Consider the following 144,179-nt stretch of genomic DNA (forward strand, 5'->3'; position numbering starts at 1 on the left):
TACGTACTGCACCTGGTTCTCCCCCACTAGGGTTCGAACCGTCACTAGTTAGCATACCATCAACCCACGACTATCTTTCACCAACGAAATCGTACCTGCTCCAGGAAAGTGCTATGCAACGCCCAATAGTCCCTCCCCTTATGAAGTCAATCAACCCTCTATACTCTGAACCTCTGGTTAACTCTCCAAGAACTTCTCATCACGGCTGCCTCTAATCGTTCCAAATCCCATACCAATCTAATACTAAGCACCTGCACTGCTCGATAACATCTTTGACTCGTAGACTGCACCACAAAATCATCGTTCCTCTCATCTCAACTCATCAACCCATATCCAACGCCGGATTTGTCCCAAGGACAGGAACTCACTCTCAACATAGACGAAACTCTCTGCACTGCAAAACTCGACTGAACTCTTCACTGTTACCACTATAACACAACCTGTCATTCTCAATTAGGTGTGGTGTGGTTCTCGACTACCTCAGTCCCAACTGACTGTCTGCTCACGGTAAATCACTGTCTCGCGGCACACCCGCTACCTGATGCTCTGAGGGAAGTCATTATCGAAAACTACCTGCGGGGTGTACTCCCAAATCCAGAACTGAAACACCAGACCCCTCGTGTCTTGCACACGAACATAAATGGCACTACCCACCTAGAAGGTGACCTCTCCTCTATCGACTGATTTCTCAACTCAGACCGAAATTTCCCTCTCCCTACCACAATACTCTGATAGGTACTCGCCTTTCCTCCTCTCAAGGAACGCCTCTCCATCCTCAATCGTGGTCCACAGGCCTAAAACCCATAGCGTCCGATCTCTACCTCATCGATCATAACCGGACAACAAGATAGTCACCAGCATCATCCACTACGAACCATGGTACTCATCCCATGACATGCCTTCTCAATTTGCTCCGGTGTATGGTACCTGAACCATAGCATCACCCTCAATCTGCTCCAACGTATGGCACTCGAACCACAACATCTATTTCAATCTGTTCCGATGTATGGTGCCCGGACCATAACATCACCCCGCAATCTGCTCTGATGTATGGTACTCGAACCATGACATCACTCCTCATTCCGTTCCTTAGGACCTTCAGAATGCTTCCTGTATCCAGTATGGGTCCTCTGCTTTCAGTAGTATGAGCCCATACTACCTGCCACATCTACCCATACTTTCCACACAGACCATCCCAGAGTTCCTAAGTAGCTGATCGAGTTACTCTTTCACCAATCCCATCACGCGTGCTCGCTCTCCAGCGAAATCCTCTACTCTACCAGCGCACTCATCTGGCTAGGTTTACTCCCTAGTCCCTTCCGCCGTCCCCCCACTTCTTTGCTATCAGCTGCTGAAAAGTTCCTAATGATGCCAGCCATCTACCTCCTGAGTATCGTCATACTCACTTAGTAGCTGACTCCCATCATCGAGAACTCCACAAAGCACGAAGCAAGCAGCATTCGAGCATCGAAGCATACATAGGACTCCCTATCCTTGATAGCTCCACCTTCTTGGCTCATCCTCGGAAGTACCACTGTACTCTGTAGCTCTACCCCTCGTGCGTTCTAACTAGATACCCTCACTCATCACATACACACAAAAGCATAACGCACATATAACAACAAACCCTAGGCTAAGGCATCACAAATCAGGCCACTCTAGTCCTAAGATATGAAATTCCTAGCCTGTCTCTAGCATACAATAATATCTCATAAAGTGCATAATAGATATTTCATAACACAAAAGTAAGGGTATTTTGGGAAATCACCGTTTGGCTCTGGCTGATTGTACACACTGCTCTTTCTTGCTTTCTCTTTGAAGTCTTATTCACTTTTAGAAAACTATTTATTTGAAAACTTTTTCTTACTTCCTCAGTTTGAGTCCAGATTCACCCGTAGGCGCGTCCGAATCCCTCAAACCAAGGCTCTGATACCAATTGTAACACCGTGATTTTCAAGACAAATTTTTTTATTTAAATAATCAATTTAATATTAATACACTTGTTTAAAACCTCGTTCATAATAGAATTACAAAACGTAGTTTCATTTTCAGTTAAATAGAAAACCAGGATCCTCCAAAACGCAACTCTTTCTTCGATGTGTACAATCGAACCGTTGCCATCTCGCGTTACTGTAAGAACCTGAAACAACATAACATAAACAACGTAAGCACGAAGCTTAGTGAGTTCCCCAATATACACCTTACGCACGTACGCCTTTCCAGGCCCTGACCTTCCGGTCCACTGCACAATGCCTTCCGGCCCATGAGATAATCGCCTTCCGGCCCATAAGATATTTGCCTTCCGGCCCATAAGATAATTGCCTTCCGGCCCATACACATATATAACACATAATACAATTACTCTAACACATAAAGCACATATATCATATATCAACCTGACCTTTCTGTCACATAATACTTTGCCTTCCGGCCCATATAACATGCATATCACGCGTAGCTACTAACTTCCATTTACAGTATGAATACATAACGCATAACATGTTCGACCTTACGGTCACACAATCAAACCCTTCCGGGTACAGTATAGTGAGAAGACTCACCTTGCGGACGCTGGGAGATAGCAACTCCTGAAGTCCCTTGCACTTGATCCTCCGAGCTACAAGCTCCCTGTAACATCATATATCTCTTATTAAGACTTCTATCTTCCACGTTAACTGACCCTAAGAAATCACACCGGTCATCTCTGGTCAACAGTCCATTGTCAGCTCGACTGGACTCGGCGAGTTCCCTGGCGACTCGGCGAGTCTGGTCGTTCTTTAATCCTCTAAAATTCCCCTTCTACTCGTCGAGTATCCCCTTTAACTCGACGAGTTACTCCTGGAAGAATCGCGGGGCCACCCCGACTCCACTCGCCGAGTCTGAAGAACAAACTCGGCGAGTCCCAGTGAATCTTCAAGCTACTCGCTGAGTCCGATCATCCGACTCAGCGAGTCCACTCCATGCAGTCGATCGAACTGCTTCCTGAGGTACATATTTTCCCGAATATACAAACATGGATCCTTCTGGACCTCTAAGGGTCCTAATACTAGGTTATAAACGTTGAATAACAACACAACAAACCATCTAGACTCCAAATGGGTTCCATAAACCCTAAATCTATATACACATCAATCACAGGAGAATGTAATCCGAGTTATTACCTGAATGATGTACCTTCCATGTCCCCAAACTTCAGAACTCGAACTCCCTGCAGTTCCTTTAACTAAAACCCTTCTCCTCCTTGCACAACAATTCCTTCAAGGTCACCCATGGCCTTCAAGCTTGCTCTAGACGCCTCAGTCGTTTAGGGTTCTCTTCAATCGGCCAAAAGACGAGCAATGACGGCATAAGATCCCTTATATACGTCCCAAACTGAACGGCTAGGGTTTTCCGCTGAACAGCGTCGACTCGCCGAGTCCATACCTGGACTCGTCGAGTCCAGCCGCGAACCCGCGACCACAACTGCGACCCTACTCGGCGAGTCTGGCTCCAACTCGCCGAGTCTCCCCTTTAAAACACCCCAGAATGCAATTAAACAATACTTGAGATTTTGGGCTGTTACAATTTCCTAAGTTGTCTATAACCAACACAGATTCATATATTCCGTTACAAGGAAATGCATTGAAATAAAAAACACCATTCAAATAAACATTGATAGAACAATTACTATCATCAAATGAATATATGAAACCCTGTCTATATAATCCATTAAAAGAAATGATGTTCTTTGCCATATCTGGCGAATAGCAACAATTATTTAAATTTAACCCTAACCCGTTACTCAACACTAATGAATAAACTCTGACTCTGGTCACAACGACGATCTTCTGTTTCCCATAATCAAGTTTATGTTCCCATGCTCCACCTCCTTACTTCTTCTTAGGCCCTACAAATCAGAACAAATGTGGAAACCACATCCCGTATCAAGAACCCATGAATTAACAAGTGATGAGTTGTTAGATTTAATAGAATAAGTACCTGCGAAGGTGGGCTTTATCTTTCCATCCTTAATGTCCTGTAGATATTTATGGAAACTTCGTTTCCCGTGGCCCTTCTCGTGGCAATAGAAACACTCTGCTTCCTTAGGGTCAGAGGAGGGTTTAGAAGGACCTGATTTGGTCCCACTAGAGGATGAACCATCACGGGACTTTCCCTTTTGGTGGCTCTTTGAAGGAGCCTTCCTCTTCTTTCCCTTCCTTTGACCAATTTCCAACACAAAAGCAGCCACAACAGGGGCTGGTGCAACAGATTTGTCCTTGAGGTTGCTCTCAGTAGTCCTCAGCAGTCATTGAAGCTTACTCAAGGAGACCTCTTCCTTATTCATGTGGTACGTCATTCTGAACTGATTGTAGTAGGAAGGCAAGGAGTGGAGGATGATGTCGATAGCCAAATCCTCATCAAACTTCACATTAAGTCTGAGAAGACGATCAACATACCTCTGCATTTTCTGCAAATGAGAGGTTAGGAATTCTCCACTCCCCATCTTAGCGGTGATCATGTTAGTAATGATCTCATAGCGCTCTTGCCTTGCACTTTGTTTGTACCTATCCAACAAATCTTGATGCATTTCATATGGATACACGTCTTCATAGGACTTTTGGAGGTCGAGGTTCATGGTGGCCAGCATGATGCAATGAATGTTCGTAGCATCACGCTTGTGGGCCTCAAAGGCGGCCAACTCTTCAGGAATAGCAACATCTGGGATGATCTTCTTAAATTTCTCATCGAGGACATATTCTTTGTCCTCGTAGCGAGTGATCATGCGAATGTACCTCATCCACCCGTTGAAATTCGACCCATCAAATGTCACTTTTTGACATACGTTCATCAGCAAGAATGACCCAGAAGCGTTGTTGTTGTTGTTAGCTGACATCTAAAAAAGAAATGGAACAAAGTTTGATTAGAAATGAATCCCTACTTAAACACCCAAATGAAAAATTAGGGCTAGGATCCAACAACATTATTCACAACTTAGAAAAGGGATGTCGTAATCTAAATGCAAATAATTTGAAGGTAAGTGAATGACGATTCACTAATTTCTACCATGAAAAACGAAAGGAAATTAAGTTTTGAATGTATTCGAAAACTCTTAGATTTTTTTGAGATTCATTGAACCTTTCAATGGCATGTTTAAATCTCGATATGCCCTTTAAATTTGTGACTGGGATACTGAGGATCACAAATAAGGTGTGAATAACCATGCGAATCAATATGGTGCACTCAATGTCTCTATCAACTAATCAATGTGCCAGTAAACCACACACGCTCCATTGATCTATGACGAACACCGAGCCACCCTTTTCTACCAATGTGAATCCCAAAATAGTGTGCCGGTTAACCACACACGCCCCACGAACATTTGACAAGGGTACAAAGTGTAATTCCATGGAGTAGCATCATTTTCACATTTTACCCTAAAGTAACTAAGATTGGGAATTTGTAAAAAACATTGTAGTTACTTTGTATCATTCATTATACCTTTAACGAGGAGAAGATTGCCCTATCCCACTCATTCGGCTAACGACCCTCCACCAATCAAGGAAGCGGTGGATAAGAGTGGATACCCATTAAACAACCATTTTATAGGTCATAACCTTATACCCCCCTTATAGATCGGCTTCGTGAATGAGGCCTACTAACGGTAAGACTATCACTTTAAGTTATAGATATATATATATATATATATATATATATATATATATATATATATATATTAATTAATCTTGTAATAATATAATAGTATAGGGTTGAATTTTAAACTTGTAAAATTCTAAGGGTTTGAAATTTAAATCATTCAAAATTAAACTTTTAATCGTAAAATTTAAATTTCAAAACTTGAGGACAAATTTTGAGCTTTTCAAAAAACAAAGGATCAAAAAACAAATAATATAAATTAAACAATTAATTTTATGATTATCTATATTTGACCTAATCCAATTTTAGTCACAAGATAATTACCAAATTATTTAAATAATCAATATTTATCATATAAAGAAACTATTATTCAAAAGATTTGAAATTATCTTTTGTTTTGGTAAGGATAATCATTTAAATACAATAAAATTTAGATTTTATTACTAAAAAATGATTTTGGCATTTATCCTATAGCAAAACAGCATGAAATCCCAAGATATGCTCTGTTTGACTCCCGAACTCGTCGAGTCAGTTACTGGACTCGCCGAGTTGGGCAGACTCGTCGAGTCCAGATACTGACACGATGAGTCGAGTCGGGAAAAGGCCAGAAAAATGATTTTCAGCAAAAACTCGATAATTACATCACATACAATAGAAAGCAATCAAGGCTCTGATACCACTGATGGTTTTAAAGCAAAAGAACATCATATGTGCTCATGCAAAACCCTAAAGCTTGGAGCTAGGCTTCTCTATTGTACATGTAATTCATCCAAGACTTGTAACCCTAGATCTAGCATGCATATTTTGAAATTAACACTATAAGAACATATCTAAGTGATTACCTCTTTCAATTGGCTTGAAATCCTTTGATTCACAAGTGTAACTCCTCTAATGGTTCACAAATACCACACAAGCAAGAAGGCTATTGTGAGAGAGGAGGTAGCATTCTAAAATAGTCCTAGGGTTTCCCTTGGAGTCAAGGTGGCCGAAAATTGCAAGCAAGGGTCTCTATTTATACAGTAGGCTGCTAGGGTTTCAGTCTAAATCCTAATGGATAGCTTGGTCACCAAGCAGCCCATGGAACCTTCTGGAATAGAGCCTTTAGACGAAAATATGATGGATCCCCATCATAATTTCGTTCCCCCTTATTCCATTAGGTTTCCCAGCCCAAAACTCAACTATCACACATTTGAGAGTTTATGCCCCTTTACTCAATTAATCTCTTCTACTCACTGTAACATACACATTTTAAAATCGTGTTTTGTAATGAATAAAATTGTGAAATATTATGTAAAATTGAGTGTTGAGTTCTAACAGATGGTTTTTACTACAAATGAAGTAAAACTATGTTTAGAATCACTCAGAAAATATTGGAAGTCTTATGAGAAACCAATTAAAAACCAAATAGTGAAATTTAGCGAAAATATGAAATTTTAAATAAGTAAAATTTTATTATTTGATGCTGTAGAGAATCTCGTTAGAAATTTGTAGGCGAAAACCTCGTCAAAATACGAGTTATAACGAAGAAGTTATGACCAACCGAAGATCCGCGACAAAACCTACATGGCGCCGAATGACGTAAAAAGTGAGTTGTTGATAAACTACTTTTTTAGCCTTAGTAATCTAAATGAAAGTCGTAGTATTCGCTAAATCGAGAAATTCGATAAAAAGAATGCCAAAATCTGACTTCGTATGAGGAAGTTATGATTTTTCGAAGTTTCAACTTAGTAGTAGACAACTAAAAACTTGAATTTTAGGTCGAGCGATATTTCACCGATACATCCTAAACGAGAATCGAAGGTATCGTCATATGTAGTACAACGGTAAAAAGTCTGACGAAAACGGATGTCGGATGAAGAAGTTATGATTTTTTAACGGATTTTCCTGTCCCGGTCTGTTAAAAATAATAATATTAAAATTCAGTCAAAATTAGCCAACGAAGTCTAAATGAAAGTTTTAGAGCATGATTTTAGCTACGCGTGCATATAAAGAACGTCAAAAACAGAGCTCGTATGCGAAAGTTATGGATTTTAGAAGTTCGGGGCACGAAAATCGAAAATTTTCGCATGAATAGTAACCGGCCTCGTCACCTCGCACGTAGCAGGTGCGTCACCGGAGACGTGGCCCGGACCGAACTACTTCGTTGCCTGCTTCCGGAAGTCCGATGCGTGCCGCTCAGCAATTCGACCGAAGTGCGAGCCTATCGGCTTCCGACGCGCCTCGCTGCGGTGGCATAGTCTCGCCCCTCCACGTCCCTCGCCTTCGCTCCTCCTGCCGCGCGTCCAAACTTCGCTGGAGCCACGTCCGAGCCACCGAACAGCTTCGTCACTCCCTCTGGACCGAGCTTCGCAGCCTGCAACGTGGACGCCTCCCAGCCCCAAATTCCGAACCTTCGCCCCTATAAATAAGAGGGTGCGAACCCTCCCACCTAAAATGAGAAAATTTCCATTTTTCACCCCTAAATCCATATATTCACTATTTTGACTTTTCCCGAAGCCCCGGTATCATTTTTAAAGCCCGAAACACGTCCCGAGACCCCTGAGAAGCCCGGAAAATTTTATCTTTTCGGTTTTGAAGCCCTACCTTCGCAGAGCCCGGTTTTCAAACAAACTCCCGGTTTTCAACATAGAAAGGCATATTTAAAGCCGAAGTGTTGTCCAAATTACTATTTTAACCCCCGATTAACTTAAGGTGAGTTCAATATATAGGAACAATTGTATGTTATGTGTTATATGTGCTATGTGCTTTTCAGTATTATCATTCTGAGTTATTTTCTCGTGTTATTCGCTATGTTAATAGCAATTGTAATACCTTTGACCATGCGATCAGTGAAAGGACTTAGATTCACATTGGTACTGGTACATAGCCTCTGGCCATGTAGAGCATGTCTCCGTAAGAGAATGAATTCTATTCTATGGCATTGGCAAATGGTTAGACAGAATTATAAGCCTGAAATCTAACAAGATGTTAATCAGAAATTGCATGTCTTCTATGCCAATTGGGCCAAAAGCTTTATTGATGTATATCAAGAATTAAAAAGAATATCTTTGAATAGTGTCTTTGATTGATATGAATGCTTGTCACATGATCTCACATACTTCTTGTTGTTCCTCTTTGCTTTTGCCACATTGAAGTATATATATGGCATAACATTATATTGTATTAATTTTTGAACTCACTAAGCATCACTGCTTACCCTATCAATGTTTAACAATTGCAGGTGATAAATAAATAGTATGTTAACATACTATTGAAAGATGTAGAATAGTTTGTAATAGTACTTTTGTACTACTTTTTATGTTTGTATAAATTACAATATCCTAGGTAGTTATGTAATATATATATATATATATATATATATATATATATATATATATAACACTTTGTAATAGAAGGTTTGTATCCAATAGTTTGTAAATCCTTTATATCAATGTAAAATATTGCTTTTATGAATATGCAAATAGCATGTTTTGGAGTAATGATAATGTGAAATATGAAAGTTTGGGTCTTTCAAAAATACGAAAGTTGGGGTCTTTCAATCATGGTATCAGAGCAGTAGTTTAAGCGAACTAAATTCCACGGATTGGTGTTTAGACTTAAACTATAGGAAGTTCAATATATGAACTTAATCATTGTAAGTATAGGGATACAAACCATAGGAAATATATAAGTAAAAGTATTAGGTAATAGTAAACCCTAATATTCTGAAATACTATCTTACTCTGTATTTCAGATCAATGGTTGAACAAGTAAGTAGCCATACCCCTGATGTTGGTGGAGATCCTCAACCCGAGGAAGTGAATACTCCAGTATCTCCTCGTGAGGAGCAACTTTTAGGTAAACTTACCGGTGTTATTCGACAAACTCTCGAAGAACATAAAAAGAATGATGATAAAGGAAAAGAGAAAGTCACTGGAGAATCTTCAAGCGGGAAAGTGAAGCGTCCCTCGTTCAAATATTTTGAAGAGTGATGGTGCTACGGAGTTTTCTGGTGTCCTTAATCCTATAATAGTTCTAACTTGGATTCAGAACACCGAGAAAGTATTTCGTGTGTCTCATGTGGATGATGAAGATAAGGCTATTTATGCTTTTGCAATGCTCATTGGAGAAGCTTTAGTCTAGTGGGAAGCAACATATGAAGATCTGAATGGATGTGACCAGGAGAACTTATCCTGGGAGTTGTTCAAGACTCGTGTGTTAGAGAAGTATTGTCCTCTTGATATAAGGAGAAGATTGGAGAAGGAATTCCTCGAGCTTAAACAAGGAGGAATGACTGTGGATGAGTATGAAACTCAATTTAATCAAAGAGCAAGGTTTTCTATGAAGTATATTCCAACTGAAGACGAGAAAATTCAGTTCGTCATGGAAGGACTATGACACGAAATCCATGATTTCGTTGTCAACTGGGATGTTTTGTCATTTGATAAAGCCGTTGAGTATGCTCGAAGGCGTGAGCATGACTTAGAAATATGTGGTGCTACTCTTATTATTCCAAAGCATCCACGTACTGAAATAACTACTCCTGCTTCCACTATTCCAGTAACTCAATCTATTCGAACTGATCCTAGCAAGCAAGCACAATCTCAGAGTGATTTTCGTGGCCGTGGTAGGTCACAATCTTTTTCTATTCACTCACCATCATGTCGCGTTTGTGGAAGGAATCATCCGGGTCAATGTAAAATAGAAAAAGAATCCATTGTCTGTTATGGGTGTGGAGAAACAGGTCATATCAAGCCAACTTGCCCAAGGAAGGATGTGACTTGTTATGCATGAGGTATTACTGGCCACAAGAAGTGTTTTTGCCCTACTCTTACCAGCCAAGTGACGGGAAGTCAAGCTTCTGTTCAACAACCAGCGAGAAGTCGAGTCCCTGTCCAACAACCGAAGAATACTCCAGCTAAAAAGGAGGAGGTGCCAAAAGCTAAGGGTCGTGCATTCCAGATTACCGCAGAGGAAGCACGTGAGGACCCAAATGTCGTGACGGGTACATTTCTTGTCAACTCTAGACCTGCTCATATCTTATTTGATTCTGGTGCCTCAGATTCTTTCGTATCTTATGAATTTGCGCATTCTTTTCAAACTATTTGCTATACACTCGCGCAACCATTTCACGTAGATACTGTAGGAAGTATATCATTACTTGCTGATAAAATCTATAGGGATTGTGTCATAGAAATTGAAAGCTATAATTTTCTTGCTAACCTAATCCCTATCTCCTTTCCCAATTTCGATATTATTCTCGGCATGGATTGGTTGTCAAAGAACCATGCAGAACTCTTGTGTTACGAAAAGATGGTACGCATTCCTATTGAAGGGGAAGATCCTATTCATGTCTATGGTGAACAAAGAATCTTAAAAATAATCTCTTTCCTCAAAGCTTGTAAATTCATATCGAAAGCTTGTCCTATCTATCTGGCCTATACAGTTGACATCTCAAGAAAGGAGAATAAAACTGTAAATGATATTCCCATTGTTAATGAATATCCTGATGTTTTCCCCGATGATCTGCGTGGACTTCCTCCGGATAGACAAGTAGAATTTCGAATTGACCTTGTACCCGGTGGTGCTCCGATCGCAAAGACTCCTTATCATCTTGCACCAGCCGAGATGAAAGAAATGATGATCCAACTACAAGAATTACTTGACAAAGGCTTTATTCGTCCGAGTACCTCTCCCTGGGGTGCTCCAGTATTGTTTGTCAAGAAGAAGGATAGATCGATGCGAATGTGCATTGATTATCGCGAGCTGAATAAGGTAACTATCAAGAACAAGTACCCACTACCTCGCATCGATGATTTATTCGATCAACTTCAGGGTGTTAGCTATTTCTCAAAAATTGATTTAAGATCTGGCTATCATCAGTTGAAAGTACTAGAGCAAGATGTACCGAAGACTGCTTTATGTACTCATTATGGGCATTTCGAAGTCCTTGTCATGCCATTCGGTTTGACAAATGCTCTTGCTGTATTCATGGATATGATGAATCGAGTGTGCCGCCCAATGCTCGATAAGTTTTTCATCATATTCATTGACGATATTCTAATCTATTCCAAGTCTAAAGCCGATCATGCCATTCATATTCGTGAAATCTTAGAACTTCTTCGGAAGGAGAAACTTTATGCTAAATTCTCGAAATGTGAATTTTGGCTCCGTCAAGTTTAATTTCTCGGCCATATTATTTCTAGTAACGGTGTATCTATAGATCCCATCAAAATTGAAGCCGATCAAAATTGGGAAGTGCCATGTAATGCTTCCGAAATTCGTAGTTTCTTAGGTCTTGCGGGATATTACCGGAGATTCATTAAAGACTTTTCTCATATAGCCGTACCCCTCACAAGCCTTACACGGAAGGAAGTGAAGTTCGAATGGGGTGAAGATCAAGAAAAAGCTTTCTCAACTCTAAAAGACCTTTTAACTCATGCTCCCATCTTATCACTTCCAGAATGTGATGATGATTTCTCCGTATATAGCGATGCTTCAAGATTGGGACTCGGTTGTGTGTTGATGCAGCGTGGTAAAGTAATACCCTATGCCTCAAGAAAACTGAAAGATTATGAAAAGAATTATCCCAACCATGATCTTGAACTCGTTGCAGTAGTATTTTCCCTAAAACTTTGGAGACATTACCTTTTTGGCATGAAATGCCAATTATTCACCGACCACAATAGTCTCAAGTATATATTCAGTCAGCAAACTCTCAATATGAGACAACAACGAGCCATGGAGCTAATCAAGGACTATGATTGCGAAATCCTGTACCATCCTGGAAAGGCTAATGTGGTTGCAGACGCACTTAGCAGGAAAGTTTATCGTAATAGTATGTGTTATACTATTACTCACACTACGGTGAAGTTCACCATTCTTGATGAACTAGAGAAGTGGCAAGTTGAAGCCTTAAATCCAGAAAATGTAAAGAAGGAAGGAATGGTACATTATGCCAATGATTTACTTGATGATCCACGAGGATTAAAAGTATTTAAGAATCGGCTATGGATTCCAAAGATTGGTGGATTAAGATAGAAGATTTTAGATGAAGTTCACAAGTCTAAGCTATCAATACATCCTGGCACAAGTAAAATGTACTATGATGTAAAAGCTGATTATTGGTGGCCTGGATTAAAGAGAGACATTGGAAGATACGTACAGGAATGCTTAGTATGGTTACAAGTCAAAACAGAACACCAAAAGCCTTATGGAACTCAAGAAAGCCTTAGTGTTCCTGTATGGAAGTGGGAAGAGCTGTCCATGGATTTTATTACCAAATTGCCAAAGGCTTCTAGACAGAATGATAGTATTGGGGTAATCATCGACCGTCTGACTAAGAGTGCAGATTTTCTTGCTATGCGTGAAACGGCTCCATTGGAGAAATACGCACAAGTATATTTGGATGAAATTGTTGCAAGACATGGTGTGCCACTTAAGATCATTTCCGATCACGATACTCGCTTCACTTCTCACTTTTGGGCGAGTATGCAACGCGAATTAGGATCTTGAGTTGCTCTCAGTATCGCTTATCATCCTCAGACAGATGGTCAGACAGAGAGAAAAATCCAGAAAGTAGAAGATATGCTTCGTGCATGTGTTTTGGAGTTTGGTGGTAACTGGGATAAATACTTACCGCTTGTCGAATTTTCGTATAATAACATTTACCACACTTCAATCAAAATGCCACCATATAAAGCATTATATGGTCGCAAATGTCGTACGCCATTATGTTGGCGTGATGTAGGACAAAAGATCCTTGGAGGCCCTGAAATGATTCAAGACACCACCGACAAGATTCAAATTGTACGAGAAAGAATGAAAGCGGCCCAGGATCGACAGAAGTCCTATACGGAAAAGAGAAGAAGACCTATAGAATTTCAAGTGGGTGATTTCGTGATGCTGAAGGTATCCCCATGGAAAGGCCTTATGCGATTTGGGAAGAAAGGAAAGTTGAGTCCTAGATTTGTTGGTCCTTTCAACATCATCCAGAGAATTGGAAAGCAAGCTTACCGCTTAGAATTGCCTAAAGATTTGGCGGGTATTCATGATGTGTTTCATGTAAGTCATATGCGCAAATGCTTGAGCATCTACGATGAGACAGTTCCATTATCTGAAGTGAAATTGGATAATAAGTTAAGATATGTAGAAGAGCCTGATGAAATCGTGAATGAAAGAACAACTAAGCTACGCAATAAAGAAGTAGAATTGGTGCTTGTCAAGTGGAAACACCATCGTGCCCCAAACTATACTTGGGAGAATAAGAATTAGATAAAAGCAAAATATCCCCATTTATTTTAATCGATGTAATTTCGGGGACGAAATCCTCAAAAGGAGGAGGTATTTGTAACATACACGTTTTAAAATCATGTTTTGTAATTAATAAAATTGTGAAATATTATGTAAAGTTGAGTGTTGAGTTCTAACAGATGGTTTTTACTAGAAATGAAGTAAAACTATGTTTAGAATCACTTAGAAAATATTGGAAGTCTTATGAGATTCCAATTAAAAACCAAATAGTGAAATTTAGCGAAAATATGAAATTTTTCAATAAGTAATTTTTATTATTTGATGTTGTAGAGAATCTCGTTAGAAGTTTGTAGGCGAAAACCTCGTCAAAATCCGATTTAAAACGAAGAAGTTGTGACCAACCGAAGATCCGCGACAAAACCGGCACGACGCCAAATGACGTAAAAAGTGAGTTTTTGATAAAATACTTTTTTAGCCTTAGTAATCTAAATGAAAGTCGTAGTATTCGTTAAACCGAGAAATTCGACAAAAAGAACGCCAAAATCTGACTTTGTATGAGGAAGTTATAATTTTTCGAAGTTTCAACTTAGTAGTAGACAGCTAAAAACTCGAATTTTAGGTCGAGTGATATTTTACCGATACATCCTAAACGAGAATCGAAGGTCTCTTCATATGTAGTACAACGGTAAAAAGTCTGACGAAAACGGATGTCGGATGAAGTTATGAATTTTTAACGGATTTTCCTATCACAGTCTGTTAAAAATAATAATATTAAAATTAACGTCAAAATTAACCGACGAAGTCTAAATGAAAGTTGTAGAGCATGATTTTAGCTAAACGTTCATATAAAGAACGTCAAAAACGGAGCTTATATGCGAAAGTTATGGATTTTAGAAGTTTAGGGCACAAAAATTTTCGCATGAATAGTAACCGGCCACGTCACCTCGCACGAAGCAGGTGCGTCCCCGGAGATGTGGCCCGGACCGAACTACTTCGTTGCCTACTTTCAGAAGTCCGACGCATGCCGCTCAGCCATTCGACCGAAGTGCGAGCCTATCGGCTTCCGACGCGCCTCGCTGCGGTGACATAGTCTCGCCCCTCCATGTCCCTCGCCTTCGCTCCTCCTACCGCGCGTCCAAACTTCACTTGAGCCCGTCCGAGCCACCGAGCAGCTTCGTCACTCCCTCTAGACCAAGCTTCACAGCCTGCGACGTGGACGCCTCCCAGCCCCAGATTCCGAACCTTCGCCCCTATAAATAAGAGGGTGCGAACCCTCCCACCTAAAATGAGAAAATTTCCATTTTTCACCCCTAAATCCATATATTCACTATTTTGACTTTTCCCAAAGCCCCGATATCATTTTTAAAGCCCGAAGCACATCCCGAGACCCCCGGGAAGCCCGGAAAATTTTATCTTTTCGGTTTTGAAGCCCTACCTTCGCAGAGACCGGTTTTCAAACAAACTCCCGGTTTTCAACATAGAAAGGCATATTTAAAGCCGAAGTGCTGTCCAAATTACTATTTTAACCCCCGGTTAACTTAAGGTGAGTTCAATATATTGGAACAATTGTATGTTATGTGTTATATGTGCTATGTGCTTTTCAGTATTATCATTCTGAGTTATTTTCTCGTGTTATTCGTTATGCTAATAACAATTGTACTACCTTTGACCACGTGATCAGTGAAAGGACTTAGATTCACATTGGTACTGGTACGTAGCCTCTGGCCATGTAGAGCATGTCTCCGTAAGAGAATGACTTCTATTCTATGGCATTGGCAAATGGTTAGACAGGATTATAAGCTTGAAATCTAACAATATGTTAATCAGAAATTGCATGTCTTCTATGCCAATTGGGCCAAAAGCTTTATTGATGTATATCAACAATTGAAAAGAATATCTTTGAATAATGTCTTTGATTGATATGAACGCTTGTCAAATGATCTCACATACTTCTTGTTGTTCCTCTTTGCTTTTGCCACATTGATGTATATATATATGGCATAACATTATATTGTATCTATTTTTGAACTCACTAAGCGTCACCGCTTACCCTATCAATGTTTAACAATTGCAGGTGATAAATAAACAGTATGTTTACATACTATTGAAAGATGTAGAATAGTTTGTAATAGTACTTTTGTACTACTTTTTATGTTTGTATAAATTACAATTTCCTGGGTAGTTATGTAATATATATAACACTTTGTAATAGAAGGTTTGTATCCAATAGTTTGTAAATCCTTTATATCAATGTAAAATATTGCTTTTATGAATATGCAAATAGCATGTTTTGGAGTAATGATAATGGGAAATATGAAAGTTTGGGTCTTTCAAAAATACGAAAGTTGGGGTCTTTCACTCACCAAATTAATTCCTAATTAATTTATGACCAATATTAATTAAATAATATGATTTCTCCTTTAATATATTTTGCTTATAATATATTAATAAATCATAATATCTACTCTCTCTCCTAAATAACCTTGTCAAGTTGCTTTGGTGAAGGCAACCCAAAAGGACCATGCACAACTAGGTTAAGTACATACCAAATATAGCTACGAAATTAGACACTAATCCGACAAGGGATTCTGAGGGTGAGGGGTTGGTAAGGAGGCTAGGGTTTCTACCATAATGTGGTATTTATATGGCTTAAACCCTAAACATTAGTGTTTGGAATGTGCTCACATACGTTGCGCATACACGTATGCATCCCCCACATCTGATGCATCTCTACGCCCTGTGTACACCAAGGCTACGCCCAACGTATGACTTATGGGTGGCCCAAGTCCTCGATCCACTTGCTAAAGATCCACTCCATTAGTCCTTTTATATACACTTAGCACAACAATTAATTAAGAAATATTTAATAATTATTACCTCAAATGACGGTTGTTACCATTCACAACCACTTGAATCAGACTTCTTCTTCAAAGTCTGTTGCATCCAGGAACAACTCCGGGTAGTGCTCCCTCATCTCCTCCTCTGGGTGCCAAGTCCACTCCGAGCCCTTACGGTGCTTCCACTACACCTTCACCATCTCAAACCTCTTGTTCCTTAGCTCCTTCGTCTTCTTGTTGAGGATAGCCACTGGTCTCTCGATGTAGTTCAGGCTATCATCAACCTAAATATCCTCTAAAGGCACAACTGTTGACTCATCCACTAAGCACTTTCGTAGCTGAGAAATATGGAAAGTGTTGTGGATCTGGCTGAGTTCGGCTGGAAGATCCAATCGGTATGCCACCTTGCACACCCGGGCTATTACCCTGAAACGACCGATATACCTGGGGCCCAACTTTCCTTGACTTTGGAACCAGATGACACCTTTCCAAGGTGACACCCTCAGGAGGACCATGAGACCCACTTGAAATTCCAAGTCTGAATGTCGCTTGTCGGCGTAGCTCTTCTACCGAGTTTGAGCAGTGTGGAGCCTGCTCCGGACATGATGGATTCACTATGTGGTCTTGAGTACTACCTCAATACTCCCCATGACCCTCTGACCGACCTCACCCTAATAGATTGGCATCATACACTTCCTCCTCTAGAGCATCTCGAAGGGAGGTCAGTCTATGTTGGCATGGTAGCTATTGTAATATGAAAATTCCACTAGCAGAAGGTACGTATACCAACTGCCACCAAAATCCAAAACACACGCACGAAGCATATCCTCGAGAGTCTGAATCATCGTCTCACTCTGTCCGTCTGTCTGGGGGTGGAAAGTGGTGCTAAAGTGGAGACGAGTACCCAAAGTGGAGATGAGTACCCATATTGTCGTGGAACCGCTTCCAACATTTGGAAGTAAAACGGACATCTTGATCTGACACCACCGAGACGGGAACTCCATGTCATGCCACTACCTCTTGTACATAAACCTCAGCCAACTTCTTGGCTGATATGTTCTCCTGGATCGGCATAAAGTGATCGCTCTTGGTTAACCGATCCACGATGACCCATATTGAATCAACCCCTCGTGCGGTCCTGGGAAGCTTAGTGATGAAATCCATAATAATATCATCCCACTTGCACACAAGGATGTCTAACGGCTGCGTCTTGCCGTGAGGCCTCTGGTTCTTTGCCTTTACCTTCCATCAGGTCAGGCATCTCTCTATGTACCTGGCTACATCCCGCTTCATGCAGGGCCACCAGTAAGGTTGAAGATCTCTGTACATCTTTGTCGCCCCGGGATGGATGGAGTACCTGGACTTGTAGGCCTCATCCATCAATATTTGTCGTACTCCACTCCAGTATGGTACCCAAACCCTCCCACACCAGGTCAACAATCCACAACTGTTTTAAGCAAAGGAGGCCACCTGGCTTATGATCCATTCGTACTTACGGTACTCCTCATTCAGGCCCCCAACAGAAAACCACCGACTCCATGGTCAGTCGGGTCAAAGAAACTACAATCTTAGAGAAGTCTTGAATAAATCTCCACTAATATCCCGCTAGACCTAGGAAACTATGAATCTCAGTTAGAGGCCTCAGAATCTCCCACTACATCACGACCTCTATCTTGGCTAGATCGACCAGAATACCCTTCTGTTTGACAAGATGCCCAAGAAACTGCACCTCGCACAACCCAAAGTCACACTTGGAGAACTTCACAAAAACGTCTATCCCTCCTTAGCATCTCCAGCACCTCCCTCAGGTGCTCCTGGGTCTTGGAGAAAACCAATATGTCATCAATGAAGACTATTACAGACCGATCCAACATTGGTCTACACATGCGGTTCATGAGATCCATGAAAGTGGCTGGAGCATTGGTGAGCCCAAACGACATCACCACAAACTCATAATGACCATAACCAGTCCTAAAAGTCATCTTCTACACTTCCTCATTCCTGACTTGCACCTGGTGATAACCTGACTTCAAATCAATCTTAGAGAACCAAGATGTGCCCTATAGCTAGTCAAACAAATCATCGATCCTTAGAAGGGGATAACGGTTGTTGACTGTTACCTTATTCAACTCCTGGTAGTCTATACACATGCGATGTGACCCATCCTTCTTCTTCACAAATAGGATCAAATCTCCCCATGATGAACTGCATAGAGCACTTGCAGCTCTTGCAGCTCTTGCAGCCTGATAAATCCCTTGTCTAGCAGATCTTGCAGCTGCATAGACCATTCCTGCATCTCGAGAAGAGCCAACTGATATGGTGCCTTGGTTATCGGAGCTGCATCAGGGACTAGGTCAATCCTAAATTCAACCTGTCTCTCCGAAGGTACCCAGGTAAATCCTCCAGGAATACGTCAGGGTACTGTTATACTACCGGTACATCATTAATTGTCGCCTTACACTTGTCCCGGGTATCCCTGGCATAAGCGACCTAACCTGTGCAACCCTGCTAGAGATAGAACCTCGCCCTCGCTGCTGAACATAAGGTCAATCCACCATGCGGCCTCTCACCCTGAATCACTAACCCTCCACCCACTAGGATTACGAAGCCTCACTAGCTGCTGCTCCCAATCAATCACTGCCATGTTGGGGTTCAATCAATCCATACCAACGATGATCTTGTTCCCTCTTAGGGGAATAGGAGCCAAATCTACTGAGAAATGCTAATAGAATAAATGTAGCATACATCCTTGATGAACCCTAGCAACCATGATGGTCCTATCACATGCTATCTTTACATCAAGTGGGAAATCCAACTCCCCAGGAGCCCCTGAGAATCACTTGCTAAGTGTGAGCAACACAAGAGAGTGGGTGGCACCCGAGTCAAACAGTACCAAAGCTGATATACCGTTCATTAAGAACGATCGTATAACAAAACACATAAACATAAGCAATAATCAATATGAAAAAATAGATAAGGGAAAGATACATATCCATCACTATATCGAGAGCTGCTCATGCCTTCTTGGCTGTCAAATGAAAGGCCTTACTCTTTGCCACAAGTATGTCACCACGACCCTGCCGGTTGTCTGTAATCCTCAATGTATCAGGGGCAGGTGCTGCCACCTACCCTACTGCTGCTAAACACAGGCACTAGGACTGCTAATGTCCCCTCTGATTTCACTAAAAGCAAATCTGATATGATGCTGTTGTGGTGGTAGTAGTTGTACAATCCCTGCTCACATGTCCAGTTCGGATGCACTTGAAACAGCATGAACTCCCTTCCTTGCACATCCCCTCATGTAACTTGTTGCATTTGCCACAACGGTTGCAACTTTGCTAGCTCCTAGGTATGTGGTTAGATACCATGGGATTCTTGCTCGAACTCCCTGACTGAACCCCCTCGGGTTTCCTCTTCCTCACCATCTCTAAATCTAACTCCCTCTCTCGAGCCCTAGCAATCATGTCTTCCAGCATCTTATAGCTGGAGTGGCTCACAAACTAGGAAATATCACTCCACAGCATCTAATTGTATTGGGACTTTTTCATCTCCTCGTCCTCCACATACTGCAGAACCAGAAGGGCCCTCTCCCTGAACATCGCAGTGATCTCAGTCACCATCTCGGTCGTCTGTTGGAGATCCTAGAACTCCCTGGCAAGTTGTTGCACCTCTATCTGTTGGGTTTTGGCATTCTAATACTCCTAAGTGTACATGCAACCCTAAACACCTTGGATCTATGTTTTCTCTATTATACATGCAAATATGAACTTTCCAAGGTATTCATCTTAACTAGCATAATAACATTGAATAAAAAAAATAGAATGCATACGTCTTTGATGTAGAAAGTCTTCATGAAGCTTGAGTGCCTAGTGCCTCAAGTGTGACACCTCAAATGGTTCACACAGCACCAAATACACTTGGAATAACTTGAGAGAAATCCACAACTCATGAAATTGGCTAGCCTTCTTTAACACACACTAGTGCCGATTTTGGTGAATAATATGATGCTTATATAGTGTGTTACAATTAGGGTAAACCCTAATTGTCATGGCCTTCCATTTCCTTGGATCCATGGGTTCAAATACACCATGGAGCATCCATGGACCATCTTATGGGTTTTAGCCCAACTTGATTATCCATGGAGCATTAGCCCGCTGTACACGTATGGATGATTTACACAATCAACCCATATATTTAATTAGTCTTCTTTTGATCAGTTAATTAATTCTAGATTAATTCTTTATCAATACTAATTAAATAATCCTATTAATATATTAGAACTTATAATATATTAATCAACTTTAAGTGTTATTTCTCTCATTATAGTCTACCCAAGTGCATGATGCCATTCAACCCAAATGGACCATGTCGGGTCGGGTCAAGTCTTACCAATTATAGTTATGGACTTAGACATTAATCCAACAGTCTCCTACTTGGATAAGTCTAAAACTATTATTGCGTATGACTTCAAGAACCGGCTGGCAATCGTAGCTTTCAAAAGCTTCCGTCGAAATCTGACCTTGTAGATGACCTCTGACCTTTGTCAATGACATGTCCATTAGATAAGGGTGTTGGATTTTGAGCATTCTAACACTCCTATGGTGTACATGCAACCCTATAAACCTTGGATCTATTTTTTCTCTATTATACGTGCAAATAAGAACTTTACAAGGCTTTAATCCTAACTAGCATATTATGAAGTTCTTATACTACAAAGTACTAATTAGATGACATACCTTTTGTTGTAGCTTGATGTCTGCAAGCTTTAAGAGCTTAGCCCCAATAGTGTGGAAGCCTCAAGTGGAATCACAAATCACCAAAACACCTTGGAAGACTTTAGTGAATATGGATACTTGGTTCTCTCTAGTGAAATCGGCTAGCCCTTCTTAGTGTACCACACTAGTACCAATTTCACCAACCAATGACATCTTTATATAGTATGGAGACTAGGGTTAAACTCATGACCTTTCATTTCATATGATCCATGGGTTGAACACTCCATGGACTATCCATGAAAGCTTAGCCCAACCTAAATGAACTTGGCCCATTCCATATATATATATATATATATATATATATATATATATATATATATATATATATATATATATATATATATAAGAGTCCATATTTAATTAGTTTATTTTGATCACTTAATTAATTCTAAATTAATTCTTGATCAATACTAATTAAATAATATGATTCCATATTAATAGATTAGAACTTATAATATATTAATATTAATCATAAATATATTATTCTCAAAAGACTATCCATACAAATTGTGTTGGTGAAGTGCAACCCAAATGGACCATGCCGGGTCGGGTCAAGTACATACCAAATATAGTTATGGACTTAGACATTAATCCAACAGTCTCCCACGTGGATAAGTCTAAAACTATTATTGAGTATGACTTTAAAACCTAACTGGAAATCATAGCTCTTAAATCCGTTGTCGAACTCTGATCTTGTCAACGAACTTGTCCATTAGATAAGGGATCATATATTCCTCCATTCTAGATATCATATGGACTGAGACATGGATTATAATCATTCTCTCTGTCTATTTGTTGTTTCCCGAATTCCGATTCATGACGACTAACTAATTGAACAAATCAAATCAGTCCTGGCTTGGCCAAGCACTCACATGTGTCATCATTAAATCATCGAGGGGCCCACTGATATCGCTTTTATCCCGAAGGTAAAAGGAATGGATAAACTTCGACTCATATGGCTTGTTCTGCTACTTGTTGAATCATACACAAATGCACGTTTTATAACATCGAGTTACCGAATGTGTTTTCGTGCAATCAATGTACAACCAACTCATAGTAACATCTCATATCTCTAGGTTTGAAGAATATAAGATATTATCGTCTCATGATCACTTGTGATAAAATCCATGAAGTGATTCCAATGAGCGCGGGTTGAATCCAATACTCAAAACTTATGGGCACTCATGAGTGTTGTATCCCTTTGTCCAACACCTTAGACCTCTACAAGCCAGCCCATGATAGTCTTGATTCATATCTACTTCCAACATATGACCGACTGTGGATGGTTTGAATAACTTAGTCATTCTAGAAGAATAACCTACTTTATTCTGGAAGTCAAAACATGCAAATTAAAACACAAGAATAAATGAACCAGATATGGTATCAAACCCTATGAATATAAATAAACACTTTTATTTATCACCATATTGATTACTCATTATTCATTGTTTCGGTTTTATCAACTTTATACTTGAATTAAAACACTAGTTGTACCATGCTCCAAGCATGTACACTATGTTTTCTGAACACTTGTCATGCCACACACCAAGTATGCATACTATGTTTGTCTATGATCTTTACTTTGTGAAAAATAGATCAATTGAGCATAACTCCAATGATCATCTTTTCTCGGTCCCAAACCCTTACTGTAAATGCAAGAATTCTAAATTCATGCCATTTACTGAAATTTGTTAGATTCTAAACTTATATGCATTGATCCTCTTGTAATGATTATGCACAAATTCAATCAAACTTGGCAACAATCATTACATAGTATTCCAATGGAGATCAACTCCTTGGAAACATCCTTCTTGCATTAAGTTTACTAATCTTACAGATTGAATACTTTCTAACTTTGAACCATTTCCATATTCCATTTTGACTATCACTTCCGAACAAGAGTTGCCTATTTTCAGACTATGTCAATATGGTCCTTCCAAAGTCAACACTATACTTCCAACTATCCTTGAGCAACCAATCCTTGGTAAACCTTAGATTGTCCTCAACAATTGCTTAATCATTTTAGTCATGTCCAATTCTAGACCTTTTCCCTTCTTAATGCCTCGGGCATTTGGATTTTTTTTAGAAAGGATGAATATAGCACATGTAATTGATCCTATATCCAAAACATATGGGACACGATTCATGATGTCTCACATAAATACTAAACCAGTCTTTTGCTATAATATTTCCATTTCTATTTGCCAAGTTCTCATAATTCAGATTATGAAAAGGGATGCCGTAATCATAATTGAATTTTAGAACGCAAATAATGGACCCATATACAGAATTTCCTTATGTTGAGCCATTCCAACATGAAATTCATATATATATATCCTTGACTAAATACGATTAAAACCTCAATCTAAGCTTTTAGATTTGAGACGAAGTATAATTTCCTCTCCCTTAATTATATCAAAACAACTCTTTCCCAATTGAGACCTTTTGTTTTTCTATAATTAACATTGCTAACTTGCAACCTTTGTCATAATTATCATGCTCCCACTAACATGATGATTATGAGCATAACACTTATGCTCCCACTAGCTTTGACATGTACCCAGAAATCAACTGGACTTCTAGAAATCAATACTTTATTGACTTTCTTACCAAAGTTCAGATTTCTGATACTAGATTGCTTTGATAAAACTTTATCAAAATCATACACCTTGCCTTAGATAGCACACTTGTGTGTCTGAACAATTTTAAAAGCTATGAACAAGGGATGTCGTAATCATAGTCTCGATTGTTTAGACCTTTGTTACTTCTCACAAGTCCAGGTTAGTGTGCCGGTAAACCACACACGCTCCACTAACGACTTTGAGAATGCAAATATTACAATTGCTATCTAGCTAAAATCTACTTAGTGAAAGAGTTTCCTCACCATCATTTTCATGAATCGGAGAGAAACCGTATGACACTTAGATTTACTGGTGTATGTGTTCTTATCCATGTGAATTGTCAAAACCATAGTCACAAGATAAGGATAATGACAAATCCAAACTCATATGGACTGAACTCAATCTTGATTTCTTGCCACCTGGCAGCTCAAGGGCCTGCCATTGCTTCCAAGTTGTTGTGCAACCAATTGAGAACTCTAAGTAATCATATGCAAAGCCAACTTTAACTGGAATGGGCACAGAATATGTCAACATGATAGGTTATAAACCTCAAGTCGTGTGCTAGTGAAGAACTTCAGGTTTTATTCATGATTAGTTCTTGAGACTTTCAAGACCTTTAAGACTCCCATTGTCCTCTTGACCTATAAGACTCCCTTGTCAAACATCCAAGAGATAGTGCAGATTCTAATCAAGACAAACACTTCACACAATTGGCCTTAGTTGGTCTTTGTTTTATCCAAAACATCACAACTTACCAATTTCAAATGTACAAGAGTAGGGAACTTGTACTCTTACATTTGATAAGTCTTTTAAACCTTCTTTAAGACATATCACTCAAATTACAATCTTGGAGTATGACTCTAAGACTTGTATTGGAACGAAGTATGACTCATCTTCTTGATTAAACCACTTTAACAATTCAAGATTCCTCTTCTTAGTCATAAGAATGCACTAAGATTCCCTTAGAGAAATAATTGTGCTATGTTTCTTCATCATTAAGATTATCACAAAATTGATACTAAAGTACTCTCCCATCTTTTCAGATTTGAGAAACTTTTATCTTTCTGCCTAAGTTGATTCTTCTTATTCACTTTGCCTTACATTGGAACCTTTTCCAATGTCTCAGAGTTACATTCAAGCTTGTAAGTATAACCATATTTACTGATATTTAGTAAACTATGACGAATAATCTTATCAATCTTTTGTGGTGGACTTAATCAGTGCACAAGAATGTGTACTCGATCCCTTAGTCCATTACTTGACTCACACATCCATGTGATCAAGTAATTATTCTTAATTTTCCAATGCTTGAAAGTTCTCATTCATCATGCTATTCAACTTGCATGATTTCAAGTTCTGGTCCAATTGAAACTTGGGTGATGAGAATCTTTCCTTATTTGGTAAATTTAGACATTACCACAAATGAAAGAATCAATTTCATATTTCCACTCTTGCTATTAATGGAATCTTTATAAGCAACAATTTTTCCTCAAATGCCATTGTAAGGATATTTTAAAATAAATAAAATCAAAAATTTTCCTTTAATTTTAAAACTTTGCGGAAAAACTTATCCTTACAATCTATATGAAAACTTGTTGTTATCTATTCCTAAGCAATATCTCATAACTCCTAAGAAGTAACGCAAGAATCCGATCTTCAAACTGCGCAATAGAAATCCATCTACGCGATCAGATTTAGCATATTCTTTCTTTAAGTTTCTTCCCTTTTCTTTGATTCTTAAAACATCACCATGTGACCTAGTCACATCATGTATCAAGAATCTCAAAATAGAAACTTAGCAGAGTTAGATAGTGGACTTTACCTGAAGTAGAGTCAAACTTATTAACTTTAACATCCTTAGGTAAATTTGGCAGCTTCGCAACTAATGACCCTTTCTTCGGCATTATAAACATATGGATCCTTTGATAATGGTACACGGGACTATCTCAGACTTAGCCTTTCTCTTTACCATTTGGTCAACCGAGTTGACTATGGCCGATCCCTTTCCACTGGGAGGAGAGAGCTTTACTAGATATCCAATGTCATCATTGTCAATGTCCACAAAGTTTTAGGAAGTTGATCTTAGCAACTAGATAAGATCATTAAGGGTCTTGTCATAGTCTGTTTAATAGGTGTTCCAAAAGAACTCACTATGTGACTTAGAAAGTAGTTGAACCACCAACTTTCTCAATACTTTGACACCTAACTCTCCCGTTTTGTCAATATGTGACTACATCTGTAACATCCCGGAATATCAAGAGTAGAGTTGAAGGGCTAAAAGTGAAATTGTATAAGGGCAACTCGGTGAGTCCATGGGTGGACTCGGCGAGTAAGGTCGCGACTTTGATCGCGTGTTAAGTGGCCTACTCGGCGAGTCCAAAGGTGGACTCGGCGAGTAGATGCTACGTGGAGAAAACCCTAAATTCGGAGGATGAGCCCTATTTAAAGGACATTATACCCTCTCCCCAGCCTCCTTGATCTCCCTTGAAGTCCAGAAACCCTAGATACATGATTGTGGAGGATTGGAGTGTATTTGGAGCTTGGGGAAGTGCTTGTTAAAGAAATCTTGGAGGAGAATGGACTTGGATCAAAGGGCTTTGCAAGGATTCGGATTAATCTTCTCTTGGAGCTTCCTTTCAAGGTATTATTTCATTGTTTGAGCTGCTATTATCTAGGTTCATCATTTTGGAGGTGTTAGAGATCATATCTTTTGATGTATTGGAGCTTAGAGGTTAGATCTGAGGTTACTACCTCAGATCTGGAATGGAGAAGGGGTTTGAATGCATAAAGGTCCCTGTCTTTGAGAGATTGATGGAGCTATCTTGTCCCAAACCCAAACCCTAGAGTGAAAATGCCTAGATCTTCTTGGATTCACGTAAAGATTGCCACTTTACGTGATGGATGGCCTTATGGGGAGTAGATCTATGGTTTGGATCATCTGCATGGCTTGGAAAGCCTCTGTATGGATTCAGACCCGGTGGTACTCAGCGAGTTGCTTGAAGAAAGACCGGAACTCGGCGAGTTGGAAGAACAACTCGGCGAGTTGGAAGAAAATGGCCTGGAACTCGGCGGGTTGGAAGAATAACTCGGCAAGTAGGTTGAAGATAGTCGTAGACTCGGCGAGTCTGTTCTTGGACTCGGTGAGTCTGGTCGTAGGGACCAAGTTCTTTTGGGAAGGCTGTGACTCGGTGAGTCAAGGGATGACTCAGCGAGTTAAGTCGCGAATTGAAGGAGGATCTGTGTATGGGGACTCGGCGAGTAGAGTCAGTCAGGGGTAGACTTTGACTTTGACTTTGACCAAGGGTTGACTAGTTGACTTCCAGGGGTATTTTGGTAACTGTTGGCTTTTGTGTTAATGTTAGCCAATGGAGGAGTTCGGGTAGGAGATTTCAGCAGCGTGATCTTATCCTTTCAGTCAGCAGTTGCGAGGTGAGTTATCCTCACTATATCAACAGGGTCTAAGGCACCAAGGCCGGCCCTTTATCGAATTGAGATCCGGGTATCTGTTGTTATGTTATTGCTTTGATATGTTTGCATCTGGGTAGTTAGGATGGTATTCGTAAGAGACCTGGTTAAGGTTGGTATCGTGATATATAGGATGATGCTATGCTAGTGACCGGTTAGGTCGGTATCCTGTTAGAGTATGTTGTGTTATGTGATCTGCTAGATCGGTTTGACTGAATATGAATTGTTATGTGATTGTATGTTTATATGCACATGGTTGTTTGGACTAGAGTTGGGTTTGAGGCGGGTCCTGCTTCGTGCTGTAGGCCAAGATACCCAGGGCAGACCGGTTGTTCCAAAGGCCCAACAAGTGGTCCGGATAGGCTGTAGGCCCCACGAGGGCGGACCAGACGTGCCGAGGCTCGGAGAGTGGACCAGGCCGATTGAAGGCCCGATGCGGCCGGACCAGTCATACTATAGACTCAGAGAGTGGACTAGGTGGGTTGAAGGCCTGGTGCGGGCGGACCAACCACACTGCAGACTCGAGGGACATGACTAGACTCGGTGGGTGGACCAGGTGGACTGAAGGCCCGACACGGCAGACCAGTCTCACAGTAGACCCGATATGCATGGTTGTTTAGTGATTTGTTATGATATATCATTTTATGTGTATGATATATGTGGTTGGTATTCTGGGGGTATCTCACTAAGATTTCGGGCTTACAGTTGTGGTTTAATGTTTTTCAGGTTCTTCAGGAGACTGTGGCAAGGCAAAGGCGTGATCGTACCGCTCCTCGTGTTTATGTTTTATGAAATGGACTTGGGAATACTCTGATAATAAATGTATTGAAAACCTTTTTGTAATAACTTAATGAATTGGGATGTTTTTGAAAAGTTTAAATTTTATTGAAATTTTGGGTCGTTACAAGTTGGTATCAGAGCCTTGGTTTGAGTGAATTGGAGGAACACTTGTGTGACTCCAGTCTCAAATCGAGGAGGGTTTTCATAAGAGAATTTAAAATGGTTTTCAAAATAAGTAAAGGAGGACGCGGAGGTACAATCAGCCGGAGCCAGTAAGTAACCCCAAAATACCATACATGATATTTGTTTTATTGAGCTTTGATAGAACAGCATGCAAGAGTTAGGCTAGGGATCTTATGGATTTCATGATGTGTTGTCTGATTTATGATGCCTGCTAGCCTAGGGTTTCCTTTTGAGAGATTTCTAGTGTTCCTCTAGTAGTGAGGATAGAGCGTTGTTATGTATGTTGTCACTAGGGTGTTGTGGTAGTACTTCATACAAATATGGGTAGGTGTGGAAGGTACTATGGGCCCGTACTACTGAAAGCACTGGACCCATATGCGTATCAGGGAAACCATGACCTCTAAGGTTGGGTTGAGAGTTGGTTCCCGGGTTAGTGGGAAGTGTCTGAGGTTTTGTGGTTTATTTTCAATATGGAGATTTCGAGGCATGCTGGGAGTGGATCCGGGTCAGGATCGAGTACATGAGAGGGAATTTCGGACGGGTCAGTACCGCCCGAGGTTATCGGTCAGATGAGTACGCGCGAGTTGGATGCAAGGATTCGTTAGATCCTACATGATGAGGTTGTTGCATTGTTCTGGGCTGAGCTTCCGGAACTGTTTGCGTCAATCAAGACCGCCATGGTGGAGTATTTTGATGAGCGCTATGCGGCTCTCACAGAGACGGCTTTCGCGGCGGCTACAACGGGTGTAGCAGCGGCAGGGGGAGGAGTGAGTAGAGGTTTTCAGTATCGGGACTTCGATAATACGAAGCCTCCCACCTTTGATGGAGTTCAGGATCCAATCGTTTCTATGATATGGTTATCAGACGTGGAGGGGTGTTTCTTCACGTGTTCATGCCTTGTTGATCAGAGGGTGAGGTGTGCTCTGAACCTGTTAAGGCTCGGGGCAAAGGATTGGTGGAGGTTGACCACGGGGTCATATTCGGATGAGCAGAGGGTTGCGGTTTCATGGGATCAGTTCAGAGAGATGTTCAGCACTCGTTATGTTCCGCGGGTCGAGAGGGAGAGGTTGGCTCAGGAGTTCCTTGAGCTGAAGCAGGATTCGGAGTCGATGACGGAAATCACCAGGATGTTTACTGAGAGGGCGATGTTTTGCCCTGGGTTCGCTTCGGAGCAGACTCATATTTCCCGATATCTGAGTATGCTAAAGAGAGATATCAGATAGTTTGTGTCCATGCAGAGGTGCGAGACCTTGTTGGAGTTGCAGGAGGCCGCCAGGCGGCGTGAGTTAGAGATTGAGTTGCAGTTGCGTGAGCTGAGGCAAGCTCCGGTGCAGTCGCAGCCGGCGACGAAAAGGTCAAAGACCATTGATTGCAGGACGGGAGATCAGGGCAGCCACGTTTGTGGGAAGTGTGGGAGGGGTCACACCAGAGTTTGTCGGTCCAGTGGTGCATGCCGCAAGTGCGGAAAGGAGGGGCACTATGCGAGGGATTGTCAGCAGTCAGCGTCAGTTTGGGATTTGAGGATTTGTTATCATTGTCATCAGGTTGGGCACTTGAGGGTCAACTATCCACAGCTTGTTGCAGGATCGGTGCAGGCTCCAACACCATCCACTTTGAGGATCACAGGAGGAGGTCAGGGTGGAGCGGAGCCCCCAAGGGCTCAGGGTCGCGCTTTTCAGCTTTCAGCAGAGGAGGTCAGAGTAGTGCTGGATGCAGCTGCGGGTATGTTCCTTTCTTGATGTCTTATTATTTTATGATTATGGTGGAGTATTGTTTTTCTTCTAGTATTGTTGCGTGGATCTCGGTGTTGTATTCTTGGTTTTGAGGGTTATGGCTTGGATATGGGTTAGTGTTTCGGGTTTTCACTGGATATCTTTTGTGAGGGTTATTAGTGGATGCGGCGCTGGTTTGAATGCCGGGTAGCATCTGCGGTTTGAGGAGTGGATAATTGAAGATTGGGTTCCTTTCGAGCGGGTTGATCAGGGTGGGAATGTGTTTTTGTGAAGGTTGCTAGTGCAAGTGGGAATCAGTTTGCGAGTATATGTTGGGTTTTGGTGCAAAGTTATTTTGGGAGGTCGGTGATAGTGACCGGTGGTTGGTAGTCAGTGCCCTAAGTGGGGGAGAATTGGAAATTCTCCGGATGATCGATAGGCTTGAGAGATTGTTTAGCTGCTTGGGTTTCGGCGGTAATCCTTCCAGCCGAGAGCAGGATGGTATGGGTGAGTAGCAGGCGTGCGGGGTGGGATACAGACCTAGCATTGATTTTGAAGGGCCTAGGATCAGGCCGGGATCGTGTATGTATGATGGAGATGGAGTTCGGAACCCTAGGAGGGCTAGAACAGTATGCATGGGAGGATTTCCGGAGAGGTAACTTGGAATGTTGATTTCTAATTAAGCGGTCCGAATAGACTGAAGGCTAGTAGGCGTACCAGTCAGGCCGAAGGCTTGGAGGACGATCCAGCTAGACTGAAGGCCCTAGAGGGCGGTCCATGTCTGCTGAAGGTTACGAGAGTGGTCCAGTTGGATGAAGGCCGGGTATGGCGGTCCAGTCATGATGAAGACTCTACATGTGTTGTTAGATCGGTGTGGGGAAATGGTTGAGTATGTCGCGTTATGTTAGCATTAGAAGGTTTGGCCCCAGATATTGATCATGATAGGAAGTCAAGCGTGGACTTGGGAGTCTTCGCGAATGGATTCAGAGTATGTATGGTGCATGGGATGGCGGTTATGCCATATGGAAACGGTGTAGTATTGGGTGAGCACTGTGACATTTGTGGTAGTGTCAAGACTGCCAAGTGGATCTCCTTGGTAAGGAAAAAGCGAAAGGAATGTAGCTCTGAGAGGGAATGTAAGTCACGGAAGTGAATTAGTAGTGCGAAGTTATGATTAGGGTGTTCTAATTATGGTTATGGAACAGTGTGTGCGGTGGTGGTATGGAATTACATCCGGTTTGGACATCTGCCGAGGTCACGGAAGGAAACTCCGAGGGTGTAAAGTCAAGAGGCTCGTAAGGGATGCAAGGATGGAGTTTTGGATCCCCAGCTTGGTTTGGTGAAGGAATTGCGTAGCAGTGGTTCATCCTGAGGGTCGTCAGTGGATGGGTTTTCCGAACCCTAGGGTGCCAGAGCTAGTTCAGCACGTACATGTGATTGCAAGAGGAGAACTCATGGTAGTTGCCCTAAAGAATGTGTTTTTCTGTCAGCTTGGGATGGATAGAGTTGGACCCGGATCGGGAATCCGGTGGAGCATAGTTATTTATAGCTCATATGGGTCGAGTGATGGATGTGATTTGGAGCAGTGTTGCATCATGGGTGATACTCAGTTGTTTTGTGTGGTTATCAGAGGGTAAAGCTGGTGGCCGGCATGTGACGGTGGTTAGGACACCGCGAGCAAGGAGAAAGTGAGTTTATGGTTTCCATGGTCGTGCTTTGAGGAGCCTGGTTGGGTTAATCAATGCGAGAGAATTTCTAGAGTCGAGTTATCGCAGGCTTCGAGGACGAAGCCTAATTTAAGTGGGGTAGAATTGTAACATCCCGGAATATCAAGAGTAGAGTTGAAGGGCTAAAAGTGAAATTGTATAAGGGCAACTCGGCGAGTCCATGGGTGGACTCGGCGAGTAGGGTCGCAACTTTGATCGCGTGTTAAGTGGCCTACTCGGCGAGTCCAAAGATGGACTCGGCGAGTAGGTGCTGACTGGAGAAAAACCTAAATCCGGAGGATAAGCCCTATTTAAAGGACATTATACCCTCTCCCCAGCCTCCTTGATCTCCCTTGAAGTCCAGAAACCCTAGATACGTGATTGTCGAGGATTGGAGTGCATTTAGAGCATGGGGAAGTGCTTGTTGAAGAAATCTTGGAGGAGAAGGGACTTGGATCAAAGGGCTTTGCAAGGATTCAGATTACTCTTCTCTTAGAGATTCCTTTTGAGGTATTATTTCATTGTTTAAGCTGCTATTATCTAGGTTCATCATTTTGGAGGTGTTAGAGATCATATCTTTTGATGTATTGGAGTTTAGAGGTTAGATCTGAGGTTGATACCTCGGATCTAGAATGGAGAAAGGGTTTGAATGCATAAAGGTCCCTGTCATTGGGAGATTGATGGAGCTATCTTGTCCCAAAACCAAACCGTAGAGTGAAAATGCCTATATAGCATGTTATGTGTATGATGTATGTGGTTGGTATTTTGGGGGTATCTCACTAAGCTTTCGGGCTTACAGTTGTGGTTTAATGTTTTTCAGGTTCTTCAGGAGACTGTGGCAAGGCAAAGGCGTGATCGTACCGCTCCTTGTGTTCATGTTTTATGAAATGGACATGGGAATACTCTGATAATAAATGTATTGAAAACCTTTTTGTAATAACTTAATGAATTGGGATGTTTTTGAAAAGTTTAAATTTTATTGAAATTTTGGGTCGTTACAACATCTCCAAGATATGGTCACACCTAGACCTTTCCTTGCCAATAGGACTTGAGTGACCTTGAACTTGTGGGTTAGGGAGAATAATTGGAAGAGGTTAAAGAAGTATGATTTCCAAAGGACATCATCTTCATTTAGGAAAGCTTGTTTCAAGAGATTTGGGAAGATCATAGATGTCTAGACCAGACATCTTTTGGGAGATATTCAAGATAGTTGACCTTAAGTCCTTCATATGACACCCAATATGAAATATTAAGGCTAGGACCCAACAAACTATTTTATAACTTAGAAGAGGGATGCCGTAATCCAAGCTATAAAATATTTGAAGGTAGGTGAATGACGAATCACCAATTTCCACCAAGATAAACGAAATGTATGATTAGGTTTTAATTGGATTCAAAACTCCTAGATCTTTTGAGATTCATTAAATTGTTCAATGGCATGTTTCAATCTCGAGTGTGCCCTTCAAGTTTTGTGACTGGGATGCCGAGGATCACAAAACAAGGTGTGAAGTAACCATGCAAATTACTTGGTACCCTTAAGTGTTTACCCATCAATCGATGTGCCGGTTAACCACACACGCTCCATCGATACTATGATAAACATTAAGTTACCTTTGCCTACCTTGTTAAATACGAGTTAGTGTGCTGGTTAACCATACACACTCCACCAACCGAATTAAACAAAGTGCAAAGTGTAATTTCATGGATTAGCACCTTATTCACATTTTCCTAAGTAACTAAGATTGGGTATTTATAAAAGGTTTAGTTACTTAGTATTTATCATTAATACTTTTAATGAAGGGATAGTCATAGTCCTTGTCCTACCCGTTCGGCTAACGACCCTCCACCAGTCAAGGAAGTGGTGGGTGAGAGTGGACACCCGTTAAACTGTCATTTTATAGGCAGTAACCTTATACCCCCCTTATAGACCGACTTCGTGAATGAGGCATACTAACGGTAAGACTGAATTTACTCTTATACATATATATACTATTAACTTATAATATTATAAAGTATAAGGGTTGAATTTTAACTTTTAAAATTCTAAGGGCTAACTTGGAGTTAAAGTATTCATAAGAGAACACTTTTTCAAATTCCAAAACTTAAGGGCAAGTTTTGAAATTATTCAAAACTAATTAATTCCATAACTTATGTGTTTAAAGTAGTTTTAACCCAAAAACTCTTCAAGTTCCATAACTTGAAGACATGTTATGGAGGACTTTTAAACTTAATAAAAGAATGTAACTTTTCTTTATTTTATAACTTATGGAATTATTAAGGTTACACACTTTATTCTTTAATGAAGTGACTCTTGAACCTCCATAACTAGAGGACAAGTTATGGAGTCATAAATACAATTAATGATGACAAGACTCTTCATTTTTTGTAACCATTGCCAACTTTTATGAGTTTTATGAAACTTAAATGTGACTTTTCATATAACTTGAGGACAAGTTACAAAAACACATTTTAGAATCAACTCTTAGATTAATTTTGGATTGATGACAACTATTTCACTAAACTTTTCTATTAATCTATGCAACTCATAAGAACAAGATAATTCAAATCAAACTTTTTCATGTAATTAGTCTAAACCTTAAACTAATACAAAACATGAATCTATTGACAATTATCTTTGAAATTGGATTAGCATGAGCATTACCACATCAAAAACAAGTTTATAAGTCCAAAAACATCTTAGGGTAATGTTCCTAGTCCAATTCCAGCCAAAAAGTCGAATTTATGTTGTCTGGGGGTCCAACTCGTCGAGTGCATGAACCAACTCGGCGAATTGGATCGATTTGATAAATTTTTATGCATGGGCTCACCAAGTCTCCTGATGGACTCACCGAGTCTGATGATCAGACAGCAAACAACTTCAATTTTTTAAGCAGTTTTGCAAGTATAATAAGAAAACAAGCCTAGGCTCTGATACCACTGTTGGGTTTTGAGCATTCTAACACTCCTATGGTGTACATGCAACCCTATAAACCTTGGATCTATGTTTTCTCTATTATACATGCAAATAAGAACTTTCCAAGGCTTTAATCCTAACTAGCATATTATGAAGTTCTTATACTACAAAGTACTAATTAGATGACATGCCTTTTGTTGTAGCTTGATGTCTTCAAGCTTTAACAGCTTAGACCCAATAATGTGGAAGCCTCAAGTGGAATCACAAATCACCAAAACACCTTGGAAGACTTTAGTGAATATTGATACTTGGTTCTCTCTAGTGAAATCGGGTAGCCCTTCTTAGTGTACCACACTAGTACCAATTTCACCAACCAATGACATCTTTATATAGTATGGAGATTAGGGTTAAACCCATGACCTTTCATTTCATATGATCCATCGGTTGAACACTCCATGGACTATCCATGAAAGCTTAGCCCAACCTAAAGGAACTTGGCCCAAAATGGAAAATTTTTGCATCTTTGGTCCCTTTTTAATTTGAAAAGAATTTTTGACCCTTGAAATAGATTTGGTACACCAGCAATCCTCTGTTTTACAGAAATGTGCAGTTTTAGCCCCTCCAAATCAAAAATCTCGCAATTTTGCGCTTTATTGGGCCGAAAGGTCCATTTTGGCCCATCATGTTTAAAATTCACATTTTTAACCCTTAAAAAGTGTTAATATTCAGAAAATACATATTAGAAACTGTTTAGGCTCATCTCAACCTTCAGAATTTATATTTTGACGTTTTGGCCCCCTTAGTTTTGTATTTTTAGCATTTTGAGCCCAAAAATGGGTTTTGAAGTCCAAAAATGTTCATATTAACCAACTAGATTATTTTTCTAGACTTGATTCGTGTGAAATGGTATAAGTTATACTTATTTCATTCTTCATATAGTAGATATCGGTTTTTAGGTTCATGCGGCTAGTTTAAACATCACAATCACACAAGATCATACATATAAGCATAAAAATCACACAAGGCATATATATACTCATAGATCTACACATTTGCTTGTATTCTCCCCCATAAAACTTATAAAAACCGAAAAAGAGGGGTTATGAAGCTCACCTTGAGTTGTGGTTTCGATTTGAAGAAGAAAAGAGAAGAGTTTGTTGCTATTTTCGGCCCTAACAAGTTTCTTGAATGGATCTCGAACTTAGAGGGTTCTAAGATACAAGATCATGAACTCATATGAGTTAAGAGGAGATTTTTGATAGAACAAAGAGTCTAGAGTGTGGATCCAAGCATCAACTTACCTAAGATGATGATTTTTGTGAAGAATCCTCCTTGTAAAGTCCTTAAATCTCGAAAATTTTGAAGGGAAAGTGAAGGGATTTGTGGTGTGTTCTTGAGAGTGTTTAAGTGAATGATTATGTGTGGGTGTGTGATACTCTCAGCCAAGAGTAATAGAAGAAGAAGAAGAAGAAGAAGAAGAAGAAGAAGAAGAGATAGAAGTGATAGGATATGCATGGAAACATGTGAGATATGCTTGGATATCCCATAGGTATTAAGGAGGTGGCTAATCCTCCTTAATTCTCAAACTCTTCTTCTTCTTTTTTTCTACTTCAGCCGAGAGATAGAGGGGAGAGATGGAGACTTGGGCCTTTGGTGCTTAAATCCAAATCATGGGCCAATGTTGATTGTTTTTCAGCCCATTGGACTGCTAGGGTGCCTCATGGCCCAATTTGGTTCATTTAAATAATTTATTTCATTCTAGGCCCAATATGGCCCAACATGGTAAAATAAATGAAAGTGGGTCCAATTAGAGCCATTTAAGAGTTCTAAGCCCAAGATGGTCAAATTGGAAGCTTATTGGTCCATTGGTACCAATAAGGAAGTCCTAGTCCAAAAAGGATTTAAACAAGGACTTCTAGGGTTTCCAATTGCTTGTTGACTATTTGTTGTGCTTGTATGATGTGTTTGATTGAAATTTTATTGTCATAGAGTATGCATCATACATGCTCTTGAGTCTTTGATTCACACTTTGGCTTAATTGTTGTAATCTACAAGGCACAAAAATTTCTAGGTTGTGACAATTGACCGTAAACTCCGTTTGATCATAAACCCGGCTGACCGCAAACTGTTGACCGTAAACTCCATTTATGGTCGTAAAGACCATTGACCGCAAACCAACTTTTGACTTTTTCTTGTTTTTAATATTTTTTATTTAAAATTTTATTAAAATAAAAATGGATTCTCAAAGTCAAGCACATCATCACGAACTGAACTCAATTCTGGGAACAACCACGCATATTCCAAGATTGTTGTCTAATATCAAGAAACTCTTGGTAGTGGGTATTCGACATCTCCTCGGCCCCCGTATATTGAGGTACCAACAAGGCCCTCTCCCTAAACTTGGCGGTGATCTACGCTACTGACTCAGTCGTCTGTCTAATATCAAGAAACTATTTGGCTAGCTGCTGAAGCTCCACAGCTGGCGCAAACTCCGCCCTGAACCGGGTCACAAAATCTGACCAAGTCATAGCCTCGATAGGTGGGGCTCCCAGCGAGTCACCAAATGACTCCCACCAATCTCTAGCTCTATCCCTCAAACATCCCGCAGCAAAGCGGACCATCGACCCCTCCAGGCAGAAACTCGTCAGCTGCGCAGACTCAATGTCTACAGTCCATTTCCTTGCAGCCATGGGGTCCTTCACCCCCTGAAAGTCTGGCGCACCACTCCCCCTAAAGTCTTTGAAGGACAATGTGCACGTACCCGTCTGGCCAGATGCTAAATAACTCTTGAATGTCCAGAGGCGATCCTCCATCAGCTCAATAATCTCCTCCTTGATCAACCCGAAAATGACCGGGGTCACCTCAAGGATTCCTCTCGTGACCTAAGACGCAATGAACTTGCGTAGCCCGTTATCGACCTGATTGAACCTTACACCCGAGCCTGATCCTGATCCTGAACCTCCTGCTCCATGTTGTGTGACCACCATGCTAAAAATAAAACACGTAAACGTCAGGATCCTATGGTTTCAGTTGTATCCGCCTATACTACATTCCACATGTATCCGTACTTTCCTCAAGGATTGCCTAAACTTCACCAAGTCCTTTAACCATTATCCCTTTCCAACTGATCTCATCCTAGGCTTTCCTAGGGCACCTTTCGACCTACTCTCCGCCATCAGCCGCACTACGGGCCGTACCACCTTTCCCTAACTAGCTTGCTAATACTATTACATATTCGCTTACTAGTTAGTTAAAGTTCGCCAAAACCCCTATAGCAGAAAGCAAGCAGCATTCGTGCAATGAGTAACCAAATCAAGCATAACCTAATCAGGCTATCTCACCGCTAACTAACTACTCTAACATACGGCTCAATGAGCTCCTATAGCAGGCATACAAGGCATCCTTCCTAGATCCTTAGCCCTGATCTAGTATGCAGTTCTCATAATCATATCATATAACATAACAAGTATGAGTATCTTGGGGAAAACTTACTTGAGCTCAGCCGGTCGCACGCATCACACACCTCGTTCTTTCTCAAAACTCTCTAATTTAGATTTTAAAAAAAAACTATTTCCTTGTAAAAATCTTTCAAGCCCTCGGTTTGAGTTCAGCTACCCCCGAGGGTGTGTCCGAATCCCTCAAATCAAGGCTCTGATGCCAACGTGTAACATCCCAATTATCGAGACCAAAAATTTCATTTTTAAATAAATACTTCACAACATAGTTTCCAAAAACATTACCAAGGTCATGTCATTTTATAAAGAAAACTATAACAACGTGTTCGAAAACCATCTCAACACAAGTAATATAAATCATAGTACAATCCCAGAAACTCAATGCGGAAACCATATGTGTGTGCTTGTGATGTGCTGCTACATTGTCGGCTCCTTCCCCTTAGACAAAGAGGTACCTAAAACCAAAACTGAAATTGTAAGCACAAAGCTTAGTGAGTTCACCCATCATACCACATACCAAAACCACATACATATTGTCAGGCAATTCTGGGGTGCCTGACCTACCCATGTCAAGCCATTTTGGGGTGCTGACCATCCAATGTCAAGCCATTCTGGGGTGCTGACGAACCCATGTCAAGCCACCATGGGGTGTCGACCTACCCTCCGATCTATCTCAACCAAACACGGGGACTATTTCACCCCTACCGCTAGCATATAATATCATTTGATAATCATGATGTCAGACATATCTGGGGTGTTCGACCTACCCATTGGTCCTAGTGACCAAATCGGGGACTAGTCCCGTCCTACTGATACTATCTCACATAACATAGCATACTAACATACACACATGTCAAGCAATAGCAAACCAGATAATAATCACAAACACAATCATCTCAACTAAACGTCTACTAGTGGGTCGGTCGTGGTGCCTTAGACCCACTTCTACTGGAAGGTAACTCACCTCGATATGGTGTAGTGTCTGAGTTATCCTCGGCGTGCAAGTCGTCTCTTCTCGACTCCTCAATCCCTAGACGAAAACCCTTCTAAGTTATCAATTTGAATATGCAACCCTAACCAGGGTCAACTCAATTCAGTCAAACTCAACATTGGTTAAAGTCAACATCCAGTTGACCTGACTCGCCGAGTTCGTCTACCAACTCGTCGAGTTCATACACCTCTAACCCAAACCAATACTCGATTCTACTCATCAATTCTAGCAAGAACTTGATGGGTTCTCCTTCAATCATACCATCAGGACCATCTTCATCCGACTCACCAAGTTCATCCTTGAACTTGTCGAGTTCATCTCCCTCATAATAATTCGTCTAGTCTATGACTCGCCAAGTTGTAAGAACAACTCGTCGAGTCCATCTTTAAATATTGGGAGATTGCCTTGGACTCGCCGATTTTGCTCAAACACTCATAGAATCCCATGATTCCCAGGTCCCTCAAGAGCCTAAACAACTGAGGGACCTTCCACACTATCATATGGTCCATCAACAAAAAGGATTTGATGGTCATTACACCCCGACTCGCCGAGTCCTAAGAATGACCCATCGAGGCCATCCTTGACCATTACTATATAGTCGATTTAAATGGTTCTTAACACTTCAAAACCATAGATTTGGCCTCCTAATGTCCAATTTACATGTAAAGTCTCAATCTTGGTGCACATGCATGGGATCTTTGGCTCAAAAAGCCATAAAAAATGGACTACAAGATGAATGGGGTGTTTATGGCAACGAAGTGGGCACGTTTATGCCATAAAGACCCCTAATAGCCCTAGATCTGAAGCGGAAACTCACTTCTTATACTCAATCCCGAATACATCCTCACTAGGGCTTAAAAAGATGTAGAAAAAGGTCCAAAATCAAGATCTAGACAATGAATAGACAAGGTTTCAGCTTTATACCTCTAATAAGCTGGAAATATGCTCAAAACTCTAGATCTTCTTGTTTCCCCTTGATCTCACAAGCCTCCTTCTTTTATTCAAGAATCAATCACATAAAGTAACACCACAAGGCTCAAGAACACGCTAAAAATAGCTAGGGTTTCGAGTTAGGGTTTGCTCTGGACGATGGGGGCTGAGTGGAGGGGTTATAATGAGTTTAAATAGGGTGTAAACCCTCAATTTAGGGTTTCACTCAAACATCGTCTACTCGCCGAGTCCGTCTCCCGACTCGTCGAGTAGACCACTTAAACTTCCCACGGATCACGAATCTACTCGTCGAGTTGGGCCTCTAAATCGTCGAGTCCCTAAGAAAAACATAAGAAATACTTGAATTATAGGCATACAAGGAATCGGGTGTTACAAATCTCCCCCACTTATCTTAGACTTCGTCCTCGAAGTCTGCTGCTCGGTCCTGAAAAAGCTCGGGGTAATACTCTCTCATCTCGTTCTCTGGCTCCCAGGTCCATTCCGAGCCCTTGCAGTGCTGCCACTACACCTTAACAAGCTCCACTCTCTTGTTCCTCAGATCCTTTGACATCCTGTCAAGGATTTCTACTGGCCGATCGGTGTAATTCAAGTTGTCATCCACCTGAATATCCTCCAATGGCATTACTGAAAGACCCCAACTTTCGTATTCACTTCCTCGGGTTGAGGATCTCCACCAACATCAGGGGTATGGCTACTTACTTGTTCAACCATTGATCTGAAATACGGAGTAAGATAGTATTTTAGAATATTAGGGTTTACTATTACCTAATACTTTTACTTATATATTTCCTATGGTTTGTATCCCTATACTTACAATGATTAAGTTCATATATTGAACTTCCTATAGTTTAAGTCTAAATACCAATCCGTGGAATTTAGTTCGCTTAAACTACTGCTCTGATAACATGATTGAAAGACCCCAACTTTCGTATTTTTGAAAGACCCAAACTTTCATATTTCACATTATCATTACTCCAAAACATGCTATTTGCATATTCATAAAAGCAATATTTTACATTTATATAAAGGATTTACAAACTATTGGATACAAACATTCTATTACAAAGTGTTATATGTATTACATAACTACCCAGGATATTGTAGTTTATACAAACATAAAAAGTAGTACAAAAGTACTATTACAAACTATTCTACATCTTTCAATAGTATGTAAACATACTATTTATTTATTACCTGCAATTGTTAAACATTGATAGGGTAAGCGGTGACGCTTAGTGAGTTCAATAATAGATACAATATAATGTTATGCCATATATATACTTCAATGTGGCAAAGCAAAGAGGAACAACAAGATGTATGTGAGATCATGTGACAAGCGTTCATATCAATCAAAGACATTATTCAAAGATATTCTTTTCAATTCTTGATATACATCAATAAAGCTTTGACCTAAATGGCATAGAAGACATGCAATTTCTTATTAACATCTTGTTAGATTTCAGGCTTATAGTCCTGTCTAACCATTTGCCAATGCCATAGAATAGAATTCATTCTCTTACGGAGACATGCTCTACATGGCCAGAGGCTACGTACCAGTACCAATGTGAATCTAAGTCCTTTCACTGATCACATGGTCAAAGGTATTACAATTTCTATAAACATAGAGAATAACACGAGAAATTAACTCAGAATGATAATACTGAAAAGCACGTAGCACATATAACACATAACATACAATTGTTCCTATATATTGAACTCACCTTAAGTTAACTGGGGGTTAAAATAGTAATTTAAACAACACTTCGGCTTTAAATATGCCTTTCTATGTTGAAAATCGGGAGCTTGATTGAAAACCAGGCTCTGCGAAGGTAGGGCTTCAAAACCGAAAAGATAAAATTTTCGGGCTTCTCGGGGGTTTTGGGACGTGTTTTGAGTGCTAAAATTGATTTCATGGCTTCGGGGAAAGTCAAAATGAAGAAAATATGGAAAGAGGGGTGAAAAATGCCAACTTTGCAATTCTAGTCGGCAAATCTCGCATCCCACTTATTTATAAGGTGCAAGTCCGAGGGGTGCTTGGCTAGGGAGGCTCCACGTAGTACCCGTGAGGTTCGGACACGGAATGAAGGCGTGGCAGCGAAGGGGCGAGACACGGAGGCGAGGTGCGTCGGAAGAGGATACGTCGCGAGGCTGGTCGAATCCGGAAGCAACACGCGTCGGATGCAGTGAAGGCCAACGAGGCTCGGATGCGAAGGGCGCATTGGAGGTTGGTCGGCGAGATGTGGCTGCTTCGGATTCTTCCACGGATGCGACACACGACATGCATGCGAGGGTCGTACGTGGCCAAATCCGAGCCTTGCATGCAAAATTCCTCAGATTTTGCACCCAAAACTTCTAAAAAATCATAACTTCTTCATCCGACATCCGTTTTCGTCAGACTTTTTACCGTTGTACTACATATGACAAGACCTTCGATTATCGTTTAGGATGTATTGGTAAAATATCGCTCGATCTAAAATTCGAGTTTTTAGCTATCTACTTCTAAGTTGAAACTTCGAAAAATCATAACTTTCTCATACGAAGTCAGATTTTGGCACTCTTTTTATCGAATTTCTCGGTTTAACGAATACTACGACTTTCATTTAGATTACTAAAGCTAAAAAGTAGTTTATCAAAAACTCACTTTTTACATCATTCGGCGTCGTGCCGGTTTTGTCGTGGATCTTCGGTTGGTCATAACTTCTTCGTTATAACTCGGATTTTGACGAGGTTTTCGCCTACAATTTTCTAACGAGATTCTCTACAACATCAAATAATAAAATTTTACTTATTTAAAATTTCATATTTTCGCTAAATTTCATTATTTGGCTTTTAATTGGAATCTCATAAGACTTCCAATATTTTCTGTGTGATTCTAAACATAGTTTTACTTCATTTCTAGTAAAAACCATCTGTTAGAACTCAACACTCAATTTTACATAATATTTCACAATTTTATTAATTACAAAACACGATTTTAAAACGTGTATGTTACAATTACTGCCGAATTGTCCACCAGACACTTCCGTAACTGAGAGACGTGAAAAGTGCTATGAATCTGAATGACTTCGGCTAGAAAATCCAGCCTATATGCCACCTCAACCCTGAAAGGTCATAAGTCCTCGAATATCGGTAATGAACTCCCATACCTACCCGATCACTCACTCCCTTTTGCGGTTCTCAGGTTTTACGGCCTCCGCCTAGTCCCCTCGAATGGTGTCCCACACCGAAGTCATCACTGTCAAGCTCATGCAAACATCTCGTATCGGGGCATCCTCCGCCCTACGACTCAGGACATCGGCTACAACATTAGCCTTTCCTGGGTGGTACAGAATCTCGAAGTTGTAATCCTTTACCACATCCAACCATCTCCTCTGGCGCATGTTCAGGTTAGGCTGATCCATCATGTACTTCAAACTTTTGTGGTCTGTGTAAATGGTACACCGAACCCCATACAGATAGTGATGCCAGATCTTGAGGACGAACACCACTGCCCCTAACTCTAGATCGTGGGTGGGATACCTCGACTCATGAGGTTTCAGCTACCTCAATGCATATGCTATCACATGCCCCCTCTTCATAAGCACCCCTCCCAACCCTAATATCGATGCATCACAATACACCACAAAATCCTCCATCCCTTCTGGGAGTACGAGCACCGGAGCTTCGCATAATCTCTGGCGAAGTGTCTAAAATGAGGTCTTCTGCTCCGGACCCCATGAAAAAGCAACACCCTTCTGGGTCAACTTGGTGAGTGGCACGGCGATCTTAGAGAAATCTCTGATAATAACCAGCCAACCCAAGGAAACTCCTGATCTGAGTAGGTGACCTCGGCACCTCCCAACTCATCACCACCTCGATCTTTTCCGGATCGACCAATATCCCCTTCTGGTTAACGAGGTGCCCTAGGAACTGGAACTCCCGTAACCAAAAATCACATTTGGAGAATTTGGTGTAAAGCCTCTCCGATCTCAAAACTCCGAGGATCTCCCTCAAATGCTCCTCATGCTGCTCTCTGAATCTCGAATACACCAAGATATCATCGATGAATACGATCACCAAATGCTCCAACATCAACCTGCACACCCTGTTCATGAGATCCATGAATGTCGTTGGTGCATTGGTGAGCCCGAAAGGCATCACCATGAACTCGTAATTCCTATAACGAGTCCTAAACGTTGTCTTCTGGAAATCTTCATCCCAAACCCTCATCTGGTGATATCCCGACCTCAAGTCTATCTTGGAGAACCAGGATGCTCCTTGCAATTGATCGAACATATCGTCGATCCTTGGTAATGGATAACGATTATTGACCATCAACTTGTTCAACTCCCGGTAATCAATACACATCCGGTGTGAACCATCCTTCTTTTTGACAAAAAGGATCGGTGCTCCCCAGGGTGAGCTACTTGGTCTGATAAACCCCTTTCCCAGCAGCTCCTGAAGCTGCAAGGATAACTCCTGCATCTTGGGCGGCGTAAGGCGATAGGGTGCCTTGGCAATAGGTGCCGCCCCTGGAACCAAATCGATACGAAACTCCACCTACCTCTCGGGAGGCACACCCGGAAACTCCTCGGGGAAAACATCAGGGAACTCCCACACAATCGAGACCTAATCAATTGAAATTTGCCTCCCAGCGGCCACTCGCGTACCCATCACATAGGCGACAAATCCCCTACAACCCTGCTGTAAACTCTGCCTCGCCCTAGACATCGGTGCAGATCCATGCGCTGATCCCTGATGTAGTTGAGGCCACTCGGCCTTCCAGTGGCCGGTCTGGTTGCAATGGAAGCAAACAGAAAATTCCTTGGGGCAATCCCTCGCAATATGCCCCTCCTTGCTGCACTTGTAGCATACTCCTGACCTGCAAGACCACTCATGACTCTTTCCACACTTCCCACAAGTGCGGCCCTTCGGGCTCCGAGATCTCGAATCAGCGGATCTGGCCCGCTTGGCTGCCGGCTAAGACTGAGTCAGTTGCTGATCCATCCTCTGTGACTCGGCCTCCTCCCTGGCCTGAGTCTGCAACTCAATCTCCCTCTTCTGGGAATTTTCCTGGAGCTCAACAAATGTCCGGTAAGTCGAGTTCGCCATGAACTCCTGAATATCTCTCCTCAGAACACTCAGATACCGGCTCATGCGAGCCTACTCGGTAGACACCTGCTCAGGGCAAAACATCGCCCTCTCTGAAACTTCTGCGTAATCATCGTAACTGAATCAGTACCCTGCTTGAGGGTCAAAAACTCCTGAGCCAGTCGTTCCCTTTCCACAGGGGTAACGTACTCATCTCGAAACATGGTGGTGAACTTTTCCCAGGTCACCTTAGAAATCTCTGCCAGAGTAAAGTTCACCGTCACGAACTTCCACCAATTCTTCTCTCCCAAGTGAAGCTGGTTCAGAGCAAACCGTACCCTCAAGTGCTCTGGACAAGAACACATGTAGAAACATCCCTCAATATTAAAGATCCAACTCATCACAGCAATCGGGTCCTGCATCCCATCGAAATTTGGCGGCTTGGTGTTGCTGAACTCCCGAAACAACAACGAATCACCTCCTTGAGGTCTGGTAGCAGCAACAGCAGCAGTAGCTGCAGCAGCTGCATCCTCAGTCACTGCTGACTACTGCTCGTGAAAGGTCTCAATCAATGTGGTCTTGATGTCCCCAAATATCTCTGGAATCCCGACCCGGATGGCAACAGCCACCTCCTCATGAATCAATCAACGGATCTCCTTGTCGCTGACACCACTTCTCCCAGGTACGTGTCATGTCCCAACCATGATGTCTCTGAAATACAACATAAAAATATCATATACTCGATCGAGCATACTCGCACTCGATAACGCAACCCTACTCATCCTCCAATATCCAAAGGGTTCCTACTTGGACTGCTCACTGATCCGGTGTCTTCAGTAGTATGGGCCCTATACTACTTACCACACCGCATCAGCATTCACCCTAAGTCATCCTCCTTGGATCCCGGATCGCAAGTACTCTACTCTCGTTATGCATTGGCTACCTTCCGATAGACCTCTCATGAGCTCGTAACTGCTACCTACTCAATCTCAAGGCATCTCATAGCAACAGTAACCTCCTAGGCTAAGGCATCACAAATCAGGCCACTCTAGTCCTAATATGAGTACCTATCCTACTCTAGCATGCGTATCATAACATATCATATCTCATAACACATAATATAAGGGTATTTTGGGGATTCACCGTTCGAGCGCTGGCTGACTGTACACACTGCTCTGCTCTGGTAGTTTCAAAACTTATTGCTCTTTTTAGAAAAATCAGTTCTTATTCGTTGAAAATTTCTCAAATCCTCAGTTTGTGTTTAGATACGCTCGAAGGTGCATCCGAGTCCCTCAAACCAAGGCTCTGATACCAACTTGTAACGACAAGATTTTCAAAACAAAATTTTCATTTTTCAAAAACCAAATTTTTAAATATAAAACATTCTCAAAAAAGTATTCCACAATAGTTATCAAATCAAACATATCCCAAGATCACAATCAAATGTCCTCATGGTGTGTACGGTTCACGCCGGCGCCTTTTCACGATCCTCGCTAGTACCTGAAACACATAACACAACAACTGTAAGCATAAATACTTAGTGAGTTCCCCAATATACCATATACAACACATACGCCACTCGAGGCTACTGTACGACCCTCCGGTCGGTGTGTCTCATCGGGACCCTCCAGTCCTGTAGCCCGTTTGACCCTCTAGTCCGGTCATAGTTCGTTGGGCCCTCCGACCCGGTCTAAATCGTTGGACCCTCCAGTCCGGTCTATACAATTATATATCATACTTACATCACATAGCACATAATCTCATATATGGCACACAATCTCAGGCGTCTGGTAGCCGCAAATGGTGGCTATAAGCCCCTTTAAATAGGTCTCAAACCCTGGGGATTATGGTTTCATTAAACAGCATGGACTCGCTGAGTCCACGAATGGACTCGTCAAGTTCGCCATTAAATCAGTCTAACCATCCGCGCTCCTACTCAGCGAGTCTGAGCGCCTACTCGCCGAGTCTCTCTCCAAAAACTCAATATTAAAGCATCAAATAAGATACCTAGGAGTCCGGATGTTACATCCAAGGCAACACTTTTAAAAGTACCATATCCCCGACATGGAACTCCAGGTCTGATCGACGCTTGTCGGCATAACTTTCCTGCCGACTCTAAGCAATCTGAAGCCTGCTCCGAACATGTTGGATCCTCTTTGTAGTCTTGAATACTACTTTGGTACTCCCCATGACCCTCTAAACCAGCTCACCCCAGCATATCGCGGTCCTGCACTTCCTCCCATACAACATCTCGAAAGGAGGACAATCAATACATACATGATAGTTGTTGTTATAGGAGAACTCATCCAAAGGAAGGTAAGTATCCCAACTACATATAAAGTCTAAAACACATGCCCGCAACATTTCCTCCAGATTCTGGATGGTCCGCTCACTCTGACCATTAGTCTGAGGGTGAAAAGCAGTGTTGAAATGCAGACAAGTACCCAGCTCGTCATGAAACTTCTTCCAAAAACTAGAAGTGAACCGCATATCCCTATCAGAAATTACTAAAACTGGCACCCTGTGCCACACTACTTCCTCCCTGATATAGATGTCGACCAACTTTTTGGCCGAAATGAACTCCTGAATCGGTATAAAATGGGTGCTCTTGGTCAACCGATTAACGATGACCCAAATCAAATCCACTCCACGCATGGTCCTGGGAAGCTTCGTGATAAAATCCATAGTAATATCCTCCCACTTCCACAGCAGGATATCCAGAAGTTGGACCTTCCTGTGAGGTCTCTGGTGCTCAGCCTTAACCTACCTGCAAGTCAGGCATCTCTCCACAAACCACGCTACATCCCCCTTCAGACACGGCCACCAATAATCAAGATGAAGCTACGAATTGGTCAGATTGGTGGGAGTCAGTTGGTGACTCGCTGGGAGCCCCAGCCATCGAAGCTATGACTTGGTCATATTTTATGACCCGGTTTAGGGCGGAGTTTGCGCCAGCTGTGTAGCTTCATCAGCTGGCCAAAGAGTTTCTTGATATAAGACAGATGATTGAGTCAGTGTCAGAGATCACTTCCAACCCTGGAGTCTGATCAATCAATGAATCGAGTATGAAATTAATCAGAGTAGATGTTTAAGAATGAATGAGTAGTTGAACACAAGATGTAAATAAGATTTCGCTTCAGCTCAATTTCACTTTAAGAGTTTTACATAGAAAATAGACAATGCTATTTACGTTCTCTAACTCTAGTAAAATGATCCTATTTATAGGATACATAAAGCGTACAAAAAATATACTAAGGCTATAACACATATGCTTCGAACCAAAAGAGCCCTAGTAAAATACATTACAGATCATACGAAGAGTACAAAATAAGCTTCGACTCATTACAACAAAACTACCCGTACAATCTCCCCCTTTGTAATCATAGTCGAAGACTTCAGTTCGTAAGCAGTTGAATTGAATACAACATTACTCTTCGTATCTCAGTGTACCATGAGATAATCTTCTCCAGTTCCTTTTTACCTCCTTAATTATTCTTCTTACAATGATTCATACGAAAAATTAAGTTCGTATATTGCGAAGTTGAGTAACTTTCTACCTCACCAGCCTGGAACAGAAATCGTTTTGATTTCCTAGAATTGTCCTTCCCTGAGAAGACTAAACCAAATGGCTTCAAGCAGATTTCACCATCAGCATACTTCTTTAATTATGCTTGTGTCTTTGAAGGAGCCATAGGAGATGTAGTTTCCAGCCCTTTAACTGTAGCCAACTCCACATCAGTTAATGCTAAGCATTCATAATAATTTTTGATAAAAATCTTGATGTGAGTACCTCCCAGCTTGTACTCATCAGGATCAGTGTTCTAAAGATACGAAAAAAAATATTTCCTTCAGCAGTAAAGCAACTTGTATAAGATTATACAAGTTCATTAAAGGAAAGTCAACAATTGTAAACTCACAAACATTCCCATTCGCCCTGGTCACCACATACTTCGTATTTTCGACTGTGTTTTCGAAAACCACATCCTCCTTTATGTTGATAACTTTCTTTATCTTTATTAAAGATCACACTTCTTCAGCTGGTTTTGTAAGAACTGCATGCAACCTGATTTTCATGTAAGTTCCTTCATCTTTCTCTTTGAACTTGCTTTCGGCTTTGAACTGGGGCATGATGAACATCATCTCATTAATTGGAAAGTCCAACTGGCTTGCATCAGTATTCGAGACAATGTAGCCCTGTTTTGGCTTATTTTTGAATGAATACATGTGATTAAATGCAACCTTGGCTTCAATTGTTTCATAGTTGTAATGCTTTGATGGATCACCTTTGTTCATGCCAGGAGGATCACTTACTCTTTGAGTCATAATACTTTGTACTAATCTCATCCTCTCCAGTTCTGCCTCAGCCTCAGCCTTCTTTTCTTCCTTAGATTTTTCCATTGGAATTGATTTTCCTCTTGCCTTTGAAGTTGATTCTTCTATCACTTCCTTTACCTTTGAATCACTCCCACCAATATTAGCAGATCTACCAATCACAATTCCTTTCGAAATTGATCTTGTGATTGGTACAGTTATTACTATTCTCGATGAAACAGGACCAGTAGATTCTATAATTGGTTTTGTTGTTGGAATCTTCGAAGGAAATACATTTCCCACCACCTTCGCATCATCACCTCCATCCTTCGAACCTTCACTCTTCCTTTCTCCTCCTTGCACCCCTGTACTAGCAGGTGGGGCATTTGTTGTGAGAAGAAGGCTGGATATGCGAGAAAGATGAGCCAATTTTTGGAGAAGTAAGGCTTCGAATTGAGAAAACTTCTTGATAAGATCCTCTGAAGATAGTTGAGAAGACGAAGCTGGTGTTGAAGATAAGGCTTTGAGCTCCTTTAATAGTGTGAAAACTTCCATAAAATTCTTGTTTTCAGTTGTAGAAAGTTGAGCTATTTGAGGTCTCAAACTTTCATACAACTTGGAAAACTTTGTTATATCATCACAAATGATATCCACCTTCTGATTTAGAGATGCAAATTTTGTGCGAACAACTGCAATCTCTTTTTTCATGTCTTGGCAAAGCTCTTGAAGTTTAAAATTCACATCTTCTCTCACCTTTTTAACATCTTGAACAAATAATACGTGACGTTCCTTTGCCACCATTTTCAACTCTTTCAAATCACCTTCAAATGTAGACTTTTTGAGAATTTACCCTCATCTCATTGCTATGATCACATATATCAATTTTCTCCATGAGACGAGACTCGGAATATTTGATCATTCCCGAAACTTTTGAGGTAATCCGCCCTTCAAGCAGTTTTAACAAACCATCAACTTCTAAACTGGTCACTGAATTACCTCCCCCAAGATATGCTTGTGATTGAAGAATTAAATTGAGCTTTTTATTTAATATCTTGAACTACTTCATGGTCATTAGCATGTGATCTCGGAAATAAGTTTCTTCTTCATCAAACTCCAAATTTTCAAACGTCCCTCCAAAACCTTCTGATTCATGCTCAGTTTCCATAAAAATAGACTCTTGAATTGGTGAAGTTGTTGTGGGTGGATCAGTGGATTGTGAAGAAAAAAGAGATGTAATTAGTGGTTTGATAATATTTTCGAAGGTAGGAGAATCAGTGGTGGGAGTAGTAGGAATGATAGGTGTGATTTGTGAAGGAAAAGATACAAAAATTTCTGAGGTAACATTCGAAGTTTTACCTTGGCCAGCTTTCTACGAAGCATCCTCACCCATGATGACATTTGCATCTGTATTAGAAACGTTTACAAGAATGTCAGAAGTCTGTGCCTCCTCAGAAACTGACTTGGCAATCGAATCTTCGGGTGGTATAACTTCTGTCTGTGCAGGAGTAGAAGATCCTTTGTTAAGATCGACTTCTGGAGTTTCTGGAATTGTTTCATCTTCATCGGCTGTAGACTCAGAAGAGATGATCATTTTGCTTTTCTTCTTCTTCTTCTTGGAAATGTGTTTAGCCATATCAGTATCCCTTCATTTCTTTGAAGATGGTGAAGTAGGTGTAGGAATCTCACGAATTAGAAGTCCTTAATGAGTAACCTGTGGCTTTTGGACAACATTCGTGAGTGGAGATCGGCTTTTGTGTTTGGATTTCATTTTTATTCTTTAAAAAACACTAGTCTTCGAAGGAATAATTTCTCTTTGAGTTGATGGTGTATCAGCAACTAAAAATTCGGGTATTGTTGGCTCTGCTTTTGTAACTGGTAACTTCTTCGAAATCTTCGTAGATTTAGACTCCTTGATGTGTTTCTCAGAAGAACCAGCATCAGTCTTCTTTGTATGCTTGGACTTCGTCTCTTCCTTTTCCAAAAGAATTCCAATTTCAACAGTTGTATCGATTGTTTGCAAGTAAGTCACTAAAACTGTGTTTGTAGGATCGACTCGTTTAAGCATTGCCTCTGGAATACAAGCAACAGCTGAACATTCTTTAGTATCATCAGTTGCATCCTTCGGATAACTATACACATGGAAAACAACTTTTTCTTTATCAGCTAGAACCAGAAGCCCCTCCTTCTCATATAAATACTATAAAATCAAAGTCCAGTATCTTGCACACAAAATGCCATGAAGAGCATTCGTGTTTTCAATACTCTTCAAGAATTCTTTCCATAATTGAGTAGAGTAATCGACTTGAAGATCATAATATAGCCCTGCTACCATGGCGTAAACCTCCATTCTCCCCTTGTCCAAACCAACAGTTCTTCCAGTTAAACACCTCAAGAAAATGCCAAACAAGAAATTCCAAACACTAGGAAGACCCAACTTCTTGAAGTCACTTATCTTTGACAGTTGAGGTTGATGACCCATTTCATTGAACATATGTACAATTTGTGGAAAGGTAAAATTGACATATGGTGGGGAATTAGGGATATCGAGAATCTGACAGAAAAACTTCTTTGATAGTCTGACCTTTTTATCAGTCACCAGATTGAAAGTAACTGCGTCCAAAGCTTTCGAATAAGTAGCTGTTGAACCAGCTTGAGAGAGCCATGAAATAGGAACAGAAAACAAGTTGAACATGGATTTTGACAGTACATAACTCTTCAGAGCGACAATTAGCATTTTGAGTTCTTCAAGGTATTGAGAAACATTGGCCTCTACTTGGTAATTCGTACCCTGAATCTTCATAATCAGCAAGGAGGTAACATCATCAGTGGTGTGAAAAAGAGTTGCATCAAGATTAGCAGCAGTCGCCATTGTTAGCGTTTGAAAGCTGGATTTTTATCAGAGAGTATTTGGGAATTTGAAAGCGTAAACTGATTATGAACCCTTGAATCCCCTTTTATATGTAACTCTTGATTTTGAGATCAAAGCGGGATGAGAATTTAATGAACTGTGATGTGTCACCGAGAAAACCGCGTCATGATGATGAAAAAGTAACCATACGTGATAAAGTAACTGTCACGTCTCCTCAAAATTCAGCCAGAATAGAAAAAGTCCCCTCAAGACAGGCTGGATTGTTTACCCCAATGTAATAGTAACCGTCAGAACACTTCGTATAGAAGTAAGGCTCTTTTACTTTAGGGTTTCAAAGTAAAGTCATTTGCCAGATTTTTGAAATAATCAACCTGAGTTGGTATTACTCAGAACCTCAAGGATTTCGTGTGTGTAATGTTTCAAAGAATATAGATGAGAAGCAATAAAAAAATTGGATATTCAGTGATGTCAAAAATTTAATTTGACACGAAGGCAGTTAAAACCCCGGGAAAAGATTGCTTCGTTAATAATCAAGAGAGATAATCAACAGCTTGTGTATGTTCCCATGAATTACAATTGAATACTTGTAAACAAGTATCGAAGGGCTTCTTTTAAAAGGCTTTTGAGGTGGTTTAATGAATTTTGTTACATATCAACCTAAACATAAGGTGAGTAAGTGTAACAAAAATTACTTGTTTGACCAGTGTAGTCAGTGACAAGTTTGCTTTGAAAAACTTGTAAGCAACATTGAAGTTCGGATAAAACTCACACTAAAATCATATTCAAGAAAAAAAAAACCGTGTTCTGGATCCTTTTGGGTAACTAACATCGTGGGTTTCAAATATTTTATCAAGACCACTCATAAGAAATAAATATGATTTGGAGTTTTGAATTAAGATACAGAAACAAATGTTTCGTTAAATCCTGGAACATAGTTCCCCGTCAATTCCTTAAATGTTGATTGATTTTGGTTTCACTTTCATCACGATCTCACGATGTCTGATCATAAACACAAATCTGTGAGATATCTAGGTTTTGAATGGTTTGATCAGAAACCTCTTGGATATATGTCTTCGTGTGTGATGGTGTAAGAAGTTTGAGATGAAAAAGATTGGTATAAGAAAGAGCATGTACCTCTGTTATTTTTGGACCAAACAGTAAACTCTTAACTCATGTGAGAAGACTAATGTGAATACAAGCCTGAATGGGAAGAAATCTTCGTATGAAAATTTCATTAAGGCTTTCGAACATTGAGTCAATTAGAGGCTTTAGTCAACATGTTGCAGCATGCTTCTAGGGACATCTTAACTAGTTCAAAGTGTGTGAAAAATACCTGACCCTAGAACTACAAGCACTACTCCAAGAGATTGAGCATGAAACTCTGCAACAAACAACGAAAAAGAAAGAAAAAAAGATTTTTGTTGTTTTTGAATTTTTGAAAACAAAAAAAAATCTTTTTGGTATTTTTGATTTTTCGAAAATAAAAAAAAATATAGTTGTTGCAAACATACGAAATTTAAATACAAAAAAAATAACAAATATACGAATTCAAAGGATTCGAAGAGTTAACTATGAACAATAACCTTTTTCTTTAATGATGTGCCTCTGAACCATTTTTTTTACCATAATTCTCCTTTTTCGCATGGAACAAAATTTCCATCGATCATTCCAAGTCCTTCCAAAATTCTTACAAAAGATTTTTCATCTAAAGGTTTTGTGAAAATATCAACTAACTTATGTGTTGTTTTCACAAAATGCACTTCAATATTTCCATCTTCCACATGATCCTTGATGAAATGATAACGAAGAGCAATATGTTTAGTCTTTGAATGCTACACAGGATTATGAAAAATTCTTATGGCACTTTGAGAATCACAATATAATGGAATATTTTTCACATTATTTGCATAATCCCGTAATTGGCTTTGAATCCAAATGATTTGTGAAGTACAAGCAACAGCAGCTACATATTCTGCTTCAGCAGCTGAAATTGATACACATGCTTGCTTCTTCGACTGCCAGCTCACCAATTTTCCATCAAGCAATTGACAACCACCACTTGTGCTTTTCTTATCAAGACTACAACCTCCCAAGTCTGCATCTGAATAAGCTTGAACAAAGAACCCAGTTTTCGAAGGATACCACAATCCTAACGAAATTGTTCCTTTAGGATAACAAAATATATTCTTTACAGCGGTGAGATGTGGTTCTCGTGGATTTGACTAATACCTAGCACAATTACACATAGAAAAGATGATGTCAGGTCTACTAGCAATAAGATAAAGTAACGAACCTATCATGCTTCTATAAAGAGTTAGATCAACTGCATGTTTATCTAACGAAGGTGTCAACTTTATGCCAGTTGCCATCGAAACTCATAATTTTGTGCTATTCGTTAATCCAAACATCTCTAGCAAATTCTTTGTATATTTTTCTTGATTGATAAAAATACTTTCTCTGTTTTGACGAATATCTAATTCAAGAAAATTATTTATTTTTCCCATCATGCTCATTTCAAACTTGATTTTCATTAAATTTTCGAATTCACTAGACAAGGCAGGATCAGTTGAGAAAATAATTATATCATCAACATAAATTTGAACAAGCATTATATGATTCCCAACTTTCTTTCGAAATAATGTGGGATCAACTGATCCTTGTTTAAATTTAGATTGTTTCAAAAATGAAGTTAGTGTTGCATACCATGCTCGTGGTGCTTGTTTCAAACCATAAACTGCCTTATCTAAGATATAAATATGATCAGGTGGTTCTTCGTTAATAAAACATGGGGGTTGTTCAACATAAACAGTTTCTTCAAGCTCTCCATTTAAAAATGCACACTTCACATCCATTTGAAAAACATCAAAGTCTTTGTGAGTTGCATAAGCCAAAAATATACGAACAGCCTCGAGTCTTGCGACAGGGGCAACAGTTTCTTCATAATCTATTCCTTCTTGTTGAGAATAACCTTTAACAAGAATTCTGGCTTTGTTTCGAACAATGTTTCCATCTTTGTCAGTTTTATTTTTGAAAATCCATTTTAACCCGACAATTGAAACATCATTTGGCTTAGGAATTAATCTCCAAACCTTATTTCAATCAAATTCAGACAATTCAGATTGCACTGCAACAACCCAATCTGAATGTTCCATTGCAATCTTAACAGTCTTTGGTTCAATTTTAGAGATAAAAACATTGAACATGCAAAATTCTTGATGAGTATTTAATACCTCATTCTTCGCACGAATTTGAGCTCTTGTTAAGACTCCCTCTTATGGATTACCAATTATTTTCTCCTTCGGATGATCCTTTGTCCATTTTTCCATTGGTGGATAAGCTGAATCAAATTCCAAAGGTGGCTCTTCGTATAAATTATCATGTTCTGAACCTGAAATTGAATATGCATCATTAAGATCATGAAAATCTTCATTTTGTTCAACTTTCTCCCCCTCAACTTCAGTATTCACTCTCTCATTCTCCCCCTCGAAAGAATGCTCCCCCTCAACAATAGTATTCGAATCCAAGTGCTCCCCCTAAAACGGAGTGATATGCATACTTTCCTCAATTGTTTGATGATGTGATGTTGATCTATCATTGAACTTCGTTGATTCAAGGATATGATTGTTATTGGCATTAACTTCAGCATCAACAGCCTGATCTGAAATTCCAAAAATCAAATCATAATCAATATCCAATGGTTGTAAAGTTTCAGATTCTTCAAGAATTTCTTTCAAAATAGGATGATTTTCAAAAAAAATTTCAGTTTGTTTGATATAATAATCATCAAATGTAAGATTGAATGTTTCTTCCACTTTTCGTGTTCTTTTGTTTAGCAATCGACAGGTGACTAAATTATGCGAATATCCAAGGAAAATTCCTTCATTAGCTTTTGCTTGAAATTTCGAAAGGTTCTCCTTAAGATTCATAATAAAGCACCTGGATCCGAAAACATGGAAAAATTTCACATTAGGTTTTCTATTATTGATTATTTCTTATGGAGTGATATTAAATCGACGATGGATAAAAGATCTATTTTGAGTAAAACATGCAGTGGATACAGATTCTGCCCAAAGGTATTGTGGAAGATTCGCATATGCCAACATTGTTCTTGCGGCTTTGCATAGAGATCTATTTCTTTGTTCAACAACACTATTTTGTTGTGGTGTATATGGAGATGAAAAATTATGCGAAATTCCTTTATCCACCAAAAACGACTCAAGAACATTGTTCTTAAATTCAGTTCCATGATCACTCTTTATCTTTTGAACCATCTTCTTCAGCTTTGTTTCCATTTTCTTGATAAAGTCAGTCATGATTTGTGCAACTTCAGATTTAAGCCTGAGAAAATAAACCCATGTGAATCTTGAAAAATCATCAACAAGTACTAAAACGTACCGTTTCTTGTTGAGAGTAGATACAGTCGATGGTCCACACAAATCAATGTGTAAAAGCTCCAGAGGTTCAACAATCTTTGAATTAATTGTGATTGGATGACCTTGCTTATGTTGTTTTCCAATTTCACATGCTACACATAAAGAATCATTATCAAATTTAAGTACAGATAAACCTCTTACCAAATCTTGCACAGCAAGTTTGTTGATATTTCGAAAGTTGAGATGTGAAAGTCATAGATGCCAAAGCCAGTTTAGATCTGATGTAGCTTTCGAAAGTAGACATACAGCAGGTTTACCCACAATTGGATTTATGTCGAATGTAAACATGTCACCTTTTCATTTAGATTTAAGCAAAACTTCGTTTTTGTTGACATTCGAAATAATGCTTCCTTCTTCATTGAAAAGTACTTGATTGCCACTGCCTACCACAAGTTGTGATACACTTATCAAGTTGTGTTGAAGACCTTCTACATAAGCAACCTGATTCACTGTAAATTGACCATTCGTTATTTTCTCATATCCTTTGACTTGAAACTTTTAATTGTTTCCAAACTTAACCATTCCAACATTCTTCAAGCTTCGAAAATCTCTCAAGTTCTCCTTCTTTCCAGTCATGTGACGAGAGCAACCACTACCTATGTACCATTTATTATCGTATTGATCGTCACAAAGTACCTGCAATTATTGAAAAAATTTAGGTACCCAAGGCTTTTTGGGTCCTTGGTTATTAGCTTCAAACAAACAATGAATTTTAGAACTGAAACCCAAGTTCAAACTTTTGTTTTGATCTTATCAATTAAATCAACAGCATTTTCTAAAGATATTGAAATGTAATTTTTCGATAGTTTTGGCTTTTCACTAGATTGCACCTCAGGCTTCTCAATTTTTGTTACTTTGTTGATTGGTTTCCATCTCTGAATTGGAGTATTCGAATCTTAAGAAGATAAACTGCCAGTTGTAGACTCATTCAAATACTTTTCATAGGCTGATTTGATTTGACCTTAAGAAAACTTTCCAGACTGAAACCTTTTTCCTTGTCCCTCAAGCCAATGATTAACTCAATGAACTTCTGATTTTCCTTTTGTGCTTGAAACCTTTGTTGGTTTTGTGATTGAAGGATTTGGAAAATTTTGGCTTTTGTGGAGTAAATTTTATGGATGATTTGAAAGCTTCGTGTGAAGTTGGTTGACTATTCGTTAATTTTCGAACATTTTTAAGTTTTCTATCATTCACAACCTTTTGTGAAGTCTTATATTTTCGAATGTTTCCAGATTTTCGAACATATTCAACCTTTTGATTAATTGTAAAAGCGTCTATTACATTCATTGGTTGATGAAAAGATGTGTTTTGTGGATTTTCTTTGAATAATGTCTGTTGAAAACTCGATGATTTTGCAATATATGTTGAGTTGGATTTTGAAACACAGTTTTTCTCATCTGAAACTTTGGATTTGGTTAAAGAAAATTTTTCCTTAGACACAACTTGCCAAAAAATTATTTTTTGTGCTTTTCTCTTTGAAACTTTATGATTTTTCGAAAACTTATCAACAAGCTCTTTGAATTCATTTGAATTAAGTTTCACACTTGGAGTTGAATTAACAACTTCTTTTGTAACATCTTGATTTTCCTTTTTAGATTTAACAACCCAATTTTGTTTTGGTTTCTGTTGTTGAAAAACATGCGAATTTTTAGTGAGGTTGTTTTCAACGATGTTCTGATTCGCATAGAATTCTGTTGAACGTTTGTTGTCCTCTTCGACCAATTTGTTGAATTCTAGATTTATATTCTCTGTATTTCCAGTGGTGACGAAGACTTGATTTGGAAACAATACATTATCAGTGCATGTAAAATTTGGATATACAACTGTGTTAGTTTCCAAAAAATGTGCTCCTTTGTCACACGTCACTTTGTCAAACTTGTCAGTGTCACCATACACTTGTTTAACAACAACTCTTGGAATTAAAGTTTCATTTAAAACTTTCTTATCTTCCATACAAGCATTCGAAGCTATATCTTCGTCCTCCTGATCATCACTACTATCTGTCTGACTGTCTCGAAATTCCACATCATCAAAGTCAAAAAAAAAATGAAGTAGAGGGTTTTCTAATGTCATCCTCAACCATCGAATCATTAACAATTTCTTTACCTTTGACCTTAGATGTGATATTAATGATAGATAACTGAGAACAATCAATACTTTCTTCTTCTTCAATTTCACTGATTTCGCTAAGAATATCTGAATTCTCATCGACATCAGCAAAATTGTTTTGGGAATCAAGTTTCGAATGTTCAGTTCATTTCAAAATTTTCACTTATTCATATTTTGTCAAACTTTCATTAACAATATTAACCAATTCATCAGCATTTAAAAACTCATATATCTTAACAATGCCATACGCAAACCTATCATCTGGTACTTTGTCAAAATCAGCTATTGTATTTTCACAATCATATGACATGACATCAACTTTTTCTCTTTCAAATGCAATAAAATGTAACAATTTACGATGTTGTTCTTTGCTAATGTCAGAAGAATGATGTAAAGCAGTTAATTTTGCATACAATTGTTTGGCTAAATTACAGTATATGTTTCGTTGCATCAACAACAACCTAACATCTTTGTCTAGATTCTCTCTATCTTTATTGACATTTTGTAATTGTAATTCTAGATACTCTACCCTGCTATGTTTCGTGTCTAACAACTTTCGTGTCTCAAGCAATTGATTATTTAGTTTCTTTGCCTCGTTACTAGCAGACACAACAATAGCATCAAAGTAAGCAACGGTATCATCAAATGCAATTATTTCAGAAGCATGTGCATGTAAAGGAATATTAAAAGATTCAAGTATTGAACGTACCTTGGTTGTCATCGGAGATTTGTCACTTATCTTCGTAACAAAGCAACGTCCAATTATCTCTTCCTCCTCAAAACTTACGAACATGGCACCGTGAGTTGGATGCCTCGTCTCTTCATCATCAGAACCGGATGACCAAATTTGATACGTGCCACTTTCTTCATCTTCACTTTCTCTTCTTGCCACTAGAGACAAACCTTTCGCCTTCTCACAAACTTCCTCCAATTTTTCCACATAATATGCTTTGTCCTTGTTTTTGTTCTTTTTTTCTTCTTTCTTATGAAGCATACAGTCGGCTGCAAAATGATTCGAACCATTGCAATAATGACAGTCGATGCCAGAATCCCCTTTCAATTTCTTTTCACCTTTAAACTCTTTCATCTTTTCATCCTTCTTCTCAGGTTTTTCAAACTTCTTCTTCTCTTCATCACCAGACTTCCTAAAATTTCCTTTCAGCTCACTCTTCTTCCCTTTAGGATTAAAAGGCTTTTTGATAAACTTTTTAACTCGATTATTCGAGTAAAAAGCTACAGCTTCATCATCAGAATTCAACAGAAAACCTTCTTCATCCGAATTTTCTTTTTCAGCAGACTCCACTTCAGACACTTTCGAAACTAACACCAGTGGTCCTCCAAGGCTCAGCTTTGATTCTTCAGCTATTTCAGAAACTTCACTTTCGTGTGTCTTTAGCTGATTGTAAACATCATTCAAAGACGAACAGTCGAAGCTCTGCTGATTTTTTTATCATCATGCTTACACTTCTCCACTCCTTCCTCAGTCCCATCACAAAAGTAAGATTATACTCCATTAAGGACCTTCTAATTCCATACCGATTGCACCTGTAGATCAACTCATTTGGTCGATCGTAATAGCTTTCAATTGTTTTTGTTTCCTTCTGTCTAAACTCCTTCAGTTCAACCAAACACTGCTTTACAGAATTGATCTTTGTCTTTTCACTTCCTTGATACTTCTCTTTGATAGTATTCCAAATCTCCTTAGTTGTTTTACAACCACGAATGCAGTTGTAAAAAACAGGTGACAAAGCACCTCTCAACTCTCTCATGCATCTCTTTTAATTTTTCTTCACTCTTGTTTGTTGATCTTCAACAGTAGAAGTAGTTCCAGACGAACCTAAAGTTTGAACATTTGCTGGTGGCTGAACTGATCCATTGATACAAATCCATAACTCTTCATCAATCCTGTTGGGCTAGAGATTATTTTTGAAGATTGCGTCTTTTGGGCTCGTTTAGCATAAGGCTTTTTGTATTACGGTTTGGGCCTGTCCAACCGTGAACCTTTTTATGTTTTGTATATAAGTTTACGCTTGCATGCATATTAGGTTAAGGTTTTTAGAGATCTGAGAAAAGCGATACATCTAGATGATAACAGGTTTCTTTGATCGTTCCTGTAACCTTCTAATCCTCTGCAGTTGATGTTCTTAATCGAGCTCTTCTGAGGATTTTGTTTAATCATTCGACATGTTTGATTCCATCTTGACTTATTCTTTTTATTGCATTCTTATTGTTTACGTTTATATACTTGTTCAAGATATAATCGATCTTTATAGAATAAAGGTTAGTTTAATCTCATCAATTGGTATCAGAGCAGGAGGTTTTGTAATCGATACACATCTTTTCTGTGAAAAAGATTTCCATTAGGGTTTTTCCGCAATTATCAATATTTATTGAGCCGTCATCTCTTTATTGACGTATCTTGATATTTATTGTTTTGCCCTAATCTGCTTTATTACAAGTCTGATCTTTGAACAGGTTTTACGATCATAATGGACGCGGCGAAATCAAACCTTATTAATATTTCCAACAGCATCGGTTCGACGACAAAGATTCCAATCTTATACACCCATGACTATGAAGTATGGGCGCATCACTTTGAAGACTACGTGATTGGATCGGAGGATAATGGGTATCTCATATGGGAAGCCATCATCAATGGACCATTTTCTCATTCTGCATCGTCCAGAATCATCAAGACACAAAAGGAGTACAATGATTTGCTAAAGGACGTGAAGGATATTGCACAAGATGAAAAGGATAAATTCCAGTGCAATATCAAGGCATTAAGGCTGATTAGATTCGCCCTTCAGTCCGACACATTCAGGTTGGTTAGCTCATGCACGATGGCAAAGGAAGTTTGGGATAGACTTCGTGAACTGTACTCTACAGACGAGGATCTTGAACATTCTATTCAAACTTTGCTTTTATCTGAGTTTGGAGAATTAGGCAAGGAGCCGAAGAAACGGTGACCCAGACGTTTGATCGTTTTAATCATCTTCTCAGCAAGATGATTAAACATGATATTGAAAGGAAGCGTATCGAACAGAAGGTTACTTTCTTGAACGGATTGAGGTCTGAATGGAGAGTAGTAGTTTCCACAGTCAAAGCCCATGAGCAGTTTAAATCATACTCTTTGGCGAAACTGGTGGGTATTCTTAAGTCCCAAGAGAAGATTGTGGTGCAAGAAAAGAACGTCATTACTAGTCTTGGTTCGTTGGCCCTCCTATCTAAAAGTAAAGTTGTGATGGAGGATGAAGACCTCAACCTGGAGGAATATGATCTCACGTCTGAAGATTATGCCATGATGGTGTCCAATCCCAAGAGGTTCATAAAGAAGAGATTCCCCAGCAACAAAAACCGAAACTGGCAGGGTAGTTACAGCTCTGAAAAGGTGAACAATGAACCGAAGGCTGAGGAGCACAAGAAGGAACCGAAGGTGGATGGGGATTCCGGAGTAAGCTGTTTCTACTGTGGTGGGAAAAACCACTATGCCAAGGACTGTGTCCTCAAGAAGATGGCTGAAAAAGATGATGGAAATGATGAGGAAGCTGTGTTGCAGAAAAGATTGGACGAGTTGAGAAAGAAGAAGTCTACCGCTAACCCTTCTATTAATGCTCTTATTGTGCAGGGTTCGGTTAAAGGTGATGAGTTCGGTAGCACAGAAGTTTGGTCTACCGACTCAGAAGATGATGAAGTAAGGAAGCCTACCCATGGAAAGGCTTATGTGGCTAAGGAGGAAAGCAGTGGAGGAAGATGCTTCATGGTGACTGATGTATTTCAAATGAGGGGATACAACACCGATGGAGGAAGCGATGGACCGAAGCTACAGGAGGATATGTGTTTTGCGGCCAAACCACTTAGCCAACAGTTCAGTGAGCTCGATGAACTGATAAAGAAGGTACAATCTGTTTTTGTTTCATCTAAAGTACCATCAACCTTATATGAGAAATAACTAAAAAATGTTAATACAAGAATTTCTCATCTAGATAGTAGCTTAACTCAAACTCGAGTCACCAATTCTAACCTAACTGATCAATTGAGCAGGGTGGCATCGAAAAGTGAGGAGCGGAGAATGTGGATCGAGTTAAAGGAGTCGGAATTAGTTAAAGTTAGAGACGAAAACATTTATTTACAAAGAGACAATTTAAAATTGTTAAAACAGCGGAATGTTTTTTGTTTAATAGCTAAACGTTTATACTCTAATATTACTCAGCTTCACTTGGATTGTGAAATAGGCCAAAAGATCCACCGCATGATTTTGCCCTTCCTAGAGTTTAAGGAAGATGAAATCGATGCCGAAGCCTACAATTGTGAGAGTGTGATATCGTCTGATGATGTCAATCCGACCTACATGTATGGACTAGACAAAATTGAGTCCTTCATTAAATCCAAGGACCACAAGGACATGCTTAAAAACCTTTTGGATGAAAATGACAGACTTAAACTGAGAACCGAAACCATGCAAAAATTTAACTCTTTAAATGCCAACGTAAGCTCAGAAAACAAAATTGATGTTGAAAATGCATCTGAGCTTAACGAGGACGAAAACATGAGTGAAATTTCTGTAGAGGACACGGTTGACTGCTCAGAATTTACTAAAAGCGAACCTGAAAACCACAAGAATCTTATTTCTGAAAATTCAGTAGAGTTCGCTCGTTTGTCCCATCAAAAGTCCCCAGTTTTAGTTGAGAAAGCAATTGTGTATCAAAAGGTCAGGACCACTCCGAATCAAGTATACAAAGTAACAGGAGTAACCGAACATCAAATAGCTGAACTTGTAGCCATTGTAAACGAAGACAATGCTGATGGCTGCGATGAGTACTTCTGGGAAGCTCCAATTGATAATGCAGACGAAACCATTGGTTTATCTGAAAGAACTTCCTGGAAGAGCAAAGGAAGATACATATCTGAACCCTTGAATAAGCCGGACAACTTCGATGAGCCAAGCACCAATGGTACAAAAGATATTCCTCAGAAGAATGATTGTTCGGCAAAAGAAGACATTCACTCTGCTCCTTCGGCTCAAAGTAAAACTCCTGCAGTTCAAAAGGAACCATCCAAGAAGACACCGAAAACGAAAGCAAATGTTCATCATCAACCTACACAGATGAGGAATAGGAAGAGAGAAAGGAACAATAGATACAGGAAGAACCTTTCTGAGAGGAAACAATTCTGGCATTCCCAGAATGCATATTTCTCACACCAAGACAAGAATCTGAAGTATGAAAACAATCCTGTAGGAAAGCTTGAAAGTCACAAAAACCGAAAGCCAAGGTTCGGTTCACAAGAAGATATCAACCGAAGGCAAAGGTTCGGTTCTGAAAAAGACTTCAACCGAAACCAAAGGTTCGGTTCCAAAGATAGCTCCAACCGAACGCAAAGGTTCGGTTCTGAAGTCAAAAGAGAACAAAACTCTAAGGTTAGTCCCTCCAACGATCAAAAGCAAAAGGGTCACCTAGAGTCTCCAGCCAGGAAATCCTCTCAATCCAAACCCTCTCATTCTAATTCTTCTCGTTCATCTAATTCTTCTACTTCCACTGATTTATCTCCATCTTGTTCTAAAACTGATTCCTCTTGTTCTCAAAGATCTCACTCGTCAGCTGAACAAAAGGGAAAGCAGAAGGTGAATGAATCCAAACCAGAGTCCAAACCGAACACATCCAATCCTAACAAAATAAAAGTTTTTACCATTAAAAGGAAAGATGAAACAACTCTTATAAAACGAACTTATCTTGTTGACGTCTCTCTTACTGTTCCCGTTCCCATGCAAAGCTCACGTGGACCCAAGAAACTTTGGGTTCCTAAATCTGTCTAATTTTTGCAGGTTATAAGTGACGAGCAGTTCGACGAAGAATGGTACATCGATAGTAGCTGCTCACGTCACATGACAGGGAGGAAAGAGGAGCTTAGGGAATACAGGTCTCTTGCAAATGGTGGCAACGTCAAGTTTGGAAATAATTCCTTCGGCACCATAAAGGGATACGGGATGATAACAAATGGGGACTTTACTATAAGGAAGGTGGCTTATGTGGAAGGACTCCAACACAACCTCATTAGTGTATCTCAGCTTGTTGGAGGTACAGGTCTCAAAGTCTCATTCGATGATGAAGGTTCTGAAATCATAGAGAAAAAGACAAAGAAAGTGATTCTCAAGTCAGAGCGAAAGGGTGAAATGTTTCCCTTAAACCTTAAACCCATCAAAGGAAACCCAGCTATATGCTTGTTGTCAAAAGCTCAATCCGATGAAAGCTGGTTGTGGCACCGAAGATTATCTCATCTCAATTTTAAAGATATCAACCGACTTGTCACTGGAGGTCATGTTAAGGGTCTTCCATTGCTCAAGTTTGACAGAGATCATTTGTGTGATGCATGCGAAATGGGGAAGCAGAGTCGTCAAAGTCACCCATCTATAATCAACACAAAAGTTGTTGAACCACTCGAATTACTTCATATCGATTTGTGTGGTCCTTCATCTATCGAAAGCATCGGTGGTAGCAAGTATATTCTTGTTATTGTTGATGACTTTTCACGATTTACATGGGTGTTCTTTCTAAAGCTCAAATCTGAAGCGACTCAAAAGCTGAAAGTGTTTATCAAGCAAATTGAAGTACAGCTCAAGAAGGTTGTTCGCAACATCAGAAGCGACAATGGTCTCGAATTCAAGAACAGGGAGTTTGAAGAGTTTCTTGCAGAAAAGGGAATAAGTCACAATTTCTCAGCTCCCTACACACCACAACAGAACGGAATAGTCGAAAGACGAAACCGATCTTTGTGTGAAGCTGCCCAAACCATGCTAAGTTTCACTTCCTTACCTCTTTATTTTTGGGCTGATGCTATTTCGGCTGCTTGTTTTACACAGAACAGGTCCCATCTCAACAAGAGGTTCAAGCTCACTCCATATGAGATACTGAACAACAGAAAGCCCAATGTGAAATTTTTCCATGTGTTCGGCTCGAGGTGTTTCATCTTTAATTCTAAAGAACACCGCAACAAGTTTGATGTCAAAGCTGACGAAGGAATTTTTCTGGGTTACTCTCTCACATCCAAGGCGTACAGGGTCCTAAACAAGCGTTCGAGAAAGATTGAAGAAACATACTATGTGACCTTTGACGATACCTATGTCAAGAAGCTACAGGCCAAAGAAGACACTGCAGGGGAAATCTTTCCTCTAACTAACAAGGTCACAGTTTCGGTCGCCAATTTATACGAGACATTTCTGGAGCTCTTTGACGAACCAGAGAAAGCTTCACTCTCCGAAGCAGGTGCAGCAGACAACAAAGTTGATCCTATGAAGCAGATTGTCGAAGATGCTGCAAGAAGAATGCATGAAGAAGGATCAACCACTAATGACTCGCCTTCCAACAACGCTCAAGTCGAGGGGGAGCCAAGCTCTCAAGTCGAGGGGGAGCCAAGCTCACAAGTCCAGGGGAAACTAAATTCTACCACTCCAACCGAAGGTCTTTCACCAACCGAAGATGATTCTCCAACAGAAGATACCTCTCCATCCGAAGATGCCTCAACGCCTGGAAGCTTACTACCACAAGAAACACCTGAACCTCATGCCTCTCAAAGCTCATCAATTGAGGATGAACATGATGATCTGACACTCGATTACGATAGCCAATCTGAGCCAGAAGAAATGATCAATGCTGAACTAGATCCAACCTTTAATCTGAATTACCCTCCTCTTATCAAATGGACCAGAGATCATCCTGTCTCTCAAGTAGTTGGCGATGTTTCTGAAAAGGTTCTGACCCGATCACAACTGAAGGCAAAACAGACATCCTTATTTTCAAAAGTTGAGTTTTGTATGTTTAACTCATTCGTATCAAAAGTTGAACCGAAGACAGTTAACTCTGCCCTAGATCACTCTGATTGGGTTCAAGCTATGCAAGATAAACTGAACGAATTTGAAAGGAACAAAGTCTGGCGCCTCATTCCAACTCCTCCAGATGCTTCGGTTGTTGGTCTCAAATGGGTTTTTAGGAAAAAATTGGACAAGGAAGGTAATGTTATAAGGAACAAGGCTTGTCTGGTGGTAAAGGGATACTGTCAGGAGGAAGGGATAGACTATGAAGAGACTTTCGCTCCAGTAGCTAGGCTAGAATCTGTTAGAATATTTCTGGCTTATGCTGCTCACAAGAACTTAGAGGTCTTCCAAATGGACGTCAAGTGTGCATTTCTCAATGGAGAACTCGAAGAAACTGTGTACGTGGAGCAACCTCCCGGGTTCGTGAACGAAAAGCATCCAAATCATTACTATATTCTGGATAAAGCTGTGTACGGCCTCAAGCAAGCTCCGAGGGCCTGGTATGAAACGCTTACAAAATTTTTAAAGATGTCTAAATTCAAACAAGGTTCGGTTGACCCAACCTTCTTTCGCAAAAAGGAAGGTAACCACCTTATGATAGTTCAAATTTATGTCGATGACATCATCTTTGGCTCCACAAATCCCAGCTTAACAGCTGAATTCAGAAAGCTGATGGAGACTAAGTTTGAAATGAGCTCAATGGGTCCTATTAACTTTTTCCTTGGTTTAAACATAAGACAGGGACCCGAAGGCATCTTTATTAATCAGGAAGCTTACACGAAGACTCTCCTAGCAAAGTTTGGTATGATGGGAGACACAAAAGTCAAAGTCCCAATGGCATTCAGCACCAAGCTTACCCCATCCCTAGACAAACCGGCTGTCGATATCACACTCTATCGTCAAATGATTGGATCACTGATGTATCTAACTGCTAGCAGACCTGATATCATGTTTTCTGTGTGTTATTGTGCTCGATTTCAGGCAAACCCACGCGAACCTCACATGCTTGCAGTGAAGAACATCTTACGATATCTCAAGCGAACCACCTCCTTAGGTCTATGGTATCCATCCAACTCAGGCTTCTTTGTTCAAGCCTATGCTGATGCTGACCTTGGAGGATGTGGACTCGACCGTAAAAGCACAACTGGTGGTTGTCAATTTCTTGATGGGAAGTTAGTCAGCTGGCAATCCAAGAAACAAACGTGCGTGTCGCTATCTATTGCCGAAGCGGAATACATTGCAGCTGCATCCTGCACATCACAAGTGATTTGGATCCAAAGTCAACTTCGAGACTATGGACTCAAGATGAAGAAGATCCCACTATATTGTGACTCTGAAAGTGCAATTAGGATCTGTCATAACCCAGTGCAACACTCCAAAACCAAACACATAGCACTGCAGTATCACTTCATCAAAGATCACGTGGAAGATGGAAACGTCGAAGTTCACTTCGTAAGAACCACTGATCAACTGGCTGACGTCTTTACAAAATCTCTTCCTGAAGCATCATTCAATAAAATATTGCAAGGACTAGGTATGATGGAATCAGAGTCAGTACCTTACACTATCTCTCAAACTCAAACGTAAGAACCGAAACCAACCGAATGTTCGGGTTTGGTTCAACTATCTGACTTACTCATTACTTCAAAGGCAGTTTTTCTATGTTGTATATTTCTTGTACAATTCTGTTTTTCCTCGTGTTAAAAATTTCTTTTCCTTGTTTGCTTAAATTTCCAGGTTCCTCAAAATCTTATTGAACCGAAACCAACCGAAGGTTCGGGTTCGGTTTTTCAAAATTTTCTAGAACCGAAACCAACCGAATGTTCGGGTTCGGTTTTTCAGAATTTTCTAGAACCGAAACCAACCGAAGGTTCGGGTTCGGTTTTTCAAAATTTTCAACAACTGAAACCAACTGAATGTTCGGGTTCGGTTTTTCATTTGTTAAATTTTAAAGTTGTTTAAAGTTTTTTTTATGTCTAATTTTTTTTTATGTCTTATTTTTTTTGAATCTCAAAAACTCCAAAAAAAATTTATTTTTTCATTTCTTGTGTGTTCGTGTTCGTTTATGGGGATAACTTTGATAAAATACCTAAGTGTCCCTAGAAGCATGCTGATGTATGTGTCTCAAGCCTCATAAGATTTTGAATAATGGCCCTCATGACCTGGTATACACAAACCTTGTCTTCCCAATAAGGCCAACTCATTTATTCTAATCGTGAGCTACCTCACTCTTTTCTCACATGAGTTAAGAGTTTCCTGCTTGGTCCTTCTTTTCGCAGAAGAGGTACTTCGCTCTCTTACACCATCTCCACATTACTTCTCCACTACACTCATTCCATCATAGTAACCCTTGAGACTCTCAGAAATTACCACTGAGGTTTATGGTTACACAACATCTGTGTTTATGATCTTAGTATTGTGACACTACGAACTAAGTGAAACCCAAAATTCCACACCTAATGAATTGACGGTGAACAATTAAATTGCTCAAGTTTTCACTACAGAATTGACGAAAGTACCCTATTAAAATCTCCAATTTTATGTGATTCCTATGAAATTGTTTAAACCCAAAACATTTCTTCCCTTGGGATCGTGTTCTTATTTTTCTTTCTGAGATTTTATTTCTTTTCAAGCCACTCTTATTTAGCCTAATTAAAAGAAGCCTTTCAACATTTCTTAATAAATGGTTGATCGTAATTTAACGGGAATCCTCTTTTAAACCTTAAGTTCTCTCTTGTCTTGTGGCATTAAATGCACGTGTGGGAATAGTAATGGCTTGTCCCTATGAAACGGCGCTTGTTGGGCGGCGTGATCCTAGGAACCTGACACTCTCTCTCCTACGTGATCATCGCACGCCCCAACTGTCATCCATCTGTCACTCAACAACCCGGTTCAAATTTCCATAAGAGATTTGAAACGATTTTTCTCTCTCCTATCACCCACTATAAATAGCCCACTACACCACCTTTTACCTCTTTACAACCTTCAAAATTTCCAGAACGCAAATACTCCCAAACAGTTTCCTGTTCATCATCTTCTTCATACCTACAACAATGGCTGATTCCTCTTCTGTTCATGCTACCTCACAGATCCTTCCCATTCGTCCACAACAATGTCTGGTCATTGATCTTAACCCACTGGCGTACGACTCCTATATGTCGCCGGTCATAGAGTGTTTGAAGTATTCCCAACTTGTTCCGGCTCTTTCTAGAATCGAATCGGTGCCGATGGTGGCCCTATCGCAGGTCTACATGACTGCATACTACGACAAGGCCGTCGACCGGGTGTTCTTCGAGATTGGAGAACACAAAACCTCTGTCTCTCGCCCACGTTTCTGCACCTTGCTAGGGTTTGCTGCTGACCCTTCAAGAGTTCATCTGGAGTCGGTTCAGATTGGTCATCTGTATAACATGTTTTACAACATGGGATACACAGAAGTTCTTACTTCTGTCACAAGGTTGAAAAAGTCATGCCTGCCGCCACAGTGGAACGGTCTATTTACAGTCCTTTTCAAGGGCTTGTCGGAGAGAAGTTCAGGATCCGATGGTGCAAGTCGTCTCTTCCTCACCATCATGTACGGGGTTTACAATGGGATTAACCTGGACTATGGGTTTGTCCTATGGCAACAACTTATTCAAAGCCTCTCCTCTTCATCCCGACACTCTGAGGTATCTTTGGCCCGATTCTGGATCCTGATTACAAAATGGGCCATGGACAGATTTGATGTTCCTACTGCTGATGGTGCATCGATGTCTTCTCTTGGTACTTTACATAACAAGAAGATCATCGTCTCAGATGCATCAAAATTCTCCTTCATTGGCTCTATCCTGGAGTCAATGTATGGCGACGTGCCATCTGATAGCAGGTTGATTCGGAAGCTCAAGGAGCTAAGGCCATCTGGTCCAAGAGATCTGACCCCGGATATGCTCAGGTCAATTCACGATGCAGACAAACCGGTGAGCAGGGGCAAAAAGGCAGAAAAAGGGAAGCAAACATCCAAAGCTCCAAAGGGACCTTCTCCTAAAAAGCGGAAACAACCGAAAGTCGCACAATCCCCACTGCTGAAGAAGAGGAAGACCCAACCGAAGCGAAAGCTTGTAATTCCCTCTTCTTCGAGTGACTCTGAGGGTGAGAGTTCGGGTTCTGACGACTCTCAAGGAGATGCATCTCCTCAACGAGGCAACACACCACCTCGGTCCCCTACCCCAGAGATGGAACTTCCAATTTCCCCAATTCCTTCCCCTCCACCAATCTTTACAACTATAACCGAATCACCACAGGTAACCGAACCACCTCAAACCAAAACCCAAACAACCGAAACTACCCATACTCAACCACCAAACAAAATTATACCAACACCCACTCAACCTGATCCTACCAAACCCACAACACCCCCATCTTCACCACCCCCTTCATCTCCTGAAAATGCCTCTAAGGGTGAAAACCCTTATCTTGGTGGTGAAAATCTGATCTTTGATTCGGTCTACTATAGTCCGTTTCAAGTTCAAAGTGGCAAGGAGGATGATGCTCCAGTAACAAAGAAGCATCTAAAAGAGCTCAACGAGAAGATTGACCTACTTCTCGCCTCCTCTTCCAACCAGCAGTCCTCTCTGTCTGCAGCTGCCCTTCAGAAGATTGTTGATGCCTTCTCCATGGCTCAACATGATTCGGTGGCCTCAGCAACTGCTGCGATTGAAGCCTCTACCAGAGCCTGTGAGGCAGCGACCGAAGAAGTCGATAAACTATTTTCTGACGCCTCTACCCTGCTGCAGTCCCTGCAGGAAAGTGCCAATGCCACCCAGACATCTTTGGAACCAATTGTTCAATAATTGGCCAACTTTGTCTCATCGGAGTTGCCTTCGTTCGCTACTCTCTGCCAAAACATAAGCGATGACAACTAGGCCTTTCGTGCCTCCATTGATGCTCGCCTCAACAAACTACAAGAGGATCTTGCAACCGAGCGTTCGTTAATGGACGATCTGGCAACCAAAACAACCGCACTTGAGGTCAAGACAACTCAACTCTCCCAATCCCAACAATAACTGGAAGATCTTCGATCTAAAAGGGAGGTGATCAAGACGTGTGTTTCGGATGTCCACGCTGCTATATCCAACATTCTGGAAGCACACGATCCCATCTTAAATTTTTCAGTGAGGCGTTCCCTTGCTGAAAAACTCTCTCCAGCCATCGATCTTCTTAACAAAGTAGAAGGGCTACCAAGTTTCGTGTCCATTCCGAAACAAGGGGGAGATGAGACGACAGGATCAAAACCACCTCCTTCCTCCAAAGCTACTCACACGACCGAACCATCTCCGACTGGTCAAGCTTTAGGCTCGGGTGTGAAGGACAAAGGCAAAAACATAGCTGAGGAAGAAGATGAAGAAGGCGACAAGGAGACCATTGCTGACATTTTAAAAAGAAAGAACAGTCGCAAGGTTGATGATGATGCCAGTCGTGTGGCGCGAGAGGCTGCTGAAGCCGAACGCAAACAAAAAGAAGCCCACGATCTCTTTGAGAGCCGAAAGACTCTCTTCCCTACCTGGACCAGGGAACGTTTGATTAAAGAGGCCATTGAAACTCCTAGCATCTTATGGCTCGAGCCGGTTATATCGTTCGACTGCAACAACACTGTCGATTCGCAGTTCGATATGCCGCTGACTCGAAAGGCGTTCATCTTCCACGTCTTCTCAAACATCTTTGAAGTCCCTCACCCGAACGCTGAGCTTGACAGGGAGCTCATTGACTTCTATCTGGCGGCTGCTCGTCCACAATTCCTTACTTGGAGCGCCCAGAAGATTGTAAACGTTCGGGTGCTGAAACCTTATACTGAAGGACGTTTTATAAATGTTCGGTTCAAGTTGATTCGGGGATCTGCAAGAACTGCTCATCTTATCTCCCTGGCAGATCTACCGAATCTAAATCCTCATGATTGGATTGTCCTGTATAATATCCTTTTGACTAATGAAGCTGAATATGGTCCCATTCTAGACCATGTCAAAAGGATGTTAGCCTGCTACATCATGGAGGTTGCCCTAATGGATCAGGAGGTCGCAACAGTCTTCAAGAAGAAACCCAAAATTGCTCCTGTGGGATCGGCTAGTGATCTCAATCAAATGCTACTGGGCAGGATCGACCCGAGACGCAACTCGGTTATGTTCACTAGAGTGAAAGGACAGAAATGTCTCTTCGCTTTAGCTGACAAGCATCTTTACACCACAACCTGTTTGGAGCATGTGCTGTTCATTATCAAACGGTGTAAAGAGAACTCGGCTGATGACGTCAAGTACTTTGAAGATATGATTAACTGGTACATCCGGTTTAGACAGACCATTCTTTCCATCACCAAATGTCTGTTTAGTACCGTGAAGAAGAAGGTACCTGCTTCAGCTGCTGGCCCAAGTAACTAGTGAAGGTCTCGCTCCAAATTGACGCAAAGGGGGAGATTGTTGGGCTAGAGATTATTTTTGAAGATTGCGTCTTTTGGGATCATTTAGCATAAGGCTTTTTGTATTACGGTTTGGGCCTGTCCAACCGTGAACCTTTTATGTTTTGTATATAAGTTTACGCTTGCATGCATATTAGGTTAAGGTTTTTAGAGATCTGAGAAAAGCGATACATCTAGACGATAACAGGTTTCTTTGATCGTTCCTGTAACCTTCTAATCCTCTGCAGTTGATGTTCTTAATCGAGCTCTTCTGAGGATTTTGTTTAATCATTCGACACGTTTGATTCCATCTTGACTTATTCTTTTTAATGCGTTCTTATTGTTTACGTTTATATACTTGTTCAAGATCTAATCGATCTTTATAGAATAAAGGTTAGTTTAATCTCATCAAATCCCATTAAGATAATCATGCATACGATCAGCCCACTGATCATAGTATTCAGGAATTAACATAGGAATTTTGGTTGATGATCCAAGCAGATGAGAAAATGAAGTCATTGAATTGATATTGAAATTCGCCATTGATGAACAGATGAAGTTTTTCGTGATTTTTGAAATAACAACGAGAATTTGAAAAACGATTATCTGAAACGATTCAGAAATTTCAGTAAATCACTCAATTCAACAATCCAAATGCAGGATCTAATCACAATCTTAGATCTAAAAGAATTTCAAAAAGCTCGGAAATGTTTGAACCAAAAAGTTGATTCAAAAACTTTTTGAAGAATTGAAAATCATATCACAGAGATGATTCCTGCTCTGATTCCAATTGGTGAATCAATGAATCGAGTATGAAATTAATCAGAGTAGCTGTTTAAGAATGAATGAGTAATTGAACACAAGATGTAAATAAGATTTCGCTTCAGCTCAATTACGCTTTAAGAGTTTTACAGAGAAAATAGACATTGTTGTTCACGTTCTCTAACTCTAGTAAAATGATCCTATTTATAGGATACATAAATCGTACAAAAAATATATTAAGGCTATAACACATAAGCTTCAAACCAAAAGAGCCCTAGTAAAATACATTACAGATCATACGAAGAGTACAAAATAAGCTTCGACTCATTACAACAAAACTACCCTTACAAAGTCCATGATTGCCAGGGCACAGGAGAGGGAGATTGATTTGGAGCACCTCAGGAAGAGGAAAGCAGAGACTGAGCAGGTTACAGGGGTTTCAGGGAAGAAACCCAAGGGATCCGACGCTAGGTCGAAGGGCCAGCCGAGCCAGAGCCACTGAAGGAAATGCGGAAAGCCGCATGAGGGAGCTTGTAGAGAAGGATCTTCGGGCTGCTACAAGTGCGGAAAGACGGGGCACTTTGGTAGAGACTGTATTGCCCCCGCCCCCATGGTTCAGACATCAGATATGATTTCCTTCCATTGCAATTAGAGGGGCCATAAGAAGGCCAACTGCCCTAGATTGTCAGCAGCATCAGCAACAACGTCAGTGGCGGCGCCGACTCTAGTGACAGCACGAGTGGCGGATGGCCAGAAGGTCCAGGCAGAGGCTCCAATGGTTCGGAGCCAAGCATTTCAGCTGATAGTGGAAGAGGCACATGCCGCACCCAATGTGGTGACGGGTATGATTTCTTCTCTTTGCTCTTTTATGTTATGTCGTTGTGATTTTGATATGATATATGTATGCTCTATTTAGGATCGTTCCATGTGAACAGTGTCCCTGTTCAGGTGTTGTTTGATTCGGGTGCTACCCGATCGTTTGTCTCTCTTGACCTTAGCAAGAAGTTTCCTGAGTCCTCGGGCATGTTGAACTACCCTCTAGAGGTCGAGATTGCGGACGACCGATCCGTACGAGTATCAGAGGTTTTCAGGGATTGTGTTTTGAGATTGTTCGAGGAGCGTTACCTAGTAGACTTGGTTCCCATACCTTTGCGGGGGTACAAGGTTATTATAGGTATGGATTGGCTAAGCCCTAATGGGGCGGTGATTGACTGCGCACAGCAGTTGGTGCAGGTCAGGACCGCAAGTGGGGGAGAGCTGGTGATTCAGGGCGAGAGGCCACAGCGAGGACCAGCTTTATGTTCAGCAGCGAGAGCTAGGCTCTACCTTCAGCAGGGTTGCGTAGGATGTGTTGCCTACATTATGGATACCCGGGAGGCGGGTAAGGCGATGGTGGGTGATGTGCCAACAGTACGAGAAATCACGGATGTATTTCCTGAGGAGTTGCCTAGGATACCTCTGGATAGACAGGTAGAGTTCAGGATCGCCCTAGTCCCTGATGTGGCTTCAATAGCCAAGGAACCATATCAGTTGGCTCCTCCTGAGATGTAGTAATTGTCCATACAGTTGTATGAGCTGTTAGACAAGGGATTCATTAGACCGGGTAGTTAACCCTAAGGAGCCCCGATTTTATTTGTGAAGAAGAAGGATGGTTCGCATCGGATGTGTATAGATTATCGGGAGCTGAATAAGGTAATAGTGAAGAACCATTTGTTGGATAAGGTGTCTAAGTCCATAACTATTTCTGGTATGTACTTGACCCGACCCGGCATGGTCCATTTGGGTTGCATGGCACCATGCAATTGGATAGACTAAATGAGAGAAATAACACTTGGAGATTATTAATATATTATAAGTTCTAATATATTAATAATATTATTTGATTAGTTTGATCAAGAATTAATTTAGAATTAATTAAGTGATCAAAAGATAACTAATTAAATATATGGGTTGATTATGTAAATCATCCATATCTTGTATAGTGGGCTAAAAGGCTCCATGGACTATCAAGTTGGGTTCCACCCATAGGATGCTCCATGGATGCTCCATGGGAGTTACAAACCCATGGGTCATGGAAATGAAGAGTCATGACACATTAGGGTTTAACCCTAGATGTGTCAACACTATATAAGTAACATGTTCTCCACCCAAAATCGGCTACACTAAGAAATAAGAGGGCTTGGCCGATTTTGAAGAAGTGTGTGTTCTCTCATAAGTTCTTCCAAGAGCATTTGGTGTTGTGTGAAGCATTTGAGGTATCACACTTGGGGTGCTAGGCTCACAAGGTCTCAAGGAACACAAACAACAACAAGGTAAGTTATTCTATCTATACTTTATGTTAAAATTGTTCCCCATGTATGCTAGATAGGAATATAACCTTGGAATTCAACTTTGCATGACAATTACACAAACATAGATCCAAGGTTATTAGGGTTGCATGTACACTTAGGAAGTGTTAGAATGCTCAAAACCCATCAGTGGTATCAAAGCCTAGGCTTGTTTGTTCTTATTTGTGCTTAAAAGTTGAAATCAGAATCGGAAATCTTGCTGTCTGCGAATGGACTCGTCGAGTCTATAGGGGGGACTCGTCGAGTCCATGAGTATCTTCAACCAACTTGGCGAGTCAGTTCGTGCACTCGGCGAGTAGGGTCGACTGAGTGCAGATTTTCGATTCAGTTGCTGGAAATGAATTAGAAACATTACCCTAAACTGTTTTGGTAATTGAAAACTTGTTTTTTAGTGGTGTAATGTCTGTGCTAATTCATTTACAACAACTAGTTATCAAAATTACAAAGTTTTATGTAATTTTTGATTGTGTTCATATTCATGTTCTTGTTCTTATGATGTTTTAGATGATCATAGGAATTATTTGTAACCTATGTGGTAGATTAATTCTTGATCATAATGTGTTTTAATGGAGTCCATAACTTATCCTTAAGTTATGGAAAACCAAGAGTCACACTTGAGTTAAAACCATTAAGAAAAACACAAGAGTTAGAAAAATGAAGAGTCTTCATTTTATTACTCTATTAAACTCATAAGTTACAAGAAATGAAAAGTTTTGAAAGTTACAAAACTTGCCCTCAAGTTTTGGAACAAGTAAAGTTAAGTTAAAACTTTAAGTTCCAACCCCTAGAATTTTAAAAGTTAAAATTCAACCCTTATACTTATATTATGATGATTTAATAATTATATATATATATATATATATATATATATATATATATATATATATATATGTATAAGAATAAAGTCGTCTTACCGCTAGTACGCCTCATTCACGAAGCTGGTCTATAAGGTGGGTATAAGGTTGTTGCCTATAAAATGGTGACTTAATGGGTGAATATTCTCACCCACCGCTTGCTTGATTGGTGGAGGGTCATTAGCCGAACGGGTAAGACAAGGACTTATAAATTCTCATTCAAAGTATGATGAATATAATAAAGTAACTAAATGTTTATTAAATTCCCAATCTTAGTTACTTTAGGAAAAATGTGAATAAGGTGCTAATCCATGAAATTACACTTTACACTTTGTCTAAGTCGTTGGTGGAGCGTGTGTGGTTAACCGGCACACTAACTTGGACTTAACAAGGTAGGTAAAGGGTTACTTAAGGTTTATTATAGTATCGGTGGAGCGTGTGTGGTTTACCGGCACATCGATTGAGTGATAAACTTTAAGGGTACCAAGTGATTTGCATGGTTACTTCACACCTCGTTTTGTGATCCTCGGCATCCCAGTCACAAAACCTGGAGGGCACTCTCGAGATTGAAACATGCCTTTGAAAAGTTCATTGGATCTCAAAGAATCTAGGAATTTCTAAAACCAATAAAAACTAAATATCTAATATTTCGGTTTTCGTGGTGGAAATTGGTGAATCGTCATTCACCTACCTTTCAAATATGGTATAGCTTAGATTACGGCATACCTCTTCTAAGTTATATTATATTGTGATTGGATCCTAGCCTTAATATTACATTTGGGTGTTTTATTAAGGACTCTCTTAAATCAAAACTAAACTTGTTCTTCTCTTTTAGATGTCTTCAAATAATGCTTCTGGCTCGAATCCTAATGGCTCCTTTACTCTTATGAGTCTGTGTGGGAAAGTCACCTTTGATGGATCCAACTTCAATAAATGGATCAGAAACATCAGGATGATTACCCGCTACAAGGACAAAGAATATGTCCTTGACAAGGAGCTTAAGGAAATTGATGAGTCCACTGCAACTCCCCAGGAGATCGCTGACTTTCATACTCATGAAAGAGATGCAACCAAGGTGGCTTGCATCATGTTGGCCACCATGACAGCTGAACTCCAAAAGTCTTATGAAGATTTCTACCCTTATGAAATGCACCAAGATTTGATGGAAAGATACCATCAAAGTGCACGACAAGAGAGGTACGAAGTCATCTGCTCCATGATAACAACCATGATGAAGGACGGAGAGTCCATCACGAGCCACATGCAGAAAATGCAAAGGTATGTGGATCGTTTGCTGAAGCTCAATGTGAACTTCCCTGAGGAGCTTGCAATAGATATGATTTTGCACTCCTTACCATCGTGCTATGATCAATTCCGCATGACATATCACATGAACAAGCAAGAGGTCACCCTCAGCAAACTTCAGGGACTTCTCAAGACCGCAGAAACAGGTCTTAAGGGGAAGTCTGTTGCTATCACTCCTACTCCAGACTCAACTCCGGTCTTGGCAATTGGGCAAAGTCGAGGGAGGAAGAGAAAGAGATCATCGAAGGGTACCAAGGCTCGGACCCTTGATGGCTCTTCTTCAAGTGGAACCAAGAAAGGTTTCATTACTCCTTCTTCTGACCCAAAAGAGGCTGAATGCTTCTATTGCCATGAAAAAGCTCATTGGAAGCGGAACTGCCCAAAGTACCAGCAGGATGTGAAGGATGGGAAAGTCAAACCCAACCATGCAGGTATTTACACTATCATTTCTAATAACTCACCCCATTCGAAATCTTGGGTCCTTGATACCGGTTGCGGTATTCATATTTGTTGTGACTTGCAGGGACTAGGAAGAAGTGAGAATGTGGAGCAAGGAAGAATAAACTTAATCATGGGGAATAGGAAAGTTACACTTGTCACCAAGATTGGAGTTTATACTTTATCGCTAAGTAGTGGGTTAAATTTAGATTTGAATAAATGTTGTTATTCGCCAGAAATGGCAAGAAATATTATTTCCTTTCATGCATTGTACAAACAAGGTTTCACCTTTTCGTTTGATAATGAAGTTGGTTCGATTAATGCTTTCTTTAATAATGTACTTTATTTTAAAGCATTACCTTGTGATGGTGTGTATGAAGCTGTATCTATTGTAGATAACTTAGGAAATAATGTTTTGTGTATTGATTCTACTAATAATAATAACTTGGATAAAGCATCATTATGGCATTGTCGTCTTGGACATATAAGCAAGAAACGCATAGGCCAACTCCAAAAAGATGGAGTCTTGGAGTCGTTTGACCTAAAGTCAAATGATAGTTGCGAATCATGCTTACTTGGAAAAATGACAAAGTCACCCTTCACAGGCTCGTGTGAAAGGGGTGAAGGTTTGTTGGACCTTATACACACGGATGTGTGTGGACCATTCAAACATGCCACAAGAGATGCTAATCGTTATTATTTGACTTTTACTGATGATTACAGTAGATATGGATATGTCTACTTAATCAAGCATAAGTCAAAGACTTTCGAGAAGTTTAAGGAATTTAAACAGGAAGTCGAGAATCAATTGGGCAGGAACATTAAGATGCTTCGATCCGATCGGGGTGGTGAGTATCTTAGTTCAGAGTTCCTCGACTATCTAAAGGAATGTGGGATTGTCCCACAATTGACACCTCCCAGGACACCGCAGTTGAATGGTGTGGCTGAGAGGCGTAATCGAACCTTGTTGGACATGGTTCGTTCCATGATGAGTCGAGCTTCGCTACCAATCTCATTCTGGGGGTATGCCTTAGAGACTGCCGCCCATATCCTTAATCTAGTCCCTACAAAGAAAGTTGGCAAAACTCCTCACGAGATGTGGACTGGTAAAGTACCTAAACTAGACCACATCAAGATTTGGGTATGTGAGGCTTTCGTGAGACGCGAGACTCATGATAAGCTCGAACCCCGAAGCGAGAGGTGTATTTTCATCGGCTACCCACAGCAATCCTTTGGTTACCTCTTCTACAGACCTAGTGACAATGTGGTCTTTGTAGCAAGAAGAGGAGTCTTTCGAGAAAGAGAGTTTATAAGCCAAGGAGACAGTGGGAGGCAAATTGATCTTGAAGAAGTTCAAGAGTCAAGTGGTGAAGGAACTTCAAACTCTAGCCCTCAACTTGAGGAGGAAACTCCTGTTGAGCCAATTGACGAATCTGTACCTCTGAGGCGTTCCACGAGAGTTAGGAGTGCACCTGAGCATTACTATGGATTCCATATTACTGCAGAAGGTGAGACACTTATTAGTGATGAGACACTAGTAAGTCAAGATGACCCTAACAGCTACGAGGAAGCCATGGCAGGCCCCGAATCTGCTAAATGGAAAGAGGCTATGGATAGCGAGATACAATCCATGTATGACAATCAAGTTTAGAACTTGGTTGAGAATGTACCAGGTCGAAAGACTGTAGGGTGCAAATGGGTCTTCAAGAAGAAGACCGACATGGATGGTAAAGTACACACTTATAAGGCTAGACTGGTTACAAAGGGCTTCTCTCAAATTCCTGGAGTGGATTATGATGAGACCTTTTCTCCGGTAGCCAAGATTAAGTCTATTCGGGTTCTGTTAGCCATAGCCGCATTTCATGACTATGAAATTTGGCAAATGGATGTCAAAACCGCTTTCCTTAATGGGAAGTTGGCTGAAGATGTTTACATGAGTCAGCCAGAGGGTTTTGTCAGCAACAAGTACCCTAATAGAGTGTGTAAGCTTGAGAAATCCATTTATGGATTAAAGCAAGCACCTCGCAGATTGAATCTTTGCTTTGATGAAAAGGTCAAGGAATTTGGCTTTTCTAGGAGTGAAGATGAATCTTGTGTATATGTCAAGGCTAGTGGGAGTATAGTTAGCTTTTTGGTATTGTATGTGGATGACATACTACTCATAGGAAATGACATTCCAACCCTGCAGGAAGTAAAGTCCTGGCTTGGAAAGTGTTTCGCTATGAAGGACCTTGGTGAAGCTGCCTATATTTTGGGGATAAGGATCTTGAGAGATCGGAGTAAAAGACTAATTGGACTTAGTCAAAGTACCTACTTGGAGAAGGTTCTGAAGAGATTCAGAATGCAAGACTCCAAGAAAGGAGAGTTGCCCATCCAGAGTAGCGCCAAGTTGAGTAAGACACAAAGCCCTAGCACTGAGGCTGAGATAGCAGAAATGAGTCGAGTACCTTATGCTTCGGCTGTAGGTTCGATCATGTATGCTATGATGTGTACTCGACCTGATGTAGCCTTTGCCTTGAGCATGGTTAGTAGGTTTCAGGGGAACCCTGGCAAGGCACACTGGACTGCGGTAAAGAATATTCTCAAGTACCTACGAAGGACTAAGGACTGGGTCCTTACCCTCGGTGGGAGTGATAACTTGAGAGTTGTAGGGTATAGTGATGCTAGCTTCCAGACTGATAGGGATAACTTCCGCTCTCAGTCGGGCTGGGTCTTTACCCTAAATGGAGGAGCAATTTCTTCGAAGAGTTCCAAGCAAGAGATAGTGGCAGATTCTACTTGTGAATCAGAGTATATTGCAGCTAGCGAAGCGGCAAAGGAGGTGTTATGGCTGAGGAACTTCATTGGAGACCTTGGAGTTGTACCAGCTATTAAAGACCCAATGGAAATTTTCTGTGATAGTGAAAGTGCTGTTGCCTTAGCTAAGGAACCAAGGGATCACGGGAGATCCAGACACATCGATAGAAAATACCATTTCATCAGACATCGGATCGAAGAAGGACTCCTCGTGGCAAAGAGGGTATCATCAGATGAGAATCTGGCAGATCCCCTCATGAAGGGACTGACTCGGATTAAGCATCTCCAACATGCTCGGAGCATAGGGCTGAAGGATGATATTAGTTTTAGTAGTTAGATAACCTCGAAATTTGTAAAGTGTAATTGACATTTGATGATGAATAAAAGTGTTTTATTTATGAGTAAAGTGTTGCTATCTCTTGTCGATCGTTTACTATATTTCTTTTGCATGTTTTGACTTCCAGAATAATTTTGTTTGGTATAACATATTATTCACACCTCCACAGTCGGTCATATGTCGGAAGTAGGTATGAATCAAGACTGTCATGTTTGGTTGTAGAGGTCTGGGACAAGGCTACAACAATCATGAGTGCTCATAAGTTCTGAGCATTGGACTCAACCCACGCTCACTGGAATCACTTCATGGAATTCTATCTCGAGTGATCGTGAGACGGTAATATCATATAAATCTTTAAACCTAGAGATATGATTTGTTACTTACAAGTTGGTTATGCATTGATTGTACGAAAAACGCATTGGTAACTCGATGTTATAAAATCGCGCTCTTATGTGTAATTCAATGAGTTGTAGAACAAACATATGAGTCGAATTTTATCTGTTCCTTCTTGGATTAGAAGCTGATATCTGGGCCCCTCGATGATTTTGTTTTGACCTATGTACCGGGCCCGGTCAGAACTAAATTGATGTGTTCAATGAAGTTCTTTGTCAAACAAATCGGAAATCGGGAAACAAACTGTTGGACAATAAGTAAGACATTGTTCCATGTATTTGTCCGAATGATATCTAGAACAGAGGATTATATGATCACTTATCTTAAATGGCGTACCATCATCTTCTCAGTTTCGAGAAACCTTGAAAAGAGCTACAATTGCCGATCGGTTCCTGAAGTCATACTTGCAGTAATAGTTATTAGACTTATCCAAGTGGGAGACTGTTGTATAAGGTGTCTAAGTCCATAACTATTTATGGTATGTACTTGACCCGACTCGGCATGGTCCATTTGGGTTGCATGGCACCATGCAATTGGATAGACTAAATGAGAGAAATAACACTTGGAGATTATTAATATATTATAAGTTCTAATATATTAATAATATTATTTGATTAGTTTGATCAAGAATTAATTTAGAATTAATTAAGTGATCAAAAGATAACTAATTAAATATATGGGTTGATTATGTAAATCATCCATATCTTGTATAGTGGGCTAAAAGGCTCCATGGACTATCAAGTTGGGTTCCACCCATAGGATGCTCCATGGGAGTTACAAACCCATGGGTCATGGAAATAAAGAGTCATGACACATTAGGGTTTAACCCTAGATGTGTCAACACTATATAAGTAACATGTTCTCCACCCAAAATCGGCTACACTAAGAAATAAGAGGGCTTGGCCGATTTTGAAGAAGTGTGTGTTCTCTCATAAGTTCTTCCAAGAGCATTTGGTGTTGTGTGAAGCATTTGAGGTATCACACTTGGGGTGCTAGGCTCACAAGGTTTCAAGGAACACAAACAACAACAAGGTAAGTTATTCTATCTATACTTTATGTTAAAATTGTTCCCCATGTATGCTAGATAGGAATATAACCTTGGAATTCAACTTTGCATGACAATTAGACAAACATAGATCCAAGGTTATTAGGGTTGCATGTACACTTAGGAAGTGTTAGAATGCTCAAAACCCATCACCATTACCCACTCCCGAGGATTGATGACCTCTTTGACCAGCTATAGGGAGCATCTTGGTTCTCCAAGATCAATTTGGATTCAAGTTATCATCAGATGAGGGTCAGAGAGGAGGATGTGTAGAAGACTGCCTTTCGGACGCGTTATCATCACTATGAGTTTGTGGTGAAGCCCTTCAGGATCACTAATGCTCCTGTCACATTCATGGATCTCATGAACCGTGTGTACAAACCAATATTGGATTGGTCTGTGATAGTTTTCATCGACGACATCTTGGTTTATTCCAAGATGCAAGAGCATCATGAGGAGCACTTGGGGGAGGTTCTGGATACTCTGGGGAGGGAGAGCTTGTATGCTAAGTTCTCCAAGTGTGAGTTCTGGTTGCGCGAGGTGCAGTTTCTTGGGCACCTTGTCAACCAGAACATGATTTTGGTTGACTCGGCCAAGGTGGATACCGTGATGAGGTGGGAGATTCCGAGGTTTCCATTTGAGATTCAGAGCTTTCTAGGATTGGAAGGCTATTATCGGAGATTCATTCAGGACTTCTCCAAGATAGTCGTGCCCCTGACTCGGCTGACAAGTAAAGTCGTGGTCTTTCGCTGGGGGCCTGAGCAGTAGGCTGTGTTTGAGACGTTGAGACAGAGATTGTGCAAGGTGCCAATCCTTGCCCTACCAGAGCGAATGGAGGATTTTGTAGTATATTGCGATGCATCCATCTCAACTTTGGGCGTGGTATTGATGTAGAGAGGGCATATTATCGCTTACGCTTCAAGGCAGCTGAAGCCTCACGAGGCGAACTATCCGACGCACGACTTGAAGCTGGGGGTTGTTGTTTTCGCCCTCAATATTTGGCGCCATTACCTCTATGGGGTTCGTTGTACCATTTACACGGACCATAAGATCCTGAGGTATCTCATGGACCGGCCAAATATGAACATGAGGCAGCGTCAGTGGCTTGATGTGGTAAAGGATTATGATTGTGAGATCCACTACCACCCGGGGAAGGCCAATGTCATGGCCAATGCGCTTAGCCGCAAGGCAGCACCAATCAGGGACATCCGTCTGATGATGACAGTCGTGACTCGGTTGTCGAAGCAGATTCAGGAGACCCAATAGGAGGCCATAAATGAGGACATCGGAAGAGTGAGCGAATTGTGGGTCAGGTTTCCTCCTTCGACTACGATAGTCGGGTATTATTGAATCTTCACCGTAGGGTGTGGGTCCCAAATCATGAAGGTGTGCATCAGGTGTTTATGGAGGAGGCACACAAATCTAGGTTCTCTATCCATCCCAGGGCAACAAAGATGTACAGGGATCTTCGTCTTGATTATTGGTGGCCCAGTATGAAGAGGGACGTAGCTTGGTTTGTGGAGAGGTGCCTGACCTGTAGGAATGTCAAGGCTAAGCACCAGAGACCTCATGGCAAGGTCCAACCATTGGATATCCCACTGTGGAAGTGGGAGGATATTACTATGGATTTCATCACGAAACCTCCCAGAACTGCACGTGGAGTAGATTCGATTTGGGTCATCGTTGATCGGTTGACCAAGAGCGCCCATTTCATTCCGATTCAGGAGATTGTTTCAGCTGAAAAGTTGGCCAACATCTATACCAGGGAGGTAGTGGCACGGTACAGGGTTCCAGTTTCAGTGATTTTCAATAGGGATGTGCGGTTCACTTCCAGATTTTGGAAGACGCTTCGTGACGAGCTGGGTACTCGCCTGCATTTTAGCACCGCCTTTCACCCGCAGACGAATAGTCAGAGTGAGTAGACCATCCAAACTCTGAAGGATATGTTGCGGGCATGTGTTTTAGACTTTGGAGATAGTTGGTATACTTACATTCCCTTGGCGGAGTTCTCCTATAATAACAGCTATCATGCAAGTATCGACCAACCTCCTTTTGAGATGCTGTATGGGAGGAAGTGCAGGACCCTGATATGTCGGGGTGAGGTTGGTCAAAGGGTCATGGGGAGTACTGAGGCGGTACTCAAGGCGACGAAGAGGATCCAACAGGTTTGGAGCAGGCTTCAAACTGCTCAGAGTTGGCAAAAAAAAATTATGCCGACAAGCATCGAACGGACCTGGAGTTCCAGGTCGGGGATATGGTGCTCCTGAAAGTGTCTCCTTGGAAGGGCGTCATTCGATTCAGGAAGCGGGGCAAGCTGGGCCCCAGTTATATTGGACTTTTCAGGGTTGTAGCCCGGGTGGGCAAGGTAGCATATAGGCTGGATCTGCCAGCCAAAACTCATTCAGATACATAGCACTTTCCACGTCTCCCAGTTGCGGAAGTGTCTGGTGGACAATTCGGTAGTAGTGCCCTTAGAGGATATTCAGGTGGATGACAGCCTGAATTAGATCAAGCGGCCAGTGGCAATCCTTGAGAGGAAGTCAAAGGATTTGAGGAACAAGATAGTGGAGTTGGTTAAGGTGCAGCGACAACACCATAAGGGCTCGGAATGGAACTGGGAGCCGAAGGACAAGGTGAGGGAGCATTACCCCGACCTTTTTCAGGACCGAACAGTAGACTTCGAGGAAATAGTCTAAAATAAGCGGGGGAGATTTGTAATACCTCATTCCTGGTATACCTTTAATTCAAGTATTTCTTATGTTTTTCTCTAGGACTCGATGAGTTGGAGGCCCAACTTGTGACAACCCGTAAATTACTCTGTCGCGGTAACCCATTTTCGTCAGTAAAACCGTTTGTATTTCAATTTTTCCGTTAACATTTTGGATTAGGTCATTTAAATTAAGACTTTTATTTGACCGCATGAGTGTCCAAACCCATTGGACACACGTGAAAATACCCTCGTTATTTAATTGGAAAATTTTTAGTTTCAACCACGTCGGGTTACGACAACTAAATCGGGTACGACCATCAGCCTCGTTTAACATCACTATCGGGTAGATTTCCACCAAGCCTCAAACTCAAACCCTATATAAGGGTGAGTGGACTTCATTTGAAGCTTTTTCACTCTCTCTCTCTCTCTCTCTACAAATCCAAACTTTGATCCAAAACCACCTCTTTCAAGCTCCAATTTGGTAAGTAATCCATCCTAGCTGATAATGTAGCATTTTTAGCTTTCAAATTCGTTTTTAAATCACTCAAAAGGAAAAATAACATGTGTTTACGGCCCAGGAACAATCCCAAACTATAAACACCCTTAAATGGGGTTTTGGAGCCCCAAAACCCTTCCAAACCACTTCTGGAGCTTAGATATGACGTAGGGGCTTACATGAATGGACTTAGAATGCCAAAAACTTAACATATAGGGAGTAAACATGAGTTTATGGCAAAAGAGCATGCTTGGACCGTAAACACCCATTCAAGGACCGTAAACACCTCTTAAGGTGTTAAAATGCCCTTTAAACACCTCCTAAGCCTTGGAATAATGTCTAGAATCAACCACCATTGTGTTAGGTACCTTAAACTTGAAAAAAAAACCACCTCCTTAGGATATTATTGCCGTAAACCCCCCAAGGAATGGTTCCTGGGCCGTAAACTCCTATAAAGTGGTCAAATGGTGCCCTAACTTCCTTCCATGGCTTGTACTTTGGACTAGAACCACTTATACTTAACCTAGGATCACCAAATCACAAAAGGTAGGTGCATGTGTGAGTTTACGGCCGCAAACTACTAGTTTACTGTCGTAAACCCCTTACAATGGTCCCTTTGATGGTTTAACCCCTTCCCATGCCTTAGAACTTAACCTAGCTTTATTTTACTAGTGTTATAAGACTTTTAAGCACCCAAGAAGACACCACCCATGAGTTTACGGCCGTAAACTCATGGGGATATTGTCATAGGGCTGTAATCTCCCTTAGGAGTTTCCTCTTGAAGAGAAAACTCCATATCTAGGCCTTACACCTCCTTAGATGCGACCCGAATCACTCCTAACACTTGAAATGAAGTGTTTTTGCGCCTCGGAGTGTATATTCTTATTTAATTAGTAATTCAAAGTCTAATTAGATACAATTATCTATCTCCTCATATTACATAGGAACCTCGCACATGTTCAAGCCTTGAACTGACATTTAGCATCCTAGCCAACACATTTCTCGACTGGTGAGTTCATACCCCTACACCTTTTTCCATGTTTTTCAATGTTTTCAGGGGGGGAATACAAGAAAAAGTACAAGAATAACTTGTACTCAAACTTATTATTTCATTTGAAATGTTTCAAATTTCGTATGCTTTTAACAATCGAAACCGTATTAACCAACCGTTTGACATGCAGAGTTAGTTTTCCAAACTGATTGCAAATCTTATTATATATTATTATATTGTATATTTCACAAATGATTTTCCATTTCATTACTGTTAAAATCATTAATATTAGAACTTTAGACGTCCTCTGTAACACTCCATAAAGATACGCGAGTGGAGGACCACCTTTGTAACTAGAACTTAAAACACGATTTTCCGCATTATTACTTGTAAATTCGTTAATCTTAGGGTTGGAGACACGTCCTCTGTAACACTCCACAGAGATACGCAAGTGGAGGACCGCCCCTGTAACCAGAATCTCTTAGTAGGAGAGCGTAACTTGAGTGTATAGATCTATACGGGGCTGACTACCCCGCACCTTGCTGCTAGCTACAGTAGGACCGGCAGGTCTACGGGTGACAAAAGTCATAATTGATACTGGCCTTCCTTTGCCATATCTAGTTTATCGTATGGTTGTAGAACTCGCAAACTTAGATAACGGAGATTTACTTTTAAGTAATAAAGAACTTAGTAAAATAATAACCTTAGAAATTAATTTACTATTTAATTGATAGTTTTATATACGTGTCAAAAATAACGTACCTTTCATGGATAACTAAGCTTTCAGGAAACTTCACACAAACACTACAAGTATGGTAGATTCATGTACACTTCATTCAGATTCGATAACCAACCACAAACTTTTAAGGAAGATAAGGGTTTTTCCTGGGATAACTGAACTTGTTCTTAACTAGGTTGTGTAATAACCGGATAACAAATTGTTCTAAACCAAACTATGTAACAAATGGATAACTAAACTTTACTTATAAGAAAATATGAGATTTTCTTGGATATCAACTTTTTCGGAAAACCAAAGAAAACTTGTTCTTTTACAGAAACAAACCACTTATGAACTCACCAGCTTTATGTTGATATTTTCAAAACTACTTGTATTCTCAGGTCCACATTAGACAGGTATCCCGCGTTCTTTTGCAGAAGATGGAGCATATGGATGTCACGTCTTTACTTTTGTTCAAACTAATGTATCTATAAAACATGTATTACTTTGTTTTTTCAAACAAATGTAATGATTCCTATGCAATGTAATGTTTTGTGTTTACTATGTTTACTATGTACATTGGTTGTGATACTTTACATGATGTCCTCCGCCCCGAAACGTTTCCGCCATTGGTTTTAGGGTGTGATAGATTGGTATCAGAGCCCTTGTTTATAGTGAACTAAGTATACCAAAACTTACATGGTATAAGACTATAAACACTAAGGGGCTGAAGTGCTCTGAACTAAAAGTATACTTTAAAATATAAGTATTTTTCAAAAGTATACAAGAATACCTAAACGTCAGATACCGTAACTTCGAGTAGAACGAAACATAAGTAATTGGGTGTTGTGCATTGCACTTAAACCTGGGCAGTTATGTAGTCGTGACTAGGGTCAATATAGCCTAATCAACTATATTCATTCGAGACACGGCCAACATGTGCTTGGGAGTGACTGTGGTGTGCAACATGCCTAAAACTTACCAAATATCCAAACAATGAGTCGTGGTTGCAACAAACCATAAAATACAATAGGAGTATTTAGACAAAGCCGAATAGGTTGTAGAAATTCATTCTAAGTGTTACTACTCATTCTTTCCTTATCGATAAATTCCCTTGTTTTGGTAGTTTTCCTATATATTATCGCTTAGTAAAACACTTTATCTGTCATAATGAGATATCTCTTGTTTCATATCTCATTATTCAATTCAGAGGACTTACCATCCTCTTCTTCCTAATCATCTTAGATCAATATGCCTCCAAAGAAAGGACCCAGCTCAAGGAACAACAATCCTCCGCTACCAAATCCTTCTCAATTCGACCCTATCATATTTCAGGCAGCTGTTACTGCTACAGTAACGGCTGCAATGTCACACTTGAACTACGGCAGGTTTGGCGGACCAGGAAGTAACACATATCCCCAAAACCATGAAGATGATCACGGGAACCAAAATGAGTGTGATGGGAGTAAGAAGATTTTCTGGAAAAATCGAAAGGGTCAGAGTTCACAAGGACCCTCCAAGAAGTACAAAACGGTGGCAGTCCACGCTGCTACTACTCCTGTCGCTGCGTCTACAGCTCAAGAACCTACCAATAGGTATGTTGGAAGCCTCCCTTGGTACAACAGGTGCAATTACCACCATCGTATCTCTGGCCCATGCCGTGAGATGATCTGCATCAGCTGTGGCAAGAAGGGTCACCTTGCGGTAAACTGCCAAGCACCAGCTCAACCAACCAATCAAACTTCCAGAGCGAATGCCAATCAGGCCTGTTACGGTTGTGGCGAGCGCGGACATTTCTAGATAAACTGCCCCAAGGCAACAACAGCTGACAATGTTGAGATAGTTCTATCTATAAAGCAGGAGGAGGCAGTCACCGATCCCACAGTCGTCACGGGTAAGTTCCTTCTCGGCAATTCTTATGCTCGTATCCTTTTCGATTCTAGTACTAAAGAAGTTTTTGTTAGCCATTCATCCAAACATCGTCTTAAACATAGTCCTCATCTAGTAACCAAAACATTTACCGATGAGATGGCTAACGGTGAGAAAGAGAACGTCGACGATATATTCATAGGGTGTACCCTTACCCTGAACGATCATTCCTTCCCCCATCGACCTAATGCCAATCTCCATAAAGATCTTTGATGTTATCATTGGCATGGATTGGTTGAGTCCCAATCATGCAGATATCCTTTGTTACAAAAAAGCCATCCGTCTCAATCTCCCCTCTGGCCAAACTCTCATGATCTACGGAGATAAACTTAGTTCCAATCTTCGTATCATTTCTTGCATCAAAGCTCAAAAGCTTCTACGAAAGGAGTGTTACACATTCCTAGCTCATGTAATCAACAAGAAACAGAAAGTTAAAGACCTCGAGAGCATCCCCGAAGTCTGTAACTTTCCTGATGTCTTTCCCAAAGAGCTCCCGGGAATTCCTCCCGAACATCAAGTGGAGTTTTGCATCAACCTAATTCCTGGAGCTAACCCTATAGCCAAATCTCCGTATCTCTTAGCTCCAGCAGAAATGCAGGAGTTATCCAGTCAGCTTAATGAGTTTCTCGACAAAGGGTTCATCAGACCGAGTTCCTCACCCTGGGGAGCCCCAATATTATTTATGAAGAAGAAAGATTGATCCTTTCGGATGTGCATAGACTACCACGAGTTGAACAAATTAACCGTCAAAAACTGTTATCCTCTCCCTCGAATAGATGACCTTTTCGGCCAGTTTCAGGGAGCCAGTTACTTCTCGAAGATAGACCTCAGATCAGGGTACCATCAGCTTCGAGTTCACGAGAACGATCTTTCCAAGACAACATTCAGGACTCGATATGGTCACTACAAGTTGGTAGTGATGCCCTTCGGTCTAACCACTTTCCTCGGTCATGTGGTAAGTAAGGAAGACATACACTTGGACCTTTCCAAAAATTAAGGTGATAAAGAATTAGTCGGCACCGAAGTCACCCACATAAATCCGTAAATTCTTGGGTCTCACTAGCTATTATCGCAGATTCATCTAGAATTTTTCCAGAATCACCAAACCCCTAACCACTCTGACACAGAAAGTTGTACCCTTTTGTTGGAGTGAAAATCAAGAAACCACATCGCAAACGTTGAAGCAAGCCTTGTGCAGCGCACCTATCCTGTCCCTGCCCGAAGGGACAGAGGATTTCATTGTCTATTGCGATGCGTCCAATCAGGGTTTAGACTGTGTACTTATGCAGAGAGGAAAATTTATCGCTTATGCCTCGAGATAGCTGAAGACACATGAAGTTAACTACATGAATCATGACCTGGAGCTAGGAGCAATGGTCATCGTACTGAAGAATTGGAGACAATATCTCTACGGAACTAAGTGCACAATCTTCACCAACCATAAAATCCTGTAGATTATCTTCAATTAGAAAGACTTAAACATGAGGCAGCGGAGATGGGTAGAACTACTCAGTGACTATGAGTGCGAAATCCGCTACCACCCCGGCAAGGTCAATGTGGTAGCAGATGCCCTTAGCCGAAATGAGAGTTCAAGTGGCAAGGCGAAGACATTAACAATAACCATCCATTCCCACTTATCTGCACAAATCCGAGAAGCCCAGTTGGAAGCCCTAATACCAGAGAACATGTTGAATGAAGCCTTGAGGGGAACGGATAAGAGGCTTGAGATCAGAGGTGACGGAGTCTACTGTTTCATGGATCAAATCTGGACTCTAAAGTTCGGAGGTTTTAGGGAAGTTGTTATGAGCGAAGCTCACAAGACCAGATACTCTGTTCACCCAGGTTCGGATAAGATGTACCTGGATCTCAAGAAACAATACCGGTGGCCGAACATGAAAGCCGAAATCGCTACCTTCGTGGGAAAATGTCTGACTTGCACCAAGGTAAAGGTCGAGTATCAGAAGCCCTCGGGTCTACTCCAACAACTCGAGATACCTGAATGGAAATGGGGAATGATTACCTTCAATTTCATCACCAAGTTACCCAAATCTCCGAGTGGGTACGATACCATTTGGGTAATTGTTGATCATTTGACAAAATCCGCTCACTTCTTTCCGATTAAAGAATCATTCAAGATGGAAAGACTCACGCGAATCTACATCCAAGAGATAGTCCGACTGAACGATGTGCCTGTATTCATTATCTCCGATCGAGATAGCAGGTTTACCTCAAGGTTTTGGCAATCCCTTCAGAAAGCTCTTGGAACTAAGCTGGATATGAGTACAGCTTATCATCCTTAGATAGACGGATAGAGTGACAGAACTATCCAGACCCTGGAAGACATGCTGAGAGCATGTGTCATCGATTTCAGAAAGTCGTGGGACACCCATTTACCCTTGATCGAGTTCTCGTATAGCAACTGTTACCACACCAACATCAAGGCCAACCTGTTCGAAGCCCTCTACGGTCGCAAGTACAGATCCCCTCTGTGCTAGACCGAGGTAGGGGACACGCAGCTAGCCAAGAGTCGAGTCCCCGACATTGCCCTTATTGGTATTGAAATCATTCGTGAAACCACCGAGAAGATCATCCAGATCCGATAACGACTAAAAGCTTCATGAGACAGACAGAAGAGTTATGTTGATAAACGACGGAAACCCTTGGAATTCCAGGTTGGAGACCGTGTCCTGTTTAAGGTCTCTCCCTGGAAAGGCATGATACGCTTTGGAAAGCGTAGAAAACTTAACCCGAGATACATAGGACCTTTTGAGATCCTCGCTAGGATCGATCCCGCAGCCTACAAACTCCGACTACCTTCAGAACGTAGCAACACCTCTCCTTATTCCACGTCTCAAATCTTAAGAAGTGCCTATCTGATAAAACCCTAGTAATCCATCTTGATGAGACCGAGATCAATGAAAGTCTAAACTTCATGCAAGAACCAATCGAAATCATCGATCGAGATATTAAACATACAAAACAAAGCCGTATCTCGATAAGTGAAGGTTCGTTGGAATGACATGCAAGGACCCAAGTTCAGTTGGGAGCACAAAGACTCGATGAAACAAAAATATCCGCATCTCTTTCCAATTTTACGATTTGTATCTTCATTCTAAATTTCAGGACGAAATTCCCTCTAATGGGGGGATAATGTGACAACCCGTAAATTACTCCATCACGGTAACCCATTTTCGTCAATAAAACCGTTTGTATTTCAATTTTTCCGTTAACATTTTGGATTAGGTCATTTAAATTAAGACTTTTATTTGACCTCATGAGTGTCCAAACCCATTGGAAACATGTGAAAATACCCTCGTTATTTAATTGGAAAATTTTTAGTTTCAACCACGTCAGGTTACGACAACTAAATCGGGTACGACCATAAGCCTCGTTTAACGTCAGTATCGGGTAGATTTCCACCGAAACTCAAACTCAAACCCTATATAAGGGTGAGTGGACTTCATTTGAAGCTTTTTCACTCTCTCTCACAACTCTCTCTCTCTCTCTCTCTCTCTCTACAAATCCAAACTTTGATCCAAAACCACCTCTTTCAAGCTCCAATTTGGTAAGTAATCCATCCTAGTTGATAGTGTAGCATGTTTAGCTTTCAAATTCGTGTTTAAATCACTCAAAAGTACCAAAAACATGTGTTTACGGCCCAGGAACAATCCCAAACTATAAACACCCTTAAATGGGTTTTGGAGCCCCAAAACCCTTCCAAACCACTTCTGGAGCTTAGATATGACTTAGGGGCTTACATGAATTGACTTAGATCACCAAAAACTTAACATATAGGGAGTAAACATGACTTTACGGCCCAAGAGCATGCTTGGACCGTAAACACCCATTCAAGGACCGTAAACACCTCTTAAGGTGTTAAAATGCCCTTTAAATATCTCCTAAGCCTTGGAATAATGTCTAGAATCAACCACCATTGTGTTAGGGACCTTAAACTTGAAAAAAAAACCACCTCCTTAGGATATTATGGCCATAAACCCCCCAAGGAATGGTTCTTGGGTCGTAAACTCCTATAAAGTGGTCAAATGGTGCCCTAACTTCCTTCCATGGCTTGTACTTTGGACTAGAACCACTTATGCTTAACCTAGGTTCACCAAATCACACAAGGTAGGTACATGTGTGAGTTTACGGCCGTAAACTCCTAGTTTACTGTCAAAAACTATAACACCCCGTTCTTTAAATGTTTAATTATAAGTCCCTGAGATTTAAGAGGAAGGGTAATTTTGGTCCTTTTACGAGAAATGAGTTCATCCAATAAGGTGTCGGGCTGGTGTATGTGTTAGAAGCATTTGGGCTTCCGTCACCCCCGTATGAATGTAAAGTTATTTGGGAGCGGGTTTAGATTAGAGGAGTTGCGGTGTCTTGAAGTTGATCATTGTTGTAGTTCTTTGTGGAGTAAGTGGGGAAAAGGTCCCATGCATGCATGCATGCAATTAATTGTGACGTTTGGTTGGGTACGCCCAGCGTAAGCTGGACATACGCCCAACGTAATAGGGTGAATGATGCGGGTTGGCCGAGTCAGTACGCCCAGCGTACTCTCAGAAACTCCAAACCCTAATCTAGGGTCAGCCACTATATAAGTTACATGTTGGTTCACCCCTTAGCCTCCTTATACTCATCCTTAACCTCATAAAACCCTAGAAGACCCATATTCCTCCATTGTTGGGTGTGTTTGACCTTGGGAAACTCTTTTTGGCAAAAGAAAGTCTTGAAGGAGAAAAGAGGAGTTGTCAAAGAAGAAGAAGAACGTGTGGGGCTTGTAGATCTGAAGAGATACCACCCTTTGGAGCTTGTTTGAGGTATAAAGTTTCTTGCTTGACCTTCTTATTGCATAGATCTATGTATTTTGAAGCTTTGTCACCATTCTTGTCCCAAAAGTCCTCACCTTGTTACATATTTCGATTTGGTCAAGATTATATGTCCTTTCAGAGCTTTGGAGAGGTCTTAAGTGATATAAATGAGGTCCCAAGGGCTGTGGTTGTTCCATGTATGAGATATATAGGTCTTAATGGATTAAGACCTTGGATTAAGAGCTTAAGGACGTCCCAAGTGATAAAGTCTAAGACTTTATGAATTCTAATCAGATTTGACCTATGGATCTGAAGGTTGAGCTTAAGAGCTTAAGCCATTAAGAGGTTAAAAGGACTTTATGAGCACTGCAGTTACGCCCTGCGTAACCTCTGAGTACGCCCCGCGTAGCGGGCCAGTGCCCCGTTTTCTTTTGGTGATCATTGCAGTACGCCCAGCGTACCAAGGAGGGTATGCCCAGCGTACTCCTCCTGTGGACTTCAATTTTGGGCCTTTTGAGTTTGGGCCATTTGTGGGTTTTTGGTGTTTGGGCCAAGTCTGGAAATTATGAATAGAGTATTTTGGGCCCAATTAATGTTATGGATATGGATCTAGGCCCATTTGGTGAAGTGGGCCTAATTTGGTAAATTGGACCAATGTTGGACTTTGAATGAGATTTGGACTTTGGTCTTGGCCCGATAAGTGTAAGTATGATTGACCTTATGTTTATTTTGTGATGATGGTTAGTTCGGGATTTGCGGTGAGTTGGTGATTCAAGAGTCTGCTTCTTCAGTTCAGAGTATCGGCATTAGCGAGGTGAGTTATCCTCACTATATCGAAAGGGTCTAAGGCACCAAGGCCGACCCTTTATTGGATTGAGATTCGGATATGGTTGTTATGTTATTTCTTAATATGCCTGCATCCTGGTAGCTAAGATGGTATATGCTAGAGACCTGATTAAGGTCGATTTCCCAATATGTAGAGTCATGCTATGCTAGTGACCGGTTAGGTCGGTATCCTGGTTAGGGTAATGATATGCTATGTGATCTGCTTGATCGGTTTGTGGACTATGACTATTATATGATTGTATGTTATGTGCACATGGATGTTTAGACTGGAGTTGGGTTGAGGCGGGTCCTGCTTTGTGCTGTAGGCCAAGATACCCAGGGCAGACCGGTTGTTCTGAAGGCCCAGCGAGCGATCTGGATAGGCTGTAGGCCCCACGAGGGCGGACCAGACGTGCCAAGGCTCGGAGAGTGGACCAGGCTGACTGAATGCCCGATGCGGGCGGACCAGTCATACTGTAGACTCGGAGAGTGGACTAGGTGGGTTGAAGGCCCGGTGTGGGCGGACCAACCACACTATAGACTCGAAGGACATGACTAGACACGGAAGGTGGACTGAAGGCCAATACAGTGAACCATTCACACAATAGACCGATATGCATGGTTGTTCTATGTTCTGTTATGTTATGTATGCTTTTTTTGTTATGGGCTGGAAGGCAATATGTTTTGGAACGGAAGGTCGTAGCCTGGAAGTGTGTATATGTGGTTGGTATTTTGGGGGTATCTCACTAAGCTTTCGGGCTTACAGTTGTGATTTAAATGTTTTTCAGGTTCTTTAGGAGACCGTGGCAAGGCGAAGGCGTGATCGTACCGCTCCTCGTGTTTACGTTTATGGCATGATTCTGGGAATACTCTGATAATAATTGTATTGAAAACCTTTTTGTAACAACGTTATTAAAATGGATTGTTTTTGAAAATTTTAAATTGTGTTGAAATTTCTGGTCGTTACATAAACTCCTTACAATGGTCCCTTTGATGGTTTAACCCCTTCCCATGCCTTAGAACTTAACCTAGCTTTATTACACTAGTGTTATAAGACTTTTAAGCACCCAAGAAGTCACCACCCATCAGTTTACGGCCATAAACTCATGGGGATATTGTCATAGGGCTGTAATCTCCCTTAGGAGTTTCCTCTTGAAGAGCAAACTCCATATCTAGGCCTTACGCCTCCTTAGATGCGACCCGGATCACTCCTAACACTTGAAATGAAGTGTTTTCGCACCTCGGAGTGTATATTCTTATTTAATTAGTAGTTCAAAGTCTAATTAGATACAATTATCTATCTCCTCATATTACATAGGAACCTCGCACGTGTTCAAGACTTGAACTGACATTTAGCATCCTAGCCAACACATTTCTCGACTGGTGAGTTCATACCCCTACACCTTTTCCATGTTTTTCAATGTTTTCAGGGGGGAAGACAAGAAAAAGTACAATAATAACTTGTACTTAAACTTATTATTTCATTCGAGATGTTTCATATTCCGTATGCTTTTAACAACCGAAACCATATTAACCAACCGTTTGACTTGCAGAGTTAGGTTTCCAAACTAATTGCATATCTTATTATATATTGTTATATTGTATATTTCACAAATGATTTTCCATTTCATTACTGTTAAAATCATTAATATTAGAACTTTAGACGTCCTCTGTAACACTCCACAAAGATAAACGAGTGGAGGACCACCTTTGTAACTAGAACTTAAAACACGATTTTCCGCATTATTACTTGTAAATTCGTTAATATTAGGGTTGGAGACACGTCCTCTGTAACACTCCACAGAGATACGCGAGTGGAGGACCGCCCCTGTAACCAGAATCTCTTAGTAGGAGAGCGTAACTTGATTGTATAGATCTATACGGGGCTGACTACCCCGCACCTTGCTACTAGCTACAGTAGGACCGGCAGGTCTACGGGTGACAAAAGTCATAATTGATAATGGCTTTCCTTTGCCATATCTAGTTTATCGTATGGTTATAGAACTCGCAAACTTAGATAACGGAGATTTACTTTTAAGTAATAAAGAACTTAGTAAATTAATAACCCTAGAAATTAATTTACTATTTAATTGATAGTTTTATATACGTGTTAAAACTAACGTACCTTTCAAGGATAACCAAGCTTTTAGGAAACTTCACACAAACACTACAAGTATGGTAGATTCATGTACACTTCATTCAGATTCGATAACCAACCACAAACTTTTAAGGAAGATAAGGGTTTTTCCTGGGATAACTGAACTTGTTCTTAACTAGATTGTGTAATAACCGGATAACAAATTGTTCTTAACCAAACTGTGTAACGAATGGATAACTAAACTTTACTTATAAGAAAATATGGGATTTTCTTGGATATCAAGTTTTTCGGAAAACCAAACAAAACTTGTTCTTTTACAGAAACAAACCGCTTATGAACTCACCAGCTTTATGTTGATATTTTCAAAACTTCTTGTATTCTCAGGTCCGCATTAGACAGGTATCCCGCGTTCTTTTGCAGAAGACAAAGCATATGGAAGTCACGTCTTTACTTTTGTTCAAACTAATGTATCTATAAAACATGTATTACTTTGCTTTTTCAAACAAATGTAATGATTCCTATGCAATGTAATGTTTTGTGTTTACTATGCTTACTATGTACATTGGTTGTGATACTTTACATGACGTCCTCCTCCCAGGAACGTTTCCGCCATCGGTTTCGGGGTGTGACAGATTGGTATCAGAGCCCTTGTTTATAGTGAACTAAGTATACCAAACCTTACATGGTATAAGACTATAAACACTAAGGGGCTGAAGTGCTCTGAACTAAAAGTATACTTTAAAATATAAGTATTTTTCAAAAGTATACTAGAATACCTAAACGTCAGATACCATTACTACGAGTAGAATGAAACATAAGTAATTGGGTGTTGTGCGTTGCGGTTAAACCTGGGCAGTTATGTAGTCGTGTCTAGGGTCAATATAGCCTGATCAACTATATTCATTCGAGACACGGCCAACATGTGCTTGGGAGTTACTGTGCTGTGCAACATGCCTAAAACTTACCAAATATCCAAACAATGAGTCGTCGTTGCAACAAACCAAAAAATACTATAGGAGTATTTAGACAAAGCCGAATGCGTTGTAGAAATTCATTCTAAGTGTTACTACTCATTCTTTCCTTATCGATAAATTCCCTTGTTTTGGTAGTTTTTGTTGGGTTATGAGCATTCTAACACTCCTAAGTGTACATGCAACCCTAAATACCTTGGATCTATGTTTTCTCTATTATACATGCAAATATGAACATCCAAGGTATTATCCTAATCTAGCATACAAAACTATCAATATAACAAGATAGAATACATACCTCTTTGATGTAGAATGTCTTCATGAAGCTTGAGTGCCTAGTGCCCCAAGTGTGACACCTCAAATGGTTCACACAACACCAAATACACTTGGAATAACTTGAGAGAATTCTACACTTCATAAAATCGGCTAGCCCTCTCTAGAATAATACTAGTGGCCGATTTTGATCAAGAATAAGATGTTTATATAGTGTTACAATTAGGGTAAACCCTAATTGTCATGACTTTCCATTTCCTTGGATCCATGGGTTCAAATACACCATGGAGCATCCATGGAGCATCATATGGGTTTTGGCCCAACTAGATAATCCATGGAGCATTAGCCCACTATACAAGTATGGATGATTTACACAATCAACCCATATATTTAATTAGTCTTCTTTTGATCACATAATTAATCCTAGATTAATTCTTGATCAATACTAATTAAATAATCTCATTATTCTTATTATTAATATACTAGAACTTATAATATATTAATAACCATAAGTGTCTTATTTCTCTCATTATAGTCTATCCAAGTGCATGATGCCATGCAACCCAAATGGACCATGCCAGGTCGGGTCAAGTCTTACCAATTATAGTTATGGACTTAGACATTAATCCAACAGTCTCCCACTTGGATAAGTCTAAAACTATTATTGCGTATGACTTCAGGAACCAACTGGCAATCGTAGCTCTCAAAAGCTTCTGTCGAACTCTGACCTTGTAGATGAACTCTGACCTTTGTTAATGACTTTTCCATTAGATAAGGGATCATATATTCCTCCATTCTAGATATCATATGGACTGGGACATGGATTATAATCATTCTCTCTGTCCATTTGTTGTTTCCCGATTTCCGATTTATGACGACTGACTAATTGAACAAATCAAATCAGTCCTGGCCCGTCCGAGCACTTCCATTTGTCACCATTAAATCATCGAGGGGCCCACAGATATTGCTTTTATCCCGAAGGTAAAAGGAATGGATAAACTTCGACTCATATGGCTTGTTCTACTACTTGTTGAATCATACACAAAGGCACGTTTTATAGCACCGAGTTACCAAATGCAGTTTCGTGCAATCAATGTACAACCAACTCATAGTAACAACTCATATATCTAGGTTTGAAGAATATAATATATTATCGTCTCATGATCACTCGTGATAAAATCCATGAAGTGATTCCAATGAGCGCGGGTTGAATCCAATACTCAGAACTTATGAGCACTCATGAGTGTTGTAGCCATTTGTCCAACACCTTAGACCTCTACAAGCCAACCCATGACAGTCTTAATTCATATCTACTTCCAACATATGACCGACTGTGGATGGTTTGAATAACTTAGTCATTCCGGAAGAATAACCTAGTTTATTCGGGAAGTCAAAACATGCAAAGTGCAACACAATAATAATTGAATCCAATATGGTCTCAGAACTTATGAATATAAATAAAACACCTTTTTATTTATCACCATATGATTACACATTATTCATTGTATACTGTTTCAGCTATCAACTTTATTCTTGAATTTAAAACAATAGTTGTCCCATGCTCCAAGCATGTACACTATGTTTTTCTAAACACTAGTCATGCCATACACCAAGTATGCATACTATGTTTGTCTATGATCTTTACTTTGTGAACTAGATCAATTGAACATAACTTCAATGATTCTCTTTTCACACTCCCAAATCCTTACTGTAAATACAAGAATTCCAAATTCATGTCATTTACTGAAATCTGTTAGATTCTAAACTTATATGCATTGATCCTCTTGTAATGATTATGCACAAAGTCAGAAAGACTTGGCAACAATCATTACAGAGTATTCCAAAGGAGATCAATTCCTTGGAAACATCCTTCTTGCATTAAGTTTCCTTAATCTTACACAGATTGAAATTTCTGACTTTGAAACATTTCCAGATTCATTTTGACTATCACTTCTGAACAAGAGTTGCCTCCTTACAGATTATGTCAATATGGTCCTTCCAGAATTATCACTATACTTCCAACTGTCCTTGAGCAACCAATCTTTGGTAAACCTTAGATTGTCCTCGACAATTGTTTAATCCTTTTAGTCATATCCAGTTCTAAACCTTTTCCCTTCTTAATGCCCCAGGCATTTGGAAACTTTTAGAAATGATGAATATAGCACATGTAATCGAACCTATATCCGAAGCATATGGGACACGATTCATGATGTCTCACATAAAGACTAAACCAGTCTTTTGCTATAACATTTCCATTTCTATTTGCCAAGTTCTCATAATTCAGATTATGAAAAGGGATGCCGTAATCATAATCGAATTTTAAAACGCAAATAATGGACCCATATACAGACCCATATACAAAATTTCCTTATGTTGAGCCATTCCAACATGAAATTCATATATATCCTTGACTAAATGATTAAAACCTCACGATCTAAGCTTATAGATTTGAGATGAAGTATAATTTCCTCTCCCTTAATTATAGCAAAACAACTTTTTCCCAATTGAAACCTTTTGTTTTCTATAATTAACATTGCTAACTTGCAATCTATATCATAATTATCATGCTCCCACTAACATGATGATTATTAGCATAACACTTATGCTCCCACTAGCTTTGACATGTATTCAGAAATCAGCTGGACTTCTAGAAATCAATACTTTATTGACTTTCTTACCAAAGTTCAGATTTCTGACACTTGATTGTTTTGATAGAACTTTATCAAAATCATACACCTTCCCTGAGATAGCACACTCGTGTGTCTACACAATTATGAAGAGGGATGCCGTAATCATAATGGTTAGACCTTTTTTCCACTTCTCACAAGTCCAGGTTAGTGTGCCGGTAAACCACACACGCTCCACTAACGACTTTGAGAATGCAAATATCACAATTGCTATCTAACTAAAATCTACTTAGTGAAAGTGTTTCCTCACCATCATTTTCATGAATCGGAGAGAAAACTTATGACACTTAGATTTATTGGTGTATGTGTTCTTATCCATGTGAATTGTCAAAACCATAGTCACAAGACAAGCATAATGACAAATCCAAACTCATATGGACTGAACTCAATCTTAATTTCTTGCCACCTGGCAGCTCAAGGGTCTGCCATTGCTTCCAAGTTGTTGTGCAACCAATTGAGAACTCTAAGAACTCAACTTTAACCGGAATGGGAACAGACTATGTCAACACGATAGGTTATAAACCTCAAGTCGTGTGCTAGTGAAGAACTTTAGGTTTTATTCTTGATTAGTTCTTGATACTTTCAAGACCTTTAAGACTCCCACTGTCCTCTTGACCTATAAGACTCTCTTGTCAAATATTCAAGGGATAGTGCGGATTCTTTATCAAGACAAACGCTTCACACAATTGGCCTGAGTTGGTCTTTGTTTTATCCAAAACATAACAACTTACCAATTTCAAATGTACAAGAGTAGAAAACTTTTACTCTTACATTTCACAAGTGTTTTAAACCTTCTTTGACACATGTCACTCAAGTCACAATCTTGGAGTATGACTCTAAGACTTGTATTGGAACGAAGTATGACTCATCTTCTTGATTTAACCATTTCAACAATTCAAGATCCCTTCTTCTTAGTCATAAGAATGCACTAAGACTTCCTTAGAGAACTAATTTTGATATGGTTTCTTAATCATTAAGATGATCACAAAACTGATACTAAAGTACTCTCCCATTTTTTCAGATTTGAGAAACTTTTATCTTTCTGCCTAAGTTGATTCTTCTTATTCGCTCTGCCTTACATTGGAACCTTTTCCAATGTCTCAGAGTTACACTTAAGCCTGTAAGTATAATCATATTTACTGAGCTTTAGTAAACTATGACGAATAGTCTTATTAATCTTTGTGGTCGACTTAATCAGTGCACATGACTATGTACTCGATCCCTTAGTCCATTACTTGACTCACACATCCATGTGAATAAGTAATTAGTCTTAATTTTCCAATACTTGAAAGTTCTCATTCATCATGCTATACACCTTGCATGATTCCAAGTTCCGGTCCAATTGAGACTTGGGTGATGAGAATCTTTCCTTTATTTGATAAATTTAGACATTACCACAAATGAAAGAATCAATTTCATACTTCCACTCTTGCTATTAATGGAATCATATAAGCAACAATTTTTCCTCAAATGCCATTGTAAGGATATTTTAAAATAACTAAAATAAAAAATTTTCTTTTATTTTAAAACTATGCGGAAAAACTTATCCTTACAATCCATATGAAAACCTGTTGTTATCTATTCCTTAGCAATATCTCATAACTCCTAAGAAGTAGCTCAAGAATCCGATTTTCAAACTACGCGATAGAAATCCATCTATGCGATCAGATTCAGCATATTCTTTCTTTAAGTTCCTTTACTTTTCTTTGATTCTTAAAACATTACCATGTGACCCAGTCACATCATGTATCAGGAATCTCAGAATAGAAACTTAACAGAGTTCGATTAGTGGAATTTACCTGAAGTAGAGTCAAACTTATTGACTTTAACATCCTTAGGTAAACTTGGCAGCTTCGCAACCAATGCCCCTTCCTTTGGCAATATAAACATATGGACCCTTTGATAATGGTACACGATACTATCATAGACTTAGACTTTTCTCTTTACCATTTGGTCAATCGAGTTGACTATGGCCGATCCCTTTCCATTGGGAAGAGAATGCTTTTCTGGATTTCCTGTGTCACTATTGTCAATGTCCATCAAGTTTTGAGGAAGTTGATCTTAACAAATAGATAAGATCATTAAGGGTCTTGTCATAGTCTGTTTCATAGGTGTTCCAAAAGAACTCACTATGTGACTTAGAAAGTAGTTGAACCACCAACTTTCTCAAGACTTTGACACCCTTCTCTCCCGGCTTGTCAATATGTGACTACATCTCCAAGATGTGATCAGACCTAGACCTTGCCTTGCCAATGGGGCTTGAGTGATCTTAAACTTTTCAAGAACTTGTGGGTTAGGGAGAATAATTGGAGGAGGAGAAAGAAGTATGATATCCATGGGACATCATCTTCATTAGGAATGCTTGTTTCAAGAGATTTGGGAAGATCATAAATGTCTAAAACAGACATGTTTTGGGAGATATTCAAGATAGTTGATCTATAGTCCTTAATATGACACCCAATATGAAATATTAAGGCTAGGACCCAACAAACTATATTTATAACTTAGAAGAGGTATGCCGTAATCCAAGCTATAAAATATTTGAAGGTAGGTGAATGACGATTCACCAATTTCCACCAAGATAAACGAAATGTATTATTAGGTTTTAATTGGATTTGAAATTCCTAGATCTTTTGAGATTCATTGAACTGTTCAATGGCATGTTTCAATCTCGAGTGTGCCCTTCAGGTTTTGTGACTGGGATGCCGAGGATCACAAAACAAGGTGTGAAGTAACCATGCAAATTACTTGGTACCCTTAAGTGTTTATCCCTCAATCGATGTGCCGGTTAACCACACACGCTCCATCGATACTATGATAAACATTAAGTTACCCTTTGCCTACCTTGTTAAATACGAGTTAGTGTGCCGGTTAACCACACACGCTCCACTAACCGACTTAAACAAAGTGCAAAGTGTAATTTCATGGATTAGCACCTTCTTCACATTTTCCTAAGTAACTAAGATTGGGTATTTATAAGAGTTTAGTTACTTAGTATTTATCATTAATACTTTTAATGAAGGGAGAATTATAGTCCTGTCAAACCTGTTCGGCTAACGACCCTCCACCAGTCAAGCAAGCGGTGGGTGAGAGTGGACACCCATTAAGTTGCCATTTTATAGGCAACAACCTTATACCCACCTTATAGACCGGCTTCGTGAATGAGGCGTACTAGCGGTAAGACCGACTTTACTCTTATACATATATATATTATTAACTTATAATATTATAAAGTATAAGGGTTGAATTTTAACTTTTAAAATTCTAAGGGCTAACTAGGAATTAAAGTATTCATAAGTGAAAACTTTTCAAATTCCAAAACTTGAGGGCAAGTTTTGAAACTATTCAAAACTAATTAATTCCATAACTTATGTATTTAAAGTAGTTTTAATCCAAAAACTCTTCAAGTTCCATAACTTGAGGACAAATTATGGAAGACTTTAAACTAATAAAGAATTAACTTTTTCTTTATTTTATAACTTATGGAATTAATTAAGGTTACATTATTATTTTTTTTATATTTATTTAATGAAGAGACTCTTGGTCCTCCATAACTTGAGGACAAATTATGGAGTCATAACTCCAATTAATTAGAACTAGACTCTTCATTTTTTTTAAACCTTTGCCAAGTTTATGAATTTTATGAGTCTTTAATGTGACTCTTCATGTAACTTGAGGACAAGTTACACAAACAGATTTTATACTCAACTCTTAGATTAAAATGGATTGAAAACAACTATTTCATTCAACTTTTCTATTAATCTAAGAAACTCATAAGAACAAGATAATTCAAATCAAACTTTTTCATGTAATTAGTCTAACCTTTAAACTAATACAAAACATGAATCTATTGACAAGTATCTTTGAAATTGGATTAGCATGAACATTACCACAACAAAAACAAGTTTATAAGTTCAAAAACAACTTAGGGTAATGTTCCTAGTCCATTTCTAGCCAAAAACTCGAAAATATGCTGTCTGGGGTCCAACTCGGCGAGTGCATGAACACAACTCGGCGAGTTGGATGCATTTTGCCTTGGACTCGTCGAGTCCCTTCATGGACTCGGCGATTCTGCTGGGCTGACAGCACCAATTTCGATTTTTCAGCTTCTATTGCAGGTATAACAAGAAAACAAGCCTAGGCTCTGATACCACTGTTGGGTTATGAGCATTCTAACACTCCTAAGTGTACATGCAACCCTAAATACCTTGGATCTATGTTTTCTCTATTATACATGAAAATATGAACATCCAAGGTATTATCCTAATCTAGCATACAAAACTATCAATATAACAAGATAGAATACATACCTCGTTGATGTAGAATGTCTTCATGAAGCTTGAGTGCCTAGTGCCCCAAGTGTGACACCTCAAATGGTTCACACAACACCAAATACACTTGGAATAACTTGAGAGAATTCTACACTTCATAAAATCGGCTAGCCCTCTCTAGAATAATACTAGTGGCCGATTTTGATCAAGAATAAGATGTTTATATAGTGTTACAATTAGGGTAAACCCTAATTGTCATGACTTTCCATTTCCTTGGATCCATGGGTTCAAATACACCATGGAGCATCCATGGAGCATCATATGGGTTTTGGCCCAACTAGATAATCCATGGAGCATTAGCCAACTATACAAGTATGGATGATTTACACAATCAACCCATATATTTAATTAGTCTTCTTTTGATCACATAATTAATCCTAGATTAATTCTTGATCAATACTAATTAAATAATCTCATTATTCTTATTATTAATATACTAGAACTTATAATATATTAATAACCATAAGTGTCTTATTTCTCTCATTATAGTCTATCCAAGTGCATGATGCCATGCAACCCAAATGGACCATGCCGGGTCGGGTCAAGTCTTACCAATTATAGTTATGGACTTAGACATTAATCCAACAGTTTTCCTATATATTATCGCTTAGTAAAACACTTTATCTGTCATAATGAGATATCTCTTGTTTCATATCTCATTATTCAATTCAGAGGACTTACCATCCTCTTTTTCCTAATCATTTTAGATCAATATGCCTCCAAAGAAAGGACCCAGCTCAAGGAACAACAACCCTCCGCTACCACATCCTTCTCAATTCGACCCTGTCATATGTCAGGCAGCTGTTACTGCTGCAGTAACGGCTGCAATGTCACACTTCAACCCCGGTAGGTTTGGCGGACCAGGAAGTAACACCTATCCCCAAAATCATGAAGATGATCAGGGGCACCAGAATGAGTGTGATGAGAGTAAGAAGATTTTATGGAAAAAGCGAAAGGGTCAGAGTTCACAAGGACCCTCCAAGAAGTACAAAACTGTGGCAGTCCACGTTGCTACTACTCTTGTCGCTGCGTCTACAACTCAAGCACCTACCAATAGGTGTGTTGGTAACCTCCCTTGGTGCAACATGTGCAATTAGGACCATCGTATCCCTGGCCCATGCCGTGAGATGATCGGCATCAGCTGTGGCAAGAAGGGTCACCTTGCGCGAAACTGCCAAGCACCAGCTCAACCAACCAATCAGACTTCCTGAGCGAATGCCAATCAGGTTTGTTACGGTTGTGGTGAAGTCGGAACTTTCAAGAGAAATTGCCCCAAGGCAATAACAGCTGACAACGCCGGGATAGTTCTAGCTATAAAGCAAGAGGAGGCAGTCGCCGATCCCACAGTCGTCACGGGTAAGTTCCTTCTCAGCAATTCTTATGCTCGTATCCTTTTCGATTCTAGTACTAAAGAAGTTTTTGTTATACATTCATCCAAACATCTTCTTAAACATAGTCCTCATCTAGTAACCGAAACATAAACGACGGAAACCCTTGGAATTCCAGGTTGGAGACTGTGTCCTGTTGAAGGTCTCACCCTGGAAAGGAATGATATGCTTTGGAAAGCATAGAAAACTTAACCCGAGATACATAGGACCTTTCGAGATCCTCGCTAGGATCGATCCCGTAGCCTACAAACTCCGACTACCTTTAGAACGTAGCAATACCCCTCCTTATTCCCGGTTCGAAGCCCTCTACGGTCGCAAGTACAGATCCCCTCTGTGCTAGACCAAGGTAGGGGACACGCAGCTAACCAAGAGTCAAGTCCCCGACATTGCCCTCACTGGTATTGAAATCATCCGCGAAACCACCGAGAAGATCATCCAGATCCGAGAATGACTAAAAGCTTCATGAGACAGACAGAAGAGTTACGCCGATAAATAACGGAAACCCTTGGAATTCCAGGTTGGAGACCGTGTCCTGTTGAAGGTCTCGCCATGGAAAGGAATGATATGCTTTGGAAAGCATAGAAAACTTAACCCGAGATACATAGTACCTTTCGAGATCCTCGCTAGGATCGATCCCATAGCCTACAAACTCCGACTACCTTTAGAACATAGCAACACCCCTCCTTATTCCACGTCTCAAATCTTACGAAGTGGCTATCTTATGAAACCCTAGTAATCCATTTTGATGAGACCGAGATCAATGAAAGTCTAAACATGCAAGAACCAATCGAAATCATCGATCGAGATATTAAACATACGAAACAAAGTCGTATCCCGATAAGTGAAGGTTCGCTGGAATGCCATGCAAGGACCCAAGTTCACTTGGGAGCACGAAGACTCGATGAAACAAAAATATCCGCATCTCTTTCCAATTTTATGATTTGTATCTTAATTTTAAATTTCGGGAGGAAATTCCCTCTAACGTGGGGATAATGTGACAACCCGTAAATTACTTCGTCACGGTAACCCATTTTCGTCAATAATACCGTTTGTATTTCAATTTTTCCGTTAACATTTTGGATTAGGTCATTTAAATTAAGACTTTTATTTGACCTCATGAGTGTCCAAACCCATTGGAAACACGTTAAAATACACTCGTCATTTAATTGGAAAATTTTTAGTTTCAACCACGTCGGGTGACGACAACTAAATCGGGTACGACCATAAGCCTCGTTTAACGTCAGTATCGGGTAGATTTCCACCGAGACTCAAACTCAAACCCTATATAAGGGTGAGTGGACTTCATTTGAAGCTTTTTCACTCTCTCTCACTACTCTCTCTCTCTCTCTCTCTCTTTCTCTCTCTCTCTCTACAAATCCAAACTTTGATCCAAAACCACCTCTTTCAAGCTCCAATTTGGTAAGTAATCCATCCTAGCTGATAATGTAGCATTTTTAGCTTAGATATGACTTCGGGGCTTACATGAATGGACTTAGAACACCAAAAACTTAACATATAGGGAGTAAACATGAGTTTATGTCCCAAGAGCATGCTTGGACCGTAAACACCCATTCAAGGACCGTAAACAACTCTTAAGGTGTTAAAATGCCCTTTAAACACCTCCTAAGCCTTGGAATAATGTCTAGAATCAACCATGATTGTGTTAGGGACCTTAAACTTGAAAGAAACCATATCCTTAGGATATTATGGCCGTAAACCCCCCAAGGAATGGTTCCTGGTCCGTAAACTCCTATAAAGTGGTCAAATGGGGGCCTAACTTCCTTCCATGACTTTTACTTTGGACTAGAACCACTTATGCTTAACCTAGGATCACCAAATCACACAAGGTAGGTGCATGTGTGAGTTTACGGTCGTAAACTCCTTACAATGGTCCCTTTGATGGTTTAACCCCTTCCCATGCCTTAGAACTTAACCTAGCTTTATTCCACTAGTGTTATAAGACTTTTAAGCACCCAAGAAGACACCACCCATGAGTTTACGGCCATAAACTCATGGGGATATTGTCATAGGGCGGTAATCTCCCTTAGGAGTTTCCTCTTGAAGAGCAAACTCCATATCTAGGCCTTACACCTCCTTAGATGCGACCCAGATCACTCCTAACACTTGAAATGAAGTGTGTTCGCGCCTAGGAGTGTATATTCTTATTTAGTTAGTAGTTCAAAGTCTAATTAGATACAATTATCTATCTCCTCATATTACATAGGAACCTCGCACGTGTTCAAGCCTTGAACTGACATTTAGCATCCTAGCCAACACATTTCTCGACTGGTGAGTTCATACCCCTACACCTTTTTCCATGTTTTCAGGGGGAATACAAGCAAAAGTACAAGAATAACTTGTACTCAAACTTATTATTTCATTCGAAATGTTTCATATTTCGTGTGCTTTTAACAATCGAAACCGTATTAACCAACCGTTTGACTTGTAGAGTTAGTTTTCCAAACTGATTGCAAATCTTATTATATATTGTTATATTGTATATTTCACAAATGATTTTCCATTTCATTACTGTTAAAATCATTAATATTAGAACTTTAGACGTCCTCTGTAACGCTCCACAAAGATACGCGAGTGGAGGACCACCTTTGTAACTAGAACTTAAAACAGGATTTTCCGCATTATTACTTGTAAATTTGTTAATCTTAGGGTTGGAGACACGTCCTCTGTAACACTCCACAGAGATACGCGAGTGGAGGACCATTCCTGTAACCAGAATCTCTTAGTAGGAGAGCAAAACTTGAGTGTATAGATCCATACGGGGCTGACTACCCCGCACCTTGCTGCTAGCTACAGTAGGACCGGCAGGTCTACGGGTGACAAAAGTCATAAATGATACTGGTGTCACAACCAGAAATTTTGTGTCTTGTAATAACTATACTTAAGTAAAATGTTGAATCAAAAACTTAAGAGCATGTGTGATGCTTCAAAAACTTGAAACAAATACACTATACAAGTACTCCAAATAGTCATCAAACAATTGGAAACCCTAGAAGTTCTTGTTTAGGTCCATTTTGGACTAGGACTTCCTTATTGGACTCTATGGACCAATAAGCTTCCAATTTGACTATCATGGGCTTAGAACCCTTAAGTGGGCTCTAATTGGACCCACATTCATTTATTTTAACATTTTGGGCCATATTGGGCCTAGAATGAAATAAGTTAAAAGTTTTGAACCATGATTAACCTAAACTAGCCCAACTAAGTGCTAAAATCAATTTATATTTCTTTTAGGTTAAAAATCATCCAACTTAACTTCTACATGGGCTTGAGGGCATTAAAGCCCAAAATTTCCCTTTTCCTTCAAAAATCTCGGCCCAAAACAGGCCCAAGAGGAAGGGTTGACCTTGTGAGTGACACCTCACAATTAACCAAAGGAATTCCATGCAAGGAGACTCATACTTCCATGCACCATCCTTTCATGCTTCTCTCTTCTTCTTCCTCTCTCTCACTCTCGGCCGAAACACACACACACACACATACAAATCTCTCACAAACTCTCTCTAGATTACTCAAGAAACCATCCTCCCTCTTCATCAAAAATCTCGAAACTTTGCTTGTGAATCAAGAGGATTTCAAGAATATATCATCACTTCTTGGTAAGTTACACATATCTAAGGAATTTATAACTCTTTTTCTCATGATTAGATCCTTTCTCTTAAACAATTTTGGTGAATATACTCCTAGAAAACTCCATAAACTCGAGATCTTCATCAAGGGGTGCTAGGATCAAAAATCACCAAACTTACTTCCATCTCTTCTTCAAAAACCGAGACCACACCCTAAGGTGAGCTTCATACTCCCTATCGTTCGGTTTTATAAGTTTTTTTTTGGGGGGGGGGGGGGGAATACAAGTGAAAGTGTAGATCTATATGCGTTTTGTATGCCTTGTATGATTTCTATGCTTATATGTGTGTTTTTGTGTGTTTATGATGTTGGATCTAACCATAAGCCCCTAAAAATCGAGATATACTTTATGTTAAATGATACTAGCATCAAATATATTTCTACATACAAATTATTCCAAGAAAAATAGCTAAATGGCTTAATAACATCTTCTTTGGGCTAAAAACTAAATTTTTGGACATAAAATGTTAAAAATACAAAGTTAAAGGGCCCAAAATGACATATTACGAATTCTGATGGATGAGAAGAGTCAAAACAGTTTCAATAAAGTATTTTCTGGAAATATACTCTTTTGGAGGGTTGAAAATATAAATTTTAAGCTTAATGGGCTAAAAACGACATTTTTGGCCCAATAGGGCCCAATATGCGAAATTTTCTGTTTTGAAGGGCCAAAACTGTATTTTTCTGCAAAACAGTGGACTACTAGTGTCCCAAGTCCTTTTCTAAGGTTAAAAATGCTTTTCATAATTAAAAAGGACCAAAGTTGCAAAAAATTTCCAATTTGGGGCAAAAGTGTAAATTTGCGAAAAAGGAAGGTTTCAACCGAGAAAACTATATTTTCAGGGACCAGAACTGTTTTCAACTAAAAATATGCTGAAAAATATCAATTTCAACAAGTTTTGGTGTTAAAACGTCAAGAAAAATGGTTTAAGGACCAATTCGGAAATTTATTTATTTAAAGAGTTGAAAAAGTAAATTTATAACAAAAGAGGGGCTGTAACAGAAAAGTTGAAATGTTAATTCAATACATCCGTTGTGATCAAACACTAGCACTACGACTACCGACGAATTATATTACACAACAACACCAAAAATCGTTATCAAACGAATTGATTCGGTCTCGAATCAATGACAAACCCGAAACTACTAACATGACAATAACTCGACTCATACACGGAAACATTTGGGAATTTAACACACACGTGAGAGTGCACAGACGTCGACGCACTATCTTTGGGCCCCAAAGTGTAAAATCTTGTTTGTTGGGCCTAGCTAGCCCAATGACCTGATCTTTAGGCCCGAAGACTCCAACCTTACGAGTTGTTGGGTCTTACATGGTCCAACACAGCGTAAAAGGACTTTTAGTGGCTTTTATACTATTGGTCCCCAAGGGCCCTTTGGTACTGCTAGTAAAGTCGAGATTTCACCAAATGCGAGTCGGGCCAAGGGTTCTTCGCATTCACTATAGCCTCGACCGACTAATGGGATTATTGAGATCTTCGTGCCCTCTCTTCTCCTCGGTCGTGGGGCTACACGAAGTCAGGGCAGTTGGGTTACGTGAATAGTATGGACGACGCCTATGGGATCGTTAGTATAATTGTAAATTGGTCGTTTGTGTAACGCGTGTTTATAATAATTCACCATGCGCAATAATCCGACGTCGCCTGGAGTCAATGACTTCACATGCCGCGATGGTACAACAACTACATGGAATTCAAAGTGTTAGGAAAACATCGGGTTTTCCTAGGGTTTTATTTTCAATACCTACAGTTTCGAAATGTACACAAGTTTAATGAACACTTTTTACAATTATAGAAACAAACAAGCATACTTATGGATCTTCACAAACTTTTCCATAAACTCTTTTCAGAAAATATCGGATTTTCTGGTAGTTTTCAAAACAATACAAAACGTTGTTTTTCAAATACCGCTTATGAACTCACCAACATTTCATATGTTGACGTTTTTCAAAATACTTGTATTCTCAGGTAACAAGTAAACCGAAGGAAATGTATTCAGTGATGGCTTGCAGTTTGTTTATCTATGATCGAACAATTTATTTTTGGGAATGTAATATTAAAACAATGTACTCAGTGTAAACTCTACCAGTTGTACTATATTAATGCATGGTGATGAATGATGTTATGTTTCATATATATTCAATGTTATGGTATTCAATTAAGTCACGACAGCCCTCGGATGTTTCCGCCGTCTGGTTCGGTGGTGTGACAACTGGCCTTCCTTTGCCATATCTAGTTTATCGTATTGTTATAGAACTCGCAAACTTAGATAACGGAGATTTACTTTTAAGTAATAAAGAACTTAGTAAATTAATAACCTTAGAAATTAGTTTACTATTTAATTGATAGTTTTATATACGTGTTAAAACTAACGTACCTTTCAAGGATAACCAAGCTTTCAGGAAACTTCACACAAACACTACAAGTATGGTAGATTCATGTACACTTCATTCAGATTCGATAACCGACCACAAACTTTTAAGGAAGATAAGGGTTTTTCCTAGGATAACTGAACTTGTTCTTAACTAGATTGTGTAATAACCGGATAACAAATTGTTCTTAACCAAACTGTGTAACAAATCGATAACTAAACTTTACTTATAAGAAAATATGGTATTTTCTTGGATATCAACTTTTTCGGAAAACCAAAGAAAACTTGTTCTTTTACAGAAACAAACCGCTTATGAACTCACCAGCTTTATGTTGATATTTTCAAAACTGCTTGTATTCTCAGGTCCGCATTAGACAGGTATCCCGCATTCTTTTGCAAAAGACGGAGCATATGGAAGTCACGTCTTTACTTTTGTTTAAACTAATGTATCTATAAAACATGTATTACTTTGCTTTTTCAAACAAATGTAATGATTCCTATGAAATGTAGTGTTTTGTGTTTACTATGCTTACTATGTACATTGGTTCTGATACTTTACATGACGTCCTCCTCCCCGGAACGTTTCCGCCATCGGTTTCGGGGTGTGACAGATTGTTATAAGAGCCCTTGTTTATAGTGAACTAAGTATACCAAACCTTACATGGTATAAGACTATAAACACTAAGGGGCTAAAGTGCTCTGAACTAAAAGTATACTTTAAAATATAAGTATTTTTCAAAAGTATACAAGAATACCTAAACATCAGATACCATAACTATGAGTAGAATGAAACATAAGTAATTGGGTGTTGTGCGTTGCGGTTAAACCTGCGAAGTTATGTAGTCGTGTCTAGGGTCAATATAGCCTGATCAACTATATTCATTCGAGACACGGCCAACATGTGCTTGGGAGTTACTGTGTTGTGCAACATGCCTAAAACTTACCAAATATCCAAACAATGAGTCGTCGTTGCAACAAACCATAAAATACTATAGGAGTATTTAGACAAAGCCGAATATGTTGTAGAAATTCATTCTAAGTGTTACTACTCATTCTTTCCTTATCGATAAATTCCCTTGTTTTGGTAGTTTTCCTATATATTATCGCTTAGTAAAACACTTTATATGTCATAATGAGATATCTCTTGTTTCATATCTCATTATTCAATTCAGAGGACTTACCATCCTCTTTTTCCTAATCATTTTAGATCAATATGCCTCCAAAGAAAGGACCCAGATCAAGGAACAACAACCCTCCGCTACCACATCCTTCTCAATTCGACCCTGTCATATTTCAGGCAGCTATTACTGCCGCAGTAACGGCTGCAATGTCACACTTGAACCCCGACAGGTTTGGCGGACCAGGAAGTAACACCTATCCCCAAAACCATGAAGATGATCAGGGGCACCAGAATGAGTGTGATGAGAGTAAGAAGATTTTATGGAAAAAGCGAAAGGGTCAGAGTTCACAAGGACCCTCCAAGAAGTACAAAACTGTGGCAGTCCACGCTGTTATTACTCTTGTCGCTGCATCTACAGCTCAAGCACCTACCAATAGGTATGTTGGTAACCTCCCTTGGTGCAACAGGTGCAATTACCACCATCGTATCCCTGGCCCATGCCGTGGGATGATATGCATCAGTTGTGGCAAGAAGGGTCACCTTGCACGAAACTGCCAAGCACCAGCTCAACCAACCAATCAAACTTCTGGAGCAAATGCCAATCAGGCCTGTTACGGTTGTGGTGATGTCGGATGTTTCAAGAGAAACTTCCCCAACGCAACAACAGCTGACAACGCCAGGATAGTTCTAGCTATAAAGCAAGAGGAGGCAGTCACCGATCCCACAGTCGTCACGGGTAAGTTCCTTCTCAGCAATTCTTATACTCGTATCCTTTTCGATTCTAGTACTAAAGAAGTTTTTGTTAGCCATTCATCCAAACATCTTCTTAAACATAGTCCTCATCTAGTAACCGAAACATTTACCGACGAGATGGCTAACGGTGAGAAAGCGAACGTCGACGATATATTCATAGGTTGTACCCTTACCCTGAACGATCATTCCTTCCCCATCAACCTAATGCCAGTCTCCATAAAGATCTTTGATGTTATCATTGGCATGGATTGGTTGAGTCCCAATCATGCAGATATCCTTTGTTACAAAAAAGCCATCCGTCTCAATCTCCCCTCTGGCCAAACTCTCATGATCTACGGAGATAAACTTAGTTCCAATCTTCGTATCATTTCTTGCATCAAAGCTCAAAAGCTTCTGCGAAAGGAGTGTTACGCATTCCTAGCTCATGTAATCAACGAGAAACAGAAAGTTAAAGACCTCGAGAGCATCCCCGAAGTCTGTAACTTTCCTGATGTCTTTCCTAAAGAGATCCCGGGAATTCCTCCCGAACATCAAGTCGAGTTTTGCATCGACCTAATTCCTGGAGCTAACCCTATAGCCAAATCTCCGTATCGCTTAGCTCCAGCAGAAATGCAAGAGTTATCCAATCAGCTTAATGAGTTGCTCGACAAAGGGTTCATCAGACCGAGTTCCTCACCCTGGGGATCCCCGATATTATTTGTGAAGAAGAAAGATGGATCCTTTCGGATGTGCATAGACTACCGCGAGTTCAACAAATTGACCGTCAAAGTTCTTGTATAGCAACTGTTACGACACCAGCATCAAGGCCACCCTGTTCGAAGCCCTCTACGGTCGCAAGTACAGATCCCCTCTGTGCTAGACCGAGGTAGGGGACACGTAGCTAGCCAAGAGTCAAGTCCCCGACATTGCCCTCACTGGTATTGAAATCATCCGCGAAACCACCGAGAAGATCATCCAGATTCGAGAATGACTAAAAGCTTCATGAGACAAACAGAAGAGTTACGTTGATAAACGACGGAAACCCTTGGAATTCCAGGTTGGAGACCGTGTCCTGTTGAAGGTCTCGCCCTGGAAAGGAATGATACGCTTTGGAAAGCATAGAAAACTTAACCCGAGATACATAGGACCTTTCGAGATCCTCGCTAGGATCGATCCCGTAGCCTACAAACTCCGGATACCTTTAGAACGTAGCAACACCCCTCCTTATTCCCGGTTCGAAGTCCTCTACGGTCGCAAGTACAGATCCCCTCTGTGCTAGACCGAGGTAGGGGACACGCAGCTAACCAAGAGTCAAGTCCCCGACATTGCCCTCACTGGTATTGAAATCATCCGCGAAACCACCGAGAAGATCATCCAGATCCAAGAACAACTAAAAGCTTCATGAGACAAACAGAAGAGTTACGCTGATAAATGACGGAAACCCTTGGAATTCCAGGTTGGAGACCGTGTCCTGTTGAAGGTCTTGCCATGGAAAGGAATGATACGCTTTGGAAAGCATAGAAAACTTAACCCGAGATACATAGGACCTTTCAAGATCGAGTTTGGATCGATCTCGTAGCCTACAAACTCCGACTACCTTTAGAAAGTAGCAACACCCCTCCTTATTCCACGTCTCAAATCTTACGAAGTGGCTATCTGATGAAACCCTAGTAATCCATTTTGACGAGACCGAGATCAATGAAAGTCTAAACATGCAAGAACCAATCGAAATCATCGATCGAGATATTAAACATACGAAACAAAGTCGTATCCCGATAAGTGAAGGTTCGCTGGAATGCCATGCAAGGACCCAAGTTCACTTGGGAGCACGAAGACTCGATGAAACAAAAATATCCGCATCTCTTTCCAAGAGGATATTATGGCCATAAACCCCCCAAGAGGATTTCATTGTCTATTGCGATGCGTCCAATCAGGGTTTAGACTGTGTACTTATGCAGAGAGGAAAATTTATCGCTTATGCCTCGAGATAGCTGAAGACACATGAAGTTAAATACACGACTCATGACCTGGATCTTGGAGCAATGGTCATCGCATTGAAGAATTTGATACAATATCTCTACGGAACTAAGTGCACAATCTTCACCAACCATAAAATCCTGCAGATTATCTTCAATCAGAAAGACTTAAACATGAGGCAGCGGAGATGGGTAGATCTACTCAGTGACTATGAGTGCGAAATCCGCTACCACCCCGGCAAGGTCAATGTGGTAGCAGATGCCCTTAGCCGAAAGGAGAGTTCAAGCGGCAAGGCGAAGACATTAACGATAACCATCCATTCCCACTTATCTGCACAAATCCGAGAAGCCCAGTTGGAAGCCCTAAGACCAGAGAACGTGTTGAATGAAGCCTTGAGGGGAATAGATAAGAGGCTTGAGATCAAAGGTGACGGAGTCTACTGTTTCATGGATCAAATCTGGACTCCAAAGTTCGGAGGTTTTAGGGAAGTTGTTATGAACGAAGCTCACAAGACCAGATACTCTGTTCACCCAGGTTCGGATAAGATGTACCTGTTGGGTTTTGAGCAATCTAACACTTCCTAAGTGTGCATGCAACCCTAATAAACCTTGGATCTATGTTTGTCTAAATACATGCAAAATAATAATTTTCCAAGGTTTATAACCTATCTAACATGGCATGAGGAACATTTCAACATAAAAGAGTTAGAAGAGATTACATACCTTTTGGTGAGTTTGGTTCTAAGGAGTTTGAGGGCCAAGCACCAATAGTGTGAATGCCTCAAATGGAATCACAAACACCACAAACTCTTGGAAAACTTTGAGAGAGTATACACCTTGTATAAAATCGGCCACACACATGCACACACACACACTAGTTCACTAGTTTTCTCTTAGGCTCCATTTCATGCTCCATAAGCATGCTTATATAGTGTGCATGGTTAGGGTGAAACCCTAATAACCCATGTCTTTTCCTTTTCCAAGGATCCATGGGTTAAAAGCTCCATGGATCATCCATGGACTTCCACATAAGCCTAGCCCATTAACAAATGAGTATTAGCCCACACTATATAAAACAAATAGCCCATAATTTAATTAGTATTCCTTTTAATCTCTAAATTAATTCATAATTAATTTAAGACTAAAACTAATTAAATAATGTAACTTCATATTAATATATTATAACTCATAATATATTAATAAACATATGTGTATAACTCTCATAAAATTATCCATAATAGTTTGGATGAGATGCAACCCAAATGGACCATGCCGGTCGGGTCAAGTATATACCAAATAAGTTATGGACTTAGACACCTTATCCAACAGAATCCCACTTGGATAAGTCTAATAACTATATTTGCCTATAACTTCAGGAACCAACCAACAATCGTAGCTCTCGAAAACTCCCTCGAACAATGAAGACTCTGTCGAACTATGAAGCGCCATTTTAGATAAGTGATCACATAATCCTCTGTTCTCATGATATCAGCCGGACAAACACATGGAACTATGTCTTGCTTATTGTCTAGCAGTTGTTTCTCGATTTTCCGATTTGTTTGACGAAGAACTTCACTGAACACATCGGTTTAGTTCTGACCAGGCCTGGTACATGGGTCAACACAAAATCATCGAGGGGCCCAGATACCGCTTCTATTTCTAGAAGGAACAGATAAACTTCGACTGATATGCTTGTTCTACTACTTGTTGAATTGTACACAAAGGCACATTTTATAACATCAAGTTACTGATGTGTTTACGTGCAATCAATGCACAACCAACTCATAGGTAACAACTCATATCTCTAGGTTTAAAGATTTATATGATGTTATCGTCTCACGATCACTCGAGATAAATTCCATGAAGTGATACAAGTGAGCGTGGGTTTATACCAATACTCATAACTTATGAGTACTCATGAATGTTGCAGCAACCATTGCCATGTCTAAACACCTTTAAGGCATCTACAAACCCAATTCATGACAATATTGATTCATACCTACTTCCGACGTATGATCGATTGTGGAGGTTTGAATAAATTAATTATTCTGGAAGTCAAAACATGCAAAACTGAAACAATAGTAAATAATTGACAATGATAGTAACACTTTACTCATAAATAAATCACAAATTTTATTCATCATCAAACGTCGATTACATTTTACAAGTTTCAGGAAAACTATCTAATCTGTAAAACTAATATCGTCCCTCAGCCCGATGCGTCTCGCATGCTGAAAATGCTTAACCCTCATCAGTCCCTTCGTAAGGGGATCTGCAGGATTCTCATCCGACGATATCCTCCTTGTCACAAGGAGTCCTTCTTCAATCTTGTGTCTTATGAAGTGATATTTTCTGTCAATGTGTCGGGATCTGCCATGATCTCTTGGTTCCTTGGCTAAGGTAACCGCACTATTGTTGTCACAGAAAATCTCTATAGGTTCCTTAATAGCTGGTACAACTCCAAGGTCTCCGATGAAGTTCTTTAGCCATATCGCCTCCTTCGCTGCTTCACTCGCTGCTATATACTCTGATTCACAAGTCGAATCAGCCACCGTCTCCTGCTTGGAACTCTTCCAAGAAATTGCCCCTCCATTTAAGGTAAAGATCTAGCCCGATTGAGAGCAGAAATTATCCCTATCAGTCTGAAAACCAGCATCACTATACCCTAATATTCTCAAGTCATCACTGCCACCAAGGGTAAGGATCCAATCCTTAGTCCTCCGCAGGTACTTGAGAATGTTCTTTACCGCGGTCCAATGAGCCTTGCCAGGGTTCCCCTGATACCTGCTGACCATGCTCAAAGCAAAAGCCACATCAGGACGGGTACAAGTCATAGCATACATGATCGAGCCAACTGCGGAAGCATACGGTAATTGGCTCATCTCAGCTATCTCTGCCTCCGTACTCGGACTCTGAGTCTTACTCAGTTTGGTATTGCTTTGGATCGGTAAATCTCCTTTCTTGGAATTCTCCATGTTGAACCTTTTCAACACCTTATCCAAGTAGATACTCTGACTAAGTCCAATTAGTCTTCTACTCCTTTCTCTTAATATCCTTATCCCTAGGATATAGGTAGCCTCCCCTAGGTCCTTCATAGCAAAGCACTTCCCAAGCCAGGACTTAACCTCCTGCAAGGTTGGGATGTCATTTCCTATGAGTAGTATGTCATCCACATACAGTACCAAGAAGCTAACTATACTCCCACTAGCTCTGACATACACGCAAGACTCATCTTCGCTTCTCAAGAAGCCAAACTCTTTTACCTTCTCATCAAAACAAAGATTCCAGCTACGAGATGCTTATTTTAATCCATAAATGGATTTCTCAAGCTTGCATACTCTATTAGGGTACTCTGCATTGACAAAACCCTCTGGCTGATTCATGTACACATCCTCAGCCAACTTTCCATTAAGGAAAGCGGTTTTGACATCCATTTGCCATATTTCATAATCATGAAATGCTGCAATGGCTAACATAACCCTAATAGACTTAATCTTTGCTACCGGCGAAAAGGTTTCATCATAATCAACACCTTGAGTTTGAGTAAAACCCTTCGCAACCAGCCGAGCCTTATAAGTATGCACTTTTCCTTCCATGTTTGTCTTCTTTTTGAAGATCCATTTGTACCCGACTGTTTTACGGCCTGGTACATTGTCAACCAAGTTCCAAACTTGATTGTCATACATGGACTGTATCTCGCTGTCCATAGCCTCCTTCCATTTAGCAGACTTCGGGCCTGCCATGGCTTCCTTAACACTGCTAGGTTCATCCAAATTTACTAGTGTACTATCACTAATAAACGTATCACCTTCCGTAGTAATATGAAAACCATAATAAAACGAAGGTGTGTTCCTAACCCGTGTGGAACGCCTCGGAGGTACAGACTCGTCAGCTGGATCAACAGGAGTTTCCTCCTCAGGTTGATTGCTAGTGTCTAAGGTTCCTTCACCAATTGATTCTCGAATTTCTTCAAGATCAATCTGCCTCTCACTGTCTCCTTGGCTTATAAATTATTTCTCGCGAAAGATCCCTCTTCGTGCTACAAAGACCACATTCTCACTGGGTCTGTAGAAGAGGTAACCAAAGGATTTCTGTGGGTAGCCGATGAAAATACACCTTTCACTTCGGGGTTCAAGCTTATCATGAGTTTCACGCCTCACGAAGGCTTTGCAACCCCAAATTTTCATGTGGTCCAAATTGGGAACCTTCCCAGTCCACATCTCATGAGGTGTTTTGGTAACCTTCTTTGTAAGGACTAGATTAAGGATATGGGCGGCAGTCTCTAAGGCATACCCCCAAAAAGAGATTGGTAACGAAACTCAACTCATCATAGAGCGAACCATGTCCAACAAAGTTCGATTACGCCTCTCAGCTACACCATTCAGCTGTGGTGTCCTGGGAGGAGTCAATTGTGAGACAATCCCACACTCCTTAAGGTAGTCAAGGAACTCGGTACTAAGATACTCACCACCTCGATCGGATCGAAGCATCTTAATGTTCCTGCCCAATTGATTTTCTACTTCCTGCTTGAATTCCTTAAACCTTTCAAAGGTTTCGGACTTATTTTTGATTAAGTAGACATACCCATATCTACTAAAATCATCAATAAAAGTCACATAATACCGATTAGCATCCCTTGTGACGGTTTTAAATGGCCCACATACATCAGTATGTATTAGGTCCAACAAACCCTCACCCCTCTCACAAGTTCCAGTGAAGGGTGATTTTGTCATCTTTCCAAGTAGACAAGATTCACAACTATCATCCGACTTAAGGTCAAATGATTCCAAGACTCCACTCTTTTGGAGTTGGCCTATGCGTTTCTTGTTTACATGTCCAAGACGACAATGCCACAATGATGCTTTATCTAGGCTAGTAGAAGAATCAATATACAACACATTATTTCCTAAGTTGTCCACAATCGACACAGTTTCATACACACCATCATAAGGTAATGCTTTAAAATAAAACACATTATTAAAGAAAGCATTAATACCACCACATTCATTATCAAACAAAAAGGTAAAACCTTGTTTGTACAAAGCATGAAAAGAAATAATATTCCTCGCCATTTCAGACGACTACACACATTTATTCAAATATAATTTTAACCCATTATTAAGCAACAAAGTATAAACTCCAATCTTGGAAACAGGTGAAGCCTTCCTATTCCCCATGATTAAGTTTATCTTCCCGTGCTCCACATCCTCACTTCTTCTTAGGCCCTGCAAATCAGAACATATGTGAATACCACATCCTGTATCAAGCACCCAAGAGTTAGAATATGTTGAGTAATTAGACAATATAGTGTAAATACCTGCATAGGTGGGTTTCACTTTCCCATCCTTTAGATCCTGCAAGTACTTAGGGCAGTTTCGCTTCCAGTGTGCCTTTTCATGGCAATAAAAGCATTCAGCATCCTTGGGAATGGCAGAAGGAGTGACAGAACCGTTCTTAGTCTTTCATGAGGAGCCTTCAAGAGACTTTCCCTTGGTACCCTTCGAAGGGTGCTTCCTCTTTTTCCCTTTGCCTTGCCCAATAGCTAAAACAGGGGTAGAAGTTGGAGTAGGAGTAGTAGAGGTAACAACCGCTTTACCCTTAAGACCGGTTTCAGCTGTCTTCAAGAGTCCTTGAAGCTTGCTGAGGGTAACTTCCTCCTTGTTCATATGATATGTCATTCGAAAATGATCATAACAAGAAGGCAAGGAGTGCAAAATGATGTCAATTGCCAACTCCTCGGGGATGTTAACATTCAGCTTCAGCAAACGGTCCACATACCTTTGCATCTTTTGCATGTGGCCCGTGACGGATTCACCATCCTTCATGCGGGTAGTTATTATGGAGGAGATTATTTCATACCGCTCCTGACGAGCACTCTGATGGTACCTTTCCATCAGGTCTTGGTGCATCTCAAAAGGGTAGAAATCTTCATACGACTTTTGGAGCTCGGCTGTCATCGTGGCCATCATGATACATGCCACCTTAGTAGCATCTCTCTCATGAGTCCTGAATTCAGCGATCTCCTCAGGAGTAGCAGTAGACTCATCAAGTTCTTTTAACTCCTTATCGAGGACATATTCCTTGTCCTCGTAACGAGTAACCATCCTGATGTTCCTAATCCAATCCATGAAGTTGGAACCATCAAAGATGACCCTCCCACAAAGATTCATGAGAGAGAAAGAACCAGTTGGGTTAGAGCCTGAAGCATTAGTGTTGGAAGACATCTGAAAGAAGAAAGTAAGTTTAGATTAGATATTTAGGATCCTTAATAAGACACCCAAATGTAATATTAAGGCTAGGATCCAATCACAATATATTACACTTAGAAGAGGGATGTCGTAATCTAAGTAATAATATATTTGAAAGGTAGGTGAATGACGATTCACCAATTTCCACCATGAAAACGAGATGATTTATTAGGTTTAATTGGATTTGAAATTCCTAGATTCTTTTGAGATTCATTGAACTTTTCAATGGCATGTTTCAATCTTGATTGTGCCCTTCAAGTTTTGTGACTGGGATGCCGAGGATCACAAAACAAGGTGTGAATAACCATGCTAATTCACTTGGTACTTTTAATATTATCACCTAATCAATGTGCCGGTTAACCACACACGCTCCATTGATCTATGACAAACATTAAGTCACCCTTCGTGATCCTTACTAGTCCTAGTTAGTGTGCCGGTTAACCACACACGCTCCACCAACGACTTGGTAAGGTACAAAGTGTGAATTCCATGGACTAGCACCATGTTCACATTTTTCCTAAAATAACTAAGATTGGGAATTAAAAGAGTTTAGTTACTTTATAATATTCATTATACTTTTAATGAGGATTTAAAGTCATTGTTCTACCCGTTCGGCTAACGACCCTCCACCGATCAAGCAAGCGGTGGGTGAGAGTATACACCCATTAAGTCGCCATTTTATAGGCAACAACCTTATACCCACCTTATAGACCGGCTTCGTGAATGAGGCCTACTAACGGTAAAACAACTTATTCTTATACATATATATAATAATTAACCATTAATGTTATAAATAGTATAAGGGTTGAATTTTAACTATTAAAACTCTAAGGTTTGGAATTAAAGTTTATTAAAGTGTGTGAAACTTTACAAATTCCAAAACTTGAGGGCAAGTTTTGTAACTTTGCAAAACTCTTCATTTCATAACTTATGAATTAAAGGTTCATAAAAATGAAGACTCTTCATTTTCATGTAACTTATGTGTTTTAAGTGTGTGTTAAATGAAAGTGACCTTTGGTAATCCATAACTTGAGGACAAATTATGGACTCCATTAAAACACATAAATGATAAAGAATTAATCCTAAACAATTCAGCAAATAATTCCTATCATTTTCTAAATTCATAAGAACATGAACATGATCATCAAAAATTCAAGAATTATATGAACACATAAAATCATGGAATTTTGATATATGCTATTGCAAACGGATTAGAACAACCATTACACCAACTAAAATAAGTTTTATAACACCAAAACAGTTTAGGGTAATGTTTCTAGTCCATTTCCAGCAGCAAAAGTCGAGAATCTGCACTCTTTCGATCCTACTCGTCGAGTGCATGAACTTACTCGCTGAGTAGGTTGAAGTTTGCCTTGGACTCGTCGAGTCCCCCCAATGGACTCGGCGAGTCCACCATGCTGACAGCAACGATTTCGACTTTTTTTCACTATTTTGCATCAAGTATCAAACAAGCAAGCCTAGGCTCTGATACCACTGTTGGGTTTTGAGCAATCTAACACTTCCTAAGTGTGCATGCAACCCTAATAAACCTTGGATCTATGTTTGTCTAAATACATGCAAAATAATAATTTTCCAAGGTTTATAACCTATCTAACATGGCATGGGGAACATTTCAACATAAAAGAGTTAGAAGAGATTACATACCTTTTGGTGAGTTTGGTTCTAAGGAGTTTGAGGGCCAAGCACCAATAGTGTGAATGCCTCAAATGGAATCACAAACACCACAAACTCTTGGAAAACTTTGAGAGAGTATACACCTTGTATAAAATTGGCCACACACATGCACACACACACTAGTTCACTAGTTTTCTCTTAGGCTCCATTTCATGCTCCATAAGCATGCTTATATAGTGTGCATGGTTAGGGTGAAACCCTAATAACCCATGTCTTTTCCTTTTCCAAGGATCCATGGGTTAAAAGCTCCATGGATCATCCATGGACTTCCACATAAGCCTAGCCCATTAACAAATGAGTATTAGCCCACACTATATAAAACAAATAGCCCATAATTTAATTAGTATTCCTTTTAATCTCTAAATTAATTCATAATTAATTTAAGACTAAAACTAATTAAATAATGTAACTTCATATTAATATATTATAACTCATAATATATTAATAAACATATGTGTATAACTCTCATAAAATTATCCATAATAGTTTGGATGAGATGCAACCCAAATGGACCATGCCGGTCGGGTCAAGTATATACCAAATAAGTTATGGACTTAGACACCTTATCCAACAGTACCTAGATCTCAAAAAACAATACTGGTGGCCGAACATGAAAGCCGAAATCGCTACCTTCGTGGGCAAATGTCTGACTTGCACCAAGGTAAAGGTCGAGTATCAGAAGCCCTCGGGTCTGCTCCAACAACCCGAGATACCTGAATGGAAATGGGAAATGATTACCATGAATTCCATCACCAAGTTACGCTCTCCGAGTGGGTACGGTACCATTTGGGTAATTGTCTATCATTTGACAAAATCTGCTTACTTCCTTCCGATTAAAGAATCATTCAAGATGGAAAGACTCACGCGAATCTACATCCAAGAAATAGTCCGACTGCACGGTGTGCCTGTATCCATTATCTCCGATCGAGATAGCAGGTTCACCTCAAGGTTTTGGCAATCCCTTTAGAAAGCTCTCGGAACTAAGCGGGATATGAGTACAGCTTATCATCCTCAGACAGATGGACAGAGTGATAGAATTATCCAAACCCTGGAAGACATGCTGAGAGCATGTGTCATCGATTTCGGAAAGTCGTGGGACACCCATTTACTCTTGATCGAGTTCTCATATAGCAACTGTTACCACACCAGCATCAAGGCCACCCTGTTCGAAGCCCTCTACGGTCGCAAGTACAGATCCCCTATGTGCTAGACCGAGGTAGGGGACATGCAGCTAGCCAAGAGTCGAGTCCCCGACATTGCCCTCACTGGTATTGAAATCATCCGCGAAACCACTGAGAAGATCATCCAGATCCGAGAACGACTAAAAGCTTCATGAGACAGATAGAAGAGTTACGCTGATAAACGACGGAAACCCTTGGAATTCCAGGTTGGAGACCGTGTCCTGTTGAAGGTCTCGCCCTGGAAAGGCATGATACGCTTTGGAAAGCATAGGAAACTTAACCCGAGATACATAGGACCTTTCGAGATCCTCGCTAGGATCGATCCCGTAGCCTACAAACTCCGACTACCTTTAGAACGTAGCAACACCCCTCCTTATTCCACGTCTCAAATCTTACGAAGTGGCTATCTGATGAAACCCTAGTAATCCATTTTGACGAGACCGAGATCAATGAAAGTCTAAACATGCAAGAACCAATCGAAATCATCGATCGAGATATTAAACATACGAAACAAAGTCGTATCCCGATAAGTGAAGGTTCGCTGGAATGCCATGCAAGGACCCAAGTTCACTTGGGAGCACGAAGACTCGATGAAACAAAAATATCCGCATCTCTTTCCAATTTTACGATTTGTATCTTAATTCTAAATTTTGGGACGAAATTCCCTCTAACGGGGGGATAATGTGACAACCCGTAAATTACTCCGTCACGGTAACCCATTTTCCTCAATAAAACCATTTGTATTTCAATTTTTCTGTTAACATTTTGGATTAGGTCATTTAAATTAAGACTTTTATTTGACCTCATGAGTGTCCAAACCCATTGGAAATATGTGAAAATACCCTCGTTATTTAATTGGAAAATTTTTAGTTACAACCACGTCGGGTTGCGACAACTAAATCGAGTACGACCATAAGCCTCGTTTAACGTCAGTATCGGGTAGATTTCCACCGAGACTCAAACTCAAACCCTATATAAGGGTGAGTGGACTTCATTTGAAGCTTTTTCACTCTCTCTCACTACTCTCTCTCTCTCTACAAATCCAAACTTTGATCCAAAACCACCTCTTTCAAGCTCCAATTTGGTAAGTAATCCATCCTAGCTGATAGTGAAGCATGTTTAGCTTTCAAATTCGTGTTTAAATCACTCAAAAGGACCAAGAACATGTGTTTACGGCCCAGGAACAATCCCAAACTATAAACACCCTTAAATGGGTTTTGGAGCCCCAAAACCCTTCCAAACCACTTCTGGAGCTTAGATATGACTTAGGGGCTTACATGAATGGACTTAGAACACCAAAAACCTAACATATAGGGAGTAAACATGACTTTAAATACCAAGAGCATGCTTGGACCGTAAACACCCATTCAAGGACCGTAAACACCTCTTAAGGTGTTAAAATGCCCTTTAAACACCTCCTAAGCCTTGGAATAATGTCTAGAATCAACCACCATTGTGTTAGGGACCTTAAACTTGAAAGAAACCACCTCCTTAGGATATTATGGCCATAAACCCCCCAAGGAATGGTCCTGGTCCGTAAACTCCTATAAAGTGTTCAAATGGTGCCCTAACTTCCTTCCATGGCTTGTACTTTGGACTAGAACCACTTATGCTTAACCTAGGATCACCAAATCACACAAGGTAGGTGCATGTGTGAGTTTAAGGCCATAAACTCCTAGTTTACTGTCGTAAACTCCTTACAATGGTCCCTTTGATGGTTTAACCCATTCCTATGCCTTAGAACTTAACCTGGCTTTATTCCACTAGTGTTATAAGACTTTTAAGCACCCAAGAAAACACCACCCATGATTTTACGGCCGTAAACTCATGGGGATATTGTCATAGGGCCTTAATCTCCCTTAGGAGTTTCTTCTTGAAGAGCAAACTCCATATCTAGGCCTTACACCTCCTTAGATGCGACCCGGATCACTCCTAACACTTGAAATGAAGTATTTTTGCGCCTCAGAGTGTATATTCTTATTTAATTAGTAGTTTAAAGTCTAATTAGATACAATTATGTATCTCCTCATATTACATAGGAACCTCTCACGTGTTCAAGCCTTGAACTGACATTTAGCATCCTAGCCAACACATTTCTCGACTGGTGAATTCATACCCCTACACCTTTTTCCATGTTTTTCAATGTTTTCAGGGGGGGAATACAAGCAAAAGTACAAGAATAACTTGTAATCAAACTTATTATTTCATTCAAAATGTTTCATATTCCATATGCTTTTAACAATCGAAACCGTATTAACCAACCGTTTGACTTGCAGAGTTAGGTTTCCAAACTAATTGCAAATCTTATTATATATTGTTATATTGTATATTTCAGAAATGATTTTCCATTTCATTACTGTTAAAATCATTAATATTAGAACTTTAGACGTGCACTCCACAAAGATACACGAGTGGAGGACCACCTTTGTAACCATAACATAAAACAGGATTTTCCGCATTATTGCTTGTAAATTCGTTAATCTTAAGGTTGGAGACACGTCCTCTGTAACACTCCATAGAGATACGAGAGTGGAGGACCGCCCCTGTAACCAGAATCTCTTAGTAGGAGAGCGTAACTTGAGTGTATAGATCTATACGGGGCTGACTACCCCGCACCTTGCTGTTAGCTACAGTAGGACCGGCAGGTCTACGGGTGACAAAAGTCATAAATGATACTGGCCTTCCTTTGCCATATCTATTTTATCGTATGGTTATAGAACTCGCAAACTTAGATAACGGAGATTTACTTTTAAGTAATAAAGAACTTAGTAAATTAATAACCTTAGAAATTAGTTTACTATTTAATTAATAGTTTTATATACGTGTTAAAACTAACATACCTTTCTAGGATAACCAGGCTTTCAGGAAACTGCACACAAACACTATAAGTATGGTAGATTCATGTACACTTCATTCAAATTCGATAACCAACAACAAACTTTTAAGGAAAATAAGGGTTTTTCCTAGGATAACTGAACTTGTTCTTAACCAGATTGTGTAATAACCGGATAACAAATTGCTCTTAACCGAACTGTGTAACAAATGGATAACTAAACTTTACTTATAAGAAAATATGGGATTTTCTTGGATATCAACTTTCTCAGAAAACCGAATAAAACTTGTTCTTTTACAGAAACAAACCGCTTATGAACTCACCAGCTTTATGCTGATATTTTCAAAACTGCTTGTATTCTCAGGTCCACATTAGACAGGTATCTCGCGTTCTTTTGCAGAAGACGGAGCATATGGAAGTCACATCTTTACTTTTGTTCAAACTAATGTATCTATAAAACATGTATTACTTTGCTTTTTCAAACAAATGTAATGATTCCTATGCAATGTAATGTTTTGTGTTTACTATGCTTACTATATACATTGGTTGTGATACTTTACATGACGTCCTCCGCCCCGGAACGTTTCTGCCATTGGTTTCGGGGTGTGACACAACTCATCGAGTAGAGTAGTGATCCGCGGGAAGTTTAAGTAGTCTACTCGAAGAGTCAGGAGACTGACTCGACGAGTAGATGTTGTTTGAGTGAAACCCTAAATTGAGGGTTTGCACCCTATTTAAACACATTATAACCCCTCAACTCAGCCCCCATCATCCATAAAAAACCCTAACTCGAAACCCTATATGTTTTTAGTGTGTTCTTGAGCCTTATGGTGTTACTTTGTGTGATTGAAGCTTGAAGAAAAGAAGGAGGCTTGTGATATCAAAGGGAAACAAGAAGATTCAAAGTTTTGAGCATATTTCAAGCTTATTAGAGGTATAAAGCTGAAACCTTGTCTATTCATTGTCTAGATCTTGATTTTCACCTTTTTCTACATCTTTCTAAGCCCTAGTGAGGATGTATTCGGGAGTGAGTATAAGAAGTGAGTATATGCTTCAGATCTAGGGCTATTGGGGGTCTTTATGGCATAAAGGTGCCCACTTTTTTGCCATAAACACCCCATGCATCTTGTAGACCACCTTTTATGGCTCTTTGAGCCAAAGATCCCATGCATGTGCACCAAGATTAAGACTTTACGTGTAAAATGGACATTAAGGGGCTAGATCTATGGTTTTGATGTGTTAAGACCCATTTAAATCGGTTGTATAGTAATGGTCAAGGATGGACTCGACGAGTCGTTCTTAGGACTCGGCGATTCGGGGTGTAATGACCACCAAATCCTTTCTGTCGACGGACCAGATGATAATGTGGAAGGTCCCTCGGTTGTTTATGCTCTTAAGGGACCTGGGAATCATGGGACTCGACGAGTGTCTGAGAAAACTCAGCGAGTCCAAGGCAATATCCCAATCTTTGAAGATGGACTCGACAAGTTATTCTTACGACTCGGCGAATCATAGATTAGACACATTCTTCTGACGGTGATGAACTCGACGAGTTCAATGATGAACTCGGCGAGTTGGATGAAGATGGTCCTGATGATATGATTGAACGAGAACCTTTCAAGCTCTTGCTAGCCTCGACAAGCAGAGTCGGGGTTGGGTCTGGGTTAGTGGAGTATGTACTCGACGAGTTGGTAGACCAACTCGGCGATTCATGTCAACTGGATGTTGACTTTGACTGAATTGAGTTGACCCTGGTTAGGGTTGCATATTCAAATTGATAACTTAGAAGGGTTGTCTTCTAGGGATTGAGGATTCGAGAAGAGTCGACTTTCACGCCGAGGATAATTCAGACACTACACAACATCGAGGTGAGTTACCCTCCAGTAGGGGTGGGGCTAAGGCAAAAATGCCAGCCCACCAACAAGAGTAATTGATGGATAATTGTCTTTGTGATAATTATCTTGGTATGCTTATGTGATATGCTTATGAGATATACTTATGTGGTATGCTTATGATATATGCTTATGTGATATGCTATATGAGTTAGTAGTAGTAGTAGGGAATAGCTTTTCCCTGACTCGGTCATTAGGACCGAAGGGTAGGTCAGTAACCCAGATATGCCTGACCGTATGATTATATTTTGTTATTGTATGATAGAGGTAGGGGTGAAATAGTCCCCATTGCCGGTTGAGATAGACCGGAGGGTAGTCGGCACCCCAGAACGACCTGACATTGGTAGGTCAGCACCCTAGAATGGCTTGACATAGGTAGGTCAGCACCCCATAATGGCTTGATATGTATAGGTCGGGAACCCTAAAATTGCTCGGCAATATGTATGTTATGTGATTGTATGGTATGTGGTATGATGGGGGAACTCACTAAGCTTTGTGCTAACAGATTCAGTTTTGGTTTCAGGTACCTCTTCGTCTAAGGGGAAGGAGCCGACGGTGTAGTAGCGCATCACACACACATATGGTTTCCGCATTGAGTTTCTGGGATTGTACTCTGATTTATATTACGTGTGTTGAGATGGTTTTCGAACACGTTGTTATAGCCTTTTTGTTATAAAATGACATGACCTTGGTAATGTTTTGGTAAACTATGTTGTGAATTATTTAATTAAAAATGAAATTTTTGGTCTCGAAAATTGGGATGTTACATTAAGGTCATAAAAATGCAATCTTGATTGTTTGTTTCCATCCATGCATGAATTACAATCTCTTAATGAGTTAGGAAGCTAGGGTTTTATCATTGGGCCCATAATAGCCATGCAATACCATAAAGTTGGAAACTTTATGGTTAAGGACATTATTTTAGGGCTAGATCTAAAAATTGGATGAAAGAGCTTAACGAAATAAACTCTTAATAGAAGGATTAAGTGAAGGCAATGTACGCTAGGCATACGAAATGGTACGCTAGGCCTACCAGGCTAGCATCACATTTTCTGGTCAAACTCGTGTACGTTAAGCGTATAAGTTGAGTACGTTGGGTGTACTCAGCTATGTTGACCAAGTTTGACTTTTTTACTTTGACTGGGATTTGACCAAGTTTGACCTAAGGGTATTTTGGTTATTTTGAGTTGTATTTGAGATTGGTTACTATTTGATGAATATGTTATGGGTAGAGATGATATTCGGAGCAGATACCTATTCAGCTTTTTGTTCAAGCTGAGAGGTGAGTTTTCCTCAATGTACATATGGGTCGAAGGCAACAAGGCCGACCCATTGGATTAGATATCCTGTTTTGTTGTGTGTTATTATGTTGAGATATGTGTTTACTGGTTATGTGATTAGACTGGTAGATCTATATGACTACATGTGTTTACTGATTATTGATTGATATTATATATGTCGACATGTTAAGGTTTGATGGGTTGAGGCAGACCAGCTGGTGCTGAAGGCCAAGATACACAGGGCAACCCTGATAGACTAAAGTTTTGCAAGGCGGTCTAGTCAGTTCGACTACTCTAAGAGCGGTCCAGATAGTCTTTAGGCCTGCGAGCCGGTCCAATCATGATGAAGGCTCATGTATGCATGTTTTTGTTTTGTATGGTTGTGTGTGGTACTTTTGGGGAACTCACTAAGCTTTGGCTTACAGTTTCAGCTTGTTGTTTCAGGTATTTCAGAGGTTCGGGGGAAAGCAAATGCATGATCATGCACATTCCTTCGGATTTTATGTTACTAGATTTTGGAATACTCTGATTTATGACTTATACTTTTGAAACAACGTTTTGTAAAAAATTATGGTGTTTAGGTTGTTTCTGAAAAATGAAAAAATTTACTCTGATTTTTAGGATGTTACACTATGGTAAAGGTGGTCCATCATGTGTGTTGTTGATGCTCGTGGGTTGTATGACATGGAAGAATGTTCTAGAAGATGCTACATGGTGGATTTTTATTGGTTGAAACTTTTCATATGCATATGGGCCAATGGGCTTGTCCCATTAGGGTTTTAGGTCTGATCCCTCAACTATAAATAGAGATGCCTGTTGAGTCATTTGATGTATCTTGGATCTTAAATTCTAAAGTGCTAGGCAAATCTCTATGAAAACTGTATTTGTAACCTCTGTTTGAGAGCTCTGAAATAAAGAATACTCCCCTCCTGTCCGTGGATGTAGGTTACCTTTACCAAACCACGTAAATACTATGTCTTGTGTGCTTATAGTTTTGCTAGTTATCCACTTTACTTCCTAACACATGTTATATGAGGCATTAACTTTGCTTTGTTTTTCTTTATTTTTCATGGCTTAGCTTTCCTTGACATAGATCTATATTCCTCCTATCAAGACAAGCATGTACATACATACATATAGCCCTATGTTCGTGTAAGTATTCTTGTTCTTGGTCTCTTGATACTTAGTACACATCACATGTTCTTTATTATTAAAGACAGACTCGGGCAACTGGAAAGAGAAGAAACGAGAGACTCTCATGCTTTGTTGTTTCCTACACAGATAAATATTTTGCTCCCATTAAATATAAGGTTTTTAAATCGAGATAATTTTTCACTCTCCATTTTTCCTTCTGTTTTCTAGACGTTTTTCCTCATATGTTTCTGTAAACCCACCCATAAGTGATTATTAATCGAATATTATACATGAATACAATAACCATGTGTATGTTAATCTCTAATAAAGGTGTGTTCTTGTTTATTTTTTTTATTATTTCTTTTAAGAAAAGGAAGGATGGAAATCTTTGTCACAAAGACTGTCATGGATGTGTTTTCAACTTGTTATGGCTTCTGTATGTGATAGATTTTATACATTTTAATAAAGCTTACTTCTTATAGAGTAATAAAGGTAATAATATAATTGAAATGGACATTAGGATCCTTCCAAAAAGAAGGATTTAACAGATACAATTCATAGTGGATCTTGAAGGGTTTTGAAACAAGGATTTTGACTAGAAAGAAGGAAATAGATTTGGTCAAAACCGGTGATTTTAAACGATCTAATAATGAGGATTCATAGTGTTTAGGATTATAATTTTGTTGTAAAGTTAATATAAGGGTACATAATAAAATAGTTTTCATCTCTAATAAGCACAAGTTCAAGGGAAACAAACTTATTCAGAAGTGCTTATTATGAGGTACCAAACCGAAATAAGAAAAAGTTCGTATTATTTTGATGCAATTGATAGCATTGATAACCACACAAACGAAGTAACTGTCACATGTAGTAACTAATGTTGATAACATATTAATGACCTTTAGAGAATATGCTTCTTACATAAAATGTGCTTCTTACATCAAATGTATACATAAGTGTGAAGCCCATGCAAGTTATCAAAATAATAGTCCTTTCGACTGCAACATCAAGTTTGTATTTTTTTTCTTTCTATTATACCATTTAGAGTAAACTAAATTGCAAAAAATGATACAAGATATTGATCAAATAAAAAGACCTGAAGCAAGCATAAGGATCATATTTCATTTTAAAAACTAACCTTTTATTAAAGGAATTACTTACTTAATATAAGATCACAATTTCTAATCCTAGGGCCTGAACTTGAATGATGAACTCACAACACAGTAGCCAATAGATTTGTTGCGATCCAACCCACGAACACACGAACCCAAATCTGACCCATAAACCACCAACCAGTGAACCCGTATAAATAACCGGCTTGACAGATCATAAATGGGTTTATGTTCCAAACCCGCCCACTTGTGACCTATGTAGTTAAATGGCTCGTGTTCGGGTTGGTATATTTTTATCCGCCAATCCGAACACGACACGATTGTTAGACCTAACTGCTAACAACATATCTATTTTGAATCCCTTACTCATAACAACAATGTAACCAAAATTACCTTCCGTGGACCGTGCTTAGCACGGGCCTTAAACATAACTTTTATATATCTATTAATGTGATGCTATTTGTCAATGTATTTATTCTCTATTTTAAATTTAAATTTTAAATTTATATTATTGTTTTCATTAATTCACAAATAAAAAAGATCTAATATTTATTAAAAATTAATTTTACATATTTATTTGAATCAATGATTATAATTTCATATAACTAATAAAAACATCTCTTAATTAATAATTTATTTAAAATAATTAATTAATAATTTTGAGTTTTTAGTATAAAAGTTTAATTAGTTTTATAACCGTGGTTTCCACGGGTTATAAACTTATATATATATATATATATATATATATATATATATATATATATATATATATATATATATATATATATATATATATAATGTGTGTTGATCGAAATGTATGTTACGTATATCAAGAAGAATTTTAGTTTGAATTTATCTATAAGGCTATCCTTATTCACATTGCTAGACGTACTCTCCAAACAATCTAAATAAAAGGTAACTCATACCTTATAAATAGTCAAAGTTTACATCTGCGGATTCAGATACACAAATTCTAATATTCTTGTTCGAGTTCTAATCATTCCCTCCTACGGAATACTGAATTTATCATCGGAGTGTCTTCTCAAGTCCCACCCAAGATTGTTTTAGGTATCACCGAAGCAAAATATTGAAGCGACGTTTCTTGCCTCAAGCATCAGGCATCTCGTGAATTCAGATACTAATCACTTGCAATTTGGAAGACCACTAAATGTGTTTATTTAAGAAGACTTTGCCATAACTGTAACAAATGTCTTCATTTAAGAAAAAAATAATATACATTGATATAATTTCAATTACCTACAACCAAAATTGTCTTGACGTTGCTGCATTCATGAACCATCATTGAATCGCCAAATTCTCGGGTGAGTGAGATTGAAATGGTGTTAACATTTTAAAGATTGATAACTTAAGGGACTAAGTTATTAAGTTAGTCAAAAGTATAAGGACCTTTTTTAATTTATTCTTAACTTCATTTTACTTTTAGTAATTAATTCAAAAACTCAAAAACAGAAGGAAAGGAAGTATAACGACTGAAACCCCCGCTAACTTTGCGCTCTTTCTATAAACACAAACAATCATCTGATCTGTTGCCAGTTTTCGTTCGTATCACGCTTGATTCTACAATTCACCACTCATCGGAATAATCTCATCGGTCACCGGAGAAAGCTTCGAGTACCGGTGGAAAAACTATTTTAGCGGCTTAGAAAGCGTCGGAAGTTTGATTCAGTAAGTTTGTCAATCGATCACGTCTGTTTCTTTGATTAAATCGCGAGTGAAGTTAATCTTCTATCAATAACATTCATAATCGAGCGAATGCTGTTACTAATTACACATTACGACATGTTGTAGTAGTTATAGAGTTCAAATAATGTCATCTCGAATTTGGAATTTTACTCAGTGTTTTGCATATGTGAAAATTGATCTGCTATTAACTTCGATCTGAAAGTAGAACTAGTATTTTTTTTCCTTTTTTGACAAACAAATCGCACAAATATATAAAAAAAATCGAAATTGAATTTGTTAATCGCATTCAGAACGGAGATGAATGTTGTTAATCATACAATATCGTTCTTCATGTAGTGGTAAAGAGTTCAACTGACCTGTGTCAGTTTGGAACTTGACATTTAATCGATGTACGTTTGAAAGTTTATCTGGTGTAACCTTGGCTCAGAACGTAAAATTTGATAATTCAACTGTTGTTTGGACAAGTAAATTTGCACAAATATGAATATGATTCTGTTATCAACTTAGGGCAAGCTAGGTTTCAGTTTGATTCAGGAGAAAAAATAAATTAAGACATGTGTACAGACTTGTAGTTAACTGTCTGTTTAGTGTTTAAGTGCAAAAAATTAAGTGAAGATGTAAATATTAACATATGTTTCTATATCTAAGTCAACAGTGATGCAAATTGGTACCTAAAGAGTAGTTTCATCATTTAATATCTGTTACTTTTCTCTGTGTTTGCTAAAGCACAAGTTTAGTATCTGTTTCTATAAGTTATAAGATTGATATGTAATGTTATGCTTTTCTTTTTGGTGAACAAGTAGATTAAAAAGCTATTCGGTTTGAAATGCAGAATCAGGGAAATGTTTTACATCAAATGCTCTTTCTTCTTGCTATTTAAGCTGTATATAACTCATTTCATGACTTCTGATGATATGAAGTAAATTGGTTATTGGTTATGACCAACCTCTTTCATGTTATTTTGGAATTGTGGAGTGTGGACCATTATCTCTTAACATATCCTCCTTGGAAAATGTCATTGTTTATAAATCCAATTTCAACAAATTTATGGTTCATCCATTTGATTGGGAATGTCAGATTAGAAGATGTGATTGTTTATAATACCCTGTTGTATGTATATCTTCGTTAAGTTTCATGTGCTATTCAAAATCATTATTATTAGTCAAATTATTATATCTGTCAACTGATGAGTGAAATTTTCTTATTCATTAGCAAATCCAATGGAGACAACATGTGTTTCTCTCATAAAAGAGTTGCAGGTTTGATTAATATTTCCTTATCTTCTGACCATTTTTATTCACTACAACCTGTTATATTCATAGTAATTTTAAAGACAACATCTCATCACACTTGTCTCTTGGACTAGAAAATATGGGATGAAGTGGGAGAGCCTGAAAAAAACAGGGACAAAATGCTTCTTGAATTGGAACAAGAATGTTTGGATGCATATCAAAGAAAAGTAGATCAGGCAAACCGTTTTAGAGCTCAACTAAGACAAGCTATTGCTGACTCACAAGCAGAACTTGCTTCCATATGTGCTTCATTAGGAGACCGATCTTTACCTATTATACAGGTTAGTAATCTTAGCATACAACCATCCTTTTGACCTTTTATATTTCATCAATCATGATTTATAATAATTAACAAAAGGTATGCTTTTTAACATGTACAGATTGAGCCAGGTAGTTTGATAAAAGAACTTGCAGACATTTTTCCACAAGTGGAAATGATGCAGAAGAAGAAAAATGAGAGGAAGGTTCTGTTTACAGAAATTTTGGATCAAATACAAAATTTATCAAAGGAACTATTCACATCCACAAAGGACAAATCATGTCTCCCGATTCTTGATGAATCTGATTTGTCCTTGACAAGACTGGAAGAACTCAAGATTGAATTACATGAATTGGAGAAGGAAAAGGTATGATCCAAAACAAGAGAAAATTATAAATAAATTGACACCTGAGAAAGCATAATATACATAACTTGTTTTTTTTTTTTTATTAATACAGAGTGATCGTTTGAAGCAAGTGTTGGACCATTTAACTACTATTCATTCACTTTGTGGAGTTCTTGGGATGGATTTCAAAATTAAAATTAATGGGATTCATCCCACTTTGGGAAATCCAGGAAGCAAAAAAAGCATAACTGATGATACAATGGAGAAGTTGTCTAATGCAGTTTGTAGGTTGAATGAGGACAAGTCAAAGAGATTGAAAAAGGTTAATTATAATACTTTTCCATTACTATCAACAACTTGTTTATATTCATATTCTCTAATGCTAAATGCAAGAAACAACTCACTTTCATTTACTTGTGTATCACAGCATCTTACTTTTAATTTCTTTGTATTTGGATTACATTTCCATAATATGTGTTGTAATAGGAAGAAATAGAAGTAAGATGCTATATCAAACAAATCAATGAAAGTACATTGCTATTTCTTGCATCTAACACTATACTCTAACAACTGCTTCCAGGTTCAAGATCTTGCAACAACCATGGTGGGGCTCTGGAATTTAATGGACATATCAAATGATGAGCAAAAACGATTCCAAAATGTCATACGTTATATAGGTGCTTCAGAGAATGAAGTCACAGAACCCAATGCTCTCTCTTTAGAGTCCATTAAATTCGTGAGTATATTTAATTGGAGAAAATATATTTATAGTATTTCACTATATATATTACATAATTCAATTTGTTGATATATATTATCATACTTTCAAGATCGAGTCAGAGATTTTCAAGCTGCAAAAATTAAAAGCAAGCATGATAATGGAAGTACTCCTGAAAAGGAAGGCAGACTTGGAGCAAATATGCAAAGAGGCTCACATGACTGTTGTAATGCATGAAGCAATCGATTTTTCTACTGAAACCTTAGAATCTGGTAAAAATCTCAATTTTTATCATGAAAACTGAAATTTATGTTACCCTTTTCTTTCATTTGTGTATACCTATTATGATTAAATAAAATGTAGAGTAAATTACACGAACAGTCCCTATGGTTAGGGTAATTTGCACGCATAGTCCCTAACTTATTTTTTTAACTCAGAAGGTCCCTACTGTTTGTTTTTGGTACGCGCTTGGTCCCTACTATTTGTTGTTGTTACGCGATAGGTCCCTATCTAACCTAAAAAGACTATTATTTAAATAGGGAAAAATGATGGGGTGGATAAGGTAAGGTGAAGGGGATGGGTTTGGGTTTGGGTTTGGGTTTGGGGAAATAAATTAAAAAATCAAGGGCAAAATAGTCTTTTTTTAGGTAAGATAGGGACCAAGCACGTAACAAAAACAAACAATAAGGACCTTCCGAGTTAAAAAGATAAGTTAGGGACCAAACGTGCAAATTACCCTAAACCATAGGGACCATTCGTGTAATTTACTCTAAAATGTAAGTATGTTGGTATTATTGGTAACATAGTACTATTATGGGTAAAAGAATCATAAAGTAAGTTGCTATTTTTTGCAGGTGTAGTTGACCCTTTGTATTTGTTAGAACAAATAGACCTTCAAATGTCAAAGGTGAAGGAGGAAGCTTCAGCTAGAAAAGAGATACTTGAAAAGATTGATAAATGGTTAGCTGCATGTGAAGAGGAAACCTGGCTAGAAGAGTACAACAGGGTATGTAATATGTTCTCAACTTTCTCATTTATTTTACTTTTCTCCACTGGAAAAATTGTGATAAATAGCAATTCAATAAGGATCACAACCGTTATAATTCTGGAAGAGGGACCCATCTCCTTTTAAAACGTGCTGAGAAAGCCCGGGCTTTGGTTCATAAAATTCCTGGTATGACTCTTATATAATCTATACTAGATTCTTAGTCTCTTGTATTTTATTTGATTATGTTAAAAAAAAAAAATTATATTATTTTACTAGTAAACATGATGATTTTAATTCATCCACAATAAATACAAGTCACCAAATTAGAAACCTATGGATGAGTTTCTTTTATTTTGTCATTAGTCAAAAACAATAAACTGCGAAAATTTATTTGATGTATTGTATTACAAAGTAGACACTTGTTTTTGTCCTTCTTTATTTAATAATATGAATAAAACAGCTATGGTTGAAACACTGCGTGAGAAAGCCAAATCATGGGACCAAAAAAGAGGAGTGGCATTTTCTTACGATGGTGTAAGCACTTGTTCTTCAATTCTTAGTTTGCATTTGTTACATGGGACTTGATTATGTCTTTTTGAGTGTATTTACGTCTTTTTTAGTGTGTCAGTGTTCCACACTCACATTTTTTTGCTTTGACAAAAATTTGAATTAATATTTTTGGAATTTTCTAGGGCTATCTTTTATGATAAAATTATAAGGCTATTTATGTGTTTTCGAGAAAGTCTCTGTCCCAACTTCAGTCAATATTTTTTAAAATTTTCTAAAGCTATCTTTTATGATCAAAATTATATACGTCTTTTCAAGTGCTCCTTGTCTCATGGGTTACTTATTCTTTGTCTTGAGGATTAGAAGGGTATTTATGTCTTTTTTGAGTGAGTCATGCCCACATTTACTTCTTTCAATTGAACAAAAAGTTGTAATTTTTTTTTTGTCTCATTCATTTTAGAACAACATAAACAGCTTTTGTCTCGTTACATCAGTCCAATGCAAGCCCAATGCACCAATCACAAATTGTCATCATCTATTTTTACATTGTATTCATGATCACAGGTTTCTTTACTCTCAATGCTGGATGATTACGACATCCAAAAACACGAAAAGGAACAAGAACGTCAAAAGCAAAGGGTAAAAAAATGAAAAATCCCCATAGATATCTCATGTCCTTTTTCTTATCTAATCAACTTTATTAAATTTTGAAACTAGGAACAGAAGAAACTTCAAGAACAATTGATAGCTGAGCAAGAAGCACGTTTTGGGTCAAAACCAAGTCCAATAAAGAGTGGAAAAAAGCTTATTAAAGCAGCAAGTATGATGAGTAGTAGTTCTACCGATAGACGATATTCAGTTGTTGGCTCAATGCTTAAAACTCCAAAGCTTAATCGCACTTTTTCCTCTTCTTCTTCTTCTTCTTCAAACGCTCACAATTTACATTACTCTCACCACAGTGGTGGTCATGCAAAAATCCACCCTGGTAATTCTTAAATCCATTGCCATCTTTTCAAACGTTCACAATATATAAAAATAACTCAAATTGATTATATATATAAATAAATAATTGTTGTTTTCAGGCAAGAGTAATTTGAGGAGCATTTCAAATGTTAAAGCATCTATAAATCAACAAGAAACCCAAACCCAAACAACACCACCACCTAGAAAACCTCTTTCTCCTGTTCTTTCATCTTTATCCACCAATAATATAAAAACCCCAACAAACACAATGACTTTACCCACAACTCCATCATCAGCATCATCCTTAATGAAAATAACCATGACTAGTACTACCCCGAATTCAACACCTTTTGCTCCTCATGCTGTTGAGTATTCCTTTGAGGAGATACGAGCTGGTCGCTTTCCTTTAAAAACCTAAGCCTAAGTAAGTGATTCGACTTCTTTTACCCTTCGTTAAAAAGACAAATTATATTCTTCCATGTTTGCTTACTCTTTTTTTTTTTGTTTTTTTAACGTTGGGTGTGTCTTGAAAAGATTTTTGGTTTTTTGATCTGTAAGTTTAGTGGAATTTCATTTCATGGATAGTTTTAAAAGCGTGTTCTACAAAATAACTTTTATTCACACTCAACAATTCACATGGTTTTTTGTAGCCCTATCAAACTCCACAATTAACATTTTACATCCCTAGATTTAGTACACGTAGGTTTTGGTTTTTATTAAAGGGTATCTAGCTCAGTATCATGTGTTGTTTTCTCTTTTTGAGGTTGAGGTTCAAGTCTTGTCATGAACATAAATAAAATTAATGAGTGGTTTAAGAGTAGAATAGTTTGTCGTTCAAAAACAAATCATTCGTTTTGATTTTATTGGTTGTACAACACATCTGCTAAATTCAAGATAATAAGGTGGTTCAAAAGACTAGTTATACTATACTTTTTTAAAGGGTGACATGGTGGAGCATGGTTAATCTTTGGTGAAGAACAAGTTTGTGGAAGGCAAAAACAAAAGTGAAGAACAAGTTTGTGGAAGGCAAAAACAAAAAGAAAGGAAGGTGCTAACTTTGGTAGTGAAGGATATAACCTTCAAAAAGATTCCTAGGAGATTGCTATAATTGTGATTGAATATCATGTTATAAACTTGTGTTGTGTTTGACATTAATTTTGCAACGATAATGATAATATGTGGAGTCTGTTGAGTTAAGATGTCTAAGAACTTAACTAAATGGGTATAAGCTTAAAAATAAAAGTAAAGCTCTTTTTAGTAGCTCTCATAACAAGGAAATATTAAGGATTGATATTAAGAGAGAGAGAGAGAGAGAGAGAGAGAGAGAGAGAGAGAGATTAAATGATTTATTAATATATTATATCATTAATATATTAATTGGAAATAGTAATAATTAATTGAGAATTAGTTAGAATTAATTGGAATTGATTTTGGATTATTTAGAATTAATAAAAGGTAGAAGAGTTGGATTGTAATTGTCTAATAGTTAAAGAATTAAGGCAATTCTAGAACCTCCTGCCTATGGACGATTTTAGTGAGCCTAAGAAGGGTTCTGGAAGCCTCCTGGGTCAGATAAGGAAACAAGACTTGAATAAGTTTAAAATAATATTATTTTAATATTCATATCTAGGGTTTCAAGGTTATCTGACAACTATATAAAGGGTTATATCCGTTTATAAAAACGATCCCTAGCCCCATATACAAGAGAAATCAGTTTCTCCCTCTCCATTATCTCTTAAATCTCGATCTTAGGGTTTCCTGGGGTTTTGGGTATGACTCATTAGAGGTTATCACACTATTGGAGGTAGTCTTTTCAAGAAAATCTACAAGAAAGTTACTAGCATCAATTGTTTGTTGCTAAAGGCATGTTTACTTGTCTTGTACTTTCGATTTTAGTAGGTTGATTGTTGTTTCATAAAGTATGTTGCTATAATAATGAAAATGTCATAGAAGTTCTAGGTTACATGTGCCCATAAGAGTTTATGTGTAAAATCTATTGTGCAAATCTTTATGTTGTAACCTAGAAAACCCATCAAAATCAACCACGTGGAGTTGAACCCTAGGAATGGTGGATTAATATATGTCCAACTCGACATGAGCAACTCGACTACTTCATAACCCTATGGCATCAAGAGGATTGTGTTAAAGATGACATCAGGAAAGGATCTGACGCTTAATGACGTGTTGTGTGTGCTAGAGATTAGGAAGAATTTGGTCTTTGGGTGGTTGTTGAACAAGCATGATTTTTGTTTACTGTTTGAGTCAGATGAGTTTGTATTAAGTAAAATGGTATATTTGTGGGAAATGGGTTTGTTGATCAACTGGAATGTTTAAACTTAATGTAATGGATTTTAAGCCAAATATGAATGAAATAAATA

At 39.5% G+C, this 144,179-nt stretch overlaps 1 protein-coding gene across 3 annotated transcripts in view; it reads left to right on the forward strand.

Annotated features, from left to right (window-relative positions):
- Positions 1-136,514: 136,514 nt before the first annotated feature.
- LOC145034178 (65-kDa microtubule-associated protein 3-like) overlaps positions 136,515-144,179 on the forward strand; it is a 10,812-nt gene continuing 3,147 nt past the window's right edge. The window contains exons 1-14 of one of the 3 annotated variants that reach the window (XM_078982538.1): positions 136,515-136,710; positions 137,941-137,987; positions 138,095-138,301; positions 138,401-138,646; positions 138,738-138,947; positions 139,206-139,361; positions 139,456-139,615; positions 140,198-140,349; positions 140,430-140,517; positions 140,792-140,865; positions 141,403-141,477; positions 141,556-141,823; positions 141,921-142,225; positions 142,742-142,998. In XM_078982538.1, the coding sequence (XP_078838664.1) occupies positions 137,949-137,987; positions 138,095-138,301; positions 138,401-138,646; positions 138,738-138,947; positions 139,206-139,361; positions 139,456-139,615; positions 140,198-140,349; positions 140,430-140,517; positions 140,792-140,865; positions 141,403-141,477; positions 141,556-141,823; positions 141,921-142,219 (1,974 nt within the window). In that variant the 5' untranslated portion in view covers positions 136,515-136,710; positions 137,941-137,948 and the 3' untranslated portion in view covers positions 142,220-142,225; positions 142,742-142,998. Of the gene's footprint in view, positions 136,711-137,940; positions 137,988-138,094; positions 138,302-138,400; positions 138,647-138,737; positions 138,948-139,205; positions 139,362-139,455; positions 139,616-140,197; positions 140,350-140,429; positions 140,518-140,791; positions 140,866-141,402; positions 141,478-141,555; positions 141,824-141,920; positions 142,226-142,741; positions 142,999-144,179 lie in introns of those variants that run through there. The other 2 variants (XM_078982540.1, XM_078982539.1) reach the window with 2 other exon arrangements.

This window comes from Lactuca saligna, chromosome 3 (assembly GCF_052625555.1).
Source record: "Lactuca saligna cultivar CGN05327 chromosome 3, ASM5262555v1, whole genome shotgun sequence".
Lineage (NCBI taxonomy): Eukaryota > Viridiplantae > Streptophyta > Magnoliopsida > Asterales > Asteraceae > Lactuca > Lactuca saligna.